General features: G+C 33.9%; 15 protein-coding genes and 1 long non-coding RNA gene across 20 annotated transcripts in view; 2 read left to right on the forward strand and 14 right to left on the reverse strand.

Moving 5' to 3' along the window:
- Positions 1-10,480: 10,480 nt before the first annotated feature.
- Positions 10,481-11,815, reverse strand: LOC131612680 (polygalacturonase inhibitor-like). Its single transcript, XM_058884444.1, has one exon. The coding sequence runs from the start codon at positions 11,769-11,771 to the stop codon at positions 10,986-10,988; it is 786 nt and encodes a 261-aa protein (XP_058740427.1). The 5' UTR covers positions 11,772-11,815; the 3' UTR covers positions 10,481-10,985.
- A 5,605-nt stretch (positions 11,816-17,420) lies between these two features.
- Positions 17,421-21,949, reverse strand: LOC131610397 (bZIP transcription factor TGA10-like). 2 transcript variants are annotated; one of them, XM_058882342.1, is made up of 11 exons: positions 21,436-21,949; positions 21,234-21,331; positions 20,799-20,887; positions 20,616-20,714; positions 20,330-20,401; positions 20,162-20,221; positions 19,999-20,076; positions 19,849-19,924; positions 19,489-19,760; positions 18,742-18,981; positions 17,421-17,757 (listed from the first exon to the last, which is right to left on the reverse strand). In XM_058882342.1, exons 1-11 carry the CDS (start codon positions 21,591-21,593, stop codon positions 17,608-17,610), a joined length of 1,392 nt encoding a protein of 463 aa, XP_058738325.1. In that variant the 5' UTR covers positions 21,594-21,949; the 3' UTR covers positions 17,421-17,607. The 2 variants fall into 2 exon arrangements, with proteins under 2 accessions (XP_058738325.1, XP_058738324.1); XM_058882341.1 differs by having other exon boundaries at positions 20,330-20,404.
- An 8,481-nt stretch (positions 21,950-30,430) lies between these two features.
- Positions 30,431-33,915, reverse strand: LOC131610398 (FT-interacting protein 3-like). 3 transcript variants are annotated; one of them, XM_058882343.1, is made up of 3 exons: positions 33,575-33,915; positions 33,334-33,399; positions 30,431-33,129 (listed from the first exon to the last, which is right to left on the reverse strand). In XM_058882343.1, exon 3 carries the CDS (start codon positions 33,055-33,057, stop codon positions 30,727-30,729), a length of 2,331 nt encoding a protein of 776 aa, XP_058738326.1. In that variant the 5' UTR covers positions 33,058-33,129; positions 33,334-33,399; positions 33,575-33,915; the 3' UTR covers positions 30,431-30,726. The 3 variants fall into 3 exon arrangements, with proteins under 3 accessions (XP_058738326.1, XP_058738327.1, XP_058738328.1); XM_058882344.1 differs by lacking the exon at positions 33,575-33,915 and adding an exon at positions 33,481-33,551; XM_058882345.1 differs by lacking the exon at positions 33,334-33,399.
- Positions 33,916-48,025: 14,110 nt separating this feature from the next.
- Positions 48,026-49,810, forward strand: LOC131612681 (probable pectinesterase 8). Its single transcript, XM_058884445.1, has 5 exons — positions 48,026-48,399; positions 48,503-48,674; positions 48,764-48,970; positions 49,110-49,369; positions 49,452-49,810. The coding sequence occupies exons 1-5, from the start codon at positions 48,035-48,037 to the stop codon at positions 49,597-49,599; spliced, it is 1,152 nt and encodes a 383-aa protein (XP_058740428.1). The 5' UTR covers positions 48,026-48,034; the 3' UTR covers positions 49,600-49,810.
- A 1,899-nt stretch (positions 49,811-51,709) lies between these two features.
- Positions 51,710-59,787, forward strand: LOC131610399 (uncharacterized). Its single transcript, XM_058882346.1, has 9 exons — positions 51,710-52,315; positions 52,494-52,634; positions 53,382-53,762; positions 55,227-55,331; positions 56,680-56,820; positions 58,111-58,314; positions 58,485-58,574; positions 58,670-58,781; positions 59,415-59,787. Exons 1-9 carry the CDS (start codon positions 51,737-51,739, stop codon positions 59,456-59,458), a joined length of 1,797 nt encoding a protein of 598 aa, XP_058738329.1. The 5' UTR covers positions 51,710-51,736; the 3' UTR covers positions 59,459-59,787.
- Positions 59,788-61,352: 1,565 nt separating this feature from the next.
- On the reverse strand, positions 61,353-63,006 carry LOC131610400 (rhodanese-like domain-containing protein 9, chloroplastic). The gene is made up of 6 exons (XM_058882347.1): positions 62,850-63,006; positions 62,463-62,725; positions 62,228-62,378; positions 61,866-61,951; positions 61,679-61,783; positions 61,353-61,602 (listed from the first exon to the last, which is right to left on the reverse strand). The coding sequence occupies exons 1-6, from the start codon at positions 62,876-62,878 to the stop codon at positions 61,532-61,534; spliced, it is 705 nt and encodes a 234-aa protein (XP_058738330.1). The 5' UTR covers positions 62,879-63,006; the 3' UTR covers positions 61,353-61,531.
- A 5,616-nt stretch (positions 63,007-68,622) lies between these two features.
- LOC131610401 (outer envelope pore protein 16-3, chloroplastic/mitochondrial-like) lies at positions 68,623-72,174 on the reverse strand. Its single transcript, XM_058882348.1, has 3 exons — positions 72,022-72,174; positions 71,347-71,685; positions 68,623-69,056 (listed from the first exon to the last, which is right to left on the reverse strand). The coding sequence occupies exons 2-3, from the start codon at positions 71,675-71,677 to the stop codon at positions 68,908-68,910; spliced, it is 480 nt and encodes a 159-aa protein (XP_058738331.1). The 5' UTR covers positions 71,678-71,685; positions 72,022-72,174; the 3' UTR covers positions 68,623-68,907.
- An 857-nt stretch (positions 72,175-73,031) lies between these two features.
- LOC131612682 (protein STRUBBELIG-RECEPTOR FAMILY 2-like) lies at positions 73,032-75,980 on the reverse strand. Its single transcript, XM_058884447.1, has 10 exons — positions 75,879-75,980; positions 75,679-75,744; positions 75,540-75,605; positions 75,103-75,443; positions 74,580-74,851; positions 74,223-74,488; positions 73,988-74,144; positions 73,731-73,867; positions 73,459-73,615; positions 73,032-73,381 (listed from the first exon to the last, which is right to left on the reverse strand). The coding sequence occupies exons 3-10, from the start codon at positions 75,587-75,589 to the stop codon at positions 73,202-73,204; spliced, it is 1,560 nt and encodes a 519-aa protein (XP_058740430.1). The 5' UTR covers positions 75,590-75,605; positions 75,679-75,744; positions 75,879-75,980; the 3' UTR covers positions 73,032-73,201.
- A 3,805-nt stretch (positions 75,981-79,785) lies between these two features.
- Positions 79,786-83,371, reverse strand: LOC131610403 (squamosa promoter-binding-like protein 9). Its single transcript, XM_058882349.1, has 3 exons — positions 82,703-83,371; positions 80,727-80,866; positions 79,786-80,595 (listed from the first exon to the last, which is right to left on the reverse strand). The coding sequence occupies exons 1-3, from the start codon at positions 83,026-83,028 to the stop codon at positions 80,012-80,014; spliced, it is 1,050 nt and encodes a 349-aa protein (XP_058738332.1). The 5' UTR covers positions 83,029-83,371; the 3' UTR covers positions 79,786-80,011.
- Positions 83,372-88,622: 5,251 nt separating this feature from the next.
- LOC131610404 (uncharacterized) lies at positions 88,623-90,390 on the reverse strand. Its single transcript, XM_058882350.1, has 2 exons — positions 90,139-90,390; positions 88,623-89,307 (listed from the first exon to the last, which is right to left on the reverse strand). The coding sequence occupies exon 2, from the start codon at positions 89,265-89,267 to the stop codon at positions 88,866-88,868; it is 402 nt and encodes a 133-aa protein (XP_058738333.1). The 5' UTR covers positions 89,268-89,307; positions 90,139-90,390; the 3' UTR covers positions 88,623-88,865.
- A 2,619-nt stretch (positions 90,391-93,009) lies between these two features.
- Positions 93,010-97,388, reverse strand: LOC131610405 (transcription termination factor MTEF18, mitochondrial-like). Its single transcript, XM_058882351.1, has one exon. It carries the CDS (start codon positions 97,202-97,204, stop codon positions 95,501-95,503), a length of 1,704 nt encoding a protein of 567 aa, XP_058738334.1. The 5' UTR covers positions 97,205-97,388; the 3' UTR covers positions 93,010-95,500.
- Positions 97,389-106,101: 8,713 nt separating this feature from the next.
- Positions 106,102-107,672, reverse strand: LOC131614951 (UBP1-associated protein 2C-like). Its single transcript, XM_058886480.1, has 6 exons — positions 107,545-107,672; positions 107,320-107,446; positions 107,101-107,244; positions 106,836-107,011; positions 106,670-106,739; positions 106,102-106,566 (listed from the first exon to the last, which is right to left on the reverse strand). Exons 1-6 carry the CDS (start codon positions 107,670-107,672, stop codon positions 106,102-106,104), a joined length of 1,110 nt encoding a protein of 369 aa, XP_058742463.1.
- Positions 107,673-110,313: 2,641 nt separating this feature from the next.
- LOC131610406 (uncharacterized) lies at positions 110,314-117,354 on the reverse strand. Its single transcript, XM_058882353.1, has 4 exons — positions 117,223-117,354; positions 113,537-113,827; positions 113,353-113,454; positions 110,314-111,370 (listed from the first exon to the last, which is right to left on the reverse strand). Exons 1-4 carry the CDS (start codon positions 117,226-117,228, stop codon positions 111,182-111,184), a joined length of 588 nt encoding a protein of 195 aa, XP_058738336.1. The 5' UTR covers positions 117,229-117,354; the 3' UTR covers positions 110,314-111,181.
- LOC131614952 (uncharacterized) lies at positions 117,264-119,254 on the reverse strand. The gene is made up of 4 exons (XM_058886482.1): positions 118,960-119,254; positions 118,349-118,869; positions 117,332-118,174; positions 117,264-117,272 (listed from the first exon to the last, which is right to left on the reverse strand). The coding sequence occupies exons 1-4, from the start codon at positions 119,252-119,254 to the stop codon at positions 117,264-117,266; spliced, it is 1,668 nt and encodes a 555-aa protein (XP_058742465.1).
- Positions 119,255-119,905: 651 nt separating this feature from the next.
- LOC131612683 (uncharacterized) lies at positions 119,906-122,666 on the reverse strand. The gene is made up of 5 exons (XR_009287449.1): positions 122,292-122,666; positions 122,042-122,185; positions 121,850-121,935; positions 121,610-121,668; positions 119,906-120,121 (listed from the first exon to the last, which is right to left on the reverse strand). It is a non-coding gene; the product is annotated as an uncharacterized LOC131612683 (long non-coding RNA).
- A 19,011-nt stretch (positions 122,667-141,677) lies between these two features.
- The window catches only part of LOC131612684 (protein PHOSPHATE STARVATION RESPONSE 1-like), a 2,606-nt gene continuing 595 nt past the window's right edge, over positions 141,678-143,688 (reverse strand). The window contains exons 1-7 of one of the 2 annotated variants that reach the window (XM_058884448.1): positions 143,661-143,688; positions 142,970-143,147; positions 142,806-142,882; positions 142,647-142,686; positions 142,470-142,524; positions 142,288-142,360; positions 141,678-142,178 (exon numbers count right to left, since the gene is read on the reverse strand). The exon at positions 143,661-143,688 is cut by the window's right edge and continues 595 nt beyond it. In XM_058884448.1, the coding sequence (XP_058740431.1) occupies positions 142,068-142,178; positions 142,288-142,360; positions 142,470-142,524; positions 142,647-142,686; positions 142,806-142,882; positions 142,970-143,147; positions 143,661-143,688 (562 nt within the window). In that variant the 3' untranslated portion in view covers positions 141,678-142,067. The remainder of the gene's footprint in view (positions 142,179-142,287; positions 142,361-142,469; positions 142,525-142,646; positions 142,687-142,805; positions 142,883-142,969; positions 143,148-143,660) is intronic. The other variant, XM_058884449.1, reaches the window with a different exon arrangement.

Raw genomic sequence — 143,688 nt, forward strand, 5'->3', positions numbered from 1 at the left:
TTCCAGGCACTATGCGGCATCCATCTGATGGCGAGGCATGGAAGCATTTTGATCGAATGCATCCTGATTTTGCCGCAGAACCTAGAAATGTCAGGCTTGGATTATGCTCAGATGGTTTTACTCCTTATGTTCAAGCGTCGGGAAGTATGTATTCTTGTTGGCCAGTTATTGTAACCCCTTACAACCTCCCTCCTGAGATGTGCATGACAAAACCATACATGTTTTTGACGTGCGTCATTCCAGGACCTTCGAGTCCAAAAGCAGGAATTGATGTGTATTTACAACCTTTAATTGATGATTTGAAGATATTGTGGATTGGAGAATGGACTTATGATATATCACGTAAAGAAAACTTTACAATGCGAGCTTCATTGATGTGGACCATCAACGACTTTCCAGCATATGGCATGTTGTCTGGTTGGGGTACGCACGGCAAAATGGGTTGTCCGCATTGCATGGGAAACAACAAAGGGTTCACGTTGGATAAAGGTGGGAAAAGCTCGTGGTTTGACTGTCACCGCAGATTTCCTACCACGAAATCACTCCTATAGAAGAAACATGACAAACTTTAAAAAATATGTACGAGTGAAAGATTCGCCTCCGCCTCGATTGTCACCATGGGCTATATGGGAACAAGTTAGTGAGCTACCAAAATTTACAGATACTGGCAAAGAATTCCGAATTGAAGGATACGGAGTCACGCACAATTGGACAAAAAGAAGTATATTTTGGGACCTCCCGTATTGGAAAGATAACTTGTTGCGCCATAATCTAGATGTTATGCATATTGAGAAGAATTTTTTTGATAATGTATTTAACACAGTGATGGATGTGAAAGGCAAAACGAAAGATAATGAAAAGGCCAGACAAGACATGGAAAAATGGTGTAACAGAAGAGAGTTGGAGTTGAAGCCTCTACCGAATGGAAAGTTATTAAAACCCAAGGCTTGTTTCACTCTGACTTCCCAAGAAGCTAAAGCTGTTTGTCGATGGCTAAAAGATTTGAGAATGCCCGATGGGTATTCATCGAATTTATCAAGGTGTGCTGACCCTAACACTGGGAAGTTGCATGGAATGAAAAGTCACGATTGTCACATTTTTATGGAACAATTGTTACCAATTGCATTTGGCTCGCTACCCAAACATGTTCTTGATCCACTAACTAAAATTAGTCAGTTTTTTAGAGATATTTGTGCGTCAGCTTTAAAAGTGGAAGACATCATGAAGTTGGACCAAAACATTGCAATCATTCTTTGTAAGTTGGAGCAAGTATTTCCTCCTGGTTTCTTTGACTCCATGAAACATTTACCTGTGCATCTTGCATATGAAGCTTTTCTTGGTGGACCAGTTCAATATAGGTGGATGTATCCGTTTGAAAGGTTCATGGGTGATTCAAAGCGATCAGTGAAGAATAAAGCAAGAGTTGAAGGTTCATGGGTGATTCAAAGTTTTCCATTCACACATACTGGTGTGCCCCCGCCCAGCTTTCCATTAGCCCATACTGGCATGCCTTCATCCTTCCAGCATACTGGAGGATCTAGTTTTTCATATCCCATGCAGATGACTTCCTCCTTTCAGCAGACGGGAGGATCCAGCAGTACACATCCGACACAGGCTGGACGATCTCCTAGTCCACGCCCCACACAGGCTGGACGATCTCCCCGTCCATGTCCGACACAGGCTGGACGATCTCCTAGTCCACGCCCCACACAGGTTGGAGGCTCACGCACCCCACATCCCACACATGTACCAACCCGTGAGGTTGATGAGGCAGTTGATGAGATAGACGGAGCTGATCTTCGTGGAAGGGATGATCCCGATGAGATTCATGTCGTTGACGGTAGATTTTGGATTCATCCCGAAGGAAGCAAGTAAGTTTCCTATTTAAAAACTTTTATAGTATGTATACATTTTCATTTTTTATATAAATTTATATCTAACATTTTCATTTTTTGTTTCAGTTTTACGCCGAGTCGGACTGCTGCTAGGATTGTTAACTATATAATTCAGCAGATGTATAAATCAGCTTTTAAGAGCTATGGGGACGTCAAAAATAAAGATGAATGGTTTAGAATGTTTAAGGTATTGTTATTTATATAGGTTATGCATTTAATTTATTGTTTTAGTTATAGTTATTTAAATAAAATTCTCATTATAATTACTTAACATTTTATTTTAATGTCATACAACATTATTGCAGGAGAAATGTGTGTGGGATCCTTTGAGTGAAAAAAGTGTTCAGAAAGTTTTCAATACCAGATGCTCTAAAAGAATGTCTGATATGTTGCGGCGAGTAAGGGAGAATTATGAGCTTCACGGCATCCGTCCTAGCTGGATAGGCGAGGAGGTTTTTCAGGAGCTTGTAATATATTGGAGGACTCCAGAATTCCGGGCTAAATCAGAAACTTTTAAGAAGATGAGGGCATCTGAAAAGGGCGGTTGTGTCAACACAGTTGGAAGTATTAGCACCGCCGAGCATGCCCGACGATTGGTAAAAGTTTTAAAATTTTTAAGTTACTTCTTTATTCATAATATAATTTACTAATTATTTTTAATTATATTATTTAGGCTAAGCAGTTGGGGAGAAGACCATTGATGCCTGAGCTGATTTCGAGGACCCGGACAAGGAGATCGGGAGGTGTTGTCGACGAGCGCACGAGGATGTATCTTGTAAGTGAAATTTACGTTGTTTATTTTTTTTATATTGATACAAAGTTTGTGATGTGAATTTCATGTGGCAATTGATAATTTGCCACGTGAAAATCATGTGGCAAATCATAAGTTGTGGCGTGAAAATCACGTGGCAACGTTTTAATATATTTTAATTTATAATATGTATATATTTATTTAGTATCATTAAATATGCATTTAAATATTTAACTTAATTTTTTTATTGAATATGTGTGCAGGAAGAATATGATAGACGACTTGCCATTTTTCTGGAAAATAATCCTCAATTCATGCCAGCAGAGGGGGAGCCGCTTAACGCGGATTTTGATCACTATATTTGGTGTGAGGTTATTAAAGATAAAGGGCCTAATGGTTCCTTTTTTGGGGATGGAAATTTGGCGTCCAGCTATAGATCTGGTGACCGTAATCTGTTCCAAAGAGTTCAGGATGGAGAGGGTGGATCGCGTCAACCAAATCTGCCACAGGAACAAACTGAATTAATAAGGCAAATGGCGAGACGCGATAGTGAGGCCCAGTTGGAGATGATGCGGAAGAGGCAGGCTGATATGGAGGAGCAGCATGCGCGGCAGATAGAGGGCATTATGAAGAAACAAGCTGAGATGGAGGAGCAGATGAGACGGTTTATGCAAGGAGGTGGGAATTACAGTAATGTTCCTCCTCAAGATCAGCCGGAGGATGACGGAGTGGCTGATGATTTTAATCCGGATAATTATTTTCCGGATGATGGTGCTTCTTAAAAACATTTTGTATTTTATTTGTTTTTAATTTATTTTTATGTAACTTATTATACATTTTAATTCATTAAAATATTAGTTTTAAATTTTTAGTTTTAATTAATTGAATTTATTATATAATGTTTATTATATGAATTTATTTTATACAAATTTATTATATAAATTAGTTTTTATAGATTTTATTATATATATTTTATTATATAAATTTTATTTTATAGATTTTATTATATAAATTTTATTATATAAATTTTATTATATAAATTTTATTATATATTTATTAATTATATAAAATATATAAAACAAAACAAATCTAGCGTGAATAAATTTTTTTAAAAAAAAGCATTTAATGTAGCGATGTGGTAAACCCGTCGCTACATTGATCAACAAACACATTTTCCCACACCTGCCACACCTGCTGTGTGTGCAGGGAGCTGTTTCCTATGTCATCCTGTTGCGACGTGGTAGTCACGTCGCTACTTTCTGACGTGGTCTCCACGTCGCTACAATGTTGCCACGCTTGCTCCTGCGACATACATGCTCACGTCGCTACTTTTAGGTTGCCACGTGATTTTTCACGTTGCGACGTGTATTCCACGTCGCTGCAGAGAACATTTTTAGTAGTGATTGATTCAGTTAAAAAGTTAGTTTAAGTATTAAGTGAATAATCTGTTACAGAAATAAAATTAAGATAATAAAGGTTTGGAAAAAATAGTTTAGATTCAAATAAAGTTTTTGTGAGGAGGAGTTAAGGGTGATTTTAAAATTCCTTGAGTTGATTGGATTGATGTGTGTAAGCCTAAGAATAGAGGTTGTTTGAGATTATATATCTCCGTATAGTCAATTTAGCTTTTTTGATTAAGTGGAGATGACCTCTTATTTTGAGTGTCTTTGGCATTTAAAATGATATCTTGATTTCTCGTTATGGTGCGACTATGGTCTCTTCTTTAAGAGGTGGTAGAGATTCAGGCTTATGAAATTCATCCTCTTGGTAAAAATGTGTTTCCCTTCTTGGTTCTAAACAGGAAGGTCCTTCATACTAGTTTGTGGAAAATATCACTAAGAAGGTCAGATCAGAGTTCCATACGTCTTTTTGGTTTAACCTTTGGATTGGGAGTATACACCTTAATGATAGGTTTCATTGATTTTTTATGATCACTAAATATCATGAGGTGGATATGGGAGAGGTAATGAGGTGGCTAGATGAGACCCTCATTTGGAACTTCATGTGGAAGAGTTTTTTTATGAGGAATTGGTTGTTGTTGAGTTCTTCTTAGTCATTCGAGGGCATATTTTTCCTTAGACAGAGTGAAGTGAATTTGGAAGCTTGCGAGTGATGGTACTTTCTCGGTGTCTTTTGCTTATCATTCACTTCTAGCATCTTCAGGTTTTTCAAGTCAACTCTCCTCCATAAGAAATTTGTCGTACCCCTTCATTTAGGGTATTTGGACACCATCTAAGGTAATTGTTTTCTCTTGGTAGCTTTTTCTTGATAAGTTTTCCTCTCTTCTAGAGAAAATTTATTAAAGAGAAAGATAATTGTGGACTCTAGTTTTATCTTATGTCCTATTTGTGGTGTTTTCATTGAGTCAGCTTCACACATGTTTTTCACTAGCGATTACGTTATTAGTGTTTGGTATAAGATTTTTAATTGGTTAAGGTGATATATTGTTCTTCCTATGGATACTAGTATTATTTTTTAGATTTTTCTTTCTTTAGGTGGTAAGGCAAAGTCTAAGCGAGGTTTTACGATTTGGCATGTCATGGTATGAACTATTTGGAGGCTCAAAATGAGATTATCCGTTATCAAAATTATCATGGAACAACAAATCTCGAGGTAGTTGTGTTTTGTTTGGAATGAAGTGTCGCGTTATGAAATCGAACTTATCATTAATCACATTTATCTTTCCAATTAAGACTTTGAAATTTTCATCAGTTGTGGGAAGTTGAGGAGGTGTAGGAATGGAGTAGTCGGAGTCGTATACTTCTATGAGTACTTCTTGTCTGCTTGCTTTTCCTTTCTTCTCATTCAAAGAAGTTTTTCAGTAATTTACCATTGATGATCTAAAACCCCATTGTCCGTAGAACTGATTTTTCTATTTTAGTTACCTCCTTGTTGTGTTCTTCATCTCCAAATTTGTATATGGATTTGAAGCAACTAGAAAAACTCATCAAAACAATAAAGTCGCCATCGAATATTTATTTATCCTACAAGAAGGGAAAGGAAAACACCGAAGAAAACCTAAAAGGGAAAAAGTAAGGTTTCACGACCAAGAGAATAGGTAAGGGTGTCGGTTATGCAAGGGGAAGGTATGAGAACCCCTCACATTTGTGGTACTCTTCAGGATCCGCTCTCGCATGTCACTACTCTAAGGGTGTGTGTATGAGTCTAAAGCTTAATGCTAAGGGAACATGCAATGAAAGAATAAACAAGTTAATAATTAAGTCGCTCGCTAGATTTTTCGAACTCTATACCTACGTACCTCCAACGTGCAATGGAGAAATCAGAGCGTCGTAGTTTGGCTAACTACATTCTGTTTCTATCTCAAGCCGTGTCTCCTAGCGAGACATAATTAAGCAATTAATAAGGGAGCATGCAGCAAATAAGCAACATCGTAAAAACCCTAACAAGCATCAGGTAAGACATGTGAACAGGAATCACAGATAACATGTGAACACACATCACAGGTAAGCGTGTGAACATGAATCACAAGATAAGCATGTGAATAGACATAAAAAATAAGCATGCAAACAAGAATCACAAGTATAACATGTGAACAAGGATCACAAATATAAAATGTGAACAAGAATTACAAGCATAACAGGTGAACATGAATCACAAACATAACAGGTGAACAGGAATCACAAACTGTTTACGGTGATTTCCGGTAAACAACCGCTAGTCTTCCAAACTATAATAAATATGATTTGGTTACTCGCAGGATCGACTAGATGGATCCTAGGACATAGTCAAAAAGGTTGTTATTCATGATAGTTCGAATTATGTCTATGGTTGGCTTGTCTCGAAATAAGAAATACTTAATCAAAGAAATAAAGATTAGCAATCACCTTGTTATACACATAAATATAACATCAGCGAAGAGTAAGATAAAGACGAAATATAAGACAAAACTTGTAAAGTGCAAGAATCTTAAAGTGTGGAAACGTAAATGCTTCGAAACTAAGTAAAATGAAGATAAAGAGTGCAGGAACGTAAATGACAAAAGATAAACGAAATGCAGTAATGTCAAAAGAGACTTGAATAAAGAAAGATACAAATATATTTAAAATGATGTTGGTGTCATACGTACATTTCTCAACGAAACTCGTTCTCTTAACACTTGATACTTGAGCGATATGTGAGTGATTTGTACAAAATGAACACACGGAATCCTAATACTAAGACCCTTATTTATACTAAATTCGACCCTAACGGTCCTACACTAATCTGATGCCACGTTACTCCTGAGAATCCTTGGGATGCCATCTGTCTTTGTGCAGTTATATAAACTACTTCGAAATTCAAATCCTCCCGCCTGAATCCTCTTTCGACGCGTGGCAACGTAATCAGAATCGAGAATGCCACGAAAATACGCTAAGCTTCAGTACTTTACATATTTCGTAAAAACATCTAAGTCTCCAAAGATGATTCCTTTCGAAGTTAACTTCAGTGCTAACTGTCTCCGTTCCAACTTAAACCATCATTCTCGAACATGGCCATCAGTAGCTATTTTTGACCTAAAAAGATGGTCATCAGTAACCATCTTCCTTCGAATTTCAAACCTTCAAAGAATATTTTTCCCAAACGAAATCTTCAGCTAACAAATTGCCCCCAATAAATGCCTGTTTCGAAAACAAGAGAAATAGGCGTTTCTTGTTATAATAAGATTTCGTTTACTTACTTCTTAGAGTTCCAAGACTATTGACTGACGTCATAATCATTTATGACTCCTTTTCCAAAACGTCTTGTCATTTTCAAAGATGTCTTCTCATAACTTACATTCCCACGTTCTGGTCTTACTTCATGATCATTACTCCTATATACTAGGAGTAAAGCTAATAATTATTCGACCGCCGTTGGATTAAATTAACGCCTGCCACGTGTCTCTTGGCTTTTACCCAAAAGATTTGAAAGGGTTCCCGTTAAACCTTTAAATACTTGAACTTCCACCTTCATATAACTTCCACTTCCATCTCCTCATTCTCTTCACAGAAAAGAACATCTTCGGTTACATTCAAACCCATTTCCCGAATCAAATTTACCCATGGCATCTTCTTCAAATGTTCTTCAACCTGTTCTAAAACTTCAAAATCCTATGCAGACAGGGGATCAAGAACACATACCAAATCCAAATACTGCAGAGGCGCGCGCCATCTATGCTTCTCAGGTAATCATTCCCTTTGAACTTTCTGGAAAAACTCATGCCTTCATGGGTCCTTTACCAGGAGAAAATAACTCCTCTTTGAATAAATTATTTCCTGCTTATTACAAGACTAGGCCTTTAGTTAGCAAGAATAAGATAGACGCTGAAGGCCACCCAGTCTCAGCAAACCCTGATAGCCCAGTAGAGACCTCAATTGAAACTCCTTTGGCCTTAGAAAAAATTAGGTTAAACTATGTAACCAATTTTGTGAAAGTCTTTAGGTCAATCCCATTAGCAAAGGATCCTGACCTGTATTATGCTTGGCTAACGAAGGTAGAAAAGCAAAAAGCGCCTTTCTGGAAACAACTAGGGATTTACGATTTAATCCAATTATCCAAAACAGGTTTAGAATATAACCAAACCATGTTAGCAGCGTCAGTTTACTTCTGGGATGCTTCTCACAATACTTTTCACCTTCCATGTGAAAGATATGTGAACAAAAATCACATTTATAGCATGTGAGCAAGAATTAGAAACATAACAGGCGAACAGGAATCGCAAATATATCATGGGAAGAGGAATCACAAACATAACAGGTGAGCAGGAATCACAAACATAACAGGCGAACATTCACAAATATATCATGTGAACATGAATCACAAATATAAAAGGCGAACAAGAATCAAAAATATAAGATACACGTAACAGGAATACATGTGAAAGATATGTGAACAAGAATCACAATCAAGTAAACATACATGTAATATGAATACACACATGGTAAACATGTAACAGAAATACATGTGAAAGATATGTGAACAAGAATCAAAATTGGGTAAACATACATGTAACAGGAATACATGCATGGAAATTCCAACAAGTTAGGCAAACATGTAACAATCAAGCACTTGACCAAGTCAAGAAAACCAAACCACAAAGCTTGAGGAATATCCACTCACTTAAGTAGCACGTACCTAACCATGATATCTTCCATCAAGGTAGGACAAAGGAGGGATTAACCAAGATATCGAGTCATCAAGGTAAGAAAAATGGGGGATAAATCTCTTAAACATAATATCATGTCATCAGGCAAGAAAAGTAAGGGATAAGACCGCATCATAGCATCAATGTCGACCAACGCGAGCTAAAGACAAATTGCGGGGTATCGATTGCTGACCCTTTTCCACTTAACCGACTCGATAACAAGAGCACACTTGTTCGAAGCATCAACGCGTGACGCGAGCTAAGAATGACCTAGGAATTGAAAGGTGGGGGCCGATTGCGGGTCCTTTCCACTTTCCTTCTTTGAGGACTTATCAATGGGAAATGGGGAAGGAGACACCTTCTTTGAGGTCTTTGGCACAAATATAAACACGCAAGGTATCAAAAATAATTCTTCGCTATATAAAGGGTGCAATGTACTTTGGCTTATGGTTCTCGTCATATAAGGGATATAAGCTAGTTGTTTATAATAACCGTGATTGAGTTGGAGATAGAGATGTCTGGAAGAGTACTAGCGGATTTGTGTTCCTAATGAGAAATACAGTTTTCATTTGACTATCGAAGAATCAAACAATTGTCCCACTTTCAACTTTTGAGGAAGAATACGTTGCAGCTACATATGTTATGTTTGTCATGTAGTCTAGCTTAGGAATATTTGAAAGCACTAGGAATGTCACATGAGGAACCAACGAAGACTTTTGTGGATTACAAGTCAGCCATAGCTCTTACAAAGAATCCTGTTTTTCATGATCGTAAGAAACATATTGATACACGCTATCACTACATAAAGAAGTGCATAGAGAAAAAAGACGTGTAGGCCAAATATATGAAGTTTCAATATCAAGTGACTGACATCTTCACGAAACAACTCAAGCATGAAGACTTTATTATGTTAAGAGACTTACTTGGAATGACAAATCAAGTTTAAGAGGGAGTGTTAATGGAATAGTCCAAAGAAAAATGTAGAGAAATTAAAAAGTAGATTAGTGAAGTCATAATAATAAATGTAGTATGCAGAGAGAAATGTGTGAAGTCATAATAATAATAACAGAAATGGTATGGCTACACCAAAAGTAACACCTTACACCGTATTTTGATACGGTTTTGGTTTTTTTAATATATTTAATAATTTCTTTTTACTTTTTTTAAAAACACAAAAACAACCACATGCCTGTATTTGAAAAGGTGTAGCATTCGATGTAGAGTTAGCAGTGTAAGAATAACAGTCCTCTAATAATAAATGTAGTATGTAGAGAGAAATGTGTGGAACTCTCACACTCTCTCTCTCAGTGTTTAAACTTTAAAATACTCTATGAATGTATTTAGAATTTCTCTTATAGGCTGTAAACATGGGAAATTTATGGTTTGTAAATCAAACAAATAAAAACAAGTAAACAAACTTATAAAATATTCTCAATAGAAATTATCACTCTCTCAAATAGTTTCTCCTTCTAATTTCTCACAAAAATCTCTTTATAGCCTTTTCCTTTTTTTCCAACATTGTTGTATTGTGATAACCAATATGGAAGATATATTTATATTACACACCCAATTCTTCATTTCATAAGAGAATAAAACAGATAGAGTTAAAGTGTCATTTGGTTAAGAAAAAGATGAAACATCTCTTTCGTTTGCTGCCTATTTCATCATCTGAGCTACTAGCTGATTTATTCACTAAGGCTCTTAGATCCCACTCCATTTCATATCTTCATTTCTAAGTTTGATCTCCTTGACATATGTTCTCCAACTTGAAGAAGGATATAATCATATAACCAATTATTAGTTTATTATTTTATAGTTAGTTGTTTATATTGAGTTTGTTGGTTATTTGTTTCTCATAGTGAGATCTTTACTACTTAAGTGACCTAACTCTTATAATGCTGGAATTCAGTTGAGAAGAATGAATTCATTCAATTTCCTTTCGATTTCCTTCTCATTTCAATTCTTTTCAGTCTCTCAAAATAATGAGAGTAATAAAACAGTAAAATTATAAATGTATACATAAAAACATCACACTTTAGTATATAGTATACCACTAGATTTCATGAAATTCTTTTTGGACGATCCTTGTGATAATATGAAACGCTACATATTTTTTTGGATATGAATTAATATTCTATCTCAAATTTACTGTTTTGCTTCACAATGGTAGAAAATTCATGACATACTTCTTTATTTGGCGCCTTATAGTTATGGATCAGGTACAGTTGGGAAGTGGAGAACCACACAAGCACTTATTATGAAAATATTCAAAAAGATCAAAACTTTGCAATTTTCCACCAACCGGAATTTCATCACACAACCTGTTGTAACTCACATTCAAATTCTGCAGGTTGAGGTTTACAAACGAGGTTGGGATGGAACCAGTGAGAAGGTTATGGGAGAGATAGAGATATATACTGGCATTAAACGAACCAAACGAGGAAGGGATCGAACCAGTTAAGTGGTTACGGTCCAAGTGAAGTGCGGCGAGGTTTGGAAGCTGAGAGAGTGAACCGGGGATTGAACCGGTTAGGTTGTTGAAAGAGAGGTCTAAAAACGTGAGGTTTGTGAGTTGGGTTAAGAAGGAAGGAACCGGGCCTGACAAGTTGGTGTTACTGATGCGGAGGAACTTGAGGTTGGTAAGATTGGCAATGGCGGGCTGGAGAGGGCCCGTGAGGTTTGGAAGTTTTTTAAAGACGAGAGTTTCGAGGTATGGAAGCAGGCCGATGGAGGGAGGGATCTGGGCGGAGAAATTGGTGTGTGAGGTGGAGGAGTCGAAGATAGTAAGGGAGTTGATACGGTGGGTTTTGGGGTCGCACTCGACGGTGTACCAGTCAGTGCAGCAATCAGCGTCTGGGTTCCATGAGGCTAGAAGGTAAGGGTTGTTGAGGTCTTTCTTGATTTGGAGCAATGCTTTTTTATCCTGTGGGTTGCATAGATCAGAGACTGCATTTGATAGTAATATCAGAAGCAAGGATAAGCGAAAAACAGTGGTTGCCATTTTTTTAATGAGATTATGCTGAGAAATATTTGATAGTATATATATAGCTTCAGCTGCGAAATTTTGCGGCTAAGATGTTAATTGCATCATGCGTGACACACACAAAGTTAGAGTTTTGTAGATTATTACCAAATTTTTTCCATGACGGTGGCATATAGTTTGGCGTCGAAGTCAAATTCATGAAAGAGATGTGTGAAAATGATACTGCTACCAGATTTTTTTTTAAACAAGGAAAGTCTTCTATTAATATTCGGAAATTTTCTATAAAAGGCTTTGTTAGTTTATTGTTTGGATGGGCCAAAGAGTTATAATGCTAGAAGATGAGATTTTTTCTTGCTACCATCTACTTATACTTTTGACACATCCCCTAATTCTTTTTATTAATCAAAATGTTTTTTTCTTCATTTTGTCCTATCACCCCCACTTATACATCATTCTCTTATGTTGTAACAACCAAAATGTATTTCTCATTATTAACCTATCTTAAAATTACAATTGATAAAAAAAAAATTATTCTAATTGAAGTTAAATTCACTCTAATTGAATCCAGAAACTATAAAATATCTGATAGCGGTGACAAAAAATCGGTTTTGATTTTTTTTTTTTGGAATTGGTGAAAATTTTGCAAATTTATCCCATTTTTAAAAATATGGTATAAGTTTTTATTTAATTTTTTTAAAAAAATCATTGCACATAAATCCATTTAAATGATTTACCCATAAATCTATTTATAGTCTCGTGTTCAATAAACTTAAGCAATTTGTTTTTATTGATAGAGTTTTAAATATAATACAATGAATGTGTGAGTGAGTATTATATTGAAAGATCAAGCATCTTGGGATGAAGCTCCTACGACAAAACTCGACAAAAGTTTGAAGGATATTATGAGTGAAATCGAAAATGCTTCAAAGAAGATATTTGGAGTAAAAGTTGTTGTGTTTGGTGGTAATTTTTGATAAATCCTCACTGTTATATCAAGAGGAACTAAAGTTGATATTGTACATGTAACCATAAATGCTTCACACATTTGGGATCATTGTAAGGTCTTACGGCTTACAAAAAATATGCGCCTAAATAGTGGTTCTATGTCATCAACACCTGAAGAAACCCCTAAGTTTTCGGATTGTGCGTGTGAACTTGTAGGTCTTCAAATACAAGGACACCGGGTTTCGTTAGAATCAATTCACGTGTTTTTGAAGAAATTTAACATTAAAGAGCATGAATCACTCAATAAGAAAGTGGGACAAAATCGAATTCAGAAGAATAGTGTGAAAAGTAGAAGATGTTGTTAGACGATAGGCTACAATCTAGAGGGGGTGAATAGACCGCAAATGAAATCTACCTAATAAAAATTTTCTTTTAAAGTGGTTTTAACTATGGCGTGCAGAAACAATCCTGGATCGACAGTCGTCTATCCTAAACTGTTATTGAAAAGACCAGATATGCGTTAATCGATCGAACGACTACGTAAGATGAGAAAAGTAACCAATAAATTTTTAGAAATTTGTGTTTAAATGTAAATCACATAGTAGTAATCAATTTCTAATGAATTAACACACAAAAACGACTTAAGGAGTTTGTCAAACACTTTGTGTGCAATCGATTCAAACCATATTTTTCTTTGAATTTGTTTGATATGAGAAACTAATTACAATTACATAGAATGTAATTAACTCAACAAAATTGTTTGAAGAATTAGACAAAGAAAATTTCTCTATATATCAATCACACAGCCAATGGTTTAACAATTTGTGCATAAACGTAAAAGAGACATAGAGAGACAAAGAGAGAGAAGAGACAAGGATTGGTTCAAGAAGTTCCCCAATCGGTCTCGCTATGGGTACGTATGCCCTTAATTCCAAAGAAATTGAGAAAATGAAAATTAACCTTTGCAAATGTTGTTTTACAAGAGAAAAAGTAACAATCCAACCCTCTAAAACCGGTGCCTAGCAAAGGAGGAATGTGAAAAGTTTGAGTTCTTTGGATAAGTTGGTTATTGAAAAGTTGTTGATTGTTGCTATCTCAGTTCTTCATGTTCTGTATTTGTGTATGTTGTACTCATCGTTTGCAAAATGATCAATGAAATATCTTTATATTTCCATTTCTTTGTCTATCCTTTCCGCTTAATATACATTATTTTTTATTGATGACAAAGGGGGAGGAAAAGGGTAATGATTTTGATATATTTGTTTTCCTAATATAACCCAAACATTCGAAATATATTATGGGAACTCTGATATTTGGGATAATCTGATTGTTATATCCTTATTTGCTCTAAAGAAATTATGTGTACAAGATTATATATATTCTTAAATTGGCACATTTAACTCTGATTAAGATTTTCTTGTTCTAAGAGCGAGCTTGCAAATCTCACTTTAATGAGATTGAAAATTTAATGTGTTTAAACTCAGAGGGAGCTTGCAAACCTATCTCTAAGGTTGTAAACTATTGTGCATCTTTCAGATTGATTAAAAAAATTACATTATTTTTGATAAAAAAATTCTAGACTACCAAAATTTTCTAAGTCTTACTCACAGAGGGAGCTTGCAACCCAAACTCTAAAGAAGTCAGGAAATGTTTTGATAATATTCTCAAGGGGAGCTTGCAAACCTCACTTTAAGATTTTTGATGCATTTAGACATGAAATATACATTTTGAAGGGTCCTTTACAAGAGGAAGTCTATGTGTCACAACCTTCTGGATTTGTGAAAAAGAATTAGGAAGGGATAATGTACAAGCTGTATAAATTATATGGACTGAAACAAGCTTCTAGAGTTTGGAATCTGAAAATTGATTCATTTTTCAAGCTTCAAGAATTCAGAAAATGTGAGACAAAGTATGGGGTTTATGTTCAGCATACCTCTGAAAGCAATATGATTCCGCCATGCCTCTATGTTGATGACATATTACTTATAGGAAGATGTTCGGATTAGATAGTCAAGTTTAAGAAGATGCTGACGAATGAGTTTGAGATGAATGATCTAGAAAACATAGTATATTCTCTATGGATGGAGATTATGTACTCTGAGAAGGATATAATTTTGCATCCGCTGAAGTATGAACTTATTTTGAAGAGATTTGAATTAACAAATTACAAGTCTGCAATCACATCTGTTGAAATAAATCACATGTTGGATTCTGATGTTGAGGGTGATGATGTAGATGCTTTAACTTTTAAACACTTGTTGGCTCATTGAGAGATCTTTGTAACACTAGATTTGACATTTGTTATGCAGTTGGAATGGTGAGTAGGTTTATAAACAAATCAAAGTGGTCACAATACCAAGTTGTTGTCAAGATACTAAGGTAAATTAAGGGGACTCTGAAGTATGGAGTTTTATTCTCTTCTGGTGCTAAATCTAATTCAGAGCTGATATTTTATTCAGACTCTAATTGATGTGGAGACAGAGTTGACAGAGTACTTCTTGATATTTCTTCAAGTATTTGGGAAGTCTCATTTCTTAGTGCTCCAAGAAGCAACTTGTAGTTGCCTTGTCAACCTGTGAAGCTGAGTATTGCAGGTATTTTGTCTGCGTGTCAAGCTGTTTGGCTAATGAATTTATTAAGGTGAGCAAGCTTGTGAAGTTGATGTTAGACAACAAATCTACCATAAGCCTTGCCAAGAACCGAGTACTGCATGAGAGATGTGAACACATTGATACGAAGTTATATTTTCTGCGCAACCAGGTTCATAATGAAATGCTTGAAGTTGTCCATTATAGCACTCAAAAGCAACTTCCAGCTGTGCTGACTAAAGCTATCAAGACTGAACACTTTAACCACTTGAGATATGGACTTGGTATTATTGATTTTAGCATTGAATGTGGATTAAGGGGTGGTGTTGAAGTGTAATCCAAATTCAACATATTTTAGATTTGCATTTCAATTTAATTTGAGTTGCATTTAAGATTGGTAGTATAAATACTGAACTTTAAGTTTTAGTTTGTAAGGAGAATTTCATTTGTAACCGTCGTTTTTCTGTTTTTAGTAAGAAAGTTACTCAGAGTTTTTTCTCTCTCTCTCTCTCTCTCTCTCTTCTTCCATTTTCATCTTCATCTTCAAACCAATATTTTTTTCGTCAAAAATTGAAAGAGAATTTAGAATATTGTCATTGTTACCGTTCATCTTTGTAGCGATTGATCAACAACCCATGATCTTGGAAACACGGTTACCGACGTGTGATTCTTAAAAAGACGATCAAAAATATTCTAACCAAAACACTAAATACTAATTTATTAATGCGTGAGACACTTTTAATTAGTAGAGAAAGAGAGAGAGAATGAAAATGAAAAATAAGAATTATTATATTATTATCGTTGTTTCTAAACTGCATTACAATATATATATATATATATATATATATATATATATATATATATATATATATATATATATACGCCCTCTGGTCTCATTTATAAGCAAAAATTTAATTTTTAGATTCATTCAACAATCAATGTATTTAGTCTATTATTAGACTAAATACATTGATTGTTGAATGAATCTAAAAATTAAATGTTTGCTTATAATTGAGACCGGAGGGAGTATATATATAAAAGATTAACTTGTGTTAGAAATTTGGTATAATAATCCTGGATATCTTCAAGAATTCGTTCACTTTCTAAACAAAGTATTTCGACCCTATTCTTGTCTGGGTTCACGAAATCTTTGCGGGGATAATTCTCGAAGAACAATCTGTTTCTGACAATAGAGAACAGATCAGAATGTAGAGGAAGTATGTTTTTCGTATTCGAAACCGAGGCCAAATGACTCCTTATATAGGAGATCAACAATAGAAACCGAAATGACACACCTGTTCGGTAAAAACAGTTATGTTGGTTGGGAAACGACGCACCTGTTCGGTAAAACGGTTATGTCGGTTGGAAAATGGTGCAACTATTCAAACGAAAATTTCGTTCGGGGCGCTGCCCCGCACCCCGCCAGGGGCTCCGCCCCTTGGACCCCGACGGGGCGCTGCCCCGCGCCCCGATAGGAGCTCTGCCCCTTGAAACCCCGTTTCTATTATTCGTATTCAATTGCATGTTTGGCTCTACGAGCGTGCACTCCGCACTACCCTAACTCGTTTCAAGCTTAACGCATAATTGCATCGGCCTACAGTAAATCACATTATTACCAAAATACATTGATGATACTAAAATCACCAACAACTTGTTAACCAAATAAGTAACTTAACTTGAATTATACTCTCAATTCAATGCAACAACATTTGTTTGTTTTTATATACGGTGTATAATATGATGATAAGGTGTATGGAAAAGTGTCAAAATAGCATACCTGTTATTAGATTCATAGTCAATACATATATAGGAACAATAAATGGCCGTTTGTCTAATAAAACTCAGAATTAATTTTTCTTCCTGACATGTAAAATTGACTCTTGCAACTAATCTTGTAAGAATGGACCACGTAATTTACTCATTCATATTGATAACATTTAAAAAATAAAAGCAGCGTGCAAAGGAAGATATAAAAAGTAATTAAAAATTTAGAATCAAAATTAAAGACATGGTTCACATCATGTGATGATGTGAAGTAACTATGCATTCAACCTTTTCAAGACCAAATATGAACTACTGAGTTCAATACAAGCTTCCCTCATTTCCAAACAATTTAAGACAAAGTGCCCTAGAGTTGTTAAAATTCAATTCTATATAGATTATATATAGTTATCTGTCAATCTGTACATAGAGAAAAAAACATTAAATTTATAAGGTTAAGAGAAATTAAGAAGCTACAAATTAAGGACCATATATATATATAGATATTGCTATAGTTAGCTTTAAGTGGGGAAGGTAGTATGTGGCACCACCACTGCATGCTATTCTTGACGAGGGCGTGCCAACCAGAGAGAACTCAATGCTCGCATGCGATGGAAGTACTCCGCCATGGCAACAAAACATCTCGCTGCTTGTCGCGTCGTTAAGATCTGATTCAGACGGTGAATGGTTTGGTGTCGTAGATTATCTGCCTGTAAGTTCAGTTCATATCTCAAACATGTTATTTTCTTCTACAGTCAAATTTATGTTATTGTGAGTTTTGACAATGTATATGTTATATGTTTCTGTGTATTGGAAATTCCAACTTTTGCTTCTAGATTCAACTGAAAATAAATAATGAAATATCAATTGTAGACAAAAAGAGGTTGGAAAAGAAACTAGAGCAAGGCATCTTTTCTCTTAATTTCTACCTTTGAAACTCAAACCAATGGGTTTCTATAGTCAAATTTGGGCCATCTATAACATTTACACTCTTCTTATATATAGAAAAGTAGACTAGTACAAGTTTTTTCAAAATTTTGTTAATTATTACTAGTTCTATATATAAAAAAAATTGTTTTTTAAATTTATTGAATAACTAATATATTTGGTCTGTATATTGTCTAAATATATTAATTATTCAATGTATCCAAGAAGTTAACTTTTTCTTATAAATAAAACTCAGTAATATATATAGACGACAAGGTTATTATTATTATTATTATTATTATTATTATTATTATTATTATTATTATTATTATTATTATTATTATTATTATTATTATTATGTATTCTTTGCAAAGAGTGTGTGTATGTGTGACTATTGTAATACTACAAATTGGTCAAACTAAAGACTAGATGAGGTTATAGAGGAATAATGAAAAATGATTACTTATGCTACTAATATTCATAATCACTATAATTACTTGAGAAAATATTATCCTACTTTTTTTCTAGTCAAAATTCAAAAAGGAGTGGTTATGGGGAAAGGTCTATAAGTTTGTGTCCTCAAGTCAAACGGTTATGACCATGACATCACATTAGATATGGGGCTAGTATCGGTGTGGGACCACTGATTTTAACTGTCACGTGTATAGCATACACATTACCAACTTTACAAATTCATCAATGTCAATAAAAATCTTCATTATAATATTAGTGAAAATAAGTATAAGGTAATGTATTATGTTATGTACCTCTCTAGCAAAACTTTCAAGAGTGGAAAGTTTGTTCATGGCCCTAGCCAATTGTTCCATGTAGTTATTCATATTTGGAGGATAGCTCAATGGTTCTGATGATATAGTTTCTGAAATAGATTGATTGAAAGCTTCAAGTCCTTGTGAGAGAGCATCTTCTCCTTCTTGTGTAGATTGTTGCAATCCGTATATACTCATTATTTGTTGCTCCGTTACAGGCTCAATTTGACTCACAATTATCTAAAATACACATAAAGTTAATTAAATTAATATAAATTATAATCTTCAACTTACATTATGGGCATATCATAAATGTTAAGTATGGTTGTCAAATCATGGAATTCAATGATTTGTAACTAATTAGAGATTGTTTATTATGATTAACTATAATACAAAAGAGACATAGGTATGGAACTTGTGTTTTGCCACATTCTTTTTCTTTACTAAATTTCTTAATCATTCTTCATTTCCACGCAAGAATATTTGGGTTAAAGGTATGGCTTTTATGGAGATGAAGCCTAACTAGGCTAACTCCACCATACATTATGGTTATCTTTCATCATTTCATTGATTAACTACATTAAATTCATAATGCACTCAAAGTTATCATAAAAATAAAGCATATGCTAAATTCAATAACTTTGTATTTTGTCATCATGTTGTTACATAAATGTTGAGTCATCATCTCATGACATGAATGAACTGAATCATTGGATAATTAAAACATAATGTTATACCATATGTTACCTTGATGAGTTCAGAAGGTTTGAATCCACCAATCCACAAGAAGCAACGTTCAGCTGGGGTCACCCACATGCCAGAAACTAGATGGAATATGTCTGCTTTTGCAAGTAAGCTCTTAAGATGCATTAGTTGATCATATTGTGCCAAGAATTTGTCCACAAACATTCTAAGCTCATCCTCATGAATGTGCTCTTGAACCGCCGCTCTTAGTTCGCATACTATACGGTGGTGCTCCTCTATCCACCTCGCATATTCCACGTCAAACATCGCGGCCTCTAAAAAATTCATAAAATTACAAAATCAACATTTTATTATATAAGGGATTAAATTAGTTAAACATGCATTGTGAGGGAAGATATAGACCTGAGCTAATGCTGTTCATTGAGATAGGAATGTTTTGCTCTCCTCCCATGACTGCACCTCCACCAAAGAACATGCCCTAAAAATAGAATCATGCAATTTAAATTTTGGTTCACAAAAATAATTTTTTTTTAATTTCTTTTTGTTTCTTACTTGATTTCTAGCACGCTGTAGCTCTTGTTCCATCTGACTAAGCCTAATTCTACTTGACTCAAGCTGCTGAATATATGCCTGTGAAAGAGAAATCAAGAAATATGCTATTCATAAAGAGTGTAAAAAAAATCAACACAAATATGGAATTTGTGGATTTATTTACCTTTTTTCTCAGTCTGCTTTTTCTAGCTGCTTCTCTATTCTGAGCAAGTCTTCTCAGTGTCTGTGCAATGCAATGTAATGCATAACATTTTATAATATAAACCAGAAAGAAAGAAAAAAAATAGTAACAAGATTGAAAAAATCATGAGAGAGAGAAAGTAGTAGTAACCTTGGGATCTGGTGTTTTAGGTCCTTCTTGTTCAGAACTTGAAGTTGGACCCTTACCATGATTTCTCTCTGGCTGCTATAAGTTAGGTGATTAATTTAGATAAACAAAATAATTATAATAATAAACATCTAGCAATAATTGATCACTAGCTTAATAATTTAGCTCAAAGATGCTATGCTGTTGCTACCAAATTTTTATTCTTGGTCTTCTCCATTTTTATTAAAAATATAATCTAACATATAGTCTATAGACATATTTGTTTAATATATTGATTTTGAGTACTTGCCTTGACAGTTTTGGATGGTTCAGAGCCAGAGAAGACTTGTTTTGGTAGATTGGTTTTCCTTGATCCACTTGTTTCCGAAGAAAGTAACTCCATGTTAGCCTATAAATTAATAAACAACATAAACTTGTTAATTAAGTGTAACAAAATGAAAGAGAAGTACTAGTGTAACACAATTTATTAGACCTTTGAGTTGGAAGATGATGGCTCTACATGCATAGGCTCAGAAGGAAAAATGTTAAGAGTTGGTGGCCTCATTCCTGATGTTGGATTTTCTGCAGAAACACACAAAAATGCAAGAAGTTTAGCAGCATTAAATAATTGTTGCGTAAATATGTGTATAACATAAATATACTAATCAAGAGAGAAATGATTACACAAGAAGAGTGAGTGTGATGCAAAGAAAACAAGACAAGTGTGAGAAATATATAATGAAAATGAGCTTTTCATTTTTTTCTGCAAAAAGGATCTGGTCAAAGGTAGTACTACTGCTCTGCAGATATGATTCTGATCATGATGTACATGCTTTTGGTGTGAGCCATAAAGATTCTCTATAACAAACTAAAAGTGAAAGGAAAAAAGAAACTTTTTTTGAATTTCTGATTAAGAAAAAAAACTCACGTTTTTGGTCTTGAATACTTGATGTGTCTGTTTGTCCATTAAGATAGAGAAAAAGTGCTTGATCCAATTCACCTAAATCATAAGCTGAATCTTTATTTCTGCCATCACATAAAAAAACAAAAACCAAAACACAATCAATGGTTATGGTTCATCTTGATATATACATATATACATATATACATGAAAGATGAAAGAAACTCACATGAAGTTTCCAGGGAGAGAGGTTGATGAAGAAGCTTGCATCATTCCAAATGAAATTTGATTATTTTGATGATGATGATGATGTTGATGATGTTGTGATGGTGGGAGTGGTTCTAGTTGAGGAGTGGTTTGGTTTGGTTTTTCAACACTTGAAGCCATATATATAACAAAAAGGAAAAAACAACCTAAACACTTTGTCTCTTTGTTCTTGTTTCGTAAGCTTTATGAACTATGAAACCGCCTTTTGTTTCTTCTACTTAAAATCACTTTCATCTTTCCACGGAAAATCGGAGAGAGTCGGTTATGCAGTTATAATCCAAGAGCTAGAGAGAGAAAGAGAATTGAATTGAATGCTACTTTCTCTCTCATATATATATATATATGGCACTTAGAATTAGATGATTTTCTGCAAACATAAAAACTTTATTTTGTGATGATAAACACGAAAAACCATAGAAGAAGAACAAGAGAATATGTTTTTGTTGTGTTTATTTAGAGAGGAAAAAAGAATAGAGTTTGAATTGTTCATTGAAAATAACTTATAATAAAAGCTTTCTTGTGTGGCCTTCTTATTATTCGAGAGTGAAATGACAAAAATGCCATCTTTTATTTTCAACTCTTATTGGCATTTCATTTCATGCAAACTTACACGTAGATAGATCATTGATGCTGCTTCTTTTTTTAAGAATAATGGCAAAAGTCAATCACATATTATTTCTATTTTTTTATTATATGTTATTTTAACATGTAATAAAAATTAGACCGGATCGGTCGGTTTGACCAATCGAATCAAAAATTAAAATGCTAACCAGTCTCTTTGAATCTTGAATCTAAAATCAACAGGCAACAGAACCGAGATTTAAATTGATAAATCGATCAAAATTAGAAAAGTGATTGTTTAGACTATTTTTAAGGTTGGATCGAATTTTTCTTTTAATTTATAAAAAATTGATTAAAAAAATTGATATTTGGTGTTGTTTGATTTAATTTTCTTCTTCTTACTGTAAAAAATTAAGATAAAAATTATTTTCAATTTCTATGTTGATGTCTATTCATTTGATAATGATAAATGAAAATAGATTTTATGCAACATTATATAATAGCAAATGCAATAAAATAGAGTGCAAACATAACATATGAGAAGAAGAAATGAAAATTAGTTTTGAAAACAAACAATTGATAACATCATTAAATTATTAATTTAATTTATTATTATCATATTAAAAATATAAAAAGTCATAAAAAAATTATTAAGTTATTAATAAATTTTTTATACTATTTCAAAAATATAATTATTTTTGTGTAATATTATTCTTATATATAAATAAAAAACACTATTTCTTTATAACCGATTCAATTTGATTTCAACCGCGGTCTAATACACAAAAATAATTATCTTGTATTTTTAGGATAAAAATGCAATTGCTTCAAAGTTTTGTATAAATAGTTTTAGTAACATTTAACACTTTCTTTTAAATTAAAAAACTTAAATGTCATTATCGGATATAATTAAATAGTCTATAAAAAATATTTTTCATATTTTTTCTTATCTATTAGTTTTATTTTCTATTGAGACCAAAGGCTTTGTATTGACATTGTTGTCCTATCTCTTTCACACACACAAAAAAAAATGTAAAGCCTGATTTCAAATTAATAATACAATGCAATAATGATCTGAAAAAATATACATGATCTGAAACCACTTGTGTAAACTTGGATTATAATAATCACCCTATACATTGAATTATATTAATTTCAAATAAGTGGTTATGCTCAAGATATTAATAAATTATTGTTGAGGTCGACTCTATAGGGAACACGTGAGTTAGACCATTATATATATTCCTTAATTTTGAAAATGATTTTGTTGAAGTTTTAATCGTATAAGTCATTTTCAAGACTGAAGAATATTATATCTTTTTTGAATAATGATAGGTAAACAAAAACAATTCCCCACTCTTGAATTTTATTTGGGATGATACAACTTTTTTTTAGGGAAAAATTATACCTTCTCTCTAGATTCTTATCAACCTGAAACTGGTAACATACATCGGATTACACTCTTAGTACTATGATTAATCATGGAATAGCAAACAGTTCATAGAAGGAGACAATCAAGAGGAAGAGCAAAATAGTAGGTGGGATATTTGAGAAAGTAATTTTTTGTGTCGAAATTATGTTGTGTGTTGAACTGTAAGAAGTTAAAATATCGAAAAAGCGTCTCGACAGAATTTCGACTTAGCATTATTTTGTTTGCTTTAATTAGCTATTTAGAAACTGCTTAGTGAGCAAACAACGTCATCCTATAAATATGGAAGTACCCTAATATTGTAAAAAAAAGTTGAGTTGTGAAAATTATAATATTGCACTAAGCAAAATAAAGAGCAGAGGGTTTTTCTCGGCAGAATTCTCAACTTCTTCTTCCTCTTTCGTAGACTCTATTTCTCTTTTCTAATTCCTCAATTCATTTTTTCTTTTCTCATAATCATTGTACAGCGAAATTATCTTACAACTAATGTGTGGTTGATTCACTCGAGTGAAGAACAAAAGGCAAAATAATCGAAATATTGATTCTTGTTCATCTAGATTGATTCGAAATTCTCCAAGTTTTTGGTGTAATTCCAACATCTGGTATGTAAAGCACTAGTTGTGTGATTTTGGGAAGCATAACGCGATGAATCATCTGAATGGGCATTTTTCGATGAGTCTCTCAATTTTGAAGAGTCGGAATTACTAGAATTGGTGTAAGTATATGAAGATTGTTTTTTGCTATCAAGATCTTTGGAATTTTGTGAAGGAAGGAGTAACACCACATGCAGAAAACGCGATAGATGAACAAAAGGTTGCACATAAAGAATTAAGAAAAAAGATTATAAATCCCTCTTTATAATTCATCAATGTCTTGATCTAGATAACTTTGAAAAGCTTAGTGATGTTGAATCAGCTAAAGAAGCATGGGAAATTCTGGAAAAACTATTTGGAGGCGTTGAGAAGGTAAAAGAGGTGAGGTTACAAACTCACAAAAGAACGTATGAATTGCTTCAGATGGAAGAAAGTGAAACCATAGTTGATTTCCTCACTAGATTACAAAGTAAAAAGGAAAAATTACTTTTTTTTTTTGAAAGTTGACTTTTTGTTCAACTGTTGACTTTAGGCCAACTTTCCACCACCGACTCAATTTTTCCCTGATTTTTCCGAGACCTATTTGACAAAGGATTCATCACCATTCATGAGAAAAATGACTTATGTCATGATTATGCTACATGTAGATTTCCAACAAAAATCAACTTCCATCAAGTCTTATTTCCATGCCTCTATCTCCATTTTCCGACATCGGTTCAAGCTCATTCTTCCACCATGATGTTCATCTTGATACAAGGAAAAATACACATCAAATAATTCGCAAGTATCATGAACCAAGGTCATTCAAAAGTTGCTCGAAAGTGAAGGAAAAATTCTGCATTTACACTTAGAAAAATTATGCATTTGTGCATTAAACTCAAGACATGGTTTCCTCTACTTTTGAGGCAATGCTATGTATGTAAAATTCGCACTCAAATGCATGGTTTAATCCATAAAAATTCAAGGCATAAAATGGAGAATTCAAAGGCAAATTCAAAGCGATTTCAAGGCATTTTCAAGTTACAAGGATATGACCATTAGTCTTACATTGAGACTTGGTACTTATGTTAAACTCCAACATGTCTTGTCTCTAACTTCCCTGAACTACCTACTTATTCTCTAACTCATGCATTTACCCATTTACCCTTAACTCTCCTAACTAACTTCAACTTCCTTAAAGTTTCCAAACTAACACAAAATCAAACTAATTTCCCACCAATTTTCATTCAATCGCAATCGTTCTTAACTTTTCATCCAACGGCTACGGTTGGCGATCCGCAACTAAGTCTCGAAATAATTTTCAACCGTTGACAAACTCCTAACTAGGATCACAATCCAAGGATCCACAACCAATCACAAAAATTATATAAACATGTCATTTTTTACAATTTTGGAACTTTTATATTACTACCTCCGTTTTTTATCATAAATCATTTTGGACTTTTCACACATATTAAAAAAAATAATAATTGTATGAAAATGAGAAATTATGAAGGTTTTTACAAAATTGTCCTTCATTAATGGCATGTGAAAGATAAATTTACATAATTAAAAGGAGAGAGAATAATAAATATTTAAGAATATAATAGAAAAAATATCATTAATTATTCATTAGAATTATAAAGCGGATTATATTTACGTACAAATTTAATAATTATTTAATAATTGTGACCCACTAATCATACTTCTTTTGAATTATTAATAATGAAAATGATAGCAATTAAATGAAAATAAGAGGATTTGGATTCTATCCTTCCCTTTCTCTCATGCTTCCATCATGCTCAAAAAATCTTAACTATTAATTCACTTAATTTATTTGTCTTTTATGAACCATTACTTTATGGTGTGGATCTAACAACCATTAAATTAAAAAAAAAAAGGAAGGAGGGATGAATCATAAATATTGGAGACGGGTAAGTTTGGTCTAGCAATTATATATACATTATTTTTATTTTTATTTTTTGGTTTAATTATTTAAAATTTGGTGTTGAGTAGATAGTGTAACAGATTCTGAAAATTAATCAAATTGAAATCAACTATAATTATAAATAGTAGTATTATATTGTATTAGTAACTATGATTTTTTTATTCCGATCATAAATGATCGATGAACAATTGATATGGATTGTAACGGTAGACTCAAGCTTCCAGTACAGTAGAGTAGCAGCCGACTTACAAGGTTAACTCTCTAACGCCAAAGTTAATATGAGTGAGATAAAACAAATGAGATTTTAATTCGAATTACCTAAGAAATAGTTCATTCTCCCTTTTACGGAGTTTCTATGGAGATCAGGAGATTTTGCTGAGTTCTTTTGTGTGATGTCAAGGGTTAGCTTCTCCATCTTGACGAGATCTAGTAGCAACCTGGCTTTAGATCGAAGGTGATATGGTCGTAAATTTTCGCAGGACTCAGTTATTGATTCACTAAGATGATGCCACAGTTCTGTACTAGAACCATAATTGTGATTGATTTGTGGTGATGGACTCATGATGCGGTGGTGCAGGGTGGATTTGCAAGGTTAACATTCTAACGCTCAAGTCGGTTACAGAGTCCAAAATGAGTGAAGTAAAAGTATAAAATTAGAAAGTGTATATTACGTCTGTCGTGTGTCATATATATATAATGGACAATTTTATTTAGGCTTGATATTTGGATCTTACCTGTATTGGGTCTCTAGTTGGCTCATAACAGTTTCAAATGTTTGGATCAACTTATCAAAGAGTAGTCTTATATGAGTTAATGTAACTTTGAAATTCTAGAGGATGGACAAGAGTTTCCTGAACTACAAGTTATGAGCTTTCCCCTTTAGGTATTTGGGCTTTATAATGGAGGATGGTCCTCGCTTGGAGGCTACATGGGAACCCCTGATCTCTCATATTTCTAATAGACTTTAATCTATGCTCTATGTGGGAACCATTTAAGTTTAATCTCCATATTTTACCTTTCTTTTTTGAAGATGTTGAAAAAGATTGTCATAATTTATAGGATGTCTTATTATGGAAGAGTTAAAGGGGGTTTAAGATTTATTGGGTTTGGCGGTCATATATTTGCAAGTTGAAGTATGGAAGTGGGATAAATATCATAGATCTGCATCAGGTCAACTTTGTTATAAAAGGAAAATTGTGTTTAAAAATTCCTAGAACTGATGATGGTCTTTGGCACGATATTTTATTAGTGTGTTATAGGTCTCTCTTAATTTTGGGAGTATGTAGGGTAGGGCTTATTGGGTTAGGAAGACATCATCTTAATATAAAAGTATTTTTCTTCTTGGATCTGATTAGTCTATTGATTCACGTTGGTTCATGGATGGTAAGTATAAAATATTCATGTTGGTCTTTGAACATCCTTTTGGGAGGATTTAGAGTGTGAAAAGGTATTTCTTAAAACTAAGTTTGGAAGACTCTATCAAGTTTCAACCCAAAAAGACTTCACTAAAAGTAACATGGTATCATGATAGATAGGTGTTTGGGATTGGGGCTTTGGGTGGATGAGAGGTATTTTTATGGGAGAATGACCTTCTTAGAACATTATTGTCATGAATCGCTTTGTCCCAATAGGGTGTTGACGTTTTTAAGTGGTGTCATAATGTGAGGTTTTATATACTTTTAGCCCAACTTATAATGCTCTAGTAAATCAGCTATTGCTGAAGAATAAAATATAACACTATTACATATTCTCTAATATGGTATCTAGATCCCTGGTTAGGGTTTTCCATAACTAGTGAGACTACTTACCATTATACTACAACGACTTGTTGGGATATTGACCACTATACAACAACAACTTGTATTATAAATTGACTTCGTACGACTTAACCCAATTCAATGGAGATGGATCCTACTCGATGTCCACTATCCCTAATTGGTTAGAGTGTGAGCAATGATGACAATAATGAAAATGATTTTCCACCAATTGTCATCGGCCATGGAGGAGGTTATGGTAACATCAACAGTAGAGGTCGTGAGAACAACAACGGAGGAGGTAATGGAAATGGTAACAACATCACTGGTCGTTTTGACGATGATCTCGATTGTTGTGATAGAGATTATGGTACATGCTTCAATGATTTATAGGGTTCTTCAACCTTCCTCAAAGTCAATGTCTCGAAGATTAACAATTGAAAGATATAATTCATGGGCTAGAGACGTCACTTTGGTAATGAACGATAAATTCCTCCCAAATCTTTGGTTTGAAGTCAAAGTTATGTCATGCTAAGCATGGCGATACATATGTAACTAGTTATTACAAAGAAATTTTAACCTTGTGAAAAAAATTAGATCTTTGTTATGATGGAAACTGGAAATGTGTAGAAGTCTCGTTCCTTGAGTCACAAGAACATGGTAGTGTCTTCGTGTTTCTTGTTAGACTAAATAAAGATCTTGATGAAGTTATAGATCTAAGTTTATGAAAGACACATTTAAAAACCTTTGGGAAAACGTTTTTTTGAAATAACAAGGGAAGAAGCATGACAAACAGTTATGATTGGACAGATCTCTCAGAGTATTTAACATGAAAGTGTTATTAAGGTCGCTAGAAACTTCATTAAAGGTGGGAAACCACACAAACCATGTTGTGATCACTATATGCGTGATTATCATACTCGTGAAACATGCTGGAAGTTCAATAGAAAACCTACTAATTGAAAGAAGAAAAGAGATAATGAGTGTTGTTCCCTTCAAACTAGTAATTTTGATCAAGGAAAGGTGATTCTCTTGATTTTATAATGATATCATAATAACAACAGCGATCACAAAACATATTATATAGCGATCACAAATTTGTATTTCCATCATTTATTTTAAAATCTAATGATTCAGATTCATTCTCATGTTCTCACATAAAAATAGCATTCTCATATGATACGCCATTTATATATATATATATATATATATATATATATATATATATATATATATATATATATATATATATATAGTATGAAAATTAAAACATAATGAGAAGACAAGAGAATACTTTTGAAAGGTTTTCAAATTGTTAGTGTGATTTCAAATGAGCACCAGGCCCCTTTATATAATATGGAAGTCATAAATTATGAGGTCAAATCAAATGTCAGATGAATGGACACTAAACATTTTAGATCCAATTTATAAGAGCAAGGAGGATATACAAATTTGTGCAGATTATAAAGAGATTAAGCTTATGAGTCATACCATGAAGTTATGTGAAAGAGTGAGTGAACGGGGACTAAGAATAGAGACTCAAGTTACTCAATATCAATTTGGTTTTATGTGTGGAAGGTCAATCATGGAAGCAATCTATCTACTACGGTGTATGATAAAATAATATTTGTTGGACCAACAAGAACTTGTACTTAATTTTCATTGATTTGGAAAAGACAAATTATTGAGTGCCTAGAGAGATTATGTGAAAATTCCTAGAGAAGAAAAGGGTTATAATTGTTTATATTCGATTTATTCAATATATATGTATGAAAGGGGTATTGACTAGTGTGCAAACACATGACGAGAGATGAATTATTTCTCCATTGCAATAGGATTGCATCAAGGTTCAACCCTAAGCCCCCACCTTTTTTTTTTAATTTTGAATGTACTCACATAACACATCTAAGAGCTAGCACTGAGATGTAAGGTATTTTCATATGACATAGTCCTACTTGAAGAGTCAAATGAGATTTAAATGAGAGATTTGAGACTTGGAGACGAGTCATAGAAATGTGCAATATTCGCCCAAGTAAAAGTAAGACGAGGTATGTAAAATATAAGTTCAGCAAAAAAAGTATTTTTAACTTAGAAGTGAAAGTAGCATAAATGAGAATGTTGCGCTAGATGTATGGTAAAATTAGACTGGATAAGATTAGAAATGTTAATATTAAATAAAGTGTTAGGATAACTTATTGTAAAAAAGATGGTAGAAAACCGACCTATTGTAAGGAGAGTGGATCAAAACGAATTCAGACATAACCGACACCATTTAATTGAATAATGCAATGTATGGATCCGCGTTTCCCCATACAATTATCGCGTCCAAGACACGTTAATGTAAAAGCTACACTTTTCAGCTTCTATTGAACGCACAGTAGCGGTGCTTCATCGAAAAAACAAACATATACTAAGTCTTATTCATGAATCATTTTCTTAATATCTCTCCTGAAGCTCTAAAATACTTTAGTTGTTGTCATGTCATTTAGTTGTTGTCATGTCATATATTGGTGGTTGTAATACTTGCATTGCATACTACTTTTTACCTTATACGTAACTTGATGAGAAAAGTAACCTAACATTACAAAGCAAAAATGTTACACGATATTGCTCCTCTCCCTCAAATTCGTAGACAAAAGCTAAACGCCAAAATCAAAAATAAAAGTAATCTTGAAGAGTAAGTATCATAATAATAATAATAACAAAAGAAAATCACCATTGACCCAGATTTCCATTAGAGAAAGTTCTTCCCTGCATCTAATTAAACATGAAGTTGATTAAAGACAAATTAATTTCAACTCACCCTACAAAATTACACATTTTAATTTAACAATAACTAGTACCATAAGTTCCAAAATATAATAAAATTCTATGACATAATTGAAACTACAAATCCACACAATCTGGTGGAGAACAAACAAATAAAAAACAACCAAATTTTCCATGTCTGCTTTTCTGCACATTACCAATCCAATTTCACTTGTCCAACTCAAAGCATGCAATCAGTTCTTGCAGGCAACCTTCTGAAGAAATTGAGTGGCACTGAAGGAAGCTTGTGCCGAAACCTCGGATGTCTCAACACATAAATTCCACTGAGAAGAGCCACAACTTGAAATGGAGTCACATAAAGAACAATAGCAGTAATCAAACAGAATAGTACAAACAGTGCAGTAGCTCTTGGATCTCTCCAGCTAAGCAAAGACTGCAGTCTTTCACCTTGAGTAGCCAAATCGCCGACAACAGTTTGAATTCTACCCGCGATACTTCTAAGACGGTCGTATCGCATCCTCACTATGTCGGAAGGTCTTGTGGTCGGGAATGTGTCGAACTCTTCGTCTAGCTCGTCAGGGTGAGCGGAATCTGCGTGCGAGAGACGTGTGTCCATGTGAGGAGGGTGTCTGGGCCTCCATCTATAGTACCAAACTCCAATCAAAAAGAGGTAAAGGAAAATTGTTGGTAAGATAAGTTCAGGGTACATGACAAGTATTATAAACAAGATGTGAATCAGAACTGTTGTGATAGGGTTTTTCCAATTGCAGATTTGGTCAAACCATTTTCCAACAGCAATTAATCCACTCAAAACTCCCATGATTCTGAAAAAATTCGCTTTGCTTCGTCGCATACTCCACATGTGTGAACCTACATCCAGCATATATTCCACAACCTCCTTTCTCAGAGGCGGCTCAGCACGACTTAGTCTCATCGAAACAATCTGAGTGGCTTGATGCCTCAGACTATCGAGCTGGCTTACGGTTAATGGATGAATGTAATGCATCTTAGGCAACAGAGGATTTGAATACATGTGCATCATGTTAAGCAAAGATGAGCAAGTAAACCTTACAGCCAATTGAATTTCTCCCATTTTCTTCACCCCAGTTGGATGAAGAACTAGAAGAGGATAGGAATGTGTGTATACTCGGTCAGTCTCAAGTGTGGAAAGACGGATTCTTACCTTCCCGATTTTTGAATCTCTCTGTCCTCCAGGTTTATCACCACCCCCGTGCAAATGACAGTTATCGAATACACCTATTGTAATGACAGTGCATGGATCAAAAACCTCCCAAGTATACTGCTCGTTCCACCTAGGCGCAAAGCTATCGATGATGGTTCTCGTCCGCACCCACTTCTGTCCATACTTAGCTACACAATAAGCATCTGTTGTCCCCCTACCGTTACTTGTTTTCATCGGCATCAAACCTGAAGCATTCAATATCCCAACTTCAAGAACTCCAATATTAGACTTCCACAGCTGTTTCGCAGTTGGCCGAAGATCACTACTGTAGTGAGTAGATTCGTCCAAAACATGATAACCACCTTCTAAACAGACCCTCATATGAATCCTGCTCGAAAACTTGATTTCCTTCTTCTTATCCCCTTCCATAATAACAACATGTTTTTCAATAGTGAACCACCTAGTGTTCACAGGTTTGTGATCGAGTCTCCGGTCCATCATCTGTAAAGGAATAGCACACTTCCCTAGCAGTTCCTCTTTGTTAGGTGCAACCCTATCTTCCACACTCAAAATTAGCGGCTCCTCAAACGGTTCTGCAGCCACAAACATCAAATCCTCATTCCACATTGGATTGATACTCCTGCTCTGAGATATTCTAGTCCTCAACGTCTGATTTCCCAAAATAGCCTTCACATAAACCTCTGGAAACCTTCCCTTGTCCGACGGCTGCAAATCCTGTGCCTCAATCACATTAACCCTCAAATACCAAAGCTTTGGTGACAGATAAACCTTCGACCTAATGTTTGCAAGAGCATCAGTCCCACTAACAGTGGCCGCATCCGAATGCCACGCCTCCGGAAAAGCCTCATCAGCCTGAGTACCCATCCAAACAGCCAGCATCAGCTCCCCTTTCGCCTTATCCCCCTTCCTATCCTCCAACCTATACCACTGCGGCGCAAGAGGACTATCCGGCGGAACCCTCTTCGGAACCTCATTAAGATCAAACCAAACCCGCCCAATAAAATCATCCTTCACAACATCCTTATCCTTCACAGTAACCTCAAGAACAGAAGCCTGAATCCGATCCTTCGAAAACGCAAAAACCTGACTCCACTCCGGATTAGTCTTCTTCTCAAAATGCCTAGTAGTCCCTTTATAGTTACCAAGCTTAACCTCAACATAAGGGTCACAACTTCCAGTAACATCCTTTGCAGGTAACTCCTTAGCCTTCACAACCCTCACATAAAGATACTGCATTTGCTCAACAAGATCATAGGTACTAGTAAGTTTATCTCCAGAAACCTTACCACCACCGAGGTGGGGTTTGGTCTCTTTCAACAGAAAATCTTCTGGTGGAGGCCTCTGCATCTTCTCAGCTCTAAGATTACAATCTTTGTTCACAAGTGTTTTTGAATTAAACAATGAACCGTTCCAATGAGCCTAAAAAAGAGAAAAATACGGTCAGTCAAATAGCCGTTACAGTGTAGCAAATCGAGTCACCTAAATTCTCGGGAAATAAATTAAAATAAAATACATAAACTAAGAAAAATATAAGGAAACTCAAAAGCTGCAATTAATGCAATATATAGTGGATGTACACATAGATCTGTGACAATATCGAGAATGTGGAGAATCAAGATTTACCTTATAATAATTAATAATAAATTAGTTAATCTAACAGCTTTCTATGCTTTAGATCCGAATTTCACTCTGTAAGACCAGAAAATCAAAAAAAATTAAAATTAAAAAATATAAATATAATAATAAAAGAGACCGAACAATAATCCGAACCTAAAAAGAATGTTTGAGAGCGGTTGCCGACACCGACAACAGAATGCAGCATAAATTTCATAAACAAAAGATGGATTATTATGTTAAGAAGTACCTTGGATGGAGTGAATGAGTTTGTTTTAGAGAAGAAAAGGAAGTGCTGATGGAGGTGTAGATAGTGAGGGGGTGTAGAAGGAAGAGTGTGGTTTTGCTTTTGATAGGATCTGATGAATCTATGTGAAATATACAAAGAAGCTCCCTACTTTGCCTTTTTGCATAGTGGTGGACTGGACCTCTGTTGCTGTACAGGGTGGTGAAGGAATGGACGTGGACCCACTTCACGCGTGTGAAATACTTCGGTCGGTATTCACACGTGTGAGTTTTTGCCTTTATAATATCCAATACTTATGTTGCATGATTTCTTAGAGGTAAATACATTGGAGAAATTAACTTCGGTAAATAAATAAATATATAAAAAAAAAAGTTTATGAATCTAGGAAAAGTTATGTTATTTGTTGAAACATAAAGTAAAGTGATAAAGATGGAATGGCAAATGTAGTTGATATCTGACGATGGATTATGAGATTAGTGGTTTGAGAAAGGATAGAGATGGAATTTCAGCCTCGTACTTTTTTGGACTATTATTTATTGATCGGTTGGCAAGTTTGGAAGGGCTCTTATCTTTTCTATTGACTGAAGAAAGCTAACATGGCAACTTGTGACCCACTAATCATACTTCTTTTGAATTAATAATAATGGAAATGATAGCAATTAAATGGAAATGAGATGGGTAGTTTGTTCACCAATTATATGGAAATGAGATGGGTGGTTTGTTCAACAATTACATACATTATTTACAGATTTGTTATTGGGTTGTTTGTTTAAAAATTGGTGTTGTGTAGAAAGTGTAATAGAGTTAGCAAATTAGTCAAATTGAAATCAAATATATTTATAGTAAATAGTTTATTGTATTAGTAAATAGTACATCGGTTATTACGAACAAAAAAAATACATCGGTTACCCGTACATGTTAATATAACAAAAAAATGTTGTTGTGTCATAATAATAAACTTAACAATGGTAAAGTATAAAATATTTAAGTGAAAAAACATTTGTAGTACATTGAACCTATAAAATTAACATAATGAAAGAAACCAATTAAGATTTATGGTGAAAGTTTAGATTTAGGCTGAGATGCATTGCACCAATGTTTGGATTCAATGTGGGATAGACATTATTTAATTAACTCTGTGTTTTAATATTCAAAAGTAAATTTAGAACTTTTCATCTTCATATTATAGCAAATAGAGTATTATTTACTTAGAAATGTATGGGTATGGTTCAATTGACTTAATCAATCATATAAGGCGGAAGACTTTAGCCTTTTGATGGACAAAAGTGTTAAGAGGAAATTGTTTATGGTTATGAGTTTGGTAATGGAGAGGTACAAGTATCTCACACTCAGTACGCAGACGATACTCTAATTATGGAAAGAAGAAGTTGGAAAAACGTGTGGGCAACCAAAGCAATTTTACAGCTTTTCGAAATGGTATCGAGGTTGAAAGTGAATTTCCACAAAAGTTGTTTAATATGCATAAATGTGTCAAAAGATTGGTTGAAGAGGCGGCTTCAGTTCTGAATTGCAAGGTTGGAGGGACGCCTTTCAAGTACCTCGAATTCCGGTTGGAGGGAATCATCGTAGGTTGAGCGTGTGGAAGACAATAATTGATGTAGTGAGAGGTAGATTGGCATCTTGGAATAATAGACACTTATTGATCGGAGGTCGGATAGTTCTTATAAAATCAGTTCTGAGTGCTCTTCATGTACTATTTGTCATTTTTCAAATCTCCCACATGTATTATTTCAAAGCTTGAATCCATGTTCAAGAATTTTCTATGGGGAGGGGGCTGGATGGGAGAAAGGTAAATTGGGTGCAGTGGGAGAAAATCTGTCGGGAGAATGGCGAAGGAGGATTGGGGATAAAGGACTTAAAAACTTTCAATTTAGCATTGATGGGAAAGTGGAAGCGGCGGCTTCTAACGGAGGAAGATAGAGGTTGGGTGAAGATTTTGAAAAGTAAGTACGGTAAACTAGAGTTCGGGCAGAATAAGACGAATAGGTTTAGTCCACTATGGTGGAGAGACTTGTGTCTTTTGGATAAAGAAGACAACAAATTTGGAACGTATTGGTTTGAGAATAATACATTTGTAGAGTTAGGAGATGGGTCAGGTGCTTCATTTTGCGGAGATTTGTGGCTGAAAAGAAGAGCTTAAAGTGGAGGTACCCGGATTTGTTTAAACTGACTAGTGTGAAGAATATAATTGTTAAAGAGGTCATTTTTGTGGCAACGGTTCGGCGGAATGGATTGGTGAATGGAAAACTAGTTTAAAAAGGGGTTAATAGTAAGTGTGAGGAGGAGATTAAAAGTAAAATCAGAGGGATTGTTTTGCGGGATGAGGAGAAAGATAAGTGGGGGTGGGAAAAAGGCGAGTATTCGGTGAAGGATGCATATCAAGAAATCATGAAAAGGAAGAAATTCCAAACAGAAGCAAATACAAATCTAGCGGTTGCGTGGAATTCTCTCGTACCTCAATTAATTTCGATTTTGGTTTGGAGAATTTGGCAAAATAGAATTCCTAGTAGAGACAAGCTGGGTAACAGGGGCATTTTAGTCAACTCTCAAAATTCATGTCTGTTTGGTTGCGGTATAGAGGAAAATGCCGCATATATTTTCTTCGAATGTCCGTCGGTTATGGCTACATGGAGCGAGGTCCTCAAGTGGCTCGAATTTTCCAATGTCCTACACAATTCTGCTTTGCAAAATTTTGTTCTATTCGCAGGTTTATGCAGTGGTGGTAAAGTTGCCCAGGACAGGTTCGTCATCAATTGGTTCGCGATTATGTGGAATATTTGGAAAAGAAGGAACGAGAAGATTTTCAGAAATTCGAAAGAGAACATTAGAGCTGACATCTTCGACATTCAAGTTTCTTCGTGGAGATGGGTAAAATCAAAGATTAAAGGATTCTGCCACGACCTTCATCATTGGATGTCGAATCCAAAATTGTGCATTGGGTGGAAGGATTAGCTTGCAACTTCTTTGCCTTTGGCCGGCGTTGCAGCCTTTGCGCCTCTTTTTCGGATAGGTCCTGTTTGAGCTTGCAGAGCTACTGTCTGTTTTTTCTGCTTGACCATGGTATTTGGGTTGTTTGTTGTAAGGGTTTGTCTAATTTTTCTGGTATACTTAAGAATTGGTTGGCACTATAATCTTCTGTTCTGGTTTTTCTCCAAGGGATTGGTTATTTGATTGTACTGGTTTAGGCATCTCTTAAAATATATTTGGCTTATTAAAAAATCATATAATGCATGTTTTTATATAGTCTAAGGTTTACGAATGGACAATCAATCTTCTTAATAAATTGAATTCTTGCATAAAAATTTTGTGTGGACTTATAGCGTAGACAATAGAAAGTTAGTTACTGCATCTTTGAAGGTTATTTGCACATTTTTTACAAGATACTGGTTACTCAGACAAACACAATCAAACGAGCTTTCACTCTTCCTCTCTTTCACAACTCTAAAGCTTCAAATCTTGGCATCTTCATTTTTACTTTAGCATCATACAAAAACCTTGATTCTTTTTTACGAGGCTTGATATATCTTCATGTTTATTAACATCATATGAGAGTTGAGAGGTCGGACCACCAGTGAACCTTAAAATAGAAGTATTCACTTGAATTTTGTTTGACTGTAACATTGACTTCAAAGAGATGATTTGATCTTCAAGAGGATAACTTGATACACTTTGTCTAGAACCTTGAATCTTATTCTGATGAGGCTTGAGATAAGTATTCATAATAACCTCAATCATAAGGTAAAGTACTTGATCAGAGATCTTTGTTGGATTCACCAAATTCCATTTGACATAAGGTATTTTCTTCACGTATAGGCATAGATAAATTGATCTTCAAGCACAAAAATGATACTCAAACTTTATATTGTTTAAGCCCCATCACTTGAGTAACATTCCAAGCATCATCACTTTATAAACAAATTTTCAAGCACCTTCATTTGAACAAATATATCATACACCAGCACTTAAACCATCCTTAAACATCAAGCTTAATGGGGAGTCTTCTTAAGTGCGTTGTCAACATAAAAAATAAATTTAACATGTTGTTGCAGACTTGATACCTACATGCACATAGATCCATAAAATTTAATATCCCTAAAGTACTTAAAAATATTTGGGTGCCAAAGGTAAAAAATTAATTTATTCTATAGGGACGCTTTATAGCTCCAAGGATCAAAATGGAAATCGAAAAAAAATTATGCAAAGCATGAGTTCTAAAATTCCGCTAAAAGATTTAATCTGATGTTAGAAGAATTCTTTAGAAGAAGTTTTTCAAGAATTTTATTGAAAGATATCTAACAAAAGAAGATATGGTTTTTAAAATTATTTCTTGTATCAAATAATTCAGAGAGGTGCAAAAAAGGAAGAGATTAAAGCTTGATTCCATATTAGTCAAAGGGGGAGAAATCTCTCCTCAAAAATCTCTGAGAGTTTAAGGTAAGACACTTGGTAGAAGAATAAACTAAAACAACTTTAGTTATTTCTCTAACAAGTGCTTATTTAAATTACTTAATCCTTTCAATTATTTCTTCACTAGTCAATTGTTTGAGAAATGAAGTGCTTTAGCAGATCGGGTGTAAAACCAAATAAGAAGACTGGACAAAAATAAAATTTGAGCCTATAATCCTTCAAGGTCCAAGCGAACTAAAAAAGACTAAAAAAAACCTCTTAATTGATTAACCCTAAGGTTCTAACCGATTAAAACTATATCTTTTTCAAATTTGGTGTCTCAAAATCATATACAGTCGATTAAAATACCAAATCTCTACAGCAAATCATCTCTCAATCAAAATCAAACTTCATTAAATTTCTAATCAATTAAAGAAAAAAATTTAATAAATTAATGGAGTTATTTTTTTGAAGTTTCTCAAATTAATGATTTGGTTCTAAAATACCTCAGTTCACCCATGAATTTATTCAACCAAATCAAATTCATAAACACTTTTCAAAGGCTGTAAAGAGGTACATTATTTCTACTCCTTTATTCATCCTTTAGGTTTCTATTTCTTTTTCTTTGCCTTTATTTTTCTCTCTTATTGCAACTGTTATCAACATCATGGTATCAACGAAGACTCCACTTGTTAGAAATTTCTCCAAGTATCAAAAAGATCGCCATGACAAATTCTTTCTCAACTGCCATATTTTTATAGCGACATATTTGAATGCATACTTCTTCAATGACTATTATCTCACATCATATATGCCTAAGATTACTTAAATACTTTTTGTTACAGAAACTGAAGCCATCATATATAAGATTAACCATAATTTCCTACGTGAATCTAAGTTTCAAAGGTTATTCTCTTGTACTAGAAGTTTGCATACCTAAAATATCTCACACCATGCAATATTTTGGAAAATTGAGCAAGCAGTTATCATGTGGGAAAGCCTACGCCATTGAAGCCCATTTTGGTTCTCTCAACTTCAAGCAATCGATTGCTATTAGAATCCTTCTGATAAATTATATGGGAAGTTTCAAATTACCTATCAAGGTAAACCTTTTAAAAGTTATGAACCACCTCTTACACCATGTTGTGACATGCGTGCTTCTTCCAAAAAGTGAAGGTAGAGAAAAACACAAGAAAGGGGAATTTGAATTGAGTTTTCTAAAACTTTTAATCTTTGAAAATATTTTCGCAAAGGTCAATGAGATAGTTAAGAGGGAGAAGAAAAAGAACATGTTCAGTTATACATGTCTGCCTTAGAAAAGATTAATCTTGTCCACCCTCCAAGGTGATTCGCTTTAGAAAAAGATTAAATCTACTAATCTTGAAAGATTACAAACAACCTCTAAGAGTCTAGAAAGATACCTTATCCCTCTCAAGTATAGAGACTAACAACCTAGTTACTTTAGGAATATAAATCTCAACATATTTCCAAAGGGTTATGTTTACAATATATTGTTTCTAAAAAGCATATTGAAACATAAATAGTTTATCACAAATGATAACACAATCTAATGAGCAATAACTCTTGTGTTCTTACAGATTCTTAGAAACTAGACTTCTCACAATGGAGTGTTCAACACAGTTTCTCTGATATCTTTCTTTCTCCTTTTCTCTTTGAGGTTTATTTGCTGAGTTTTTGAAATAGCTTGAATATCGTTGTTCACTAGAAGCTTCCTCAAAGGAGAGCATCTCTTATATATAGTCACGTGAAAAGATGACCGTTGGGATAGGAAAAGACGTAGTTTTCCTTGACGTAACGGCTCTAAAAATCCGTGGGGAACAAAGAGCACACGAAAGACAGAATCATACAATACGTCCTGCAAAAGTGGAAAGGATGATGTACTGTTGTACCATATTGTTTCTTTTGTAAGTTTTAATCATTCTTCATTTGAGATGTACTTATTATCTGAAGTTGAGATAGAAATGAATACATCATGTAACATAGACGTTCTAAGAGACAATATTATTCTGATTCAAAAAGAAGTCTTCAGAGCTATAAGCAGAAGCCTATCTGAACAACAAAGTCTGAATTCTGATCTTGAAGCATATCTGAGCTAAAGTATGATCTTGAAAAGTAGCTTCGCTTCAAAACATTTGTAAATCCTTTTTCTGATGAGTCATTCAACATTCTTCAGAACTGCTGATGTCACTTAAGAATTAAGATGAATAGTTCTTCTAATGTGTGATAACGTTGATTCTGATGATTTTTCTGGACAACAATCATAATCAACCAAAATAATTAATCTGCACACTTAAGAAACTATTAGAGTACAAAAATTGTTGCATAATAAATATATGTATTGTTATCATCGAAACTTAAAGATTGAGTATAGAACCAAATCTTGTTCTAACATAAAGTACAACTGTGAAGAGCTTTTGAAAGAAGATGTGGTGGTCATGTGGATACTTAGAATATTCAAACGAAATGGGCATATGATGTAATGTGCCACATGATAAAGTGTAGAAGGAATAAATCAACATGGTTACCTCATGGACATTTGATCATCAAAATCATGTTTGATGTTGGTGTTAATTTATAAGGAGAAATATCAAACCTGAATCCCGCTCTGATTTGGAGATATTCTCTGATTCAAATAAATATTTGAGTTATTAATGGAGAATTTAAGCATGAGCCAAAAAAGTTGGAAGACAATGATAAGTAATTCCTTCAAGATCCATCTGCTAAAGAAATGATATCCTCTATCATCTCAAGCTCTCAAGAGGACGCCATAGCTCTTTGAAGATTAACAAGTGAAGTCGGAGCTTAAACAAATTTTGCGGTTAAGAACTGAATGCCTCATATTGATGATAATATAAACATCAAGTATTTTTCTTTTATAAATGTCTTATTTCTTTCTTTTGAGTTTTTTCTCCCTTTTTTATTAAATTTATTGTAATCAAATCTTTTCCTCCTATTTTTTATTACATGTTTATTTGCGCTTAATTTTGTACCGCCTTTATATTTGGGCAACTTTTGTGCACGCATCTCCATAACATAAAAGATTTGGTTGAAGGGTTGTTAGGATTCTAAACAATTCTATGCCAAGGAATCTTAGAATCACGAGGAGAAAAGAAATGATAAGCATCCTTGAAAGACAAGAAACCCCAATTAGAGGGAGACCAAACTCTAAAGTCCTCACCATCATTAACATCGATATAACAAAATGCTAAAATAGTTATGATAGAGAAGGGTAAGCTAGATTGATGTTGCCAAGAATGTGCCAAGAACTATTAACAATGTAATCAACAACCTTAGTGTTAACAAGATCCGTATTCAACGATTTCATTTGCAGAGCTTGAATCAACTGAGGTCCACATCAAGCATCTAACAAAAAGTTTATAAGATTATCATTTACAAGGCAACAAGAAGAGTTCTCCATGATGGTCGGGAAGAAATTATTAGTAGAGCTCCAAATGAAAAAGGAAATGTGATACTTAATCACCCTTCTTTTCCTCAAAACTCTAGCCTTGATAAGATTTGCCCAACTCTCAAAGGAGTGAATATTGTCCTAGTAGAGCTTTAGATTGGTAGCTTGATTGATAACGGAAAGAGGTCGAATACCAAGGCCTCCAACCTCAACAGGTTTACGACATTTTTTCCAAGCAACGATTATCATTTCCCTTTCTCAATATCCCCACTCTAATTGAAATTACGCATCCAAGACTCCAAGATTTCGATTAGACTAACCAGACAGTCATAAATGTGAATTCAATAGATAAACATGTTCTGTATGACAGACTTAACTAGCTTAAATCATCCAACAATATAGAGGAGATAGGCTTTCCAGGCACACATTTTAATCTTGATCTTGTCCATAATGTGTTGAAAGTGCTTAGCCTTTGGTTTACCTATGAATATAGGAGCTCCCAAGTATATGAAAGTAATGGTGCCTGTGGAGAAACCAAGTTGGGCAGCAATTTAAGATTTCCTATTGTCAGACATAACACCAGCATAAACAATTTTGAGGCATTGCAAACCTATCCAAAACAGACTTCATACCTATCCAACATGTTGCCAATAGCTTTAATAGATCTCAAGTCACCCCTGCAAAAGAGCATGATATCATCTACATATAAATGGTGAGAAGGCACTTGAACATTTCTAGTACCTTTCATAGGAAGCACCATAGAATCCTGAACCAGCTTGGACACACCCCTACTCAAGACATCTTCAGCTAAGTAGAAGATAAGGGGTCATAAAGGATCACCTTGTCTCACTCCCCTTTGACATTGAAAAAAACCATGCAACTTTCCATTAATGGACACTGATAAGTAAGTAGACTGGAGAATTTTGAGAATCCACAGGCAGATTTTGTTGTAGAAACCAAATCTATTGAGCACCTTAAGGAGAAACTGCCAATTAATGATATTAAAATCCTTGGCAATATTAATCTTGAGAGAAACATTACCACCATAGCACTTTCTATTTAGAGAATTGATTGCTTCAGAAGTGAGATAGATACAATCCCTAATATTTCTACCCCTAATGAGACCTTTTTGCTCATGAGATATAATAAAGGGCATGATCGAGGCTAGCTTGTCTACTAGGATTTTGTTGATGATTTTAGTCTTGAAATTTGATATAGCAATAGGTATAAATTGATTGATGGAATTGGCATTTTGAATCTTAGGGATCAAAACTATAGAATTAGAGTTATAATAGGGGGAAAATCCAAACTTTAGTGAAAATTAAGTCACAACTCTAATGACATCACGCTTGATGATGTCCCAAAAAGAGTGGAAGAAAGAGCCATCTGGGCCTGGAGCACTATCCATGATGAGTATAATAATAGCTATCCTAAATTCATCAGCAGTAGGAATGATAGTAAGCAAGTGGTTAAAATCTTGATTAACTAAGGTGGTAATGGTTTCATCAATCAGACCATTATCCACCATGTCAGTATTAGAGTTTTAAAGCTTTTTAAAATACCTATTAATGTGCTCAATGATGGATCTTTTCTCAGTGAGGACCTTGTTGATGCTCTGTCTGTCCTGAATTATTGTCTAATGTTTGGCTAAAACATATAATAGCAGCAAATGGTCAAAATGTGAATCTTGCAAGTTTAAAATGAACAAAACAGGTTTAAGCAAGATGTTAGATGGAATGTCATGACATCAACTCATGACATCGCGCCTGCAGAATTGGAAGGAAGATTCAGTTTGTACTTAACAGATACAAAATATTCTATGTGAATATTATGTAATCCTATGTGGCGCATATTTAAAGGTCAAAGAATCAAGTCAGAATATTGAAGAATCAAATTAGAAGATTGAAGATTCAGCAGTTTCTAATTTAGGAAACTCATGATTGAAAGACCTTATTTGTAGCATAATATTTTCTGCATATTTGTAACACCAAAAGTGTTGCGATTTGTAAGCCCAAGTCCAACTGGGATCAGGTTATAAATAGAAACCTTTGTAACCTAATTTGTGTGCTGATAACCAAAGCTAGGAAGATGTAGTCTCTAGGGTTAGCCGTGTATGTGAACCACCCGGTGTGTGGGATGGTCACTGATTTGTGCCTCAAAGCCTGTAGGTGAGAGGTTTAGTTTAATCACTCAGAAGCTGTGAAGCAATGAGTGAAGTTTTTGTTCTTGGAGAAAGCTTGTAAGCAATTTCAAGTTAACGTTGTGTTTATTTGTGTTTAAAGTGTTGGAAATTAGGCTGTCGATGCAGTGGCTGAGTTGTTGACTGCTAGACATCATTGCTATGATTGGGAGTGGAATGGAGATATTCCATATCTAGGGAGAACCTAGGTAGAGATTGCATTGGGTAGGGTTTAAGTGAGAAGTTGTAAACGGGGGAGTTTAGCTTCAAATTAAGACTACTGATAGTGGATTTCCTTCCTGGCTTGGTTGCCCCTAGAGTAGGTTATTTGAACCGAACTGGGTGAACAATTCTTTGTGTTGTTTATGTTTCTGCATTGTTTAATTGTTTGTTCAGTTATGAATGTTATGACTTTGGTTATAACATCAGGTTCAGAAGTGTTAGATGTTCCTATACATAACCATGTAAAAATTATAATCTGGTTATGTATGCTGAACGTGTGTGATCCCAGGTTTCATTGACTCTTTTCTAAAGAGTAATTAAATAATGGGGGATCCTTCTATTCTGCTTGTGTTGCATTAATAACAGATCATATGTCTTGACATCGGGACTGACATCCGAGTCTGTATACCAGAATTTTCAGACCTCATTATTAATTGTGATGAGTAACAGAAAGCGGTTTAGAAGCGGCTTTGATCTTAACATACATGTGAAAGAATATGTTGCTCCTATCACCATTATTAGCCCTATTAACTCTAGCTTTTTCCTTCCCAAAAGATTCTTCAAGGCTTAATGCAAAGGAAAGCTCCTACTGAGCTATTTTCTCCTAGGCTTGAAGAACCTCACCGTGACCATCACAGGAAGACCTACTTTGAATATCATTCAAATATTCCTTTGCAGTGTTAACTCTCTCCTGCATATTACCAAAAGAAGACTTGTTCCATTCTTTTAGATTATTCTTTAGCAAGTTGAGTTTTCTGTCTAGAATGTACATAGGGCAACCTACCACAGGAGTTTCCTAAGTCTTAGCAATGGTATTCTTACAATCCTTGTGCAAAGCTCACATTTCAAAAACTTGAATTGATAATAGTGCTTAACCACCTTATAGTCAAAATTGAACAAGATTGGAAAATGGTCATAACAGGTCTTAACAATGGTGGTGCAAGCTAAGGAAGAGCATAAATCAATCCAAGTTTAATTGACAATGGATCTGTCCAGACATTTTTTGTATGACTTTTGCCTTCTCTACCATTAGACCAAGTAAATTTATGACACTTAGTAGGCAGGTGAATCAAATGATTAAGATTGGTCCAGTTGAAGAAATCTTCCCTAGGAATTCTAGATGGTTGAGATTAGACTCTATATTTCTTAGTTCCCAAAATAGCATTAAAGTCTCCAATGAAACACCAAAGCAAAGCTATGCCCCTTGGTTGCAAATTACTCCAACGCTCCCTTTTGTGAATATAGTTGGTAGAAGCATAAATGGCTGAGATGCCATATTTGATGTTATTATCTTTCATCACAAAAGATACTTGTTGATCATCAATATCAACAAGCTCATGATCCAGATCTTTCTTACAAATGCAACAAAGACTAGGCATAAGGTTATCTCTATGATTCATAGAAAACATTTTCAAATTAAGATTGGAGAACCAATTAGAAGGTAAGTTGTGTATAACATCCAAGGCTGAGCAATTAAAACAAAGTCAGTTTTGTATTTCTTAATGATTCTCTTAAGAGATAATTTGGAAGGGGAATTAGCAAGCCCTAGAATATTCCAAAAGATGCATACTAAAACTAGGTATAGTTTGAATCGAAGCCTTTTTTCTTTTTTAATCTCTTCCTTGAGCTACGAGATGAAAATCTTGGTTAGAATCCTAAATAATTTGTTGGTTGTTCTCCCTTTCAGCTAAATTGTTCCAAGAACATTGTAAGAAGTTCTGCACGTGTTCTTGAGTCTCTTCTACCAATTCTTCAACTTGAGTGGCATCCACAAAATTAGTTTCATAGCTTTCATCAATGTCAAATACCTATATGTCAGGCTCCTTTTGAATGTTTGTACATTTTATAACTCCACTTGTGTCTCCAACCTGTTGAGGTTTAGTTATCTCCTTCCAAATCTCAACTGTACTAGGATTTTCAACATGATCTAAATTGGTCTTATGAGCCAAAGGTTTCTTACTATCATTAACCTTTTTACCAATCATGTTTTCTTTCCTTCTACAATTATCAACAAAATGTCCAATATAGGAGCAAAATTGACAAAAGTCTAGAATTTTTTCATATTCTATATTCACAAAAAAAAGAAGCAAATCCAATCCTTTCAACCAGGATGTTGTAGCTGAGATCCGTAACCAAATCCAAGTCAACCAGAACACGCACGTAGCAGCCAAAAGCCCTTTCAAAGGGTGACTTATTTGTAGCAGAATCTATGCATATAGGTATGCCAATGCTGCTAGCAATGGCGAAGATGATTTTAGGTCGCCAATAGTCTTGAGACAAACCATGGATCCTTATCCGAACCTGAGCAGAGGTTTGTTTCAAGGTTGAAGGCACAAAATCTCTGGTCCAGGGAAAAATTTTCTGGAACCCCGAACCAAGATTCCGGCATTGACAAATCTAACAATATGGACATCTTCTAGATAAGAAAAGAAAAACTCAAAGAAACCCTTTTCCTAAAGAAGTAATGCCCCATTTTCCTTTTGTTTTTCAAAGCTCAACCAACTTTGCACTAAAGGCAACCACAATAAGATGAGTCGTACCTTTAGTCCAAACTATCCTTCCATGGAGGTTATGTTTGCAGGCTTCCACTCTCAACTTGTATTCATCTTCAGGAATCGCAATAGCCAGACGATCCCCTTTGACACAAGGAGTTGAAAGATAACTGAAGGTGTATTGCAAACATTGCTAACAACATCCGCGAAGGATTTCACCGTAGCGTGGGTGGAGCTTTAGGTAAAGTAACAAGAACAATGGGAGAAGATAAAGGAGCAGAGTGTGTAGGTAACGAAAGCAGGAAATAGAAAGGAATCCATTGGAGATCGGAGAAGGAGTAGTCTACAGTGCTAGTGTCACAGGGAAAGCTTTCTTCATCATTTTGAGTCCAAAAAAAAGTTTTCCATTTTATTTTTCTTGTCGGATTATGATGATTTTTGATTTGAATTGGATTTTTTCACGATTTTTCAAAATCTTTATTAAAATTTATATAAATATGAAAAAAAAAGTACTTAAAAACAAATGAAGTTAAAACTAAAAACGGTGATGCAAATTTTGCTGTTTAGTTTTATAAATGTTTCAATTTAGGGCCAGTTTGTTTCAGCTTTAAAAAAATGGATTTTTTCTTTGTATTTTTGAAAATAGATTTTCTAAAACCGTTTTTCAAAATATTACATTTTTTTTTATATTCATTTTTTCTAAAATGAAACACTTAATTTGACATCCTATAACATAAATATACATAATTGAAGACCAAAACTTAGTCAAAATCATAATTTTTTCAAAAAGTTGTATTTCAAAAATGATTTTTATGAAAATCTATTTGAAATAGCTTCAAAATTAAGTGATTTTTTGAAATTTTGATATCTAATTTTTTTTCCATAAATAGATGAAATACCTAAAATCACATTTTAAGAATAACTATTCAAACAAATTTTTCATTTGAAGCTTTTATAAAAAGTTTCTTTGTAAAAAATTTTTTCACAAAATTTGGCAACACTATAAAAATCATTTTAAAAAAAAACCAAAACAAACGAGCCCCTTAAATACAAAACGAAAAAAATTAATAAAAATTATTTCATTAAATCTCAAACGTGGGATAGAATTAACATTTTAATTTTCGAAATCATATTTAGACACTTAGACGTAAATATTAAAATTTGATATGTAGAATGACTTATAAGATCCATCTTAAGGATCATATATTAGAGTAAATTAAGTGTGTTAAAATTTATCAGGTATATGGAGACAATTAATTTTAAAAATAAAAAACTAAAAACCAAAGAAACTAGTTATAAGAGAATAAAAGATTTTCCAAGAGATTCTGACATCTTAAACAAATGAATCTGATTCTTGCTTAAGAATAAAATCTATATGAAAGTGAAGAGTTTCATCACGCGAGCCTTACCATTCTTAACAAAGCTTAACTATTGTTAAACAACCATTGATATATTTTGTATACAATTAACAGAACTTCACTCATCTCTCTCTAAACTCAATGCAAATTGATGGAGAAAGCATTAACCTTGTTAACTTGATAAAGAATACTATCAAATCTCTTGCAAACTTTCAAGTTTGGTGAAGGTCATAAATTTCCCTAAGAATAGAAATAGTAGTTTGCAAGACATGTCATTAAACCTTTCCCTTCAACTCCAACTTTAACATATACACATATATATTCTTATTCTAATATCTCAATATTTCACTCTTCCCTTTTGCATTCTAATATCACAAAATGAGTCTCAAAAGCAATAGCTGCTTTTCTCTTTTGGTTCCTATTGCTGCAATTTTTGCATCTTTGTATCTCATCAATCCAAATTCACAGTTCTTCACAACTTTGTCACCATCATCTATTTACTTTGGAAGAGGCCATCATCATCATCATAGGCCACACAGAAAACACCCTGACACTGAGAATAATGATTCCATTTGTGATGATTTTCCGCCAGGAATTCCACCTCTAAACACCAATACGACTTCTTATCTTTGCGTCGATCGAAAAGGGTGTTGTAATTTCACAACTGTACAACAAGCTGTTAATGCTGTTCCTGATTTCAGCTTCAAAAGAACTATAATATGGATAAACAGTGGCTTCTACTAGTAAGCTTTTTCTAGTATATATATGTTTTGTTTTGGTTTGTTTCATTAATATTTTATCTGCATCATCATCAATCATATTCATGACATTTTTTGTATTTGTCAGTGAGAAAGTCATGGTTCCGAAAACAAAACCAAACATTACATTTCAAGGACAAAGCTACACTTCAACTGCAATTGCATGGAATGATACAGCAAAATCTGCTAATGGCACATTTTACAGTGGTTCTGTACAAGTTTTTGCATCTAACTTCATTGCTAAGAACATAAGCTTCATGGTGATCATCAATAGTTTTCTGTTTGTCATTTTTAGATAAAAACCACGTTACAATATTACACTAACAATAATTTTGTTTGATCCAAAAAGAATTTAGCACCAATTCCAGCTCCTGGGGCTGATGGAGCACAAGCAGTAGCCATGAGGATATCAGGAGATCAAGCTGAATTCAGAGGCTGCGGATTCTTTGGAGCTCAAGACACCCTTCACGACGATAAGGGTCGTCATTACTTCAAAGACTGCTATATACAAGGATCCATTGATTTCATCTTTGGCAATGCAAGGTCACTCTATGAGGTATACACATCCGTCCTATATATTATGCCACTATTATCTCTACAGCATTGACACCTCTGAAAAAAGACTGTCTCTGTGTCTGTATTGCGTCTGGTCTTTGACACTAATGAAAATGATGCTATATTTGGTATATGTACAGAATTGTCAACTAGTTTCGATAGCAAATCCAGTACCTCCAGGACAAAAGAACATAAACGGTGCAGTTACTGCTCATGGTAGAGTTTCAGGAGATGAAAACACAGGATATGTATTTGTGAACAGTACAATAGGAGGAAATGGTAGAATATGGTTAGGTAGGGCATGGAGACCATATTCTCGTGTCATTTTTGCATTGACAGTTATGTCTGATATCATTGCTCCGGAAGGTTGGAATGACTTCAATGACCCTACAAGAGACCAGTAAGTACAGACTATAATAATAAGATATAAATATATTCATTGAAAAACATTAGTTTTGTAATAATGGGAAGATATAATGCAGGACTATATTTTATGGAGAGTACAATTGCTCTGGGCCAGGAGCTATTTTGAATACCAGGGCCCCTTATGTACAGAGACTGAATGATTCACAAGCTTTTCCATTCCTTAATACAAGTTTTATTGATGGTGATCTATGGTTGGAAACTTGAATAAAACTAAGAAGATAATTATTCCTTGATCATTGCTAACTTCTTTTTACATTTCCATTCTTCTAATGTGTAAAAGTTGTATACATTATTAGTTAGAGGAGAAAGAGAACCATAATTTTAAATTGAGTATTGTTTGTGTATATTTTTATTCTAAGAAAAGTCAATCAAATATCAAATACAAACAAATGTTTATTGAGTATTATTGTGGGAGTTCAAACAAATTAATAAATAGATTCACAAAATATATATCTCTAAATTGTGAATTTGAGATTTATGATTGAAATTGCCTGAAAAATATTTAAGGTTCACTTGTTCTCATATAAAAATAATTTGAATTGAAAATATGACTAAATTTAAATAACTTGAATGTAAAAAATTTGAATTAAAAAAAATTAAATTAAAAAAAATTAAATGAATTCGAAATGGCTTGCAAAATAAATTTGTGAATAAGGAATGTAACAGAAAAGTTTTGAATTGAATGATTGACAGAAAGTAAATTGCTTTGAATTTAAATTATAAAAATTACTTTGATGCCTTATTTGGGCACGATGACACGTCGATGGGAGAAATCTTTGGAACGGTTCTAGAATAACTACGTTGTGATGTCTCTCTTTAAGTTTCGAACAGATTATAAATGTTCATAACATGTTCGTAGTTTTCACATTGCATATTCCTTAGTGTGACCCGAAGTAGTTAGAGATTTCATGACATTTTTGGTTTGACAATTATAACTATGACAAAGGTGGATGTTGTTTCCATGTTTAACTTTATAATTACTATTGAAATAGTTAAGATGACGATAAAGTCTGCAAGTTCTCCGTTCAGTCGATAGCAAAGTCTGAATATCACTCTTGAAAATAAAATAACTTATATTTGAAAGTATTTGTAAAAGAAAGTAAATTAAATAATAAATTTAAATACAAAATTAAATTTATAAAAAATGATTTTCTTTAATTTCTAATTAATTTTTTTTAAAAAAATCTCTCATCTCATTTCTTGAAGTTCTCACGCACCATGTGCATTTTCAAAAATATCCTTTTATTTTCGGAGGTATATCTCCGAAAACATATTTTTTTTATTTAATGTTGAATTGTTCTCTAGATGCATTTACAGATTTTTTTTTAATGTTGATTAAGGGTCCGTTTGATACACAAGATATGATAGAGACATGATAGGATATCAAGCAGGATAAAGATAAGATATGATACAGATAAGATAAGACTTACCCTATCATGTGTTTGATTCACACAGGATATTGAATAATATATATATATATATATATATATATATATGACAAAATTACCCTTGCAAGAACATATATTTAATTTGATAAAAAATAAAATTAGTATTTATATTTTTAAAATTTTAATAATTATTTTATTTTTAAAAATTCTAATTTTTTATATTTTATTAAGTTAAAAAATTATCTTTATGACAATCATACATATTTTAAAAAAATTATTTATTAGTATTTTTAATTTAATATCAAATTAATTTTTATTTTTATTTTTTCATATTCAACTTTTTATTTTAAATTATATTTTATAGAGGTAAATTAGTAAATCATTTTCTTATTCTATCTTGTCGAATTCTAACCCAACTCATCTTCACATAACAATTTGAACTATTGAGACATGATATTATAAGTTTCAAGATTAACTTATCATATCCTGTTCTGTCAGCAAAAGAGTGGATTGAGATAGGATATGATACATATATCATATCTTGTTTCTTATCCTGCATATCAAACGGACCCTAAATAATTTCGTAGATACATCTACACAACAATTCAACTTTAAATAAAAAAAAATTATATCCAAAAATATTATGAGATAAATTGAAATATTCTCAAAATTAAAATCATTTATAGGAATACAATAATTTTATCCGGGGCAATTAATGAATTAAAACATCAAAATGAATTCTAAACCTTTAGAATTAATTTTGAAAATTTGCAAAATTGGAATGAAGTAAAAGGGTCAAAAGAAACATTTGTGGATAGTAGGAGAAACACTAACATACGAATGCATCTAAAATCAGATGATCGATCTCTTCTCTTTAATACCACTAAGACAAAATCATTGACTATTCAAAAACAACGAATGAGAAATCGCCACGTCCCCATAGTCCCCATGCGATGAACCCCACCGGAACACACCCCGTCATCCTCTCTCTTTCTCTTCTCCCACCAATACTAGTTTTTTCGATTCCAAAGATCTGCAACACTCTCCTTCTCTCATTTTCACATGTTTCCTTCTCCTTTTTAGCCATGACGGAACCGCCAACCGATTCATGCACTCCTCCATTGGGTCCCACACCTCCCACGGTGATTCATCCCCGACGCGTGCCGTTCGAACACGGTCTATTGCCTATCCCGCGGCTCATCTTTTCCGACCCCACACAAACCCTAATCTCGTTGAAACAGAAGCTTCTAGAATTATCCTCTAACAATAACCGAGTTGACTCGGCTGCGATTTCTGAGTCGTTGCAGATCTCCGTCGAACTAGCTAGGCTTGTTGTTGAGACTCTCGTTTCGATTCTCCCTGCCGAATCTGAATCTGATAGCGTCGATGTTCATGATCTCGTTTTGTTTCTATACATTCAATCCTACAAGAGGCTCCTCCCGCGGACGCATAAGGATTCCGCCGCTGTAGCGGATGTTTGGCCTTCCACTTCCGCTTTTGATGGATACTTGTCCGCTCTCACGCCGCTTCAGGTGAATTCACCGTTTTGTTTCTTCGATCCTCGCAATACACTTTCATGTGATGTTATGAATAATGCATTGCTTAATTCGTGTAATTGGATTGAGATGCTCACAATTTGTTTGGAGTGATTTCTGTTGATTTGATGTTGTGAAAGTGTTGATGTTGGTTTTGAATGGTTTGTAATTGCAGCTTGTGCGGAGCAACAGTAAGCGGTTTACGCCATCGCAAGGTGATGAAGAAGCGCATCAGCTGTCTTATCTGCAAAAGCATTTGGCTAATATTGTGTCTCTACTAGCAGAGCCTGTGGAGGGGGAAAGTGAAGAATCTCTGGTTTGTTTGTTTGTTTACTGCGTGCTTCCCATGAGTTACTGATTTTGGCTGCATTGCTTTATGTTTTTCATATTATCAATACTAATCAATTAGCAATATAAGTAAATAAAAATTGTAACCTAGTAAGTGCATTATATATTTTTAATCTTTGGGGTCCATTTTTGCAATTTATATTCTGTTTTGGTGATATTCCATGCATGCCAGGAAGAGATATTGAAATTTGAATGTCATGCAAATTAGTTTGTTTATCATTGTCGTGTTTTTTTTGTGTACAAGTACAACTAGTTTTTCTAAAGCTTTAGCTCTTGTGCAATGACCTCATTCAGATTTTATTGCTTACTAATATGAATTGGGGATTGGGCATATTTCCCTATTTTGTGCTTATTGCAAGTTATTATGTCCAAACTTGATGCTTTGTGAATACATTGAACTATGAAGGCATCAGTTGCTATAAATTATGGACTAGATGGGTATCGTTTTGTGTCCCATTTCCTGTATGATTTCATCTTTGTATTCCGGAATTATGACTTTTCTCCTCTCTTAGTTAGTGAGTCCTGCTCCCTAGCATAATATCATGTAATTTGTCTGAGAAACGAAAAATATTTGGAACCTTTAGAAAGGTTTTGTGCTGTTTTTTCTTGAATATTGTTTCAGCAATATATTTATTGTTTCAGTCTTGAAACATTTATATGTTTTTGTTTTAGTTCTTAGTCTTACACTCTTACTATTGTTTTGCTTATTTGATAGGTTTTAACCATGGAAAGATTTGAGCACCTTGGTTTTCTATTTCATTATGGTGATAAAGGACTTGAAGGGAATTCATTGAGTCAATCTTCTCCTTTTTTCGCAAACTCGGATCCTAACATGCCTGCTGTTCCCGCTCCCGCTTCCCAAGTTCATGATTGGCTTCTGCAAAATATAGCTTCTGCTTTGGAACGTATTGCTGAACGGACTTCTTCAAAAGAAAATGGTCCAGCTAGTGCCTCTGATCCGGATGTTGCTATGACTGATGCATCTACTGCCTCAGTTAAGGTCTCAACAAGTGCTAGGGGAGCAAGTTTCATCGAAGGGATTTCTAAATCATCATATGCAAAGCATGCATCTGACATTAAAGGGTCCTCTGTTAAGGTATGTTTCTTATATTTGTCTGTTTTTCTAGTAGATTATTGCTAAAATTTTACATTATCAATATATCGCGGAAGCAACAGATACGAAGTGGGCTCTTTACTCTTGATATTATTTTTCTTTAAGGCCACTAGTAGATGCTGTTATATTACATGTAGGCATCTGCTTGTAATTGTAAATGAGTAGCTATTAAGTTTGGATGCTTGCTTTTGGATATTGTCAAATGCAGTTTTCTTTTGAGACTTTTGAAGTTTGAATTTGTTAGAGTTTGCATGCTTTATTTCCGAACAAGTTACATGTTGATTTAGGTCCATGATGCAAAAATTATTCAGACCGCCCAATGTATGACCAGTCTGTATGGAACATAAATTTCTCTGGTATCCTGCATAAAAACATGACATTGGATAGAACATTATGGCAGAATTTGATCCATATAGCTGACCCCACTTAGTGTGATAAGACTTGGTTGTTGTTGTATCCTGCACAGATCTAGTTGTCATTATGCATTAAAGACTTTTGCACTGTGTTCTGGTTGGTTCATGGGATTTGCAGAAGAAACCTACAGTAGACCCAAGTGGATTTGCAGAAGAAACCTACAATTAACGTCTGTATTCTGTCACCAACATTCGAAATGAAAATCAATATAACTTAACTACTTATACAAGTTTAAAAGGTATTCATGAACAAGAAGTGATTTAAAAGAAAATAGACTCTCTAGAAGACAGAGTGTCTATTATGTAGGGTGCTGGTTAGTCTTCGCACTTTGTAGTAGATTCACAAATGTTGAAAAACAGGGTTGAGAACCTAGAAACAAAGGAGAGAAAGGGTATAGAACCTGAATGTGACAGTCACCGATGCCAACACAGCCACTGTCGCTAGAAAAGGCCTCTGCCGTTGCCAAAAGCAAAAGTCACCGTGCGAATTTTGGACTTCACAGTCGGAGAAATGCAGAGCAAAACAAAGCGTCACTTATTTTTCTCTATTTTTTTTCATGACTGAGTGGGAAGAGATGTTGAGCAACTTAGTCTTAAATTGGGAAATAACAAGACATCCCTTAAATTTTTTGAAATAAGATGTATCAGAGGGTAAAAAAGAGCATTACAGACTGTAACTATTTAATGGCCTAAATGCTGTTTCTCAGTGATTTGCGACAGCCACTGCATATTTCTGATAGCCACTGCATATTTAATGGCCATTCCACTCCGCCGTAGCATCACTACGACTCTACACAAGATAGGCCTCTATAACCCATCAGTCTGTATTGTGGTAGTTTGTTTATTCATGATAAAATAGTTAATGAGCATCCCTACTAACAGCTTTAGTTCCTTGAAAAGAGATGCCACAAGCTAGATAATATTTGAAGTTTTGTTTGAGTATCTAAGCACAATTTGCACCGTATTTTATGCATTTTCTTGGATTTATTGTCAATATAGATTTGCTAATAAAAATGGTATTTGGTCACTGCAGGTTCTAAATTGCCATGAATCTGCCATTTACATCTTAGCTCCTTTGAGATACGCCACCATCTATGGATGTTCAGATGCGACAATAGTTATTGGAGCAGTTGGAAAGGTAACAGCTAGCAGTAACTGTGTCTTGTTTTCAAAAGCAACATAATGAGTCTATACGTACATATACAGACAACAATATGGAATTTGTATATTATTATTATATTTAAGGGTAAAATAAAATGCAAAATTATTAATATCAGAATTTAGAATGAGTAAAATAAAATTCAATTGTTATATTTAAGGGTAAAATAATATACAGGGAAGATGATGCTGTTAGAATATGTAAAATAATATACAGGGAACATGATGCTGTTAGAATATAGGAACAGTTGGGAGCTAGGGGGAATAATTTGTATAAGCAGAATAAGTATTAATGGAGAGAGGCATTCTGTACGTTTGATATTGCGAGTGAGGGGGAAACTCTTGGGGAAATTCCAATCCTTTGTCTTGTTCAATTTTGACAATACACTACTATTATTTTGATTCTGATAGAACTGGTCCAAGCCAGGGAAATTGTGGGACAATTTTCTGTATATTAATTTAACAACTACTCTGGAAGAGGGTTACAATTCTCAATTACAACTTCTAGAAAACTGACACAAATTACACACAAACCAAAGACAGGGACCAGTTTGGTTCCTCCCAACAATTCGAGAGTCTTGGATCTCTCCCTTCCCAAAGGTTCAAAAGTTGGGTCTCTCCTAATAACCTCTCAATAACTTCCTAATAATCCTATTCTTTCTGGCCCTTTTTCTATTTATACTGAACATAAACCCAATAATAAAGCATAATTGACACAATTAATTAACATTACTAGTAATATATTAACTACCACTAACAAAATAAACCATAAATGCTACAAAACGGACGAAGACAGTTTTAATGTGATGTTCAGACAAATTCTCCCTATTTTAATTCAATTCCTTAGTTCTTTACAAGTGCTTGAATTAGATATGATAATTGTTCAGTGAGCTTCAAGTGAAAGAGAGAAGGTCGGTTTCACTTTCGGGGTGGGAAGAAGTAGGACCCTCAAAGTTCCTGCTGTGGCCTTTTTTCCCCTTGCTGTATTTCCCTTTTCTTGAATCTGTAATGTTTTCCCTTTATGTGAATCTGTAAAATGTCACTCAAACTGACTGACTATGCCAATATCTGGCTGATGTCAGTGAGCTTATGTGCAGACAGTTTATAAATGATATGAAATTACTTAACATTCTATTTAAAAAGATATGGTATTACTTACTCATCATATTAAAGACCATTGTGTTTATTATGCATATGGTGTTCGCTATGTTGGGTAAGATTTGGTAACTAGGAGCCATTTTACTGATCTTATGCCTACCACAGCTGTCAGAATAGTCGGTACTGCTTATATGGAACGAAAGAAGTTGACTCCACTTTTTCTTTGACAGGCTGTGAGAGTAGAACACTGTGAACGAGTTCATGTGATTGTTGCAGCAAAACGAATTTGTATTGCTAACTGCCGTGAATGTGTTTTCTTTTTGGGAGTGAACCAGCAACCCCTTATTGTCGGTGATAACCATAAGTTGCAGGTTAGCTTCTTTATTTACCGCTGCTTGATATATGTATGAAGTTTCTAGCCAGTTATGAAATTGTAACCATGCAGTTTCTGAATTATGTTACTATGTTAGGGCTCATATCATATGATGATCATAATTAAAATATGACATGATTATTTGCGACATATGGCCTATTTGATATAACTTAGCACTGCGGAAGTGTTTAATATTGCAACTTTCTTGGTTATAGAGATTATAATTTATAGCGTTTTGACTGTTTCAGAAATTTAACCTTTTTCGCGTCACTGTTGACATTATGCCGAGTATGTGTCAGATGTCACAAGTTCAATGATTACAATACCGTAATATCTTCATCATTTGGATGTGATCTTCTTTTACTACTAATTTCTTAGTTACGGCAAAAAATGTTGGGCAAGTATTTTGTGAAATCACTAGTACAATCATATCACATGACATTAACGCATGAAATAAATAATTGAATTGCAAGTCAGTGTCCATAGTACGAAGTTACGGGGTTTAAGTATCTTGGGTCCTTAGTACAAAACGACTGAGAAATAGTGGGAGAGGGAGATGTACACCATCGAATTCAAGCTGGATAGTTGAAATGGAAGAGAAGCTTAGCTGCTTTATGCAATACGAAAGTACCCGCTTAAACTGAAGGGAAAACTATATAGGACAGCTGTAAAACCAACAATGTTGTAGTACAGTTGTACGAGATAGGTTGTTAGGGTGCTGGCATGTAAAGAGCCAACACGAAAATAAATGAAACATAACAGAGATGAGGGTGTTGCGTTGGATATGTCATTGTACTAGACAAAATACAATTGGAAATGAAATAACAACATGAGAGAGTTGGGATGACACTTAAAATAGAATAGATGATGGAAACTAGACTTCGGTGATTTGGGCATGTAGAAAAAAGATGTGGATTTTGGTAGTAAGGAGAGAAGATCAAATGGAGGCTAGTCAAACCACTAGAGATAGAGGAAGATCTAGAAAACTATAAACTAAAATTTTGAGATTAATGAGCTGGGCCGAAGTATGATATTTGATAGAACATTATGCTGTCGTTTTGACGCATGTAGCCGATCCCACTTAGTGGGATAAGGCTAGGTGGTTGTTGTATGTTGCTGTACTCTGATCTTGTTTGTGGATTGTACTCGTAGACATACGATATGTATCTGGGCTTCTAGTGTTTTGTTTATAGTACTAGCTTCTAATAATATATGTATATGTTTCTGTAAATCATTACTCTTCTCAGATGTATTCACTGGAGAAAATTTCCCCTTTTAAAATTTACAGGTTGCTCCCTATAATACCTTTTACTCCCAGTTGGAGGAACATATGAATGAAGTTGGAGTTCTTCCCACAGTGAATCGTTGGGATGAACCTATAGCATTGGGCATGGTTGATCCCCATGATTCACTATCTCATCCAGCAGGTGTCTCTGATGTTCAAGCTGAGTCTGCTTCTAGGGTGGATCCTGACCAGTTCACTAATTTTGTGGTATGAATGTCATTCTTTTATACTGATTTATTGGGCAAGTGAAGACTTTTTTTAGATAGCACATTTAATGAATTTTAGTATATTCACTATAGGCATGAAGAATGTTGAGTTCCATATTTCTTTCTTTTGTATTAGTCACATTCTCTTCTTTTGTCCTCATCTTTGTGCAGATTCCAAACTGGCTTGGAGAGTCCATTGGCTCTACGAAAGACAATCCGTTCACACTACCCGAGGCATATATGGCATCTCAAGAAAGAAATGTATGCTACAGTTTCAATTGATAAATACACTGGCAATTGGATTTCCAAACTTTTTGGATTTATGCTTTATTTTGAATGAAATTGTTTCTCTGCAGTTAAACAATTTAAGGGAGATAAGGCAACTGTTACGAGATGCATCTTTAGAAGAAAGTCGTAAACGGGAACTGTCATCAGCACTTCATGTGTATTTCAAGGACTGGCTATATGGTAGCACTTTTTTTTTTCCTCTCGTTCTTAACTGTGTTTAATTCTAACTCCTTTCACATCTATAAGGAATACTCTATCTTCGCATTTTAGCCTTTTTTTTTTGTATGTCCTTGAAATTTGGACTTGTTCTGGAACAACCTTTCTGTTTCTCTTTGGTGCCTGTTATGTGGAGTCTCCTACAATGTATCGTGGTACCCGTTTCTCTAGTAAATGTTTTATGAAGCCTCTGACTGAGATCAACTATTGAATTCTATGTTGAGTTTCATTCAACAGGGGTACCATGCAGTAATCTCTTATTTATTTATTTATTAATATTGCATTCACCTGTGGGATGGAATTGTTTAACGTCTCAGATAACTCATGATCTCTTTGAAGTCTTAATCAACCAACCCTTTTTATTTTCCGTCTTTTATGATATCATTTATTTATTTAATGGTCTCTGTTTCATCATTATCCAGTAGCTAGCTGTGCAGATTGATCATAGAGTCACCTTGCTATGTTCCCTTAATCAAGCATATGTTCTCCATGTTTGAGTCATAGAATACCATAAATTTCAGATATTTTATATTTTACACTGATATTTTTTCTCAATGCTAACTCACGATGCTAAGAATTTGTTTTCTGTTGTGGCAGCCTCTGGGAATATTCGTCAGCTTTACTATTTACAAGGAGATTGATCTTTAAATGAGACGCATTTGGCACACAGTTAAAGATGGTACAGGACCAATGTTTCTGATTTCCTTTTTGAATCTCTTTATTTTCTCTTGCCAATTCTATTGGCTCCCTAGGTAGCCGAGATCAGATGACGTAAATTAGAATGCCCACCTATTTATGCCTTGAGATCACCGGTGCACAGAATGGAAAATACAGTTGCTAATCTGATTGTAATATTTTTTTTATGTTGTGAAAATAATTTATTGTAATATTTTGTTAGCCTAAATTAACGGCCTTTTGTGAAAATTTCCACATGCCAAAATCTAGTAGTGTAGTATTAAATGTCTTCCAACTTGAGTTTCTTCATTCAATTGAACCTTTCCGGAATTTCTGTTTCGTGTATAAATCCACTGTGTCTGATCATTAACATGGTTTTTTTTCTCACAAGAAGTGAGTATTGGTTGGGGATATATATAGCTTTAGGACAATTCATTGCCAATTTTTTCTGTATTTTTCTTCTCTAATTACTAAAGTCCTCGTCTTTCCTTTATGTTTTTATGTTGAGGTGGAGACTGAGGCAAATAGTGGTAAGAATTGTGTAATAGTGAGATCGGACCGACATCATGTTTGTTTGAGCTTTTTGTGATAAGTTGTTCACGTAATTGACGGATAATTCTGTGTTTGGCTTGAGTGAGTCACTAGTCAAACCCAATATATATACTATGGAAAATGCTTAATCTTACTAAATATATTGGCAAGAAAGTGAAGAATGCTCATGTGTAAGCAAAATAGATGAATATTCTCTCTTATTTTTCTTTCTTCCTATATTTTCTCTAAATAAATTATCATAAAAAACAGTTATAATACCACCACCCCATGATCCAGTATAAATAGGAGTTGTATTATTGACCCACCAATTAAGCATTCTTGCATTTCTTGAAATTGAACTTTCGTACTATTTAACATTACTCATATACTATATGACCGCAAATTGACTTGCTATATTAAGGGTGTGTTTGGATTGGCGGTGGACAGAATTGATTCTAGTAGAATTGAGTTTGGTAGAATTGATTCTAGCAGAATTGAGTTTAACAGAATTGATTTATGTTTGGATACATTTTTGTAAAAGTGAGTTGAATAATAAATTACAGTGTAAAAATCATCCAGAATCAATTCTGGAGGTAGAAGCTACAAATTCTAGCTTCAAGTAAAATCAATTCTGGAGACAGAATCAATTATACTTTTGTCAAACCAAACATCTTAAAATCACCCAGAATTGATTCTACACCTCTAGAATTGCTTTTGGCCTTTTCAAAAGCCAAACCAAACATGCACTAAAACTCTTTTGCAAGCAGTAGCTGATGCCTTATGACTTAATAAATAATAAATATTGTATGACAACAGTTATTATCCCGTGTTTATAATTTATTTTTAAGTAGTTTATAATTTTTCTTATAACTTTATTCAAGTAGTTTATAGTTTATTATTTTTTTTCTTTGAATTTGACCACTGTTATTTGAAAAAGTTACTTTAACAAGTTTTCCTAAACACTAAATCTGTTTAATTGGTTTATTTGTTGCAGCTAACTCATTAGTCATCCATAAATTTTTAATTAGAAAAACTTAACCTGACACTTGATCGCAAATTTAATAACATGGGACATGGCATAGTTTTAGTCCTACTATAGTAGATTCATCCAGACATTACTGACATCTTAAACAGTGGAAATAAATCCAGACATTACTTTAATTAATTTTTTTTTTTGAAAATCTGCTTTGCTCAATGGAAATTAATAACATGGGACATGGCATACCATATTGTCCTAGCAACCAACCTACTATGTAGTTACTGACATCTTAAACAGTGGAAATAAATCCAGACATTGCTTTAATTAATATATATTTTTTGAAAATCTGCTTTGCTCAATGGAAATTAAATTACTATCGCAGTGAAACAATCGAGTTTTGATCATTATCCCTTCCATCACCTCATTTACATCACATGTTTTATCTTGCTCAGTTCTAATCTCACATTTCTAAATTATGCAACATGCATTATGTGAGGGGAAACCAAACTAATCAATACAATTTTGAGTCTTAGCCTCCAGGAACCAGTTGGATCAGCTTCTCTGCTTGATCAGGAAAGAAGGTGATGAATAAATATGCACCTGAAAATTTCATAAAACAAAGAATGATCAATACATGCATCAATAAATTGCTACAAAAAGTTATTGAAATACTCACAAATAAGAACAGTTCCCAACACAGCTGAAATTTTTCCTTGGATTTGCACCAAGCCAGCTTTGCCAGCATTCTGCAACTCGGTCGAACCAACCGATTCAAATGTCCCTGCAGAATGGATACATTTTAATTCTTATTCTTAAAGATAACATCAAATTAAGAATAGAATAAAATCAACGATTATTTAAACCTGGTTTCACAGTTTGAAGTCCAGATGATATGCATGCTATATTTTGGTAACCAGCTTCCTCTAACTTATTTGCTGCTGCAGCAGACCTTCACAAAGAAAAAAAAAATTCAATCTACAATTCTTCTATTAGGGTATAATGAATCTCAAGGCAAGTACAATACTAATTCAAGTTATGCATATTCTTATGACTTTTACCCTTCTTGTGCAAACTCTAAATATTTGGTCATATTTCATAGCAGACCTTAAAGTTCAACAAGTGTTTATATATAGATATACTTAAAGATCATTATAAAAATTATAAAGCATAACCAAACTAAATAGGGTAATTAGCAATCTAATAGGGTGAGAAATCATAAACTAACCTCAACCCTTCCTGACATACAACCAATAGTTTACTTTCAGGCGATATCTGACTTTTCACCGATTTTACAAAATCAGGATTTGGTCTAGTGAATGGTATCCCAAAGAACAACCCAGAAAAATTATTATGGACAGTCCTTAACAAGAATGTACCTAAAGAAAATAAACACAATGAAGTATTAAAAAAACAAGAGAAACAATGTTTTATAGTCCTTGAAATTGTAGAAAAATTCATACCAGGATCATTGTCTGTATTTTCAACAAAAAGAGGGACATGATAACATGTTTTAAGATGAGCTCTCTCAAACTGTGTTTTGTCCCTAACATCAAGAACATTAAACCCCTTTACTGCTACAAGCTCCTTAGCTTTATCAGCTGTTACAAATTCCACTTCTGCTTTTATTGTAAAGTTTCTTCTCATTTGACATTGAGCTAGTTTTTTCCCTGCTAGGGTTCTTGTATTGTGAGTTTTTAATACCAAACAACATTTCCCTAAATTGCTGAAAACACAACCTTAATCACTCACAATCACATTCAAAACAACATTAACAACATAAATTTTAATGTTAATATTCTATCAAACGAATATGTTATGGAAAAATAAAAGTTGAGAAGAGGAGTTACCAGGAGGTGTAGAAAGCAGTTCCTGCCATTGTTAGAATGTGTATTTGTCATTCTTATCTCTTCTATGAATTAGGCTTTCAAAACTTCACATAGTTTAGCCAAGAGTTTCATTTAGTGGGCCATGAAATTTGAGATCAGCAATGGATTTATGCCACGTGGCAATACGAAGGGGATATATTAGCTCTTAGATAACATAACCGCTTCATGGATAAATTGTTCGGTGTTGCCGCTCTATGTTAGTGCATCTTTTGATACCCCACCTTGCAATCTATATGAACGTTTCACATAATTTTTTTATACAAAATATAAATAAAAGAAAGAAAAAAAAAATACTTTTGTAAATATATAAATAAGGGTCATGCTAAGGGCACATGTTAAGAGTTAAATGTAGAATTTTTTTCTAAAAAATTGTGCATTATTTTCATAAAAAATTTATAATTAATATGTTGATTACGTTTTCCAATACAAATTTACTATATTTAAGTTTCATAACATGTGCCTTTGGGGCACATGTTAGCTTTATCCTATAAATAAAAGAGAGAAAAACGGTTCCGTTGCAAAATTAGAATTAATTGGTGAATCGGTGCTTGTCATGAACAACGGTGGGTCAGAGCTTCTAGTGCGGTGAAAGAGAGGCTGACCTACAAGGTTAGCACTCTGATGCTCAAATCAGTATGTGAAAGAGAAAAGTGAATGAAAATTGAATTTGAAACTGTATATCTGAAACTGACAAGCTTTCTTTTCATATAATGGAGAGGTTATAACAACCCGCTATTTGTTAGGCGTGTAATACAGAGAGCAGTTGGATTGCCATATTCCTCCGTAGGATAATTCTCCTAAGTTACGGACGTTCTAGAAGAATTGTAACTCCTTCTGAGTGGTCGGCCGATGACTATTACAGTCGGTCTAAAACATTTGCCCCACAAGCCCTTGTTTCTGTATGGCATTGCAAGGGTTTGTTGTATCTTCCTCGTGCGTCGACTATTCTTTTCGGACGCTCTGGAGGTCAAGAGAAGACGTTACCACTTTTTGGGAATTCACTCCTTTAATTCCATTTGCTTAAAAAAGTCTTTTTAGAAATACCCTCGTAATGACTCTTGGGAACTGGAACATTTTAGTGTTGCATGCAAGTGAATTGAAGCGTTGACAGGGTCTATCATGCTATCACATGATTTTCGAAGAGTCAATTTCTCATTTCTTTGAGGTGTCTCTCATGTTTTGTTGTTATTTTCTTTCCTTTGATATTCCCTTTTCTCGTACTTGGAGAAAATCGTATCCATATTGAGTCAAGAGTTAAAAGAAGATGTTCGCGCTTCATGGGCACATTTTGGTTACTCTTCGATCATTTCTATCTTTGCTTAAGAGGGTAGTCTTGATATAGTTGACGTAGCCTATTTGTTAAATACATATCCTACAAAAAAGCTTGAGAAGATAACACCCGAAAAGGTATGGCCTGGATTCAGGGAAGGATGATGATTTGAGTAGTCAAGTCTAGGAAGGACCTTAACATGTGCTTCAGGGAATTGCACTCTCTATATCTAATTGCTGAAAACTCGATCTAGCTTTTCATAGACTCACATTCTCCAATGGAAAATTGGTCCTCGCCAAGTGTACTTGTACCTTGCTGAGTCAATGTCCATAATAACGCAAGCATTCACTCTCTCTTGAAACAAGTCACATCTCCTACTAAAGGCTGGCACCCCCCTTATTTTTTCCTCTATCTTCAAAATACCATTGAGATCTTCCCTTATCATCCAAACTTTGTCTGTAGTATTCACTAATTCTTTAATTTCTTTCCATAAATCCTTTTTTGTTTTCCATCCTGTTCCGAACCAGCACCAAATATGGATGTAGTCACAGAAGCTACGGTGATGGAGAGCTTTCGATGTGATGGAGCAAGGGGTGTATCTCCAAGATTAGCACTACAATGCTTAAGTTAGTATATGAGTGAGTGAGAGAGTTTATTCAAATTGTGTTCAGAAATTATTACCTGAAATGGTGCCATCCGCATATATAAAGGAGTTGAATAACTAACTCGCTAACAAACCAACATGAGATGCGGAAGACCATTGGATATGTTAGAGGGGTGAATCTTCTACTTCTAAATCACTGAAGGTTCAATAACAAGAGGAACATTTCAGAATCCTTAGCGTTCGCTTGAGATGGATCCAAAGTGTTACGCTTGGAGGTGGGTGGACTAGAAATGAGACCTGTTTGGATCGGATAAATCTGGGAAGTTCTTTCCTTGGCGGTAGTGGGATCTCTGAAGGTGGGGCCTAGTCCTTGAGTATATGGTCAATCTAGAACACACCCCTTAGCAATACCTCCCGCAAAACCTCTTGTAACACTAAAAGCAAACATAGAAAAACCCAAACAAGCGAAAGATTTGTTAAGTTTACCTAGATCCGATATGGTTTCCTTGATGACTAAAATGTGATACTTCTTCTCTTCTATGTAGATATTACAAACACGAAAGAAAGCTTTATTCCTCGCTCCTATACAATTCCAGAACATAATTTTATGTTGTTCAAAATCCATAAAACTATTACAAATCTTCGGTGACCCTTGTCTACAACTTGGTGTTTCTGCCACCATCTCCAAATTAGATTCTTCTTCATCCGCTTCCTCTCTTCTACCATGCACCTTACTGAACGTCAGAGATTTTTGCATAGGAGATTGCTCTAAAATGTATTCAATGTGTGTAGAATTAGGGTGTGGATAATGAGGATCAATCCCAGTTGAACCTTGGGCTCTAAGCCCTTTTGGACCCAATTGTTCCAGATTATTCCTTTGAGAATGAAACGCTCAACTGTATTAAACTTTGTCAGCCACTTGTCCAGCTTCAATGTTGAGCCCACTTCTTTATCCTCCATTATTTTCTCCAAATTTAGCATAGTTTTGTAACATGTAATCCTTTTTTCCTTTTCTTTGATAATGCCATGTGACGCTATATTCAAACTTTTTGCAGTAATTTTCTCTTTTTTCTTCCTTTTTGTCACCTCAATATCTTTTGCCACATGATGTTTTCCCATTGATTCTTTTTGTGTCCTCATGTTTTTCTTTCCATAAACGTTGCTATCTACATGAATATTTATTTATGTCTCATCATCTTTTGTCCTACATGTTGAATTGCAGATTCTTTTCTTTGTCCTCCTTATTTCCTTCTTCAATTAGCGTCATGAACCTAGAGCCCATATTATTAGTCTATACATTCACCAGACCACTGTTTCATTTCCAAATTTAAACCTTCCTATCCGCCTCCTGCTTGCATTTCCTTGTTCTCTTTGTTTTTTGTACAATGGTCCACGATCATTTCCTTGTTTCCTGGTTCTTGATCCTATGATCTCCATTCATGCTTGTTCCTGAAGTATTTTCTCCCCTATTCCCACTTTCCTCATCCTTTTTTCTTGAGCAATCTTTTGCGTAATGCCCAAATCTACCACAACTAAGATATAACATGTGGAGTCCTTCATACTCCATTTTATAGTGCCTACCTTAATGGAAAACATTCCAAGAAGCGATTTGGTTAGAACAATCAGGATGCATAATCTAACATATTTTCCTTTCTTGATATTGTATTCTTATCCACATTGACATATTTTTCTATCATGTTTCCGATGAACATGAGAACACGCTGATCATAATATTTGATTGGAAGTACATAGATCCTAACCCAAACTGCTAGTTGTTCCACTGCATCACTTGATGGAAGAAAATTGGGGCTCCATTTACGAACGGTAAGGAAGTGATCGTATATTAACCACGACCCTTCCATTAGCGCAAATGCCTGACCCTCTTTACTTGTAAAAGTGACTAAGTAATAATCATGTCCAAGATCAACGATGTTTAGAATGCCTCTTCTTGTCCATATTTGATCCAAAACCTTGTAGCCTATTCTTCTTCCCAGCATTTTGATGACGACTCTCCTTTCTCCCACAATTTTGCAATATGTCGTTCCTCCAAAACGGACAACACAAACTGTTAGAAAAAATGGTATGATAATCCTGGATATCTTCAAGAATCGTGTTTGTTCACTTTCCGAACAAAGTATTTCGACCTTATTCTTGTCGGGTTCACGAAATCTTTGCGGGGATAATTCTTGAAGAACAATCTGTTTCTGACAATAGAGAGCAGATCAGAATGTAGAGAGGAAGTATGTAATTTCGTGTCCCAAATCGAGACCAAAAGACTCCTTATATAGGAGACCAATAATAGAAACGAACAGACACACCTTTTCGGAAAAACAGTTATGTCTGTTGGAAACGGGTGCAACTATTCAAACGAATTGTTATGTCCGTTGGGAAAGGGTGCAACTATTCAAAAGGAAATTTTGCTCGGGGCGCTGCCCCTTGGACCCCGGCTTGGACCCCGACGGGGCGCTGCCCCGCACCCCGCCAGAGGCTCCGCCCCTTGGAACCCCGTTTCTATTATTCGTATTCAATTGCACGTTTGGCTCTACGAGCGTGCACTCCGCACTACCCCTAACTCGTTTCAAGCTTAACGCATAATTGCATCGGCCTACAGTAAATCACATTACTACCAAAATACATTGATGATACTAAAATCACCAACACAAACTCTTGGCATTCATAATCCCCAAGTTTATGTTCCTTAATTCTTATGCCTTCTTCGTCGATCTCTTCCTCCTCCATAATCTCCCCATCCCGTGAGTGATTTTTAGAATCTCGTTGTTCTTTCCAAATGTTTCCTCCGTCACCATATTCTTGTACGATATCTTCCCATAGAGACTTTCTTCACCCGGTTCTCGATTCCCTATATTTTCATTCACCACCATCGGTTAAGACTAAAGAGTATCGATAGAAACCATCACCCCATCCTCGTCCTGAGTCTCAAGATTCGCATAAACAAACCCTTACATTGGTTGACTCATACACAACCCTACCAGAACGCAACTACAAAATTATACTTCATTAATGGCATATAGAAGATAAGTTTATATAATTGAAATGAGAGAGAATAATAAATATTTAAGGATATAATAGGAAAAATAGCATTAATTAGTCATTGGAATTGTAAAGCGACTTATATTAAAATACAAAATATTTTTCCAAAACGACTTATAATAAAAAACGGAGAGAGTAATATTTTTATGAGAAATACTAACCGGTGCCCTTGGGACACTATTTAAGTGATTAAAGTTGTAAATTGTTTTAAAAATGTGTGTACTCAATGCATTGGAAATTGAAATACTGAATTTTATAAAAAATATTTTCTTTTATTTAGTATGCTTAAAGAGTGTCATGAAAACACTCGTTAGCAAGACCCATATTTTATTTATAAAGAATCTATATTAAATCTCACAATTTAATTTAAATATTAATATTTTATTCTTATTTAATTTTATTATAATTTAAAATATTAATTTATGTACTTATCGCTAATAATAATAATAATAATAATAATAATAATAATAATAATAATAATAATAATAATAATAATAATAATAATAATAATAATAATATAAAATAGAATTAATTAATAAATTAAAATGAATCTGATTTTTTATGACAATAACTGAAAATGGAGTCTAAAAATAATGGCAAAGAGAACGTCGAAAAATACTCCTTTGAATGAAGATACACGCAGGTAAAAAACTCCCTTGGAGTTGGCCTTAACGTTACTTGTTTGTATCAATATTTTAAAAAATAGATCAATGATAAGCAAGACCTCTGAGTCAGTTTAATTAGTTCAAACACAATTAAACCAAATGACTAATGCTAATATTTATTAAAAACAACATGGCTGAACCCCATAGCTCAAACAATTCAATCTGATTCAAATATCTTATGGTAACAAAATAGATTTAGTATGTAGGACCAAGGGAATTTCAGTGTGGTTATAGCTTATCTCTTAGAAACAAAATACATAGTACATTTATTCAAATTTAACCGGTTCGGCAACAACTAACAAAAGAAAATATGGAATGACATCGGAGCATGTAATTCCAACTCCACAAACAACCGGCTAAACAAAGAGTGATTCACTCTCTCCAATCAACAAGAAATGTCTTTGGTCATAAAGGTGCATGAATTAAAAATTATGCATCGTTACTGGGTCTTTTCTTTGTGGTTAATGCAGCATACTCCCTCCCCTCATCATGTTTTAATGTCTGCCCTCCAAAATCAAGGACTGCAGATGTGAATGCCAATGCTGTTCCCGCAGAAATTGCGGTTGAGATGCTCCTTCCTACAGTATAATCAACAGCACGCAAAGCTTGTTAAAAAGCAATGAGATCTAACGCAATAAACTCATTCCACCACATAGAGCAGTCCATTACTGTTGCATTGACTGAATTCAATGTATATGATAGAATATAGTATTTCACAAAAGTATTATGGAAATAACTCTGGGAGCAAACTCCCAATTACAGAATACTGAAGCAATGAAATATAGGGAACTGATAGAAATAAGAATACAGAGAAAACAAACGCTCTCTCGATACCCTCCGCCCAATGGATTCCTCCCCTACTCCCCACACTATCTATCCTTCATAATCATGTTACCTTGCATGATCCCAGCCTCTCCATCACTCATCCCTTTAAAACATCCATTTTTTGTGTAACATCCCTCCAATTCTCTAACTGAGTTTCTATCCCCATTTCTGTTTCTATACCATCTCTTCCAGACATGTATTGGTATTTGGTAGCCCGTTTGTTACGGACCAATCAGTCCAACAGAAATATATTTAATAGTTGGGATTGGGAACATTGTTGTTAAGAACGTGAGTTAGATAATAGGATCAGACAATTTTATGTTCTTACGACCATTAGGCAAACTAACTCACATGTAAAATCAGATTCTGGTGGGGCAGCTTGAAAGATTGTGAGACAAGTTCCATTTTTCTTGGTAAAATTTGCTACTTGATTACTGAAACCTGTCTTTTAACACTTTCTTACCCTAGAAATTACTCATTCTCACGCAAGACACTGGTATGCTCAATCTCTATGAGCTGTCTCTCCCCCTCATCAACTACTTCTCCGCCTCTCAGCCTCTCTACAGTTGCTTTGTAGTCATCTCTCCTAAGAAGCTCTCCGCTTTGTTTTTTCTCAGCTTGGATTATCTGAAGTACCTCCCTAGTTGTGCATTATCATCGCTTCAGATGGGCTGCGATTGTTGGTAGTAGGTAAGGGGTGGTAGGGGTCAATGCTAATTGTGATTCATGGAACTTTTGATTATGAAATTCCAGTTTTAAGTTAGCTTTAATATTGTCATTTATAGTATTTGTTCATGTTTGGTATATATTTACATAAAGGAGCATATCGAGTGAGAGGAGTTTTAATAATGAGATGATGAACAAATAAGAACCATTAGATTGAATAAACATGTGATTAAATGATTCAGAACCTCCTCTCTTTCTTGCACACTACTGTTCCTCTCTTCTCCAATGTTTTTATTTATGGATCAATGTCTCATTTAAGTGCAGTAGTTGACCTGTCCGTAATTTCATTTTGATATTTGATTTTGATCAAAAGAAGTAGGGGTTGATTTTCATAAAATAAAAATAGGAGTTTATTAGAGGTTGGTTTTCATTAAAAATAAAAAAGGTGTTGATTGACCTTAAGCAAAATAGTAGAAGATCTTTTTTTCCAGAGAAAGCTCTGTTGGAAGAAATAGCTGCCATCAGATTTAGCAGTTTGTTTCAACTTTCAAGTTGAAAAAATCGCTTCCACTAGTTAAAAGATTTGACTGTGCAATCGGTTTCAAGATACCACATGTAGTTTCCGAAGATATCAAATTGGAGATACTAAACTATAGAAGAATGGAAGTTTTGAAATTTTGGAAAAAAGTAAAAACAGACATGTGGAAGATAAAGGGGCTAAACAGTCATGTGTATTCTTTAATGAATCATTTAATCACAGCTATGTATTTGATCTAGTGGCTGTTGTTTGTTCCTCTCATTTCTTATAATCACAATTCCTGTTACTAGATATGCCCCTATATATTTAATACAATTATAGTTTAATATAATTTCTCAGTTTGGTAGAATCTTATGATTCTAGTTACAATCCTATGCTTTACGATCATACTACCCCCCTCACAATCCTAAGTAAGATCTCGATCTTGACAACCTTGGTTGAGAATCCTAATTATCTAACTAGTTAACTACCTAACAGCTGTAACAGGCAACATAGCAAACTCAGCATTAGTTTGAAAACAGACTCCAGCAACCATCATACAAGTGTTAATCTAATAAACATCGATAGCACCAGCAGTCATTTAGCACAATGAGATAATCATGTCAAAAAGAAGCAAAAACCCGACATATAATTGTCCTAATTTCCAAAATGAACTAGATAAAGTCCTTCATCATATGATGCTTACCCCCTAGCATTTCCGAATTAAATTATCGAAAAAAAATACAAGGCACACCGTTGTCCACAAAAAGTATTCACTCTGCTTAATGACAGTAGCAATATTTCAATATCTATATCTCAAAATATGAAATTTTTTGGATAATTATTAACGAAAGAGATACCTCTGTAACCGAGAATAGATGCACCAGCAACAAAGCCACCAACAGCACCATTTACAAGATCCCTCTTCCCCCTGTAGTTCTGCACCAACTGTTCGACACCAATGTAGACTCCTCCTATGGCAGCAAAGGTTGCTCCATAGCCGCCCATCATCTTGAAAGTTCTTAACAACCCAGGAAGAGCAACACTTCTCTCGACACGAGGAACGTCATACCAGGTGGCAACAACAGTGCCCCAGATAGTGCCAGCAACTAAACCAGTAGTTGCACCCTTAAAAGTTTTCATGAGTGATGAATCCTCATCCTCCAAGTACCTACGTTCTGCTGGGTCCATTATTATCTCTGCACACCAACAAAAAGAGATTAGTCAAAAAGATCCAACCACTATTACTGAACAATGCTTCATTTTCTTTGGTTTTTAATTGGAAAAAAACAATTGATTAAAAAAAATGCACGATTTGATAATCTTTTTGCTGAATTTAGGAGATAGCATAAACCGAATTGAAAAAAAAAAAGATTGGAATTCGTCAAAGGGAGAATAGAAAATGATAATGATGTTGATAAAGAATTCAGATCGAAGAGCATATTTGAAAGGGGAATCAGAATGAAAACCCTAAAAAGATGCATAGAGAAGCGTACCTGAGAGAAATGATAGGGTTAGGGAAAAGGGAAGCGTACCTGAGAGAAATTGAGTTGGGATTAATAAGCTACTCCGAATTCTGTCTCAGCTGCCTCCACACTTCGCAGCGTTGCGTTTTTTGCCGATACTACTCAACTCACGATTTGCTTCAAACTTTTTTTTTCCTCTTACTCCAAAATTTTATGATGGTAAATCAGTATTTTTATTTTATTTTATTGTCTTTCAAATTGTAAAATTGGGTTGCAAATTAATAAATTGATCTCTTAAAAATAACTTTTTTTTTCACTCAAAATTAAAGAATAATAATGTAATTATTTTATTAAAATATTTTAATAAACGAAATGAATAAAAGGGTTATATATTTGTCAAAATAAAAAAAAATAAAAAGTTTATGTTATCGATTTAATTAAACTTAAATCATAAATGTATTATCATATACATGATTATAAATATGTTCATATAAATGTTGATACAGAAAAAAAATTAAATTATTTTCTTGTAACTTTTCATAAATTAACTTCAATATGGTTTTTAGATATAAATTGAAAGTGTTTTTTTTTATTAATTCATCTAAAACATCTCATAAAATTTTATATCATGATATGTTATTCTTGAATAGTTTCTTGTTCTAGTAAGACCAACATAACATTTAAAATGTAGTTTTAAATTAAGAAAAACGATTAAATTTATTGAATTGCAAATTTTTACATTTCCCCTCACCACCCAAATCCTAATATTATTCTCAGGTGAATAGCATTCCAGAGTTTAATTGAAAAATAAATTAAATCTAATTAAAAATGATTTTCATTTAGATTCTCCTAAACAATTTGTTCTTTAAATAAAGTTTATTACTACTTCAATCTCATGCATATATACCAATTATTTATAGTGTATATATATTTTAAACTTCTAATATAATTATCAATAATCTATTATTATCATGTTTCCCTCTAATAAGCCAACTCCCTATTTATTTATTTGAGGTGGAGCTAAAATCATATCTTCCATATTCACAAAAAAGAACTTTACAAAATGTTCATTGATTCAAAACAAAAACTCATGTGTGTAGTAGGACTATTCCAAAACAAACAAAAAAAACTCATGTAGTAGGACTGTACAGAAGGATATTTACAGAGAAAGGTGCTGGAACTGGCATAAACTGCAAATTTATAGCTCATTAATATCACTGGTTTCTGTGACACAAACAGATGATGTACATCAAGCTGATAGATGGCTAAATGTTGGCGAACTTTTAAAGCGTGTGTCGGCTGATCGGAGAGACTTCTCAAATAGATCAGTACCGTCTGCTACACTGGTCTTTGCAAAGTTGAACTTTTGGTATAAAGATATAAGAGAGTTCACAACTTCAGACATTTGGGGACGGAGGTGTCTTGAAGGCTGTTCAAAACACACAATTACTGAGGTTTTTCAATTTCTTATTCAGTTTGAATTATAAGATTAGGTGTTAATAATACCTGTATACAGAGGGAAACAAGATCAGCATAACAAGAAAGAGCTTTGAATGAAATTGTTGTTTTCATACTGGAATCTACTATCTGTTCCAAACTCGCGCTATCACGAAGCCTGGGGAAAGCCCATTTTGACAGATATTGCTCTTCCCTTGGCCTGGCACTATAATGTATTGAAAGAAAATAGTAGCCATCATTCAATGAAACAACACTTGTATCCTTTATAAGTGGCCATAAATATATAAGAGGAGATACCACAATATGGATGAAAAATATACCCGTCGAAAGGTTTCCTTCCTGTTAACAATTCCAGAAGCAATACTCCAAAGGCAAAGACATCTCTCCTTCTGCTGAACCCTGTTTGGCCATGGTCAGATGGAGCGTAGCCTCTCTCTGTAATTGTAGTCTCAGTAGCCTGTATGAAAAAGAATGACAACTTAAAACCATCCAAAAGATGAAATAAAAGCAACGCAGGCATATATAATTAAAGTATTGCTCAATGTCAATTATAAGTTATAACTTTAGCATCCAGAACCTTATCAATTACTTTAGCTGCTAGAACCTTCGTCAATGGTCTCAAAATTGCCAAGCTACTGTCACCAACACGAGGGATCAAATTTTCATCCAGTAGAACATTGGCAGACTTCAAATTACCATGGGCCACAGGCGGGCAGCACGCTGAGTGCAAATAACTGAAAACATTTCAATGAGTTTTTAGAGTTAAGACAGCATTAACTATGATTCTACTTCTAAAATTTAGAGCAACTCACTCCAAAGCCTGAGCAACATATAGAGCAATCCGAAGACGTTGGATCCACGATAGTGTTTCACATGCTCCACTATGAAGAGCATCATATAGAGTTAAATTTCCAAAGTAATCATAAACAAGAAGATGCTCTCCGTGCTCCAAACAGTAACCATTCAGTGGTATGATGTTGGGGTGCTTCAGTTTAGAAGCTGTGCAAATGACATCCAAGAACATTTCCTCTTCTCGGTAAGACAAACCCGCCATGTTTATGATCTTCACGGCCAAAATCTTCAACAACAACAACAACAAAATGTTAATTTGAAACCTAAACGTGATGAAAAGACAATTTCAGTGTTTGGAAAAGAGTTTGAGATTGTACTTTGCCATCAGGAAATTTAGCTTTGTAAACAGGACCAAGAGATCCTTCTCCCAGAAGGTTGCCTTCATTGAAGAAGTTAGTAGCCAGCTGAAGCTCCGCAATGGTATAGATTTTTGTCCTTCTAGTAGATCTGCCTCTTTTGGAATAACTTCTTCTTGATGTTTCCTCTACATTGTTATGGTGCAGGGAAGGAAATTTCATTGGACCCAAAAGAGGTGCAATGTTGATAGGTAGGAGAAGTGGCCTGTCGTCTAGTTCAGCAGAAGACACCTCTATCATCAAAGGGGCAAAAAGAGAGCATGATTAGCATTAGAAATAAATTCAAAAAAAATACTAATGGCATCCTAGCCAAGAGGGGTGGCTGCTAGCTACTTGATTATTACCCACAGAATGTAAAATTTCAATACAATGGCAAATTCATATTATTTTTCAAGATTTTCTCTGGTCCCCTCAAAAAAACTGACAAAACAAGATATAGATTATAAAGTGCCTCGCAGTCCATATGCTTTTCTGTATGAATTACCTATGCTTGCACTGGTTGGATGAGAATGAATAGAGATATCATTGCTTTCTGAGTAATTCTTGTTCCGGCTTTGAGAATGCAGTTTGTTTAACCGGATTGCAATAAGGAGTGCCACACCTGTAGCCATTATTGTTCCTCCAGCAGCAATAAAAGCAATTCCTCCAGGACCGAATTGTTTCTTCTTATGCTTGTGCTCACGTACTTTGGGAGGAGCATAGTTCTTGATGGCATTTGTATTAGTTGTGGGCGGGCGACTAATATTATGCTCAACTGATAATGTCCCCACAGGTGAAGTCAATGGGGGATAGTTGTCCGCTGCATGGAATTTATTCCCACCAATCCTATTTTAGGGTAGAGGGGATGGTTACTATCTTAAGTGTCCACTTCTGTTTGATGCAATAAAATATGGAGAGCAAACTCGAATTGTTGTCACTGACCTTAATTTTTTTATGTTCTGAAAATGATGTGGAAGAAGGCCACTAAACATATTATCTTGAATGTTCCTGGCAACACTGACAAATCAGCAAATAGTAGAACTGTAAATATTTATTGGGAAAATGTTAGAGATAATCCTACAAATCTGTAAGTGGAAGTTCCGCCAGGTAGGTGACTGATCCAGTGAATCTGTTATTCTGCAAGAACCTGCAAATAAGCACCAATTTTCATATCAAACCAACCGACCCCTATAAGAAAAAGCTCTTCCTTCAATAATTGAATATATGATGAAACATAAATCAAGTTTAGAGTAAATAAGGCATGAGAAGGAAAAAGTTTACAATCTAGCAAGGTTTGTCAAGGAACCAAATGATCTTGGTAGATCTCCCGAGAAATTATTGTATGAAAGGTCCCTGAAGAAAGGAAATCACCCTTCATGAGGTTCTATTTAATGAATTTTGGACAAAACAGTCAAAGCATCTGCATTTTGTTAATCTCATTTTCTCAAAACCCAGTCTTTATCATAGCCCTTTAAATCTGTGAAACTTACAAAATATTTATATTTTTTCGATGGACTCCTATCTCTGGTGCTTCTCAACTTTTACACATCTTCAACAAAAAACATCAATAAAGAGGAGAAGCCATCTATGTTTTGCTTTTATCTATTTTTTAGCTGAATGGTTTTCTTTAATATATTATAATCTACAAGGCTATAGTCCACTATTTTATCACTTTTTTGTAAGGTTTAAAAAGTTCAATTTGCATTCATGATTTGGTCTCACAGATCCAGAAAACTCAAGGATTCAAGTACCTAGAATTTTGTACTGGTTTTGTCACTTATTCATATTATTGAAATCAAATGCAAATACCGCAAGACCCAAGAGAAGTAGCCATACATTTCTTTGAGATTATCTAAGCCAGTAAATACGTCACCAATAGGTCCAATTAAGAAATTGTGGCTTAAATTCCTGCAACACAAGATGAAAATGACTATTGCACTTGCACAGCCACTAGTAAAGCTCAATCATTATAATATATTATGCTCAAAAGAGACAAAAAGTATGAACAATGTTTTATTTTCAATTGATAAAGACATTATATCTCCAAAGAATCAAATTCCCGTGGGATATTTTCGCTCAAATAGTTGTAAGAAAGCAAGCATTCTTTCTGCAAACAAATAATCAGAAGAACAATACAGTACTGAACATGCAGGTATGCCAATCAGCAAGCACAAAATTCAATCCTGTAGCAAACAAAATTAGAAGAACAGTCGCCTTACATATGAGTGACAGTGGGGGTTAAACCAAATGGCATTTCACCCACTATGTTATTTGAACTGACATCACTACAAAAAAAAAAAACGAGAATATAGAAGCAAGTTAGTTAATAGCATATCCTAAAATTCAAATGTTCTAATAAGTATCTAAAACTAACGCTATACGAAATTACAAACACTCACAGCTTCTTCAAGTTCTGTAGAGGATAGAGCCTGCATAGACTCCCAGTGAGGTTTAGCCCTTGAATTTGTCTGCATTTTGACCGAGAACACGGATAACAATTATCAATTTCATTATGATCTAAGAGTCTGCTTGAATTAGCTTATTTAAGCTTATGCACCAACATAATAAGCACTTGTGAAACTGTTCCTCAGAGTTCACGGAAACATTTTAAGACTAAGCACAAGTAGCTGATACATAACAACGTATGCTATAAGTGCTTAATTTAGCTGTTAATCCAAAGAGAGACTAAGTATGAAATCTGATCGGTGAATTTGGTACATTACAGGCGTATAACGGATGATCTGGAACAAGTAACACCCGTCCAAGACTCCTCACAAGGATCACTACCATTCCATCCACGGAGTGCATTCGAGTAATTCAAAGCCTGGTATAGATCCCGTAGAGCAGTCACTGTCACCCAAACAAACATCACAAGAAATATAGGGTTACTGAAAGAGCTAAAAGCCAAATCAATCTATATCCACTAGAATAGCAACAAAATTTAACAATATATGTAAAAATTTCAGTGATCAACTTTCCTTAAACACGTGCATGTAGCTACCGGAATGAAAATCTATGTTACCAAACCCTCGAAAGAAGAAAGATTCAACAGTGATATAGATACTAAAAATTTAACTCTCTTTCCAAGAATAAAGTTATAGAACAATGGAAGAGTTTATGAAAAGTTATCTGAGTTACCTTCAGATGGACTAGTTAACCCCAAGCTCTGAGAAATCAAAATTGACGAAAAGAGAACGAGATTGAGAAGGAGGTAAGGGAAGTTGCGAATCATTTTCACGAGAATTGGAAGAAACCGTTAGAAATACTCTTTGCACTTAAGAAAAGAAAGAAGGAGAAAATAGAATCAAGATCGGAGAAATCAAAGTGTGACGGTGGTGAGAATGGTGGTTTGAATTGTTTGAGCGGTCGGAGTTAGTTTCCGGTGAGGTGGGGTCCACTAACCGAGACCGTTGCGGAGGAGGAAGACGATTCAACAGTTTGGTACGTTTTGGCGCGAAACAACTTACTGGGCCTTATTTCTATAACAAGATTGATTGGGCTTTTTACTAAAAAATTCCATGGAGTTCATGCTGAGGTGAAAAAAGCGATACTCATTTTATTACATATGGTCTTCTTAGGGGATTTTATTAAGGATTGAGTTACTTCACCAAAAACGATTTTCACTTTTTAGTTTTTAAAGTTATAAAATTAGAACAATTTTGATATGTTTTTGAATTTTATTTCACTTTTAACAAGAATAAAAATATGAACTTTCGTTAAATCAGCTTAGTTAGTAGTTATTATGTAAAAACATCAGGTTCCAATATAAAACATATTAGTACATTATTGATAATTGTTAGATGGGTATTTTTATTCTTTTGGTATTGGTTTATTTTCTCCAAGCCTATATTGAGACTCCCTCGTATTTCAATTTTGACTATCTCATAAATATTTTTATAAAATTTTCACTTTTTATGAAAAAAAAAAAATTTAAAATATCAGTAAAAATAAAAATAAAATCTAATACATATAAACTTCATTGAATTTTGAAAGTTATAAACACTCTTTGATCGAACCACTATTATGGTTCAAAACAATGCTTTAAAAATTAGATCGACCGTGCGAGGGTACTGCATCCCATGTTCATTGAATGAGTTGGGATTGGAACGATTGAAGTAGAAGTAGTGTTATTCCTTAAGAAATTGACCGGAAGAATGTCGCCCACGAACTCCAATAGAGGTATTTCAAAAGCTTTTGAAAATGGAGAAAAGGGTGGGTTTAGCATGCGTTATATTTCAATTGAATGCATTTGGAGATCCATCTCCGAAAAACACTTGAGTTTGAAAAAAAGGTTAATCCGAAAATGTATCTGCAGACAAACTCTAAACCACATACGAAGATACATCTCCAAATTAAATTTTGACAAAGTGAAAGGAAGGAACTCAACAATTTACGCTTATTTTGGATGAAAATTATACGTTCGGAGATGCATCTCCGAAAATTAAGAACATTTTTTAGTTTTTAGAAAGAACCAATAAAGGCGGCGGAAAAAGAAATTCTCAACAATAACTAAATAGGACTTTTAATTATATTATCATAATTGAACCATAATTAATAACACTTAACCTCTAAAAAATTAAGATGCTTGACAAAAACTCAATGTACACCTCTCAAAAACATAGTTTGAATCCCACTTAAATATGAGAACCTCCTTTGATAATATGTAAATACTTTTATAAAGATTGTATAAACACTCTATGAGCCTTATATTTTTTGACCCAATTGAGTACCTCATAAACTTGTATCTAGATTGCTGATAATAATCAATAATACCAATTTTTTTAGTAACTTGCAGTCTTATTCAGAGTTGAAAAGGCAACGTATTTTTCAAACAAAAAAGAGACACTAGTGTAAGTGTTACGGTATTCCCAACCGCAATGCACTAAAACTTTAATGCATTTGCAAATCAAATAATAACAACAATCCAACACAATAACAATCACATACTACGGTATGTTTGGATTTTAGTAGCAAAGAAATTCCAGTTACTATCAAAATCACATGTAATGTACTCATCGAACAACAATGGACATCATAATCCATACATTATCTTTAATCATTTTTCATCTATATTTATTAGCTAGACATATAGGGATGCAAGAGATGGGATTTTAAGATGATTCATTGCATTCAACACAAACATAAAGTAAATTCCCACTGCGAGTCTCGCAATCAGAATGACTACGAATTCAAATCCACATCAAACAATTTCATACAACTTAAAAGCCCCATAACTCAGCTGTCCCAGCAAATATTCAAAAAGTGACTGAAAGTTTCACAAATGAAGCAAGGCTAAGAAAGCAAAATAGTATCAAACTAGCAAAGAACCAAGTATGCCTTAGTTAACTTCTCATTTTTCTGAGTTCCAATAATTGTGAAACATGATATTACAAACCTGACACCAAACAAGTGCATTAAAGTGACCATTGAGAAGATTCATAGGCCCTGGAGTGCTCTACATCCATATAATGCCTCCTTCCCTGCTGCGACAGATCAAGATCGCCGTGAAGTTGGCTATCGAGAGGCTGCGACATGTGACCTAGACCAAGATCGGGAACAACCTCGTGTGAAAGGCTACTAGCATCAATGTCCTTGAAATAACAGGAAGTGTTTGGAAGTTGATGCATGGCTACACCTTGAGAAGATGTAGCTAGTTGTGTCATGGGTGGTGTCTCGTTGAAATTCAGCATGTTATTCAATCCAAGACTTGGTTCTGTGTTTCTAGAACCCCATGTTTGATTTGACAGAAGAGAGAGAGCACAGCTTGAATCTGTGACTCCGGTGTAACTTTCCTCGGAAGGATGCCTGGCACCAGGGAAGCTTGTCCCACCCACCGAACCTTCCAAGAAAAAGTTGTCAGATGGCGACTCCGAGTTTCCCGGCCAAGACCAACCGAGTGGTGAGGTTTGATTTCCAGATGATTGAAGTGAATTTCTCAGGCTAAGTTTTGGGTGTGAGGCAAATTCCATCAGGAAACTGCCACCTCCGCCGCTGTTATCTGTCGTGAAAAGTGTCAAGTATTTGAATTGTTAGCATGTCAGAAATATAGTACAAGTTGGAAAATCACCAATACAACAAAAACTGATAGTAGATGGATTTAAAATTGAAATTTTACTGATAGTTTCTAACCAAAAACAGATGAAGAAAATCGCGTAAAATGTGAGGATAAGAGAGAGCTGGGTGGGGGCTTTCTGCGACGCTCATTATGACCAGCTAGTCGTCTGCGGCAACTTCTTTTTCCTTGATCAAACTCAGCAAGCTGATGAAATCTGAAAAAGGCTATGAAAAATGATTATAGTATTTCTAAATAATAATCATTTGTTGAAGAAAGATGAATGAGCACAAGTTTACCCAAAGGTTAAGACTTCAGAAATGTTAACATGACAAGTCTATTGCTAACTAGCATCACATAACATGCTGATGCTGTTGTTACCGAAAAAGTTGGATTCGCTTGGAAGAATCTTTTATTTCTCATTAAATACAAATGCAAATGAGACCGAAATCCTAAACAGTATATCATCCGAATAGATGCTAAGAGTCCAAGCATCGTACCTTAGACACTAATTATGGAACATAACATGCACCTTAACTGCTACAGATCAGAGGACGAGGAGTGATATTTCATTCAGAAAACCATATCCAACTCGGGACGAGCCATAATCCCAAAAAGACAGAAAGATAATGTTTGGATAAACAGCTTATTATTCGCTTATAACAAAAGGTAAAACAAAGTCAAATTGTTTTCACATAAGCTATTAGTTGTTTTTAACTATCATAAGCTAATAAGTTCAAAACAGCTTACAAACAAGTCATCAATTTTTCCAAACAGTCTTGAAAGTGTTTATATTAGTAGATAAACTCAAATAAACAAATCCAAATTACATTAGGAACAAATACCAGAAAGAAAGCTATTGCAGCTACGCAAAAGTACATATAGGAATCACATACACATATTGATAAACCATGTTCTTCAAATCTCAGTCAGATAACCATCCACCTCGAAAAATACACTATTCTTAAAATTGAACACTCCCTTACAATGTTCAGTAGCATGCTCTACCACACCACTAAGTCAAACAAAGGAAAGTACACAAGATAAAGCTAGAATTGTATAACAGAACAGCAATGCATAATTACAAAACCAAAGCAAGAGACCTGGATTACATTATCCAGCTACACCAATAGTACTCATTCTCAACAAGGTGCTAACAAATTAATTGTACACTATGCATGCACACTAACATGAGCTAGCATGACATAAAATGTGTATGAACACGTCACGACAAAAGAGTATTTTTACATCTTAGTTGCCCCTCAGTCGAGGCTAAGCGGGGCGAACTTCAAGTTCCCATAGGCGAGGCCAATGTTTTGTTAACCTCAAGCCCGCACCACTGCGGCTACGAGGTATTGTCTGCTCTAGATGCAAGAACCCTCATAACTTTTTCCTTTAGAAAAACACCATGTTGAATTGAGGAGTGTGAGTGTTGTATATATAAACTACCCTTATGTGGGAACTATTTTGGCCAGCCCAAAACACTTTCTTTACCAATGACCATACAATAGAACGGTGCAGCCACTCGCAAACTCCCATTAGCATATAATTATCATTAAGCATGCTTAAGAACCCTGGGTTCATTTAGATCAACAAAGGAACTACTCTTGCAATAGAAATCAAACATGTTTACATGATCAAACAATTTGATTTATATAACTAATTACTAGTTAAGTATATATCTAGCACAACTAAGATGCAAGAATCAAATTCCCTGAAAAGGAAAACACTATTCACTATTCAAATAAGCAGTTTAAAGCTAAGACAGGAAAAAAGCAAAGTACACCCCAAACACATTCAACACAACCCAAACTTGGACAAAAGCAACAGCACAATCAAAAGTTCTAACAACACAAACAAGCAAAGAATATTATTGTTATAATAAAAGCTACTATAGATAAACCGACCAAACAGGATAACATATGATATATCAAACATTCAATAAAACCTGGAGAATGAATAAATAAATAAATATTAAACAAATAAAATAAAATGACCCTAATAACCCTACCATAAGAAAAAGAATGAGTTAGGTTAGAAAGGTAAAAAAGACCTGCTACACTGTTGACAAAACCTTTGTTGGAGACCAGAAACAGTAACAGTAGGGGACTTAGAGTGCATGCTACAAACTTTGTGTCTAGAATAGTAAGCTTTAGCATCACTCAGATCTACTTTACAGCCCTCAACTTGACACCTAGGAGGTTGAGAGTGTTGAGCTGAACCACCTCTTCCTTTCTTGGAGCCACTAGAAGAAGAAACATTAGCATTGGCATTGGCAGTAGAGGAGTTTGCAAGAGATGAATCCTCAAAATAGATTCTTTGGCCAAACTTCAAGCCATTTAGAGAGGACTCTTCTGAAGAAGAGTTTTCTGAATCCATTGGTGTGTGTGGTTTGGTGGTGAGTAATGAGTAACTAGATTGTATTCATTGGTGTAGATGATGATAAATGAGAGTGAGAGAGTGGGGGTCTAGTGTAGGGGTTGGTGGTTGTTTAATAAATTTGAGTTTGAGAGATGAAAGTGAAAAAGTAAAGTTGAAGACAAAAGAGGAGATGGAAGAAAGGAGAGACTTGACGTTGGGCCATGTTGTTGCCAGAGGCCAGTTCAGTGCATTGCAGCGTATGGTACACTCAGAACAAGAGACTAGTGTTGATTGTTGTAGTGTAGTGTTTTGTGTTTGTGGAGTCCCAGAAACAAAAGAAAATTAAATAATGAAAGGAAATAAAGCATGAGAGAGTACCCTTTTTCATTTCTCTCGCATTAACTATTACAGGCCCAAACAGGTTTAACTGTTCTCTTTGTGCCAACTTTTGGTAAATTTTAGTTATTTTTTTATACCTTACCTACCCCTACTCCCCTAACCCACAAACATGGCCAAAACCAAACCATGCTGTCCTAATACTAATGGTGTCTTCAAATGTATTTGTCCAAGAATTATTCTTAAACTAAGCTCAAATTTTGCCAGTATACCTACGTGTTTGCTTCTTTGGGTACCATCAGAATATGATTCTCTTAGGCAATAAAGCATCAGTGCCTAATCTATTCAACTATGCTGAATATGGCTCAAAGCCAAGATCAAGAGGAGCATTTAAGCTACCATTGCCCTTTCTCTCCCCGGTATGGTTTGTGATAAAGTAAATATTAATTCACTTGAATAATAATATTGAATTACGATTGTTCTCTAATTGAAGACGTAGGCATAATTGATCTAAGACGTAGGCATAATTGATCTAACAACGAAAGAATATTGTATTCTTTGTCATGCAATTTATCGTTTTTTCCTTTTTCCTTACCAGTTGTTAATTGGTATTTGTTCACGTACGTAAAATAGAAGATAGTTCCTTCGGACGAACTATTCAATAGAAAACCTTAGATGGAATATCAAAAACCCTCTCAAAAAATTAGGAATGTTAAAATTCATTGTTTCTCTCAATCTTCCAATCTCTCTCTTTTTCTCATAAATCTTGTCTTTTAAAGTCCACCTTGTCTTGACCTAATGGGCTCCTCTATGTGATGTCCAAATTTATTAGGCTTTATCTCTAAGGTCCGCACAATTTGTCATTACATGAGCATAGAGTTGAGCATGTGCATCTTACATCATTCTTTCGTGCAGGAGTGTGGAGTTGAGAATGCACATTACGTCACTCTTATGTATAGGAGTGTGTAGTTGAGCACACACATCTTACGTCACTCATCCATGTCAGGCACGTGACATGTCATAGGAAAACTCTAGGAGGAGCTTTATTTTGGGTAATCTCATCAAAGTGAAAGCCCGAAATAACATGAATGTCCAAGATGAGCTAAACACGTCAAATGCTTGAGTTGAGCTAGACCTTCTCTACTTGGCATGGTCACACACACAATCCTACGTCGAGCCAAATAATGTGTTGACATTTGTTTCTCATCAGATCGGCCTATCCATGCCAGTCCACATTCCACAAAGCGTCAAGCATGATAAGGCGTGGATGTTTCTTCTCATCAGATCGGCCTATGCATGTCATTCCATAGTCCACAAAGCGTCAAGCATGATAAGATAGACATAAATGTTTCCTTCTCATCAAATCGTCATATGTATGACAGACCACAGTGCGCCAAGCGCCAAGCCTAATAAAGTGTAGACGTTTGTTTCTCATCATATTAGTCTATGCATGCCAGTCCACAGTCCACCAGGTGTTGAGCCGAATAAGGCGTAAACACTAGTTTGATTTCAACAAATTGTTTAAATTTTGATTATGATACTTTTACTAGTTTGAAGTGATTGATCAATTTAGTCTTGTCACTTTAATAAATTTACAATTTGATGCATAAAATTGCGTCTTACATATTTATCTTAGGTCTAAAGAAAGATATACATTAAATTACATTCTTAAAATAAATATCATACAAATAATACGAAGAAATATATTTTGTCAAAATAGTATTTATAAAAGAATAATATTTTATTTTTTTGTTGAAATGAAAATTAAAACAAATATCATACAAAGAATATGATAAAATATATAGTACTTGTTGATTTCTCTAAAGAATTAATATATATATATATATATATATATATATATATATATATATATATAATGGTTTATTAAATTTTATAACATAATGCGGTTTGATTTGGTTTGTTTTGAAAACTACAAACCGTGAATCGAACGGAACTGCACGGTTTTGTTAGAAAATGGCTCAAAGACATCTTAACCAAAAACATTTATTTGCGGTTTCGATTTAGTTTGGTTCGGTTGACGTTTTTCTATTAGATTGGTTCGGTTTTGAACAACCCTAACAAACATGGCCAAAACTAGGAATTTTGACTTGCATGCCACACTTCTGAAAATATATTCCAAAATGCCACCCTATGAAATTTGTTTCTCCACATGCCACCTTTTCACATTTTTTTAAAAGAAAAAACCCACACTCCATCCCAGATGGGTGACGTGTCAGTCCCCTTTCATGGGGCCACCATCTTGGATGGAGTACCCTTTATTATTATTATTTTTTGTTTTTTATTTTTTTAATAAATTTAATTGTTTTAAATTATAAATTAAATATAAAAATTAATAAATAAATATTTAATAATATAAATTATTTTTTTGAATTTTTTTTGTAATATATTTTAATTATTGTTGTATATTTTTAAAAATTCATATTTATTATGAATATAAATCTATTTATTTTTCAACAACTTTCCGCCAAAATTTTTTTGGTAGAAAGGGTCTGTCATCTGGGTATGACCTTCTATAAATAGAGGTGTGTAAGAATGTTGAATTATCAATATCGTTGTCTATAAATTACCTTGATGGATGCAAGACAAGATGGTACCTACCTATATTATTAGGATCATATACAAATTAATTTAGATGTCCATTGTATGTTTTCAACTCGCAGTGGAGAAGTTAACGAGGCGTTTAAAATCCACTAGTTCTAGGTGTTTTCGTCGAGTAGTCTAACACAATGTATGTTATGTTAGTGTTGATTTAATGTAACTTTATTTGAAGTTTGTGGTTTGATGTAATCTTTTATTGTGTTGTAACTTTATTTTAAGTTGTTATTTTATTGTAATCGTTATTGTGATGTAGCTGGAAGATTTGAATTTTAAATAAAATTTATCTTTGTTGTTAAAAGAAATTACAAGACAGTGATTCAATGAACTAAAACAACAAACATAACTAAATAGAAATACCAACTCTGTTTGAACATTTTTTACGCACATGCACACTCTTGCGACAAATACCACATCTCCTTTTTTCCTTATATTGTCCATTTTTGTTATAATGCGGGTAGTGTTTAGGCGACATTTCTTTTTTCTTTTCATGGTGTCATTGTAGAAAATAGTGTCTCTTTCATATCGAGGCCAATTTGCTTCAGTCAAAACATCGAGGAAGCTTTCTCTATATACCTTAAACACGCTAACAACTTTGAACACATCAATTATATGCACAGAATAGTCCTGGTGTATGCTTGAGCACGCTGAATAACATGTGAGCAAGGAACATGGAAGGTTTGAAAATTTCCACCCTCACATGTCATTACGAAAGACACATGCTTCAGAAAAGAGTTTTTAAGTTTGAATTTACTGTATTTTGATTTTATATTTTATTCTAAAATGTCATTATGAAAGACACATGCTTCAAAAAAGAGTTTTTAAGTTGGTACAGAAATTAAGAGTTATTCTAAAATAACAAAAACAATTGTATGTTCAAAAATATCAATTCCTAACAATCGAATATAACTAGATTATGAGAAAGATTGAGTAAAACATCTAGATATAACATACCGCATAATTATTGTTGTGATGAAAACTGATATCATCATTAACCTCAAGAATTATTTTTTAATAAAACTTCAAAATATGAGAATGTAAGACTTCTCAAGTTCTTTTCTATATAAGGTAAAAGTCCAAATGGATCCAAAATAGTTATGAGATTTAAAAAGGAGAATTTCTCTATGGAAGAAATTGTTGGTGTGCCCATGTAACGTTATCTTCTTTCTCACATTCCAAAAAAGTGAATCCAACTGAAAATGTCTTGTTCGTAAAGGTCACACCAACAATTTCTAGAAGCGGAAGCCTGATCTTGTACGTCGAATCAATTACAAGGACGATTGAAAATGTGTTGAACAAGTTGATACTTTCGGAATGAATCCAAAATATGTCACGAACAGTAACATTGTCCTCACAAGCTCTATAACTTGAAACATATTGGTTATCGTCCAAAAGTTTCAAAAGTTGTTGCATTTCCGACCTTGACCCTTTTTTCGCGATGTTCAATTTGTTACGTTCATTGTATACCTGTTTGATATTTGAAACACTTTCTTGTCTTTTTTTTCAAATCGGCAAGTATGTTTCTCGACTTATCCTTCTAATTAACTTTCTTGTCTTATCCTTCTAATTTTAATCTAATATAAATTCAAAATGTAGATTTTAACTAGATAAAATATGATAAATTTAAAAATAATGTGTCACCAAATTCTTAATTAAGATGATATTATATAATATTTTATTTTATTGTTTATCCCACACATCAAACAAACCCTTATAAGACTGATCTAAATCATTACACAGATATTACAGGAAAAACTTAAATTTAGACATATTCACCATAATTATAATATTCTGATATATACCCAACACTTGACACTTATACCCCCGCAATTTTATAACATGTCAAAACCATCCTTCATTATTTCAAAAAATAAAATCACTAACTAACTATTTATGGTGATTGGTGAACAATTTTACACGTTTATTCACTACAAATAGCACTTTACAGCTGTCTAATTGAGAGAAAAAAAACACATCAAAAAGGTAAATATGTAATTGTAGGGTATGAATGTTATATGTGGAGATACATACAGCTATAAATTTTAATGTTACAACTTTCCAACTTATATCAATTCAAGCCCTCACACTCTTGTATTGGGTCTACTCCAAATTGAAACTATATAATTTGTGGGCTCTCTTTGCCAAATGCTACACCAATTTTAGTGTTTTTGAGATGTTACTTCAAGTAGAGTGTGAGGTTATAACTCATAGGCATTCATATTTTGTCCTATTCCTTTTACTAGAATCGTCTTAACTTAAAAAACAATGCAAATATCATTTTTACTAACCTCTTAATAGTGTAAGAGACACTACAATTCTATTATTTTTCAGTGTAAGGAGATGGGGGCCCTAAAGAAATAGGTTGAATTATTGACAAATACTAACATGAAACAGAAAGAGCAACAAAATGAATAAGCCACATCTAAATTGTAAAGGCCAAAATGGAATAAGACCCATTGCAAAGTTGTAAGTTCTAGAGTGATGTTGGAAATTTTGAATGCAGAGTATGGGGCCTCTGCTTTGTAGCAAAGTTATTGCAATAATGAGTGGTGTTAGAAAGTTGTCTCTTTACATGTGCATCCAAGGTAGCATGCCTTTATTACTTCTATTTTACGCCAGATAAGTAATTTGAGGACTGAGAAAGCAAGGGAAAATCAAGGAAACAAATGTGCCTTCAGAGATTTGTGAAAGCAAGAGGAAATCAAACTCATCATGATAAAAGAATATCTACAAAATTTTAATAGTTTTTTTCAGCAATAGTCCCTACTATGAAGCCTCAAAACTAAAATAAGCATATGAAAGTTACAATAATAATAAGCAGCAGCAGCCATAAGAAGCCGTATATAAATCAAACAAACTCCAGCAATTTCAAGGTCATGAAACTATTACCAAAAATCCCTTGATCACTTGCAATCTACGCCAGCTTCTGCGGCGCGGCGAGGCTTGCTTTTACGCCTGCTTCCATTTTGTCGGAATCCAGTAGACTTCGCTGAATCGGTAGGGCTAGACTTTGCTCGGACGCCGTTCTCCTCTTTCATTGGTTCTATCTTTTCTTTAACCTGTGAAGACCTTTTCCTTTTCTTTTTATTCACAGTGATAACCCCAGTTTTCAAATCATTGCCATTTACATTCTCCTCGCCGTTCTCTATCTTTTCAGTTACTTCAACGACTTCTTCGTTTTCATCCGTGACTGGTTTTATCGGTCTCCCTCTTTTTCTGTGAGCTGGTACTTTATCCTCTTCGTCGCTTACAAGATCCTCAACAATAGCAGATTGCTTCTTCCCTTTTCCTCGGCCTCTACCCATCGTCAAAGAACTTCGTTGAAAGAAAGTACTAAGTAGAAATCTGCACAGACGAAACAACTATACTTGAAAGTCCAAACACAGCAAAAACTTATGACAATGAAAATTGTCAAACTTGATAAACCATTAGGTTTAAAAATGGTAGTTAAAACTGCACATCGATTTTGTGAGATTCTACCAGCCAACCACTTTTCCGCACCACCTTTCAGATACAATAACTAAGATTTGCATCAACTATTAACAGAGATCAAATATGCAACTATAATTTCCCTTCAGTTGTTTCCTATTTCAGGATCAAATTCTGATTAGGGCCAAAAGCAAGAACTTCAAGATACTACCACACATGCTTAATCTTTCAAATCTACAACATAAAAAAAAAACCTAAACCCTAAACTAAACACCCTTCAGAAAACCCATTCCTTTGTCAATAGTCAGAAACAACAGACACAAACACTGTACTTGCATCTTACATTCTCACTACAACTGAAACTCTGAATAACCAATCAAAGGATCAACTTATCTCCATATTTTCACACAGTAAAAATCACAAACACATAGCAGTCACAAAACAAAAAAATTCAAATCATTCACCATAGCAAACAAAAAAAAAACTTTATCATAGATCATCTAATCCTAAACAAAATAAACGAAACCCTTTTTAAATTTCTATCCAACAGATTAGAAAAACCCAAAATGCAAACAAAAAACCAAACTCAATTTCATAGCAAATAACCGAAGAAAAAGCATTCAAACACAGATACTATGAAGATTTTTCAAAACCCATGTTCGATCCAGTACTTAGCCAATGTCAGAAGATTTCATAAATTGAAAGTGAAGATACAAACAAGAGATAGGTAATAAAAAAGGAGCTTACTTTGTAGTATTTTGAATCAACTGTGTGTATATGAGACAGAACCCATTATAGAAAATGAGATTTTGATCTGATGATGATAGAGAGAAAGTGATATAGGGATTTAGAAGGTTTTAGAGAAGAGTGGTGAAAAATGGAGAAGTAGGTTAGAGTTAGAGAGAGGAGTGAAGCATTAGAGGGGGAGGAAGGAAGTGAGATGGAAGATTACAAAATGGGAGATAGCTGGAGTTATTATTCTTCTTGTTATATACACACATGCTTCAATAGTTGTTCTAAAACTTCAACATACTACTTGTTTTTCATTAGGTTTATATTATTTTATTTTAAATGATTTTGATATTTATAGATGGAAAATATAATTTCATAACCTAATTATGCAAATGATTTATGTAAATATAAGTTTATTCAATAGTCCTTGAAAGAGATGATAAATGATCTATTACGTTTTATTAGAGGTTTTGGGTTCGCTACTGTTCACTTAGTGTTAAATTTTTTAAAGAAAAAATTATAATTTATTAAGGTTCTACCAACTTGAATGATTAATCTATACAGTTCCACGCAAAGAATACTCGATTTTTATATAAAAAATAGAAATCTTGACATTTTACTAAAGGTCTATTTTTTTTTGATTTTAACCTTGTATTATTAATTTGATCTCTTACTTTAATTTATTTTTATTTGACGATTTATGTTATGTCTATTGATAATTTGAATTCCTTCTCTTATAAAATCTCTCTTTTGTCTTCAACACGTGTTTAAAAAGATGGTAACTAATGAATTTTTAAAAATAAATATGAAAACAAACATAGAGTTTGATCGAAGGTTGTAATGCAATGAAAGCTTGAATATTGAATAGAGTATGCAAGTTAAAATATAATTTTTAGAGTTGTAAAGTTTGATTTTGGAGAGACGGTTTGCACAATTAAACTTAATTTGATATTTGACATATCTTTATTGTACTTACATGCTAATAATACAATATGCGGTATTCTCTTGTGGTGTATCGTGAGAGGTTTTTAAAGTTGTTGTTGTGTTAGAGCAAATTCATGTTAAGAACTTTGTATATTAGTGTTTTTATAAGTGAATTGAATGTTCTCCTTAACTTTAGGGTTGATGTATTTATAAGAATCTTTTGGACGTGAGTCTTAGAACTTAAGAGAGCAGTACATACCCTTTTCTCCTTCAGAAGCATGGAAAATTGTAGTTATTTCTCCTATAATATTAGGGAACATGTTTGTCTTTCTTGACAGACTCTTTATTGTTATTATTGAGTAGTGGCGCGTCATTCCCACGTTCGTATAGATGGGCGAGTATTTCAATACATGGGTGAGGTAATTAGGAAACAAGTGTGCATTGTAATAAATGGGCATATACGATTATACATGGGCACTAGTGGTTGTTCGTCCACCTCTAATGGATCTTGCATCGCCCCTAGTGTGTCCATTGCAAATATACCAATACATAACCGTATAAACACGAGACCTCATAAATGGCCAAGTGATTTAGTCTTAAAACCCTTTTGCAAACTCTGGATGAAAACTCTCAGACAGGGATTAATGTTGAGTCTCTCAGTCGAGACTTTACGTTGAGTCCCTCAAGTGAGACTTTACAATGAGTTTCTCAGATGAAAATTTTTGCTAACTCCCTCAAGCAAGACTTCATGTTGACTCCCACTGGCGATACTTTAGGTTGAATCCCTCATGAGATTTATATTGAGTCCCTCAAGCGAGACTTTATGTTGAATCCCTCAGGTGAAACTTTATGTTGAGTCCCTTATACAAGACTTTACGTTGAGTCCCTCAAGTAAGACTTTAAGTTGAGTCCCTCATATGAGACTTCATGTTGGTTATGCCTTGCACCTTTTGTGTTGACGAGCTTGCTAAAAGTACAACTCGTGACTATCCCTTATAGTGTATGGAAGTCAGATATTTTTAGGGTTGTTGTGGTGTTAGAGTAAACTCACACAAGGATGATAAAAAGCTCAATATCTGGTGCTTTTATTAGTGAATTAAATGTCCTCCTTAACCTTAAGGTTGAGGTATTTATAAGAACCTCTAGAGTCTGAGTCTTAGAATGCAAGAAAATGTTAATGGCTTTTTTCTCCTTTACAAGTGTGGGGAATGAATAGTTATTTTCTCTATAATATTTTGAAACATCTTTGTTGATTGACCATTTAATGTTGTTACTAAGCAGTGACACGTTATTCACACATTCGCGTAGATGGATGAGTATTTTAATACATGGGGTGAAGTAATCAGAAAACGGGAGTGCATTGTAACAAAGGCACGTACGATTATACATGGACGACTAATAGTTATCTACCCGCCTTGTATGGTTCACGTGTCGTCCCTAGTGTGTCCTCTGCAAATATACTAGTACATTTATACTTAGAATTTTTTTTCTAGTTTTATATCATATTATTATAAGTTAATGAAATCTAATTGAACAAAATTTTAAAAAAAATATAATGCATAAAAACTCTTTTGGTTTTCCATTTTTGAACTTAAATCATTTATGAAATTAAATTTTTGTTTGGCATTTAACCCTTTTTGATGATGTGCTACAGTTGATATTGAAGATTTAAGAGTGAAGTTGTGTTGCCTTAACAAAATTGAGCTTTTCAAACTCAAGGGTCATGAAGTCTTAGATCCTCTTCGGGAGATGAAGATCAAAGACATAATGTTATAGGAGTTTAGTGAAATAGTTTAGGTTGGAGAATGTTTGCAAATCACCAAAATAACGGGGAACCCAAAATATTTTGAAAAATTATAAAAAAAATAATAATTTATTAATGTGTTATGTATCAAAGTTATAAAAAGAAATTGTAGATGTAAATATTGAATCTAACACTACTATCCTGCCTAAAAAAAATACCTATGGTTGACGGATTGTGTTATGGTTTCTATATCTATATTTCAAATATAGATTTAGAAACAAATACCAATCATAGAAAGCAATTGTATAATTTCAAGTCTTTTAACTATTACCACACATGATATCCCCACTAGGCATGGCAACGGGGCGGGTCGGAGACAGTTTTTACCTCCCCCAAACCCAAACCCGAATCCCCAATCAATCCCCGTTATCCGTCCCAAACCCAAACGGGGATGGAGAACAAAAACTCAAACCCGTCCTTGACGGGTTCGGGTTGGGTTCGGATATCCCCGCCCCGCCACCATCTATTTCGTAAAATCAATTTTTTTAATAAAAATATTTACTTTTTCAAAAATCAAATTACGTTATAAATAACAAAATAAAACAATCTCAAAAAAATTCATTCATATATTTCAAATATTTAAAATAATAAATACAAATCAAATTATTAAAACATTAACCACATATTTAATAATATAAATTATAAAATATAAATAATAATGTACATATTGAAATAAACGGGGCGGGTTCTGGGACGGATTCGGGGTGGGTACTAGTGTCCCCATTACCCGACCCATTCCCATGTTTTCTAATCGGGGAAAACCCAAACCCGAACCCAAACTCAGTCAAAGCGGGTTTTCCCCGTCAACTTCGGGCGGGTTCGGGTGGGTACCCGTGGATCTGGGTTTTATTGCCATGTCTAATCCCCACCTCTCACCTGTGAGACTTATCCCGAGACTGGAACTTCTTCCATCCATTTTGTTTTATTCTCAAGTTTGAAAATTAGATTCGCCAACAAGATGTTTGAAAATTGGACTTATCTCAAAATGTCATTTGTTTCCATGAAGTTAAAAGAGCTTAAATTAAAGCAAATCTAAAGCATCACACTAGAAATTGTTCAACAGAGAAATGATATACCCCAACCATGTTATTGAATTATAGTTATCATAAATAATCATACCCTAACCAATAATTTCCTTAAAGGAAACAACCTACATCAACTTTAATCTTGTACTATCCCATTAGAATCAACAACAGCAACAACAGCATCAACTTTAAGCATGCTCTTGTTCATAACAAACCAAATCTTCAACAAAAATTGAGATCTCTAATAAAAGATTATCAAAACCATATTAATAAATATTAAACACTTCCTTAACCTCCACTTAACATAAAATCCAAAATGATAAACACAGCTTAACAATTGGACCCACCAAAAAGCCATTGTCTGGTTATAATCATGTGAATTTAACTAGTTCCAAGTAGAGTCAAATATGTAATGAAAGGCCAATTCATACTGTATTAGACTTTACTATATTTGTTAGAAAAGTTTTACAGATTTGAAATTAAGAATTCAATAGGCTATTGAAGCTACCCACCTAATCTACATCTACAATTTTAAAGTGAATGAATGGTAGTTAGTTACAATTAAATTCGTTGCTTTAAAGTTTGTATTTGATGATTCCAAAACAATAAAGTTTGCATTTGAATGCTTAACTTTTGCCCCCAACAAGAAAGGCAACAATTCTAACTAACATTATGGAGGAGGAATCATAAACCAGTAGCTAGTAACTCAATGCCAAATTGATAAAATAGAATGAAAAAACTAGTAGTAAAGTAAGAAGATAATTACATAAATGTGCTAAAGTTCGACGGCGAATATACCTGGTTTAAATCAGTTTAATGTATTATCGAGTTCTCTGCAACATTTGGAACCTACAACAATCTCCACTTCAACTAATACAAACACTAAATTTGTTAAAAAAAAAATCAAGTGACAAATGATATAAATCTCTGTTCGGCAGCACGTAATACAAACCATGCCAAATTGCAGACAGGTACATGTATGCTGAATCCAGATTCTGTGTGTGAATCTCAACTGTTTGTATTCTACAATTGTGAGTTCTAGAAATTGCAAATCTCAACCATTTGGATAGTAATTTTCAATGTAATGCAAGTGAACACCTACATACAGTGAAGATGGCATATCTAGTCAACATTCTTCTCAAGTCTCCCCATCTACAGGTCATGTCGAAAACATTCGCAATCGGCAATCATCTATGATGCTTGCTCATGAAAGCTACTGTTCTCACCTATGATGCTTGCTCATGAAAGCTGCTGTTCTTTAGTCATCCCCATAGATTTCGTAACAGCATGATGGTGGCTGTGGCTAGATGGTTTTGAATTGCGATGGCTTTGCAATTTTTGTTATTGCAGAGAATCGCCGTCGAGTGGATCTAATGCGGGTTCTCAATTGCAGTCGCGTTGTGGGGACAGAGAGTGGATCTAATGCGGGCTCTCAAATGCAGTTGCGTTGCGGGGACAAAGACACAAAAAAACTTTGACATCACAACCCAAGTCACAGCCACGGACCTCTTGTTAAATTAACTTGAAGTGATTTGTTTCAGAATACCAATTGCAGTTCAATTGGTAAAAATATTCGCAAGATTAAACAATCATTAATCATGCTATGCTAGTATCTGATTATTCATTAATCTTCAGAATGAATTTCTTTCTGCAAATCTTCCCAAACTTGAAGGCCAGAGGGATGGCGATTTACATAACTTTGTAAGAATATTCTGTCTGTGCATGCAATTATGGTGCTCAAAGCAAGCCCGGGCTCTACGGCTCCATTGTCTATGAGCCAGTTATACATTGACAACCTATGTTTAACTCTTAGAGATTTGTATGAAAGATAAGATGGAAAACTCACTAAATCTGATACAGAATATCCTTTCTTTTTAAGATACTCGATTTTCATCTTGACTCTATCTGTGTTCTGATTAAGAATCTGCGGGGAAACTCTAATCATTCTACAAACTTCGTCACGTGTCAAGCCAGCATTAACAATAAAATCAAATCTCTCCTGAAGTTCAGCTCCCTTACCTCTGAACACCTTAAATGCCGTATTCATTTGTTTCGAATTTTCCACATATCCTAAGCGCAGCAAGAACTCTGTCTTCCCCGCCTTCGATCTTTCCTCTTCCTCCTCCCTTAAGCTAACCAAAGGCTTAACTCTCCTCCCCAGAATCCATTTCTTCATTTCATGAGGATTCTCCTGCACTATGGCACAGAGACGCTTCTTGCCAACATTCAAGCAACCGAGCAAACTCTTTGTCGTCTTAAGAGTATATGAACCAATAAATAACGTGTGAGACTGGAAAATCTTTCCAATCTCTGCAGCTTCCATCTCAATCTCAGTCAGAAGCTGAAAACACACTCTCAAGTTGGCTAAAAACTTGACCATCCGAATCTGCGGAAACTCAAGAAACACAGGGGCAATCTGGTTCACAGACAATCCAAATTTAGTCAAAAACCCAATCATAGAGAGCGTCCTACCTCCCGATTCCTCAAAAACAACACAAGGACTACGTTGAATAATCTCCGCCAACTCTTCCTTCCTCAAACCAGCATCCGAAAGCAAGCACAAGAGCTCACGCATCAAGCCCCAATTACAATAAACCTCATCCAAAAAATCCCACTTAATCCAACCACTATCAACATCACCACCATCAGCAACAATATCCTTCAACATATCCACAACCTCCACAAAATCAACATTAACATCACCAACCAAAATCCCAGGACTTACAGCAACAGCATTCACTAAAACCGAAGACGAAACGCCCATCTTCTCATAAGCCTTAATCTTCAAACCCAAAACCCCATTTTCAAATCTAAAAACCTCCGGTGCCTGCTTGAAAATCTTCCCCATTTTGGACCTCGGAACCCCATAGTTACAAAGAGTATGATAATTCTCCATCATAACAGGATCATCATTGAGGAAAATCAAGTCACGAGGAAGAAGAGGTACATATTCCGAAGGCTTCAAACCCAAACTCTCGAAAAACGGTTCGAATTCGTTGATGGGATGGTAACGTAAATACCGAGAAATCAAGCGCTTAGGGTTTACAAGCTTCTCGTTTTTTAGGGTTTTTTCGACGAGGGTTTGAATGAAAAAAGGTGAGTTTTTGCACATGTTGTCCGCGTCTAGAAACTGCAAGCTTCTTGTGGAATGAAGATAGTCTAGTAATGCGGCTTGAGCTTCTTTGATGGTGGATTTTGAGGGAAGTTTGGGTTTTGGGTGTAATTGAATTTGAAGTGAGGTTTTTGCTGTGCTGTGAAATCTAGGGTTTAGGGAGGGTTTAAGGTTGAAAAATTTGAATGTTAATCTGAGTTTTGTTATGTCGAGCATGACGGGGTTTGGAAGAGGAAGATGGTTTAGGGAGAATGGGAAGAAGATGGATACGGTGTCGTTTTAGTGTTGTTACACGGTGGTGATGACAATGAAACACACTCGCCGTCCGGTATCCAGCAGCTCAGGGAAGAGACTCTCTTTATTTTTAATGAAACATTTTTTAGGGTTGTAATCACAAACATTAGCGCATGCTGAAAAAATTAGATGCCTCAATTAAAATTTTATTTAATATTAAATATTTATTTTTCAATCTAATAATTTAATAATCACTAGTATTTTGCAATCTAATAATCTAATAATCTACATGGAATATAGGAGAATAATACATGGCATTTTGTTCAATCAATCATGCCACTTGTTGTTTTACATTAATTCATTTTAATTACTCCGTTGTAACAATTAAGTACTCCATTGTAAAAATTAAGGTTACTTTTTCTAGTTTCAACATTAGTTGCGAAGGAGAAGAAGATAGCGACGGATGAACGACGCTACTCATGTAATCTCTGTTCAGGAAACGACGGCGGCTACAACCTTTGTGGTGAATGAAAACGAGTTCGACGACATTGAAACATAAGATGTCTGAGGTAAGTCATTTGCAACCTTCATCTTCTTCGTCCTCCTTGATTTCTATTTTTAGGTTTTATTTTTTATTTGAAACTTTATACACAAGAAATGCAAGACTTTATCGATACTTTTCACCATTGGGTAAATTTATAATGTTGAACCAAAACGAGATAATTTGTAGAGGAGGGTTGCTTTGACTGTGTCTGGATTACACATTGAGAACTAGACAATGGAGAGTGTTGATAAGTTGGTGAATAGGTGAGGGTATAAGAAATAGAGTTATAAGTTATGTACAAAAAATTTGGAAATTGAGGAGGGTTTTATTCAAATAAGAAAAGATAATGATGCATACAATTTTGCATCATATTTTTGTGCAACGGGTATTGATGGAGATATCTTTGTGGAACATGATGTTGAAAATATAGAACTTGGAGTAAGGAAACCTAATTGTGTGAATCAGATGACTGATGTGGAAGACTTAGCAGATGAGGTGGTTGAAGGTTTAGATGATATTGAAGATGACATAAATACTGCTCTTTTAGATGGATTTGATGTAAAATTTCCAATAAGGGAAGGGGGTAGTTGATGGAATTTTGAGTAGGCCCAATTAGAAAGGTGTGAAAACGCTTATTATAGTGATGAATTGGACTCGTCAGATCCAGATGATTCTTGTGATCAGAAAAGGCTCAAGTATGAGAAGTATAGGAAAGAGCACATCAACAAGCACTATAAATTTAAATGGGTATGAATTTTAATTCTCTTGTTAACTTTAAGGAGGCAATACGCGAGTGGTCGTTTCTAAATGGAAGAGAAATTACATTTGTTAAAAATGAGAATTATAGGGTAAGGGTAGAGTGCATGGCTAAATGTGAGTTTTTAGTGTTATATTCTAACTAGTAACAAACCCGTGTGTTCGCACGGGATCTCGTATGGGACGTGCAGTTGTTTCAGATGTATATTTTTTAATAGAAAAAATGTATATGAAAAGTAATTAACATTTTGATCAGTAATTTCATGTTACCGTTAACATTCCATATTTTGATAAATATCTTCATGTTCCTATTAATATTCAATATTGCGATCAGTAACTTCAGGTTCCCGTTAATATTCAATATTGTGATCTGTAACTTCATGTTCCCGTTAATATTCAATATTGTGTGATCAGTAACTTCATGTTTCCGTTAATATTCAATATTGTGTGATCAGTAACTTCATGTTCCCGTTAATATTCAATATTTAATCAGTAACTTCAGGTTCTCATTAATATTCAATATTGTGATCAGTAACTTCATGTTACCGTTAATATTCACTATTTTGATCAGTAACTTCATGTTTCCTTTAATATTCAATATTTTAATCAGTAACTTCAGGTTCCCATTAATATTCAATATTGTGTTCGGTAACTTCATGTTACCGTTAATATTCAATACAAATAATCAGTAACTTCATGTTCCCCTTAATATGCAATATTGTGATCAGTAACTTCATGTTCCCGTTAATATTTACTATTTTGACCAGTAACTTCATGTTCCCGTTAATATTCAATATTTTAATCAGTAAGTTCAAGTTCCCGTTAAAATTCAATATTGTGATCAGTAACTTCATGTTCCCTTTAATATTCGATACAAATAATCAGTAATTTTAGGTTCCCGTTAATATGCAATATTGTGATCAGTAATTTTAGGTTCCCATTAATATGCAATATTGTGATCAGTAACTTCATGTTTCCGTTAATATTCACTATTTTGATTAGTAACTTCATGTTCCCGTTAATATTCATATTTTATTCAGTAACTTCAGGTTTCCGTTAATATTCAATATTGTGATCAATAAGTTCATGTTTCCGTTAATATACAATACAAATAATCAATAACTTCAGGTTCCCGTTAATATGCAATATTGTAATCAGTAACTTCAGATTTCCGTTAATATGCAAAGATAAATGTTTTTAAGTGTGAAAAATTATTCAATATTTGAATCAATAGTAAAGTTGTTACCGCTTATAACAATAATATATTTTTCTATATAAAAATATTTTAATAAACAATATGTTTTTCCCCGTTTATAAATATTATTTTTGTTTTGACTTTATTTATAAAAATATTTGAATCAATAATAAAGTTGTTGTCGTATACAAAAATATTTTAAACAATAATGTGTTTTTGTCCGTATATAAATATTATTTTGTTTTTTTAATACATTAGAAATAATGTATCATACATGTTTTGTCTTACATTGTGATAAAAAAGTTTATTTAACAAACTTCTCTCACACACAAACCCACTATTTTCTAACACGCCGCTCAATACTTCCTTATCCATCATATTATCAAATTTCACCATTAAAAAACATAATAAAATACTTTCTTATCCTAAAATATTATAATTAAAAAAACTTAATAAAAAATATTATGAATAAAAAATAATATTTAAATATTTATTGTTGTAAGAAAAGTAATATTTTAAATTAATGACTAATACAACTTATAATATCTTTCATTATCACAAAAAAATATATTATATGATTAATACATAGATTAATTAATTAATATAAATATAATATAATTTTAGAGCCAATAAACAAGATAATATAGAAATCTAACTTTATGCTCCAAAATCAAAAGAAAAGAGGAGATCTACGTTTTATATACACCTATAGTAAAAAGAGGAAATCTAACTTTATTCTTCAAAATAAAAAAAATAAAAAAAAGTAGAAGTTATAACCAAGAAAGTAGTGATTTGAAAGGAAGAGTGTAAAGTTGGAAAAAGGGATGTGGTTACCAAGACCAAAATCAAAAAGTCACTTTATGAGTTGATCAAAAGTTTAGAAGCAAAACAATAATAAATTAGTAGAGAACAAAACAATTGAAATCTAGATGGAGAAGGCATCCACTTGTCAAGCTTAGAAGCAATAAGGACATTAATGTCTTTTCCAAAACAATGAATTTTCTTATATGATAGAAGTGGGACACATGCACACTTTTGCTATAAAAACACTAGTAAATACCCACACTTGTGCTAGAGTTTCAAACAACGGATCGACAAACTCATTGTGGGTGGCTAAGTCTGTGGTCAAGAAAATGCAAGCATGTGAAGTCTGAATTAGTGATATCATGCAAGACATTAGGCAAAATTTTGCCTAATGTCTTGCATGATATCACTAATTCTGACTTCACATGTTTGCATTTTCTTGACCACAGACTTAGCCACCCACAATGAGTTTGCATATGCAAGCATGATATCACTAATCCAGAACAACATCAACACAGATGTGTAAAGCAAGTTAAACATAACATTATAATCGGTAAATATACATAAGATTCAAGTAACTATACAAACAAACCCAACACAAAGAAATAGATAGAGAATAGAAGAGATAAACCAAACATCTCGCGAGTTGTCAGTTCCGGTTGATGAGAAATCCACCTCCGATCTTCCAAGTGCATGACCCGGTGTTGTTTTCTAAGCTAATCCTACTCTAAGAATGAAAGTGATGGAGTTGGGCACAAAAACTTTCCCAAAACCATCCCTAAAATGTGTCAAATGAAAGAATATAAAAGCAAAATCTGCTATGGCTGCTAAGCGGACTAACTGGTTTCGCTAAGTGGACCACACTTATTCCCCAAAATATCTATAACAGTACACATAAGCTCGCTAAGCGGGGCTACCTCCGCTAAGCGGACATAAAAATCTGGTTCTCCTCTGGAAAGCATGCTGGACGGTCGCTTAGCGGGTCTTCTGATACACAACTTCCTTATTTAGCTCCAAAACTTCGCAATCGAAGTTGTGTCTTCGACACTTTATTCTCAAGGCTCCGATATGCATGAATACCTATAAAAACAAGGGAAAAACTATTAAACGATACATAAAATGAATCAAAACTCAATTATGAGAACATATACACAAAAGTTGGAATTTTATTACAAAAACTATAAAAATAGAATCGATAAGTGTCACAATTATATACTCAAAATATCGATATTTTAGCACTTATCAGCAACATAGACTTATGCCAATACGTAAGAAGAGGTTGGATAATAAAGTGTTCGACCGTGGTCATTGACTGTGAACTTGGTCTATGAATGAGAAATTCCAGGTTACACATAGTTTTAACACCAAAGAATTTATTGTTGACATAGCAAAAAGATTGTGTAGCTGTAACTTTTGGGAGTTGGTAGGAATACCTTGTAGGCATATTGTAGTTGGTTTAAGTTATAGGAAACAAATACCTGATGAATTTGTTGATGAGTTCTATACAAGAGAAAAATATACACTTTTTTATGGATACTCTGTGTCACCTACCAATGGGCAGGATATGGGGAAAATGTCCAAGTGGATGAGTTACAACAAGGACCTGGTAGATCAAAAAAGGTAATGATATGAGAAAGTGGTGGGGAAGGTGCAAGGAAGAGAAGACATGGGGGTTGCATACCAGTGCACCAAATGCGATAAGTTTGATCATAATGCATTGACGTGTAAGAGCTTGACACAAGACCCCACTTCACTAAAAAGAAATGTATTTTGTATTGTGTTTATTTATTGATATGCATGTTACCTGAGATTGTATTTTGATTGTGTAGAGAAAGGTTAAAACCGAGAAAAAACCATAAGCTGCAGAGTCTCAACCAACATCTTCCATGCCAACTATGGAGCTAAGTGACAACCAAACATTTGCAGAGACTCAACCAACATGTGTCATGCAAACTATGGAGCTAACTGACAAGCCAACCCTGTAGAGACTCAACCAACATCTGTCATGCCAACTATGGAGCCAACTTAAAGCATTCCTGATATGGTGCAAAATCAGACTGAATCTTGTGTTATAGGCACAAGTCAACCACAAGCCAAAAAAAAAAAAGAAAGCAAAGTTACTGGTCCCTGCATGAAAGAGGATGAGTGGAAAAGTAAAATTGAGCTGGTTTAAAAAGCCAATTATAGGCCCAGGATCAAATGACCAACCAATTTCATTACCAGAACCTGAAGAAACAACAAATGCTCAAGATTCTAAGCTTGGAGTGTCCACTAGGTCTTTGAAGTCTTGGAAAAAGAAAAAAAAATCATAGATTAAGTAGTTGTTATTGAATTATGTTTTATTTTTTTGCCAATGTTAAAGACCTAAATGTAACATACCTATAATGTCATTTTTATTTATGTAACTAATGTAACAGACCTATAATGTCATTTTTATTTATGTTTGTACTGATGTACCAGAGGTAGTGCTAGTAGTGCTTATAACAGACATATAATGTTTGTACCGATGTATCAGAGATATGCCATTTTGTGCTTGAGTTAAAGTTATGCTGATAAGTTTGTGTTTGTACGGATATAACAAATTTATCTTTTTTATTCCTTATCTATGTAATCTCATATTTATGAAACGTGTTTATACCACTTCAACACAAAAACATGTAATCATGGAAACACTATTTATGAAGACACACTAAATAAAATGAAACACAAATTGCCTTTCCATTAAAACAAAATGCTGATACACTTAATTACATTAACTGATACACTTTTGAAATAACCCTTCATTACATTAACTGGTACACTTTTGAAATCATAACCCTAAATTACATAAACTTTAACACTATTGAAAACACTATTAGAAACAACATCCAGGACAAAGCAAGTGCAAGAGGCTAAAATCAAAACTCACTAACAGTACATAAAGGTTTTGTATATTTAACTCTATAAGAAATTATTTCATTAAGTTGGTTAAGTTTTTGTTCTTAGTAATAATACACAATGAATGCGTGTTTATAGTGTTAAAATTTTGAACACACTTTCAATTTTTTTTTTCTCTTTCTCTTTTATGTGTATGTAGTAAACATCAAATCTTGAACACTTTTGAAACTCAAGAATTTCAAGCTATATATACCACTTCTTAAAACTATACACATACGTAAGAGAAAAAAAAGACTTTAAGAGGGTGCTCTTCATCCATCAATATATACACGTACGGTGAATTTCCAAAATATTGAAAATGTAATTTTATTGGAGGAGTCGTGAGACATTTTTGAGAAAGGAACTCTAAAAAATACAATAGAATCGATAGGGGTGGGAATAGGCCAGGCCGGCCTACAGGGGCCTATAGCCTAGCCTACTTAAGGCCATACCAAACCTATTTAATAAAGAGGCCAGGTTTAGGCTTTTTTAAAAGCCTATTTTATTAAATAGGCCATGCTCCGGCTAATAAAAAAACTATAACGCCTTATAGGCCGACCTATATTTTCATATATATTAGAGATATGCTAAATAAATTGGCCCATGTATGCATATATATTAGAAAAAAAGCTAAATAGACTAGCCTATGTATGCATATATATTAGAACAAAGGCTAAATAGGTTCGCTTATATATCCATATATAAGCCGACCTATAAGGCTTCTTAAGTAATATGAATTAATTGAAAACTTTAACGAGATACAGGCTTTTAAATAGGCTTTCAGGTCATGCCAGACTTTTAAAAAGGTCAGGCCAAACAAAAAAATTGAGCATATGATAGGCCATAGGCCAAACTTAGGCCTTTTAATTTTATCGTAGGCCAGGCTCAGGCCTTCTAAAGCCTAGCCCAGCCTAGCCTAGCCTATTTCCAACCTTAAGAATCGCCACCGAACTTTATTTATTTCAAAAGGAAAGGGAAAATATCGATAAGACCCACGAAAGAGAATAAAAATGGTGTTCGCAACCAGATTAGAGTTCGGGAGTCGGTTATGCAAGGAAAAAGAATTAGCACCCCTCACATCTGTTGTACTCACCAGACCCATTTAATTAGTTTTGAGCATGGTAAAGAACCACAAATTTGTTGGTTACTTTTAAAGAGTGATGCTTGAATCACATTGAGCGATTAAACATTGCTTGTTACTCATTTATGTAAAGGCTTTCGGAGTCACACACGATCAAAAAAAGAAGTTTGACTGGTTAAGTTGCTTTTAAAGGATAAAAGTGTCAAATGTCCAAGCTATATAACTTGTATTCAAACACTTAGGAAAAGGCAGGACATATGTCCATCTTGCCCGTTTAATTCGTTTATTGTGAAATAGTGAGACGAATTTAGTCATAACCCTTTAATAATGAGTGAGTATCAAATGACCAAGCTATACAGCTAATATTCAGATACTCGTGAGAAAGGTAGGACATAAGTCCAACTCGCTCGTTTACTGTTTATTGAGTTGAATTAAACTCACTTAATTAAGGTGCTTTAATTGGATGACAACTATTCAAATGATCAAGATATACAACTAGCATCCGAATAATTTAGGAAAAGGTAGGACATTTGTCCAACTCGTTCATTCAATCCATTTATTAGGAAAAAGATTTTTCGCGCACAAAACTTCTTGACGTTAGATCAAGTGTTTAATTGATTATGAAAAGAGTTAAGCTAAGAGGAGAAAAGATACTTGATGTTGGATCAAGCACTCGCGTTGCATTCAATTAAATTTATTTGAAAAATAATTTGACGTTGGATCAAACATTTTTAATTTAAAAAAAAAAGAATGGTTTTAGAGGTCAAACTATTCAATTAAATCATATCAATTAACCAAGAGGAATGAGTTTTATAATTTAGCAAAATTACTCAATTAGTAAAATTGATTAAATCAATTAATTAGGTTGGGTAATGCTAACATGTGACCTTAGAGCTAAATGTGGAAATTGTTTCTTAAAAATTCTGCGTTATTTTCATTAAAAGAAACAAATTTCCTATATTTAGGTTTCTTAATATGTGCCATTGGGGCAGATGTTAGCTTTATCCTTAAGTTAATTATCAAAATTATCGATTAAAAAATTAATTCAATTAGATTAATTAAACGAATTAAAATTAATTAACTATCTAAATCAATATTAATTAATTCATCTCATTAACTAAACATAAATTGATTTTAAATGAAACTAAGAAAATAAAAATGTGTGTTTAAGCTGTTCAATTGTTCAATTTCATAGTGCTATTTGCTGGCCATGTCTTCTTCCGAAGACGAATATATCTCAAATTGCAATGCAGTTTCTCAATAGAGTGTCATGTCATTGCCATGTCTTTTTTGTAATGTGGTTAGTCGAAAAACTTTAGGCATAAGTACGTAGGAAAAAAAACATAAAATGAGTGAGGTATATATGTGGAATTTATTTAAGAATCTCAAATAGAGAATACCAAGTTTCATTAGTTTATGGCATATCCTTTTCATTAAAATATTCATGGACTCCAATAGCGCCCTTGTCACCAACCATACATTGTGACCTTTTATCACTCACCATAACTAGGGACTAATTACAAGAATTGAACAATGAGAGCAAAGAAACAGTTACAAATATCACAATTTTTAATCAAATACATTCATTGGTTGGGATAGGGATTGTTGTAGTAATACTGATGCCCAAATTGGCCTGTCACTGCAGAAACATGAGGATAAGGACCCTGTCCATTTGTTTGATAAGGAGGTGCAGCATATGTTGGTACTGCAGCACTTTGGGGGTAAGGAGGTGCAGCAGATGGTGGCACTTCAGCACTTTGGGGGTAAGGAGGTGCAGCATATGTTGGTACTGCAGCACTTTGGGGGTAAGGAGGTGCATCAGATGGTGGCACTGCAGCACTTTGGGGGTAAGGAGGTGCAGCATATGGTAGTACTGCCGCACTTTGAGGGTATGTATAACCATTTCGGGCACCATAATTAACATCAACATTTTGAGGCCGCACGTATCCAGGACCTGAAGTCATAGGTAGAACTGCCCTTGAAGCTACTCCTCCAGGCAAAGGTGGCCGACTCTGCGAATCAGCGTATTTTACAGTCATACTTCCCTCCTGCAATCAAACAAAAACATTACATTGTGTAATAGCTTCAATCACTGACCAATTCTTGCCTATCATAAAAAGTTCCAATACATCTCTTTAAACATTTGCTTACATGAAGATCATTGTAATCTATGGCCTTCTTTGCAGCCTCTACTGTCTTGTACGTAACAAATCCATATCGACTACAGTTGAAAATAAAATAACAATGTTACTAAAAAAACCAGGTACAAAAATTACCAACAATAACTACTATATATCCAATTAAAGCATGTTACTACTTTTTCCATTCTCCAATTGGATTCTTGCATACAATTGCTTCCTCTATTTCACCATGCATCTTAAATTTGTCGCACAGGTTTTCATTTGTAAAAATTGGTGGTAAGTTTCCAATAAAAAGCTTCCTGTGCGAAACTCGTTGGCCATCATCAGCTAGACGACATGCAACCGATGCCCCCTGAAACCAAAAAATCAAGTATTCATATTTCCATGCACAATGTATCAGTTTGCTCAAATTCTAACGCAAACACAGTCACTATATCTTACATCAATAACAATCTTAGGTTTGCTCAATGCATTATTAACTGATTGAATATCTTTGTAAGTGACAAATCCATAGCCCTTGGATTTTCCCGTGACTCTATCACGAATCACAATTGCATTCTCAATTTCTCCATACTCTTGAAATTTCTGAAAAGAAGAATACCATATCAAGAAGTAATCTTTAGAGTCTTTGATCTTAAGATTACAATGAGATGTACTCACCTGTCTCAAAGTAGATGTTTCTGTAACGTAGTTCAAGCTGCTAACGAAAATCTTTCGATCGAAAGCCGCAACATAAGGAGCTGCAATAGTTTTGATTTGTTCTGCAATAGAAGGATTTTGACACCCTCTTTATGTGTCAACATGCACACTGTTAATCACTGATACGCCATTGAATGCAGTGTAAGAATTAAGAAAGAAGAAAAGGAGTGAATAATGGAGACTCACAGTTTAGAAAGAAGATCAACAAGTTGAGGTTTAGGAATACATTCAACGAGACTTCGAATCTCTATATTGGAAGAAGATTCACTTTTGTTTTCTGTCTCCTCCAATTTTCTCTTCTTCACGTTTTCCATTTCTTTTCTTGCTCTTCTTTACTGGATCTTTTCGTAATTCTACCTTTTTCGTATCCTCTATTTAAATAGAAGTATACTTGCTTATCATATATAAATAGAAGTATACTTATAAGATAAAATGCTATAGTCTTATTTTCTTGGTCATGCTTTCCCTTATTTTTATTTATAAAATTTATTTATATTAAAATGAAAATATATCGTTACTTATAAATAGGTCTTACATTTCAATGGTAGTTGAAGAATTGAGATCTCTTAATTTAGATTCAGTTTGTTTTGTTTTTTTTTTCTTTTAAATGATTTTTATAGTGTTACATAATTTTATATAATTTTTTTTATAATTTTGAAAATATTTCAAATAGATTTTGATAAAAATCATTTTTGAAATACAATATTTTTTTAAAAATTGCAATTTTAACTAAGTTATAAGATGTCAAAATTAGTGTTTCATTTTAAATAAAAAAATTTGTAATATTTTGAAGAACACAAAATTTTATTATTAAAAATACTAAGAAAAAAATTCATTCTTTTAAAGCTAAAATAAACGGGTCCTTAATTTATACAAAAGATAAACATAAAATATAGAGTGAAAACCCTTTTTGATCCTTCACAAAAATTATATAATTCAAATTAGTCCTTCACAATAAAATAGATTCGATTTAATCCCTTATAAAATTTAACCGGACCATATTAGTCTTTTTATTAATATTAGTATCAAACCAGTTTTTACTTAGTTTTAAACCGTGACGGTACTATCACGTTGAATTTTTTTTGGTAGTACCGATGAACCAGATGGCCGCGACGAATCTCCGGGCGACTTTCCTTTTAGTCGATCGTGAGTGGTCTGTTGTCGTCCTTATTATAGTCCTAAAATGTATTAGTAGAAATCAGTGGAATTAATAATGAATGTACATTGACTTAATGATAAAGATACATGGGAATTAGTGTTCTTGACGATGATTTTTTTTTTGGAGTACATGCACATGTTTTCTTAATGGATTTTGATGAGTAAAATAAATGAGTTTTTTATTGCTATCTGATTGGTGCAGGAAGTTGGGGTATTTATTTGCATATATATATTTTTTGGTTTATCACCACCGGTATAGTTCGATTCAGGGGTCAGTTTTGGCATCAAGTGGTTCCAGTCCCCTCCCGATTGCAGTTGCGGGGGATCGAACCGTGGTCCTCCCTACCAAGCTCAGCGCCAATCACCACTGAACCAACTAACGATTGGTTATTAGCATATTTTTTTACATAGAAATTTCAGTAAAATCAAAAACCTATCATTTTCTAAACTTTAATATGGTATAAAGTAGGGTGGAGATCGGTTCAGATAAGATCGGGGTTCGGGCGCAAAACCTCAATCCAATCTAATTTTTGAGTGACATACATTAGCGCAATTCCGACAAGTTAAACTATTGATTTTTTCGGGTTTAGGTTGAAATAGATTTGGGTAATTGGACCGGTTTATTTCAATAGATTTTTTTCTACTTTTTTAAATTCTTATTAACAAGCTAGTAATTTGATCATTCAAATTTCAAGTCCAATTACAACATAATATGAATTTTATTTTAGTTTTAAAAATGACAAAATCGACAGTTTTTTTTTTTAAAATCTATTGATTATTTGGATAAAAAAGCTAATAACTATTGGCAAAATGGGGCTATTTTGAGCCATTTTAATTTATCCTTCTAAGGATCAATAAACATAATAGACTGATATTCCAAGGATTACATGAACATAATAGACATATAGGCTCTGTTTAGTAAAATTAGCGGTTTGGTGATAAGATAGCTTATAGCCGATGGCTGATGATTGATGACTGATGGCTGATGGCTGATGACTGATAGGTGATAAACTAATTAAAGTATTTGGTAAAATTAAGTTAACTAGCTGATAAATGTAACATGACATAAAAATAAATTTATTAATTAATAATTAAATGCACATTTAAAATAATCAAAATTCATAAAGGTATTAATGGAAGAAAAAATGATAAGATATAAGCTAAAACGCTATTTAAAATAGCGTCTGAAAAATAAGCTATAAGCTAGTAAATAAGCTATAAGCTCTTGATGTAAAAACTGTTACCAAACACGTCTTTTATTATCATACGAGCTTATAAGCTATAAGCTCAAAATATGGCTTGCCAAACAAAGCCATATAGTTGTCCATCATCCAACACACTATCATTGTTGGAACATGATATGCAGTAAATTAAATTTATTAAAAATTCATAAATAAAGTAACATGACAAGCCTAGATAAAATAACACAACCAACATAAATTATAACTTCTTTCCATCATTATACTTCCACCACCTGAGTTTATGTTCACCAAAAGGGCATCTTCAACAAATCAACTCATCCATTACTCATCATTTGTTGCAAATTTCTGCACTAGAGTTATAACAAACACTACAAAAAAAACTCAGTTTTACCAGGTGAAAACCACCCCGCAAGTACGAATATCACCCTGCAACGCAACAGTTGCGAGGTGAGCTAGCCACTTCGCAAAAACGTTAGTCGCAACTGTTTGCAAAGGGATATCCACCCCGCAAATTTGCCAGGTACTTTTCACCCCGCAACGTTGCGAGGTGAGAAACACCCCGCAAACACGCTTTCCAAGAGGTACAGCTCATTTGGTCAGTTGAGTCAGAGCAGGTGAAATAGGTGATTCTGCATTGTGTTTTTCACCCCGCAACTTTGCTAGGTGTATTGCACCCCGCAAACACGCTATCTAATATGTACTTACAACTTCGTTCAGTGTGACACAAATGATCCAGTTGTATGTTAGACAACTTGCGGGGTGATAGTCACCTAGCAATATTTGAATATTTAATATTTGCAGGGTGTATTTCACCTGGCAAATATTTTAACATTTCCTTGTTTATTGCATGCTGCAAATTGTAACGTATATAGTAAAAAAAAATTATATTATTCTAAATATTTAGAATAATATAAATATAATAAATAATTAAAATTCAATTTTTTTTAAAAATACTAAATTTATAGTTAATTCTAAATATTTAAATTCATACTTAATATTAAAAAGTTTATAATTAATATAAAGAAATACATATTTAATATAAAGAAACATGATTAATCCAAAATATTTAAATTCAAAATAATATTCACTTAGGATCTGGGTCGTCCGCATTATTTTCGTTTTCTTCATCATTCTCGTCTACTACTCCCTGGTTACCAACCGCTCCAAATCCACCACCACCATATTTTTGTCGAAAGAATTGTTGCATTTGTTGCATTTGTTGTTGCATTTGTTGTTGTATTTGTTGTTGCACTTGTTGTTGAATTTGTTGTTGTGTAAGCATCATTTGCTCTTGTGAAAGTCTCAATGCTTCCTCCAACTCCATTTGTTTTTTTCTCAATGTTTTATTTTCACGTGCTGCTTCACTCTGAGCTAGTTGTTTAATTGTTTCAGTTATTTCAGGGGTTAATGTCGGAGGACGTGAAGATCCTTCCCCGTCAGCAATTCTCCTAAATAAAGAATACCTATCCCCTTTTTTTGTAGTTGCTAGCTAAAGGTCCAGTAGCATAAATTTTTCCATTTCTCTTCTTTCCCTTACTTGCTCTCAACCACAAATACTGATCAATAGCTGGATCAAGAGGATATCGTCCATGTGGACCGCCTAACTCAGGGTGTTTAGCTAAAAACTCCTTCTTCAACCTTTGGTACTCCGCCTACACATACATAAATAAATAAATTAATGCATTATTGTCAATGTTTAGCTAACTCAGGATGTTGAATATGTGATCTATAAATCTAATGCATCATTGTCAATGTTGCAGTCAGAATAAAGATAATTACTAGACATTAGATAATAACCAGAACCAAAACTGTCATTAAAAACTAAACCTGTCATTAGTAATAAATTCACACCACTGACTTTGCATTTTTTAGAGTAGTGTATTAACCACAAAGTATAGAATGTGATCAGTATTTTGAATGTGTAAAGTTAATATTCAAATCAGTGTATCTTATTTTCAACATTTTTATATTAACCACTGACTTTGCATTTTTGAGAGTAGATACTAAGACAACCTCCTGATATTTGATTTGACTAAGCAGATACTATACATTGACAACCTTCAGTTAAAGTTGATAAATATTGAACTAACTAGTAGGATTTAGAGAATTAAAGGCAGAGAATTAAAACCTTCAAAAAGAATGCATAGAATGAATGCAAATAATAATCATTCAAAAATTTGAACCAAGAAGCTGTACTGCTTCCTAACACAGCAATGGTAGTTGTACTGCTTCCAAACTTCTCAACTTGTCTTGTGTCACTATTCCTATGTCTTGTGTCCTTCCTAAGCTTGACAGATGTGGTTTTGCTTGATTTAAATCCAATTGCAAAGAGTATATGACTATATGTATCTATATCAAGGAGTATAGATTATATACCATAAATCTACATTTTATTCATCTCAGGCGTTTTTTTCCCAGTTGTTCTTAGTCATTCACAAGTGTCTATTCTTAGGGTGCCAATTTTTACAATTAGCCCACTACCTCAAACTTTTTTTTTTACAATAAACTCACTAGCTCAAACTTTTTTTTTGTTGACAATAAGCTCAGGCATCTTAAAAGATGCAGCAATTTAATGTACCTCAAGTTTACTCTAAACTAAGAAACACCTTAAGTTCATTTATAGCTCATCTATGCTACTAGCTACAATCTTGTTCTTTACTCCCTAAATAGAAAAATCAACCAAGAGCTGAACTCTCACTGCAAGATCTGTTAATCAGAACTACAAGCATTTGCTTGAGAATAAACACGGGTTCTTCATCTGCTTCACTGACAGCTAAAAACAGATTGTTAACACAATTATGATTTTTAGGGTCTTCTAATTTAGTTTATCTGCAGTCTTAGTGGAATCTATCAACTTGCATTTAATTGCTGCTATAATTTGGAGCTTCTTAAGTTTTAGGTTGCGATCATCAAAAGGGAGAAAAAGAAATTCTTTTGTAGCAGACAACATATATACAGTTTTGCTCAAACTTGCACTTCATTCTATTTACATAGCATGGAATCATGTTATATAATACTCTTAACAAAGAGATAACCATATAAACATCACTACAAGTAGTACATGTACAACATTGAAGTCAATTATAGAAGTAAAACTGTCATCTACCCAAAAGGACAGAGCAACATTTATCTGTATTTGCAATTGAACAAAATTCTATGTTTTAAATGTATGATATGATTTTGTACTTTCTACACACAAATCAAAAGAAGAAATTTGTTGAAGTAGAGACTATCAGTAACCAGTGTCTCTGTCTCTTTTTCAAAAAGTAATTTGGGTAACTTATTCTGTTTTGGATATTCTGGCTCACACTTTCAACAAGTAATTTGGGTAACTTATTCTGTTTTGGATATTTTGGCTCACACTTTCAACAAGTAATTTGGGTAACTGATTCTCTGGCTCACACTTTCAACAAGTAATTTTCTATTTTCTAACTTTTCCAATGACATATTTGGTGTCTGTTTTGGATAGTGTGAGGCTGTTTTGGATATTCCTGTAGTGATGTAAATAGTGAATTCTATTGGTTAAGTGTTGATTCGTGACCTATTTGTGATTGTGCTCTCGTGATAAATAGCATTGCTGTTTCTAATATTAAAATATTGCTTAAGACAAAGAGAAGAAATACTATTATCTTACTTGAGTATCTCTAGCACGGTCGTCGCAATACTCTCCATCTCTTCCTCGATAAGTCCTCTCGTGAAGCTCTTGCATTAATGGAGCTCTTCTCTTAGCCACAGCCTAATACACATAGAAGTCCAATAAAAATATAACACAATTAACAATATAATTTTAAAAAAGTAGTGAGAGAAAATTATATTACCATCCGTTCAGCATGATCAGCAATACTAATGCTTCCGGCTCTATGATTAGCGGATCCATTTTCTGATGCTCTACGCTGCTTTGCTTTTTCAGATTTTTTCTTAAACTCGTCTGTTTTCCAATAAACAAGCATTTCTTTAAACACGTTTTCGCCCATCCATAGAGGTCTGATCCCTCTTTCTTCATATCCACGTCTGGCACGCCTAAGCATATCTGAAAGTCGTGCCGATGCCCTTTTCCTAAAATTTATCTCAACCAGCTCCTCATCAAGTGTGTGCCATACACACTTCTCCTACAATATAGAAATTAAAACAAGATGGTTAGAAATTAAAAAATTAATTGCTTAAAGAAAACATGTGTAGCTATTGTTAAGCTCAATTAAGACTCCGTATCAAGGAAGAAGATAAATATTGAACTAATTAGTAGAAGGCAGAGAATTAAAGGTGATTCATATCATGTTGAAGTTTAAGAAAACTTGAGATTGTTGGTTGGTTGAGTTGTAACAGAATTCTAATCAACTTCAACCAACTCCTATCAACCAAAATTGAACATTATCATAAGCTACAAGAATGAATGCAAATAATAATCATTCAAAAATTTGAAACCTTCAAATGCATAGAATAGAATGAATGTAGTTGTGCATAGAATGAATTAAGCTGCTGCATTGGTTTTAAAACCTTAAAAAAATGCATAGAATGAATGCAAATAATAATCATTCAAAAATTTGAAACCTTCAAATGCATAGAATAGAATGAATGTAATTGTGCATAGAATGAATTAAGCTGCTGCATTGGTTTTAAAACCTTCAAAAAAATGCATAGAATGAATGCAAATAATAATCATTCAAAAATTTGAACCAAGAAGCTGTACTGCTTCCTAACACAGCAATGGTAGTTGTACTGCTACCAAATTTCTCAATTCCTCTAGAAATCATGCATAAGTGACTTGCTTCTACTACTACTATTACATTTCCACCTAAAATAAGCATACGCCATACGCCATACCCGAAATCGTTCAGTTTCGAAAATAAGCATACGCCCTAATTAGAAGAAAAAAATTAATCGCTTAAAGAAAATATTATACCCGAAATTTGTCGAACCAACGTTTATATAATTCACTATCCATCTTCATAAGTTGTCCGAAAGTCTTCCAAGGTGCTTTATACAACTCTTGGATGACTTCCTTTATGCTAACTGCAGGAGGCCTACTTGGCAAAAAACTAAAAACCAAAATTTAAATAAGTGTTAATGAAATTTAAAAAAATGGAAACAAGTGCATATGCTTAATAATATATAAGAAAGAAACTTACGAGTTTCCAACAGGTTTAATAACCTATCTTCCATCATGCTTCTCATGTTTATACTCCATCGCAACCATATCCACGTCCTCAATGTCCTCCTCCTCCTCCTCCTCTGGATCGGGAAATATATGATCAACATGCTCCTGATGGTGATGGGATGTCGAAGATCCATGTGGAGAATGTGAGGTGCCTGAGCCCCTGGAGTGGTGGGATGACGAGGATCGACGTGGAGGATGTGGGATGCTAGATCCCTCAGGCTGATAGGGTGGGGAGGATCCAGGTGGAGGATATGGGATACTAGAACCCCCAGGATGCATGTCAGATGTCAAAAATCCTGGTGGAACATTCTGTGAAGTGAGTAGGGAAGTATAATATCTATGAGATGGATCTGTGCTCATAGACTGGGGCATAGTCGGATGTGGCATAGTCTGCTGAGGTGTAGAATGCTGAGGTGTAGTCCTCTGAGGTATAAAATGCTGAGCCCCCTGACTAGACTGATCCTGCTGAGGTGTAGTCCTCTGAGGTGTAGTCTGCTGAGCCCCATGACTAGTCTGAGGCAAAGGGCAATACATAGGATTTGTAGGAACCTCAACTACTTGTATCCTTGTGCGACGAACTCTCTTAGAACTCTTACCTTTATCCTCAAGACGTGGAGGCATTTTACCTAATTAAAAGAAAAGAATTTGATTATAACATATTTAATAAACAATATGCATCATTAAGATAAACAATATGTATATTTAGGTTAAACATATTAAAGGACAACAAAAGCTTCATTAAAATACTAGATTCATTACAATATGTATTAAAAGTTTGAACATATTAAAGGCATCTACATATTAAAATACTAGATTCATTACAATATATATTAAAAGCTTCATTAAAATACTAGATGCATCATCATTCAAAATCTTCATTATCTTCATTTGATTCAAAATTATCTTCAGCTTCTGACTCTTCGTCATCTTCATCCACATTATTTGATGGCAACAATACAGACGCGTCAACTTGTTCACCCTCAACTTCATTATCACACAAACTTGTAAGTTGTTCAACTTCAATCACATGATTATTTTGTGACATTTCATCGACTTGATAAGCAAGGTCTTCTATAAGTTCATCAGTTTCAATATGGCCTATTGGTTTTGACTTGATTGCAACACACCAATCACGCTTAGCTCGGTGAATTGAAGGATAAGGGACATAATAAACTTGCCTGACAAGATGTTCCATGATGAAATGATCATAATTCTTGTACCTTCGTTCCATTTTAATCTCTACGGTGTTATATTTTTTATTTATTTTTGTGCCTCTAGCAGATGGATCATACCAATCACAATAAAACAAGACAACTTTGTTTTCCGAATCCAGATAATTGTATTCCAACTCGTAAATGTGTGTGATAACACCATAGAAGTCGTCTTCACCACCATCTGTAACTCCTTTTACAAACACGCCACTATTTATGGTTTTCTTTCCTTCTGTCCATTCATCAGTATGAAATTTATATCCGTTTACAAAGTATGTGTGCCATTTCTTTGCACGTTTAATAGGGCCTTCAGCTAAGTTTCTCAAATGGAGTAGTTGTGGAGATAATTCGACATTACATGACAATTGTTGCTTAAACCATGATGGAAAATAAGCATGTATGTCAGTGGTTGTTGCTTGTTCACCGGTGAGTTCATAATGGAAGTTATTATATAACCTATATCGAAACACATTAAAACTAAGTTAGAAGGTAATAAGTTTAAATCCAATGTGTTCAAAATAAATATTCACTTGGTATACTTACTCAATGTATGGTTTTACTTCAACGCAATTAATCAATACATGAACATGAGCAGATTGCAATTCCTTTTCGGTCAGCCAGTGCACATTCGTCTTTCCAGAACTACGACCAGGAAGTCCAAAGATGGATAAGGTGAATTGACTTCTTTCTGTAACATTAACTTCATTCCTTGTGATTCTTGGAATTAACATCATGTGATTGAAATAATGAGAGCAAAAATGAGATGTTTCCCGATGCAAATAATGTGCACATATCGAACCCTCCACTTTAGCCTTATTTTTCACAGATCTCTTTGAATCACCCATGAATCTTTCAAAAGGATACATCCACCTATATTGAACAGGTCCACCCAGAAAAGCTTCATATGCAAGATGCACAGGAAGATGTTCCATTGAATCGAAAAAACCAGGTGGAAAAATTTGTTCCAACTTGCATAGAATGAGAGGAATGTCTTGGTCCAACTTAATTAGGTGATCGACTCTTAAAATTGATGCACAAATATCTCTAAAAAACTGACTAATTTCAGTTAGTGGATTGAGCACTTGTGTTGGCAATGAGCTGAAGGCAATTGGAAGAAGTCTTTCCATGAAAACATGGCAATCATGACTTTTCATTCCAGTCACCTTGCCAGTGCTGGCGTTAGCACATCTTGCCAAGTTAGAGGCATAACCATCGGGCATTCTCAATTCAGTTAACCATCGGCAAACAAGCTTGGCTTCTTGTGGAGTTAGACTATAAGTAGCTTTGGGTTTTAATAGCTTCCCATTTGGTAGAGTCTTCAACTCTAAATCTTTTCGATTACAATACAGTTCCATGTCTTTTCTAGCATTCTCATTATCTTTTGTCTTGCCTTGGACATCCATCACTGTATTAAATACATTATCAAAAAAATTCTTCTCTATGTGCATAACATCAAGATTATGTCGCAATAAATTATCTTTCCAATATGGGAGGTCCCAAAAAATACTTCTTTTAGTCCAATTGTGTTTGTCCCCGTATCCTGGAATTCGGATCGCTTTTCCATTGTCTGTGAATTTTGGTAGATCACGAACCATGTTCCATACTTCAACTGATGACAAACGAGGGGGAGGCAGATCTGTTACTTTTATACCTTTTCTGAAATCATTCATGTTTTTTCTAAGTATGTGGTTTTTTGGTAGGAATCTACGATGACAGTTAAACCACGAACTTTTTCCTCCTTTATCCAATGTAAACGCCTTCGTCTTATCCATGCAATGAGGACATCCCATTTTACCATGTGTACCCCAACCAGACAACATGGCATATGCAGGAAAATCGTTAATAGTCCACATCAAAACAGCTCGCATGTTGAAGTTTTGTTTACGAGATATGTCATAAGTACATTCTCCAATCCACAACCTCTTTAAGTCATCAACTAAAGGTTGTAAATACACGTCAATTCCTGCTTTTGGACTCGACGGCCCTGGAATGAGGCAAGTCAAAAACATGTAAGGCTTTGTCATGCACATCTCAGGGGGGAGGTTGTAAGGAGTAACAATAACCGGCCAACAAGAATATCCAGTTCCCGACTGTTGGACATATGGAGTAAAACCATCTGAGCATAATCCAAGTCTGACATTTCTAGGTTCTGCGGCAAAATCAGGATGCATCCGATCAAAGTGCTTCCATGCCTCACCATCAGATGGATGTCACATAGTGCCTGTACTTGTTTTGTTTGTATGATGCCAGGTCATTTGACTTGCACTGTGCATTGAAGCAAACAATCTCTGCAACCTTGGTATTATCGGCAAATAAAACATTGATTTCACTGCTATGCGTTTTTTATCACGATCAATGGCTTTAGTGCGAACTACATACCTTGGACTCTTACAAAACTTACATTCCTCTAACGCTCCATCGTTTGTACCAAACTCATTGTCATAGAACAACATGCAACCTCTAATGCAACAATCAATCTTCGTTATTTCTAATCCTAACTTCATAACCAACCTCTTCGCGTCATAATAACTTCTTGGCAAATTCTCTTTCGTAGGAGTCGCATCCAACATCATTTGACAAAAGAATTCCAGACACTGATCAGGAACATTCCAGTTTGATTTTGCAGCCAACAATCTCACACACATAGACAATTTAGAGTCTGAAGAACCCTCAAACAATGGTGTGTTTATTTCTTTCAACAACTCGTAGAATTTTTGAGATTTCTCATTCGGCAACTCTTCCTCATCACCACTATCTTGTTGTTCATCGTAGGCCACGTTAACCCCTAAAGCATCGCCAATCATGTCATCGTGTAGATCAAATTGTTCTTCATATTCCTTCTATGATCGACTACTGGAGCCATGTTGGAAATTACTTGTCTCTGGCATATTCATCGACATTTCTTCCCCATTTGATGTCCAAACCCAATAATTTTCCTTAAATCCCTTTCTCTTCAAATGAGTTTCTACTTCTTTCGGATCACTTATTATACGTCTACATCCACATTTAAGACACGGACATCTCACTCCTCCCTCTTCCCGACAACATTCTTGATCAAATGCCCATGTAATAAACAATTTAACTCCTTCCTCAAAAATTGGTTTAAGTCCACGTCTCCCAGCATACATATGATCGTACATCCAACTACGATAGAACTTGTAGTTTTCCATACTGCACGTTTACAATATCATATCCATTATAATAATCACAAAACATATTAATCAATTAACCAATTCGGGAATTTTGGTCAATTATATCAATTATATAATTCTATGTTTAAACATAGTAATCATACTAGACTATAATATCAATTATATAATTATATATTTAAACATGTGAGACTATCCATAAATATTAAACTAAACCGGAAATTAGACATTACAGAGTTGCCCCTGCAACAATAATGTAATAAAACATAATTATAAAATATCATTATTTAAACAACTTTAGACAAAATATTATTAGAGAGAGAATGGTCTAAATTTAAAGACTATTTAATTTTTAACAATAATTTAAATCTATGTCTAATTAAAAGTGTAGTAGACCCCAACATCTATCATCCTTAATTAACACAAACAGCCCCTAAATTAACAAAAATCATACACTTATAGATAAGAAACCATTCAAGGACCTATACTTGTCATCATATTCATTTTGGGTGATGCTTATTTGACAATTATACTCAACATATTCATTTTGGGTGATGCTCATTTGACAATTATACTTAACATATCAAACTAAACGTGCAATTATATTTTTAAAATATCTCTAATACATATATAGTCCAATAAACATAGCATATATCATAGTTATTTAAATTTTAAACAACAATCTATATTCATTCCCATAGAGAAAACCATCAAAGACTTCACTCATAGATAACAAATAAAGCAAATCAAACAAATTAATAACACTTACCTATTGATGTTCCACTCACAAAAACGGTGAGGGCAAGAATGAAAATGATGATCGAAGCTCTCCCTAATAAGACAATTAGCTTCCTCACCAAATGCTGTCCAACAAGTGCGCAACAGTGGCTACAGCAACAAAGTAAAGAGCCGCAAAAATAATCAAATTAATTTATGATTTCTTTTACAAATATAATTCCAATAACTTATATTTTAATCATTTCATTTCATTTTAATCAAATTCACAAGTAAGTGGAAGTGTTTCTCATAATATCAATCCAAAAATTAATTTAGAGAATATATATAAATTAAAAGAGGTAAACATTATAAACTAATTCTAGATAAGATCAATTGTAATCAACTATAAACAAATGTCCAAAACCTCAAATTTTAACACAGAGATTATATACTATATATCAAGCTTCAAATTTTTATCATTTAAACTTCATTTTTAATCACCTATATCAAGCTTCATAATTCAGATTTATATACTATATATGTCATCTTTTCCAACAGCCAAAAATGAAAAGAAAAATCGCATTATATCATGAAAGTGTAGAAGCAGGCAGTAGAAAGTAGCAGCTTAATCATACTATATGATATAATAATCAAGTAATCAGATTCAAGTTTATAACATTTCTACTAATGCAAACATTCTTTATATGAAAATAATTTCTTCATACTGATTCAAAATGATTCCTCCACTAATGCAAACATCCTAATGTAAACAAAAATATGATAACACTAATTTCTTCATAACCATATTCAAATTGCTGTATATTTCCAAGCACACGTTATATGAAAATAATTTCTACTAATGCAAATAGAGATTATTTTCATTCACTAATACAATATTCAAACAAAAGAGTATACCACTAAAACTAAATAGAAACTATTCATTAAAAAAGGGGCAATACAATATCGATAATCCATATTAAAAATTGTTAACTTGATTCCGCCAATGCAATAAGCTAAAAGAGGGTAATATATATAACCCCGTCATGATTCATGAAACAAGCAATTATCTGTTAGATTAGATGAATAAAATATGCAATCAAACACTTTTAACTATTTTGGTTTCAACGGTGGCACACACACGCACGCTGAAGAGAAAGGTGAAATATATATAAATCCTAATTGTAAAATATATATTTCAACTTTGTTGTTTCTAAATCCTAATGAATTAATTCTTTTGAGTAGAATATATATAAAACTCATGAGTTGGTTCATAATTGTAAAAATGAACGCATACACGACTCGCTCGCACAAGAATGATTCATAAAAGTTCAGTTCAGTTTGCAAATGTAAGGCAACACACTCAATTCTAGTCAAAACTAAAATTAAGCACAAGCCATACCAATCACAATTCATTCAACCCTCCAGGTATAAAAAAAACATTCAAAAGCCAGCTACATCAACACAATCAAACTGCGTGATTTCAAAGTTCACGAACAATTTAAAACAAATCATTTCTTTAGCTTTTAACTAGAAATTTCAGTAACAATTTCTTAACCTCCCTATTTAACCTTTATTACCAATCTGTTGACTTAATTTACCTTTTTGTCTACTAATTCTAAACCATTCTCATGACAGCCCTGCATTTATCATCAAACATACCTTAGTTCATTAAATGCTAAAACCCACAGCCACTCTCCTCATTTTCATTTGTTAATAACCTGCATAATTCATAGACAACCATAAGATAAACCATTCATAACCAGTATACACACAAAATTAAAAACAGAGGTTAGAGGTATAGCGGCACTATAGAATTTGAACAAGCTGCTATTTTACGTGATAAATAACTGACAGCTCTGGTTGAAAAACCAAATACAAATTTATCCTTAATGCACTTACAGAAAAGTAAACCCTTAGGACTAATTTAATTCTGAATTTCTTGCTTGACAGAAACCAAATCAGCAGCCACAGATACTGCAAAAATCCTGCAAACACAGAAGTCATAATCAAATAGTGTATAATGAATGGAAACATGTACATGGAAGAGAAAATGTTAGCAAAACCCAAAACCAACACCAATAGATAAAAAACCTGATAGTAAATGAACCCTAGTTGTCTCTTAAGGTGAGGCTTGAGGAGTATTACGGAGGAGTAATCACCCTTTTTCTTGTAGTGAAGTTTAGTCTTCTAAGTTTGGAAAGTTCCTTGATGTTAGAAGGTAGTATCACAAAAATCCTGCAAACACAGAAGTCATAATCAAATAGTGTATAATGAATGGAAACATGTACATGGAAGAGAAAATGTTAGCAAAACCCAAAACCAACACCAATAGATAAAAAACCTGATAGTAAATGAACCCTAGTTGTCTCTTAAGGTGAGGCTGGAGGAGTATTACGTAGGAGGTCTGTGATTGCTCTGTTATTGTTTAGCCAGACCCTCAAAGTGCCTCCATTGTTTTGTAATCAAAGTGCCTCCATTGAACCCAGCAACTGAAGGAGATGATTTTTAGGGAAAAAGCGAAGGAGACTGAGATTTGTGGTGGTTTAATGTTGGGGTGAAGACTGAGATTTGTGGTTTAATGTTGGGGAAAAAGTGGTGTCGGGGTGAAGAAGATGAGTTTTAGGGTTTTTTTGGGTGAATACTGAATGTGGGAAATGAAAATGAAAAGTATTATTGAAGAAACATTGCGAGGTTATTAACACCCAGCAAATATTTTGACGTTGGAAGTTGCCGCGTGCAAATAACCCCGCAACTTTAATTCTGACACATGTCCCCACTAGTCTGTACCAGCATTAATTTTCAGATTTATTTTCCCCCCAATTTTATTAAAAAACTTACGTAGTGTTAGTCACCCCGCAATACAAAAAGCCATTGCAAGTTGCGAAATGAAATCCACCCCGCAACCTATGTGTCTGACAAAGCACCCCTGCTACTCTGTGCCATCATTAATTGCAAGATATATTTTTCTCAAAACATATTTGCGAGGTGATTTACACTTTGCAACATTTTTTTTCCAAAATTTTAAATTTCCCTCCCTCCGTTGCGAGATGGAAAAATAATTATATATATATTTTTTTAAAAAACAGGATTGAGAGGTGTTTTGCACCCCGCAACTGCAATATTTTGTGAGGTGTATATCACCTGGCAAACTCACCTAGCTAATCACCCTTTTTCTTGTAGTGAAACTATTAAAACAACAATCGAGCACAATACTTTCAAGCAGGATCCATTAAATATCAACAGAGCATAAATTAGGAACAAGTTATACCTAATGAGTTTATAATGAATCCAAATGGAACTCTTACAACATATTTTCAATCTATGATAATGTGCAACAACCAGCTGAGCATATAGAATTTCCCACATTGTGCAAGTATCTCGTTCACAAGAGAATAAAAATCTATCACAAAAGTAAAATGTAGTTTAATTTTAGTATCAATGGTCGTAAAATTAGTTATATCATCCAACCACATGGTAACTTACATGAACCATCATAGGATGATTCTAAGAGGCCAGGATGGTTACATACTTAATTTCCTAAGTTAAATCACCAAGTTATCAGGATTCCCCGCACCACACCCTTCATTAAATCAAATTAGTAGAGTACAATTGTTTAACGGTATCTTTGACAAACAATCGTTAGTCTTTATGAAGGTTACTTGCAGAATCAACTAATAAATCCTAGGGCATTTTGTTTGTAAACTTGAGAAAGTAATTGGTTGTTGTCATAAAAGTATAAATCGACACTTACTTTATAAGGACAACAAATATAAGTTGCAAAGAAAAGAGACAAGGGTTTTCGACTGTGTCAAAATCTTTATAAAAGAGCAATGTAAATGGAAAAGTTGTTGAAAAGATAAATGGAATTTAAAAGGAAAGACTTTGCTTAAATATATAAAGACTATTGTGTAGAATCATACATATTTTTTCACTGACTCGTTTCTCACTCTTGTTTGGATACTTTGAGTTATTTGGAGTTTTTGCATTGATATTGTCACACCTGAATCCTAACACTAGGATCCTTATATATACTACTACATAAATAATTGTCTATAACGACTCTATTTCTAGCGATTGACATGTATCTTACTGCATGTTTTCCACCTTCTTAACTTGCTTTCACGCGTCTTCAATGCATGGAGAATGCCAAAAAAACAGTTATTTAATCTAATCTCGTCATTTCGCTCCAACTGCCAATGTCGACCATCACCCTGTTCGAAATCTTGGGAATCCTATCTTTCATAGCCTAAAACAATATGCTAAGTCCCAAGTCTTAAGGTTAACATGGAAATTTCGACACCCTAAGCGAAAAATCATTCCTGTTGAAACACTACCACCATCATAATTTCACTAAGTATTCTCTAAACTCCTTTCCTTTGTGTCAAGTTTGTTACGTTGAAAATCACGTGCTAGCAAATTGTCCCTCGAAAATGACACTTTAGGTTAATTGAGAGACATGTGGTATTTTTGAAAATTTATCCCAACTGTTCTAAGTAGTGTGCTGATGTCATCGTCATCATGACTACTTTAACGCTGAACGTCTTTTTGAGATGTGCACCCATTAAATCTTCATCATGGCTCCGCTTTCCCAAGAAGAATGTGGGCCACAAAGATCAAAACCCTTAATTCTGCCTCTAAATAAACAACATGTGTCACTTAAAAGGCGCAATTTGTCTCAATCCGAGAGATAGAAAGGAAACAAATAGTTTTTCTTATTCACTATAAATACACTATTTCCTTACCATTTTTTCTCATTCTACTTCTTCATCGTTTTAGTTTTCAAAGAGACAAATCAATTTAAAAAAGTTTCTCACTTCATCTTTTTCACATTTTCCCATTCTCTGCAACCATTGCCTCATCATCTAAAACAAAGAATACATTACCTCTAGCTGCGTCAATCAAAGTCCCCATACCGGTTGGGAATCGAGTTTATGTCCCAGAACCACCTTGGAAGAGGAAAAAGCTAAAATCTTGAAATCTCAGGTAGTCATTCATTTCTTTGTTTCTGATAAAATTCATGTATTTTTTTGGTCCACTTCCTGACCCTGATGTTAACACTGAGAAATTGAAGAATTTTTTTCCTTGTTATCACCGTGCCAAACCCAATGTTTGCACAAAACAACCCTTTGACCTGAGTTACATGAGCATTCCTTGTCACATCTTTTGCTCTGTGTTTTCCCTTAAACACAAAGATGGTAATATTAATTGGTTAAACCAAATAGAATCGAAGGCACAAATTTGGAAATAAGAAGGCATGTTTGAATTGATCCAGCTGTTGACGGTTGGTCATCTGTATTGTCAAAACTTGCTTGTCGCAGTGTTGCACTTTTTGGAAGGTACGTCAAATACCTTCCAATTGCCATGTGGAATGATCACACCGACGTTGTTCGATGTGGTGGCATATAGACATTGAAAACATTTTCTCATACAAATAACGAAATTAGTGGTAAAACGCAACATTTTTTCTTGTAAAAGTTTGAACTTTTTTCACAAAAGGATCCCGCCGGGTGTGCCAATTTGTTTAATAGTGTTTTTTAGTAAACAATCACGAGTTTAGTTCAATTAAGAGATTGACTCGAAAATTTTCAAGGACAATTTGTGCAGAGAATAGATAGAATGAAAAGTGTGTCTAATTTGAATTTAAATGTTTGGAAAATAAACAACTGAATGTAAATAATAAACTTTGGATAAATATAAAAAAAAATTTAAATGACAAGAGTTACCTCTACAGAACTTGACATGTATCCCTCTAAGTGGATTTCAAACTATTGATTTACTTCCACGTGTCTTTAGCATTAAACTGCTGAAAACCCACTATTGTTCTGATAAATGTCTTGAAATACTCCTAACTGCTCCTGTCGAGAGTTTCTGACATATTTTCAAAAACTTGTCAAGACACCTTTTTTTATCTGACTCTTAGCTTGAAGATATGTTAAATCCTTATCATCTAGTTGATGTGTCGAACTCGACACTTTGTCAAAAGTTTGCTTTGTGTAATCCTTTTCGAGATTTTGGATATGTTTTGAAAAGAGAATGATCCTAATCTTACAGATTTATTCTTGAGATTCTTTCAAACTACCACACTAGTTGAACCTTTTTGGTTGATGTAGATAGTGTGTCTAAGACTTAGTGTTTTCACACTTAATCATTTTGAGTGTCAAATGGAAGGGACTACCTGAGTTTGAGAATTCGCGGGAGTCAGTGGACAAGATGAGGACTGAATTCCCATTATTTCACTATCTATACTTTAATTACTGAATTGAACCTATGAGTAACTTGTTGAGTTTAGACAGAGACTTGAGCCACATCAAACTTTGGAGTATATCTGACATCAAAGGAGTGACTATGAGAGCTTCCAATAGTCTGTTCTCTAAAATCTGAAGGATCTAGTCCCTATAACAATAGGATGGTGATCCGAATTGGACCTGCACAGAGTTTCTAAGGAAGCCTCAGGTAAGCTGAGTCTCCAATGTTAGCCATCCCTATATCCAATTTTTTGAGATCATAGTTTCCTCCTGCACAGAAAACCATGGTATTCAACCATACTCTCTCAATACTCCTTACCAATTTAATATGATGAATTTATCACACATTTCTATTTCAGTATTTCTTCCATTCATGAAAACAGTAAATTGAACAAAGAAAACAATTACTAAAAAATTGCAAAATGTATCTCAAATGTATAGTAGTTATATGCAATGATGTTACAAGAATTGAACAAAGAAAGAACTAGGTGCTAATCACAAGAATTGGCATTAGGGACCAAAGAAAGAATTCACAATATCATCCCAATGTTTAGTCTAAAATACATTCACTGGTAGGGATAGGAATAGTCATAGTAATACGGGTTCCCAAATTGGTCTGTCATTGCAGAAACATGAGGATAGGAAACACCATATGTCTCATAAGGAGAATGTGCAGGAGGTGGAGCATATGGTACTGGAGAATCAACATAATCATCTTCAGGCTGCTCGTTTTCTGGGCTTTGAGTCCTATGTAAAGCTCGCGGACCCCTCCGGCGATTAGCATATTTCACAATCCTTCTTTTTCCTTCAGCAAATGTTGGCTGTCACATAACAAGTTTCAATACATTTTTCAGTATAAAAACAATCAAACACCTTTGAAATTTCAAACATTTGCTTACATGAAGAGTGTTGTAATCTATAGCCCTCTTTGCAGCCTCTTCTGTCTTGTACGTAACGAATCCATATCTAGCACTGTTGAAAATAAAACAACAACGTTATTATTATTACAATGATTATTACCAATACCAACAATAAATATTATATATCCAATTGAACCATGGTGCTATATATACTTTCTCATTACAACTGCTGCTTCTATTTCACCATGAATCTGAAAATCGCTGCGCAGATTTTCACTTGTTACTCCTGCTGCTAAATGTCCAACATAAAGCTTCCTAAAGAGGTACAAATCAGGATCACTACTAATATTATTTCTCCTGTGGCGCTCATCAGCTACATCACATACAACCATTGATCCCTGAAAAAGCAAAAATTCAGCATTCTTATATTCACAGAAAATATCATTTTCTTTAACATAGTCACTATAGCTTACATCAATATCTTTGCTAGGTTGAATCAACGCATCCTGAACTGATTTAACATCTTTATAAGTGACAAATCCATAGTTCTTGGATATTTTTGTGACTCTATCACAAACCACAAACGCTTCCTCAATTTCCCCATACTTTTGAAATGCCTGAAAAAGAAAAAGAAGAATACTCTTTGATTGTTTAAGATTACAGTTAATTAATGAGATGAAAATGATGAATGCATGCATGCACTTACACGACGTAAGAGTCGTGAATTTGTTCTGGAGGACAAGTTACGAACGAAAAGCGTTCGATGGGGAGTCACGGTTGTAAGAGCTTCAATTTCTTGTGCGAATGAAGGATGTTGGGAGGCTCTTTATATGCAAACAAAGAAAGAAACATGCATACGGTTAATTAATCACAGACACGAAGACATTGAATGAACTGTAAGAAAGATGAAAAGGAGTGAAATGGAGACTCACATATTACAGAGAACATCAACGAGTTGAGGTTGGGGAAGATATTTGATGCGACTTCGAAGGTCTTGATTGGAAGAAGAAGAAGATTCGGCATGGTTCAAGTTTTCCATCTCTTTTCTTGCTCTTTCTTTCTAGTTCTTTTCGTATTCTTGGTCTGTTCGAGTCTCACCTCTTTCTCTACACAAAGCACTTATTTAACACCAAATTCACTCAATCCAATGTATTAGAATTAAAATTGGGCTTTTCTTTCGAAGGCCCATTTTACCCGGGTTAGGATAAATATTATCACCACCATTCTCCTTTTACATTGTCACCCCTCTATTTCTATCTCTAACCCTCGATCTATCATAGTATAATTCTCTCTATATTCATTATCTTCTAATTTTCTAATAAACACTAATTTATTTTAATTCCCCTTCTTTCTATTGGATGTACACGTCTATTGGATTTGAAATAAACTTGTTTATTTTAGGTAAATTTTTAGACACCCATGATAAATAATTGGGTATTGGTATTTTTAGTGTAAATTGATTTAGAATTTAAATTTATTTTAAAATAAAATAATTATAAAAAATGATGTGTTATTGAATAATAACATTTGATTGAACAAGGATACTGATACCTAACTAGTATCACATTGTTCACCTTTATTTTATCATAGAAAATTAAGGCAACGTGAGTGTTTGTTGTCTCTCTCACTCTTTCTTTCATATAACTTGGTTTTTATCACTTCACACTTATTTCTTTTATTAGAATTGAAAATTTATTCTTTTCCCCCATCTTTAATGAATGTCGATGATGCGTTACGCATGTACCTGGAATTATCGGAATAAAAAATTATCGAATCTACGAGGATCAAATATCAACCTACTGTTATCTACTGTCACTATGTCACTATGTAAATTTAAGACGAAGAATCTTAATGGGAAGAAGTTTAAAACGTAAACTAAAACAAGTTGGTTTAAAAAAATAATAAAAATGGTACTAGAATGCAGTTCACATAGATCAACAGTATAAATTAATTAAATCAATATAATATTTTTTTCTCAATTAAAAAAATTAATTTAAATGAACCGTTCGCTTCCGCGCAACCGAAGCCGAGTTTTATCCTAAAATATATACTACTGCTGTCACGATTCAGCATGTTAAAGAGTAAAACTAATGTTTTAGAAAACTAATTTTAATTAATTTTAAAGTTCTTTTTGATGAAAAATAAGTCTAAAGGCGTTATTAGCTTTCGCTCGCCTAACACCGGCGTTTAATTTCATAAACACCTGCTGTCGCAAGTGTATTTTTGTGCTTAAACTCTATTTTTGAAAACAATTATTTTTACAATTTTAAAATAAGTCTTATTCTTGCATTTATCTTAATTTAAAATATGAATTTTTACTTAAGTCAGATACAGGTTCCTCTCTTTCGAAACGGAAATAGTATCTCTAAAATAACGCTTTCGTGGTAAATGTTTTAGTTAAAAGCAATGTACAAATGAATCCCAAAAGCAAATATCAATTTAATTGGTTATTTTCTTACTTAGACTTAAGTACCGTCGACATGACGGTCCTCCCATTCCATACTCTAAATATTTAGCCGGACATTGAATTTACGTAACATAAATAGTAAGTTAAACTAAAAGCTAATATACTAAACATGCTAATAATAATATTATAAATATAAATTGGACGTAACTTCTTGAGGACGAAGACAGAGTTGTATGACAGGGAAAACCGACATATGAAGTCGAAACAGACGAAGTATGCGCCCACCCAGAACATAGAGCATATAGTCAAAGATGTCAGGTCGGATGAGTACCCATTACGGGCGAGTAAATAGTCAAACCGGTTACAAGAAGAATAAGGGCTATGAATCAATTCCAAGCCAATGATGAAGTCAGTTACACGTGATTAATAAAGACTACTTAAGAGCGGTTACAAGCTTTACGAAGCAGCTTAATGGTCAATAGAACAAGGATTACGTTATAAATAAGGGCTCGAACCTGAGAGATAAGTAAGACACTCATATTGAGTTACCACACATATTCATCGTGGAACTCAAATACCTTAAGCTTTGCCATCCATCCTTCTCCTAAAAAACTCCCCCAAAGACCTATTATTGTTGCAGCCTCGCCGAATCAGCTTCCGGGAGGTTATCCAAATATGTTCTGCCGGAACATTTGGCGCCCACCGTGGGGCTCGGTAAAACTTTCATGGCAAGATTTCATCCTCCATCATTGTGTTTGTGGTTGGATGATAGAGCACTATGGTTGTTCGCGATGGTTACACCAACCCTCCTCATAAAAGCTTTACCATCTGTACAAAAGTTAAGACACACTCGAAGCATCACTCCTAGGTGATTCCACAATTTCTCTACTAACACTTTCATTTTTAGTCGGTCAAATAAGCGCTGCTCTGTCAATAAGGACCACACACCCTATCGCAATGTGGATGCTCATATCTCAATCACGTTCTTCCAGGAATATCACACTTATATGGATTTCATTTCAAGAATCCGACAACATATTATTTTTGATCTGGTATTGTATGTCAGACATGAAATAAAATCAAAGTGAAGCCATGACGAGTTGGTCGAATAGCGTGGTAGGAGCCATCAGATTTATGCCTTCGACAAAGCTTCAGATCTAAAGGTTTCTAAAGAAGCTAAAAATCTCAAGGTCGCCACAAAATAAGTGCTGCAACCAAGGATCCAAGAGTCAATAACTGATTAACGGACCATTGAAGTTAGAAGATATATACAGGAGAACATCCTCCGAACCCGTGATACGAAACCACCAGGCTATGGTTACAAACTGGTGATCCTTAGTTATACGATTCCATCTTGTTCATGAAGTTTAGATTGATGCTTGGATCATTTAAGGTATTTTGGATTGGTGATAAGTTTGTCCTATGTTATCATGAAGAATGATTGATGTAATAGACCAATCTCCTTGCCATCGTTCTTGGTCCATCCTTGGTTTTTAATTGTGTTACTTGTTTTAGGAGAATGATCTCTATCATTTCTCTATCAAGTATGGTACATAAATTTTTATTGACCGGCCTCATAGATGCTACTTCTACATAAGTACATCTACGATTGCTTAACATAGTGCTAAATTGTTCTGAAATGGTTGATTAATCATCAATGTTAATACTAACATTATTATCGTGCTAACATTACTTTTATGTAACTTTACTTTAATGCATTTAATTTCTTGCCTTTTATTTCTTTCTATTTACTTTATGCAATTTATCTTTGAGCATTACCTTTCATATTATTGCTTATGTTTATGTTAATACTTATTTTTCCTTTGTCCACTTGGGCATTTTCTTTTACTTTTAAGACATTAATAAAGGAAAAAACCTAAACAACTTGGTTCTTTAATCTTAGGCTAATGGTTACTATCCTTTACTTTGAATGTGGACTTTTGACATTTAGAATTTGGTTACCTTTTCTCTAAACAATGGAATTTATCTGAGACACCTTGGTTAATCTGATATATTTAAACTCATTTGAAACATTATGACTCATCTGATACATGTTGTTCTATCTGATACTCTGAGATTCATTTGATGTTTGGATTTCATCTGAGACATAGATTGTTCATCTGATGCTTTGAGTTTATCTGATGCAATTGATTTTTCATCTACTTATGGTTTGGTGTCATCTGATGCTTTACTTGCGGCTTAATCTAAAGGAAAGGAGATGCTCAATTTGACTTATTATCAAATGCTTGCTTCTTGTTTGGTTAGATCTTTATTTTCCTTAGCTTTTACTTTATGCTTTAGGATAACTCTTCATCTCCCCCCTTCTTAAATTTTCAAAATCTTCTCTCTTTTTCAAAACCTTTCATAATAAACCTTGACTTTGTCAATTGATCGTTAAATCTTTTCTTAATAAATGCTAAAACACTTAAGCATATTCTAACATTTTCAAAAACTCTATAAAAGAACAAACCTCGTCAAGACTCTTTTATGCCTTTGTGTATTTTTTCTTTTAAAACCTTTTCTCAAAAGATTAGATATTAGTCTTATTTTAGAAGTGATTGCAAACCTTCTTACTTCTACAAACATGGAAAAGTGATTGACATTTTCCACTTATATGTTGAGATATGCTTTTTGATTTTATCTAAACTGTAAATTCTCCACATTAAAGATGATGCAAATGCTCTTTTTCCCATAATTGTAGAGAGTACATTGTGTTTTTCACTCAAATAAGACAAAACATCTATTCATTAAAATCAATCAACAAACTTCTGTTGTTTGTTTTTAAGAGGAACTACAAATGCTCTGACTTTCCTATTGCACGTAAGGGGTATGTAAGAACAATATGCAATGTCTTTTCGAGCACAAAAATCATAAAAATCATTTCTTTTCTCATCTCCATAATCTTTTTGCAAACAACCAGTTTTAGCCTTTATAACAGATTTTTAAGAGGTTCCCATGGAGTACGATGAATGTGAGGGGTGCTAACACCTTCCCCTCGCATAACCAACCCCTGTACCCTTATCTCTTTGTTTTAGTAGTTTTGTTTTAAAACTTCAGTGTGTTTTATTCGTTCTTTTCCCATTTCTTTGGAAACAATAAAGATCGGTTGTGACTCTTGCTTTTCGAGTTAAGTTAATCAATAACTTAATCTCAAATTTTCCGCCGCGACAAGATCCACCATATTTTACACCTATTACTTTGTCCATTTATGGCTAGAATGATGAACTTGAAAGGGGAAAACATAAAATTACTTATTTATACAGTAAAATCAATGTTCAAACTTAAGCTATTAAAATAAATGCAAACCCTAGTAACAAATATTTGTAAAAAGTGATATAAACAAATTGAGAGAAGATATGGTAAACACCACCTAAAAAACATTGCTTAACAAGTACTAGAATCGTCAGTTGTTTTGTATCCACTTTCATAACTCCTGTCATCATCACTCTCATTCCCTGGTTGTTTGTGAAGTTCTGATGAAGAATTTTTTAAGATATCACCGGGTACATCTTTTCCAACAAAATCAACTTCACAATCATCATTTGATATATCAAGGTTTGTTGAAATATCATGTTCTTGGCCATCTTAACTAAAAAGTTCTCCTATCTCAAATGATTTTCTTGGAAGTGCCTTCAAAACATAGTGTTTATTTTTTAAAAATGGATCTTCAATAAAGAAGCATTGTTGAACTTTAGAGGCCAACTCAAATGGATCATTTTAGTAGCATTTTTTGTTAGAGTAAACACGTGTCAACCAATATTTGTCTTTTTCAGCCACAACCAATCACATTTAAACAATGCATAACTTTTTTGACCATAATATTCTACCTCAATGATATCTTTTACTGACACATAGTAAGTCACACCGTAATTTTTAGATTTTCATCCTTTGCATTTCTAAGAACATGAGTTACCACTTCTAATGTCACACCATTATTTTGTGTTTTAAGCCTTTACTTGCATTTTGTTGTATGAAATCTGTGACCATTAATAACTAAACCATAATACCTTTTAGCAAATATCATCTGCCCCCCTAGACAACACCTTAAAACAATCATATACTTCCTCATCCATAAGACGTGTTTCAAACCATTGAATAAAACTTTCTCTTTGATTGTTAGCTATGCTCGACTAACTTCTTTTTTTTGAGGATTGGGAATATTAACCTCATGATTTATACAAAATAAATAACTAATTTTTTTATGTTAAAAAAATACTTAATGTGAAGATGAAATATTGTAGCAAGTAGAAGATTGTACCTAATGTATTCTTGCACTTCATCACAATTGAATAAAAATGTAACCATGAGCTTGGTGTTGAGACTTCTGATCAAGATAAATTAGTTTCTTTATCCCAATTGGATGAGCTATGCTTGGAATATCATCACTATTTTGTGTCACTCTATTCACCCTTGTATCTACACCACTAAACAAATATCTTGAACAAAATGATAGAGATTCTTTAACCAAGTATGCTTCAGCGATAGAACCTTCTGGACAACTTCTATTACGGATAAAGGATTTTAAATCACCCAAAGGGGTCTTATATGCTGAGAGAATATTCAGTTAGGATTATGCATGAATTGTGTGATCATCACCTTAGGAGAGACTAAGCCTCTCGAAGAACTCAACTTTATTTTCAGCATTTTACTTTTCTAATTCATCAGCTAGGTTTCATTTGAACTCTAGCTTGTATCAGTGTGACAATTTCTTGCTATGAGTAACTTGTTGAGTTTAGACAAAGACTTGAGCCACATCAAACTTTGGAGTATATCTGACATCAAAGGAGTGACTGTGAGAGCTTCCAGTAGTCTGTTCTGTAAAATCTGAAGGGTCTCTAGTCCCTATAGCAATAGGGATACCACCACATCTCAAGAAGATAGGATTGTGATCCGAATTCGACATGCACAGAGTTTCTAAGGAAGCCTCAGGTAGGCTGAGTCTCCAATGTAATTAGCCATCCCTATATCCAGCTTTTTTGTAATGCTTACCTCTTCAATTCCTATGCCATTTGAATTTGCCTCCAACGCCGCTCATATTTCCAACTGCTGATGCCACAGCTAACAAGAAACTTTCATCATAAAAGACTAAGTTTAATCCAGGATACCGATTCCACACCAAAGCTTGATTCACTTTTTTCGCCGGAGATATAAACCCTGGACTCCAACGAGACACCACCAAATAATGACCAAATACCATCCATGAGCCTTAGGATACCACTTTCTCTATATCAAACTTAACCATATAAAAACCATTGTCAACATCAGGAATCTCAAAGCCCTTGTGAGTTTCCACCACTTTTTGAGATCATAGTTTCCTCCTGCACAGAAAACCATGGTTTCAACCATGCTCTCTCAATACTCCTTACCAATTTAATATGATGAATTTATCACACATTTCTTCCATTCATGAAAACATTAAATTAAACAATGAAAACATTACTAAAAAATTGTAAAATGTATCCCAAATGTATACTAGTTATATGCATTGGTGTTACAAGAATTGAACAAAGAAAGAACTAGGGGCTAATCACAAGAATTGGCACTAGGGACCAAAGAAAGAATTCACAATATCATCACAATGTTTAGTCTAATACATTCACTGGTAGGGATAGGAATAGTCATAGTAATACGGGTTCCCAAATTGGTCTGTCATTGCAGAAATATGAGGATAGGAAACACCATATGTCTCATAAGGAGAATGAGAATCAACATAGTCATCTTCAAACTGCTGGTATTCTGGATTTGGATTCCTACGTGAAACTCGCCGACCCCTCGGAGGATTAGCATATTTCACAATCCTTTTTCTTCCTTCAGCAAATGTTGGCTGCCACACAACAAGTTTCAATACATTTTTCAGTATAAAAACAATCATGTCCCTCAATCAAACACCTTTGAAATTTCACACATTTGCTTACATGAAGAGTGTTGTAATCTATGGCCTTCTTTGCAGCCTCGGCTGTCATGTATGTAACGAATCCAAATCTAGCTCTGTTGAAATAAAACAACAATGTTATTATTATACAATGATTATTACCAACAATAAATATTATATATCCAACTTAAACATGGTGCTATACTTTTTCATTGCAACTGCTTCTACTATTTCACCATGCATCTGAAAATCGCTGCGCAGATTTTCGGTTGTTACTCCTGCTGCTAAATTTCCAATATAAAGCTTCCTCCCGAGGGGTAAATCAGGATCACTACTAGGGTTAGTTTTCCCGTGGCTCCCATCAGCTACATCACATACAGCCATTGATCCCTGAAAAGGCAAAAAAATCAGTATTCTTATATCAACAGAAAATATAATTTTCTTTAACATAGTCACTATAGCTTACATCAATAACTTTCCTAGGTCGAATCAACGCATCTTGAACTGATTTAACATCTTTATAAGTGACAAATCCATAGTTCTTGGATATTCTTGTGTCTCTATGACGAACCACATACGCTTCCTCAATTTCTCCATGCTCTTCAAATGCCTGAAAAAGAAGAACATACCATATCAATAACCAATCTTTGATTGTTATGATTACAGTGAATGAGAAAGAATGATGAATGCATGCACTCACACGACGTAAGGTTGGTGAATTTGTTCCGGAGGACAAGCGACAAACGAAAAGCGTTCGGTGGAAAGTCACGTCATTAACGGTTGTGCGATTTTCGATTTCTTGTGCGACTGAAGGATGTTGGGAGGCTCTTTGTTTGTGTTTCAATAACATGCATTGCACAGTGTTAATCACTGATAAAGCATTGAATGCAGTTTAAGGAAGATGAAAAGGAGACTCACAGATTGCAGAGAAGATCAACGAGTTGAGATTTGGAAAGAATATTGATGCGGCTTCGAATATCTCCATTGGAAGAAGATTCAGCATGGTTCAAGTTTTCCATTTCTTTTCTTGCTCTTTCTTACTAGTTCTTTTGGTATTCTTGGTCTTTTCGAGTCTCGCCTCTTTCTCTACACAAAGCCTTATTTGACACCAAATTCACTCAACCCAATGTATTACAATTATAATTGGGCTTTTTTCTCACTCCACATTTTTTTTCTTTTATCGGAATTGAAAATATATTCATTTTCCCCACCTTGATAAGTGTTGTGTAAGGCAAACTATCCCACAAAACCTAAAATTTATTACAATTAAATCTAGTTAAATATGATTTATAAAATATTTATAGTTAAACTATGGTTAAATAGAATTTGTATTTGTTTTGTTATGATTTCACTTGCTGTGATAAATTTAAAGATAATCTTTAAAATTTTGAGTATGGGTGTTCATGGGTGTGGGTCGACCCACGGACATGATAATCCAATCCGAATCAATTCATGAATTATTCGAACCCGTTCATTTACTAGTATACACAATCCAATCTGTAACAATCCATATAATTTTGGTTCAAGTATCAAGTTTGAGTTTTGCAACCCGCGGAGCCGTTGACCCAACCCATTTATGTGACATTAGTAATTTCTTATCATTTTGAATAGAAATATAAAATTATTATCTCAGTACTAACCATAATTTCTCTAAAAACGGTTTATTCTCCACCAATAATACTACAAGATCAATGAGTATATGTAGTTCTAAGACTAAATGTTGTTTCTTATTTTCTTTTGTAAATTTTTCAACTTTCGTATTTTACAAAAATAATGTGTCTTGTGGAATTTTATATTGTTATCCAATATTATGTCATGTTGATGAATACTATTAGATATTATATGATGTACTTCATCTATTTTGTGTGTTATAAATGAGCATAAATGTATTAACTTGTGTTATAATATTTTTAAATTGAAAAAATTATTATTTTTTAATTTGAAACACAACCCACGAATCCAACTCAACCCAAGCCATAAATGAGCATGTCAGTTCGATTGGTTTTGATGATAAAATTGTGAAAAATTTACTTCGTACCCCTACAATTAGACCTGTACCCCTACACGAAAAAAATTTGGACCGAAATACCCTCTTATAAATAATACATATTTTAATTTTTTTTCATTTTTTCTTCATATTTAAAAAAAAAAAATTGAAACACCCAGAAATATATAAAATTATAAACCGGAACACTTTTTTAAAGTTTTCCGGTTCAAAAAAATCACACCGGAACACTTAGAAAAAGAGTTTCGGTAACTTAAAAGTTGGGTTTAAATATGCATACCGGAACACTTACTAAAACTGTTCCGGAGGTTTAATTTTTTAAAAAGTTTCTAAACTTTACGCAACGGTTTTAAACCGTTGCCAAAAGGTATTGGCCAACGGAATAAAACTGTTGCCAATGCTAATTGTTGCTTCAAACCACACTTTAGGCAACGTTTTTTATAATTTGTCATTCACTTTAGGCAACGCTTTAAAAGCGTTGCGTAAAGTCTAGAATTTTATAAAAAAAATTAACCACCGTAACACTTTAAATAAGTGTTCCGGTATGCAACTTTAAACAACTGAAAATTACTGGAACTCTTTTTCTAAGTGTTCTGGTGTAGTTTTTTTTAATCGGAAGACTTTGAAAAAGTGTTCCGGTTTATATATTTTTGGGTGTTTCGAAATTTTTTCTGAAATGTGAGAAAAAAATGATTTTTTTAAAAATATATACTAGGGGTATTTCGGTCCAAATTTTTTTCATGTCGAGGTATAGGTATAATTGTAGGGGTATAAAGTAAAATTTTCTAAAATTGTAGGTTGGACGGCAAATCCAACCCATTGAAGTTTAAACGGGTTGGGTAATAATTTAGACCAAACTCAGTCCAACCCAGGTACACTCCTAAACTTGAGCATCACAACCCATTTTTGGATTCTTTGTGGGACCCATTAAGACACATCATCTTGAAACAACTCTTCTAATTTTCACTCAAATGGTGCAATCCATATTATGTCCAGCAGATTTACTTTGTATAATAATTTTTTTTTCATATTAAATTTTATTTTATTTAAAATAATAATTTAAATTTTAATTAATATAAAATAAATAAATAAAAAAATTAAAAGAAAAATGAAGGCTAAATTTTACTTAATATATTGTCAAATGAAGGCTAATGTGAATAAATTGTAAGAGAAAATTTTAAAAATTTAGAGTAAAGTGATGAAATTTTGAGAAAGAAATTAAAAACTTAAGAGAAAATAAAAGTGTGAAAGAAAATTTGTGTCTAAATTTTTTCAAATAGAGTGTATTTATAATTAACTAAAAGTGTTAAAAAAAAGGAAAGAGACGTTGCATTCAATTTTTAAATTATATTAATATTTTATTCTAATGATCTGTTGCATTGCAATGCAACGGTTGGTTAGGTTGGCCAACTCCAACGGCACAAAACTTAAAGACTACGATGTTCACACTAGAACATCTGTGAAAAAACCTCTGCTGGAGGTACTCTTAAGGCGAATCTACTCTCACCCTACATTTGTTTCCACTATGTATAAATAATAAAATTAAAAAAAATTATATTCATAATAACTAATATACTAAAATTATAATATAAACTAGTAATTAATTAAATAAAATGTTATAAAAATTATATTTTTTAATGTAAAATAAGAGTAAAATTTATAATATATTTTGTATTTAGTAATTAAATAAAATGTTATAAAAATTATATTTTTTTAATGTAAAATAAGAGTAAAATTTATAATATATTTTGTATTGTTAAAGCTCAACCACCACTCTTTTAAATCAGCCTTGGTTTTGTATTGTTAAAACTCAATCACCACTCTTTTAAATCACTCTTGTCTTGTATTGTTAAAGCTTGACACCTTTTAAAACTTGTTAAGTATTGTTAAAGCTTAACATTTTAAAAACCTGTTGAGTATTGTTAAAGCTCAGCACCCAAAAAGATTTTGCCACTTGACTCTTTATTTTCCTTTTAAGGGAAATTACAAATGTTCTGACTTCCCTATTGCACTTACGGGGTATGTAGGCACAAGATGTGATATCTTGCCGAACACACTTTTTTAAAACTTCTTTTCTCACCATCCCAATTTATTTAAACAAAAAACATAAAAACAGTTTATAACAATAATAACAATAATGTATTTCAAAGAGGTTCCTGTAGAGTATTACAGATGTGAGGGGTGCTAATACCTCCCCCTAGCATAACCAACCTCCGAACCTAAGATCTCTGTATTTTTATTAGTTTTGTTTTAAAAAACTTCTGTGGGTTTTATTTTCTATGTTTCCGATTTCCTTTAGAAACAATAAAACGCGATGATGACTTTCACTAAAATATGAGATAAGTCAATCCAATGGCTTCGGTCTCAATTTTTCACCGCTACACTATCGTAATCCCTAACTATTTCTAGGTTCACCATAGGCACTTCAGAGAAAGTGAAACCACGACCGACTTCCCTAATATCAAGCATAAATGAGTTAGTGTCCCCGTCTTCCTCCACGAGCTCCTCCAAGACCTCAGCATCCCAAGGACCCCTATATTCATTTCCATCATCCTCAGAACTCCTCATAGAGATAGAACTACCACTAATCCCTATAACATTCACAAGGGAAGATATCACTACTAGAGGAAACATATCCAACACCTCTGAGTCAATCACTCCAATATCTGAGAAAGCATCTCTTACCTCATCCTAGTTAATTCTCTACTTTATAGTTGACATTATGTTTGGTAAAACTAACTTATGAGAACATGTTTGATAAGATGTTCTATTAACTTCAACTGAAGCAATATGTCAACAAAGATGTCATATGAAGGAATATTCGACATCGTGTCTGTTAATGATACAATTGGATTTGTTGAAGTCGATTTTGATTTACAGGTGCATAATATTTTGGAATATTATGCAATCCTATGTGGTGCTTGATTTAGGGATATGAGACTATCTATATTTTCAAGATATTTGATTGATTTCTAAATATGAAGAATATTTAGGAAACTAATAATTGGAGCCCTATCTTCATGGAGAAAATTTTGGAGTATTTTCTAGAGTGCTATGATGTGGTTAAATCCCAAATCCAATCTAGAAGATTGTTTTAAATAGAAAGCAACAAACCTAGTATTGTGTGGAACTTACTTTGTAGTTTGTGTTAGGGTTTGTACAGTCTTGTGTATTGTGAGCTTCTTTTAATATCATATTGATAAAAGAGTTAAGCGTTTTCATTGAGTTGTAAGTTCTCTGTTCATTCATAAGCTTTTAAGCATTGAGTGACTGTATCTTGGAAGTGTGTCTTCTAAATTTTTGTAATTGATTATCACAATTGTGATTGAGGGGGATTGAGGAGGGCCTCATACCTAGGTGAGTCCACATGTAGTGATTAGGCAAGAAGGCAGTAAATCGGAGGTTGTTTACCTGTAAACAAGGTTGTTTGCATAATACTTCAAACTGATACTATCATAGTGGACTTATCTTTGGCTTGGTAGTCCCCAGAGTAGGTATTGTTATATACCGAACTGGGTGAACAATTACTTGTGTTCTTTAAGTTTCTGCACAGTTTTTATACGTTATCATTGTGTGTTGTTTAGAGATCATTGTCTCGACATCTCTTAAGACATATGAGATATAAACACCGAAATTTCAATCCCTACCAAATAAATCCTCAAAACTCATGTTCCAGCTTCCTAGGTTGGCCATGGCTAAAGAAAGGATAAAAACTACAATATTGAGATAAAAAGAGAGAAATATTTTCACGGAAAAAATGTGAATATGGAAGCAAAATGTCATCCCTAGTTACGGACGCCCTAATCTAGAACTTCACAAAGTAGGACTGATAGTTAGGTGGAGCTTCCTTGAGATACGAGACACTTGATTCCAATCACTCGAGCATCCCATATCGTTAGATATGATTGGACGGTTTCCCGTGTCACACGTCAGGTTAGGCCGGGGGGAGGGGGGAAGCTCCAACCGCATGACATATATAAACCCTACCATGCATTGGTTACATGTATGATCTCACTCTCACAGTCAAATTATATCTCTTTAACTTCACTGACGTGAGCGTTGGAATGCTAATCTTATAGATACTTACTGCTCCGTTGTAACATGGGTCTTTGCCCATGGATCGGAGGAGCTTATTTCTTGAGCATCACGTATTGTTCCACCTCGGAAGAATTCTATTATTAATCTCTTGCTCTTTTTGCTTGCTGGATATACAATGATATCAAATTTATGATTCAACTGTTTTTATTACCGTTATGATTCAGCTTAATAAAACAACAGAGTTGGAGTTTAAATATGAGTACTTAATCTTGAATAGATTATAAATAAACCACTCTGAAACTCTCCTAACAAAGTTTGCTAATCACAATTTAATAACAAACTAAGTGAATCTCCTTCCTAATGATGTTCACCATTAATTACTTGTGGAAAGATAAACACTGTTGTCTACAATGTTCATTCTAATGATTCATCATCTTTTAGCAGTAATATACATTGTTCGTCTTTGTTTGAAACCTCTAGTACATTTGAATCACAACATTTTGTATAAAGAATATTAATCCTCCTTGCCAAGTAATGAGTTGTTGGATCTTGTCATCCAATAGGAAAGATATAGGCTCCCTTACTGTCAACTTAGATGGCATCAAAACTCATCCGAATTTGTTATTTGATGAAAACATTAACTCTCCAAACAATTGAAGGATCAATGTTTTACAGACTTCAACATTGTGACTATGGACCTTCTGGTTGTGTCAATGATATTCCTTGGTTGGTTTTTTCTTTTTGCATTACTTTGAGCTTCTTGCTATGTTCTTCAATTAGTGCTTGCAAATTTCTTTGCATCTAAACCCAAAGACAAAACAAACACAACATTGTAAGAATAAGCCTAAGGATTGAACTGTGATCTCAACAATACAACTCAAGTATTTTTGTAAACAAAATTGCATGTTACCTCTAGCTGCTGCGAAATACTTTTTCGAACCTCTAGTTGCAACTTCTGCGATTCCTCGATTTGCATAAGGCTGCTAGGAAATAGGAAAACAAAGAATATACATTTAAAAAACTGGCGAAATTTATGAATCTGTGTTACATTAATAACAATATTATAGATCTCAGTAACTAAATTTATGTTACATTTTGTGTTGAAGCTCTATGGCTCTATCTGTTCTAAATCCTTCCTCAGATCTTTCTGAAAAAAAAAAAATATACAACTCTGTCACTCTTATTGAGCATATGATTAAATAGTAAAGTAGCCCAAAATTCTATTTGCAAAATTTCATGAACTATGCAATAAAAAAATGTAATTTTTACCCTGCAAAGCTTTATGTAAACGTATTGTAGACCTACATTTCTGCAAAGAAATTACGTAAGAAAAATATTAAAACGTCGATTCATAGCGAATAATGCCACACACAACAATGTTTATGAACCTCATTTGAAATTGTTAAATGAAAATTACTATAGTCTTACCTGCAAATGACTTTTAACATGAGAAAGTGATAACAATTTTGATTTCATCATATCTAGTATAGCCTTAGGCTTTGCTTCTGCAATGAATCAATGAACTAATTGAATTGAGTAACAAGATTTGTTTTTTAATGTGTGACTAATACTAATAATTTAGTTAAACTTACTTTCTGGACCACCAAGGTTATCAACTATCATCATGAATGATTCATGCAAATCTTCTGTCCATCTTATTCTTCTTTTACTTGTTAGAGCTTTTCTTGAACCAGAGTTGCTAGAAGTGACGCCACAGGTAGTTCCATAGACTTGAGGACTATGCTTTTGTGACTTTGTACATGACCCTGACTATAGTAAGTCATAAATTATAGTTAATTAGAAAATTTAAAACAAACAAACTATGAAGCAAGAGAACTTCTAAGAGTATGACAGTGTTAGACACTCGTCGGTTAGTCTGCGTCTAACACTCATATGACATGTGTCAAAAAAGTCAGATAAGTGTCAGAAAAGTCAGACAAATGTCCTCATAAAAATGATCTTTTCTTTGTTTCGACACTCTTTGAATCAGTGTCCCATATCCGTATGGGTATGACACACCTACAATATACAGTACAATTCGAACCACTGTTTTTTATAGAAATAGTTTATTTCTTTCTTCTAACACATATTATACATTTTTTTGAACAAATTTCATACATATATCTAAAAAGAAATTAAAGAATTAAAGCAATTAATTTTATATAATTTTTTTAATAATAAATGTATAAATAAATCAAATACTATAGAGGTGTAGTGTCTAATGTTTTTGACTTACCCCTATTGGAAAAACTACAAGCTACATATAAAGAAAGTAAGAATTACCTCAGTTCTCTGAAAGGAAATTTCAAAG

The sequence above is a fragment of the Vicia villosa genome, linkage group LG6 (genome assembly GCF_029867415.1).
Source record: "Vicia villosa cultivar HV-30 ecotype Madison, WI linkage group LG6, Vvil1.0, whole genome shotgun sequence".
NCBI classification, from domain to species: Eukaryota; Viridiplantae; Streptophyta; class Magnoliopsida; order Fabales; family Fabaceae; genus Vicia; species Vicia villosa.

Coding starts and splice junctions, on each gene's coding strand:
- LOC131610406 (XM_058882353.1), bottom strand. Junction 113,455..113,536: donor CTGATCATGCTGAACGGATG/GTAATATAATTT, acceptor TATGTGTATTAG/GCTGTGGCTAAGAGAAGAGC. Junction 111,371..113,352: donor ACCGTGCTAGAGATACTCAA/GTAAGATAATAG, acceptor ATGTATGTGTAG/GCGGAGTACCAAAGGTTGAA.
- LOC131610399 (XM_058882346.1), top strand. CDS start 51,737: ATGAACCCCACCGGAACACACCCCGTCATCCTCTCTCTTTCTCTTCTC. Junction 55,332..56,679: donor TTATTGGAGCAGTTGGAAAG/GTAACAGCTAGC, acceptor TTTCTTTGACAG/GCTGTGAGAGTAGAACACTG. Junction 58,782..59,414: donor TTTCAAGGACTGGCTATATG/GTAGCACTTTTT, acceptor CTGTTGTGGCAG/CCTCTGGGAATATTCGTCAG.
- LOC131610400 (XM_058882347.1), bottom strand. CDS start 62,878: ATGGCAGGAACTGCTTTCTACACCTCCTG. Junction 62,379..62,462: donor AAATACAGACAATGATCCTG/GTATGAATTTTT, acceptor TATTTTCTTTAG/GTACATTCTTGTTAAGGACT. Junction 61,952..62,227: donor GTATGTCAGGAAGGGTTGAG/GTTAGTTTATGA, acceptor TTCTTTGTGAAG/GTCTGCTGCAGCAGCAAATA.
- LOC131610404 (XM_058882350.1), bottom strand. CDS start 89,267: ATGGGTAGAGGCCGAGGAAAAGGGAAGAAGCAATCTGCTATTGTTGAG.
- LOC131612682 (XM_058884447.1), bottom strand. CDS start 75,589: ATGTTTAGTGGCCTTCTTCCACATCATTTTCAGAACATAAAAAAATTA. Junction 74,852..75,102: donor TCCAACCAGTGCAAGCATAG/GTAATTCATACA, acceptor CTTTGATGATAG/AGGTGTCTTCTGCTGAACTA. Junction 74,489..74,579: donor CTAAATTTCCTGATGGCAAA/GTACAATCTCAA, acceptor TTGTTGTTGAAG/ATTTTGGCCGTGAAGATCAT.
- LOC131612680 (XM_058884444.1), bottom strand. CDS start 11,771: ATGGCAACCACTGTTTTTCGCTTATCCTTGCTTCTGATATTACTATCA.
- LOC131610398 (XM_058882345.1), bottom strand. CDS start 33,057: ATGCAGAGGCCTCCACCAGAAGATTTTCTGTTGAAAGAGACCAAACCC.
- LOC131614952 (XM_058886482.1), bottom strand. CDS start 119,254: ATGGAAAACTACAAGTTCTATCGTAGTTGGATGTACGATCATATGTAT. Junction 118,870..118,959: donor GATGAATATGCCAGAGACAA/GTAATTTCCAAC, acceptor GCGATGCTTTAG/GGGTTAACGTGGCCTACGAT. Junction 118,175..118,348: donor TGTTTGCTTCAATGCACAGT/GCAAGTCAAATG, acceptor TATGTCCAACAG/TCGGGAACTGGATATTCTTG.
- LOC131610401 (XM_058882348.1), bottom strand. CDS start 71,677: ATGGACCCAGCAGAACGTAGGTACTTGGAGGATGAGGATTCATCACTC. Junction 69,057..71,346: donor ATCTATTCTCGGTTACAGAG/GTATCTCTTTCG, acceptor ATTATACTGTAG/GAAGGAGCATCTCAACCGCA.
- LOC131610405 (XM_058882351.1), bottom strand. CDS start 97,204: ATGCTCGACATAACAAAACTCAGATTAACATTCAAATTTTTCAACCTT.
- LOC131610403 (XM_058882349.1), bottom strand. CDS start 83,028: ATGGATTCAGAAAACTCTTCTTCAGAAGAGTCCTCTCTAAATGGCTTG. Junction 80,867..82,702: donor TTTTGTCAACAGTGTAGCAG/GTCTTTTTTACC, acceptor AGCCTTTTTCAG/ATTTCATCAGCTTGCTGAGT. Junction 80,596..80,726: donor ATTTTCTTCATCTGTTTTTG/GTTAGAAACTAT, acceptor TTTTCACGACAG/ATAACAGCGGCGGAGGTGGC.
- LOC131610397 (XM_058882341.1), bottom strand. CDS start 21,593: ATGGCTTCAAGTGTTGAAAAACCAAACCAAACCACTCCTCAACTAGAA. Junction 20,888..21,233: donor AAGTATTCAAGACCAAAAAC/GTGAGTTTTTTT, acceptor GTGTTTCTGCAG/AAAATCCAACATCAGGAATG. Junction 20,077..20,161: donor AAAGCAGACTGAGAAAAAAG/GTAAATAAATCC, acceptor TCTCTTTCACAG/GCATATATTCAGCAGCTTGA.
- LOC131612681 (XM_058884445.1), top strand. CDS start 48,035: ATGAGTCTCAAAAGCAATAGCTGCTTTTCTCTTTTGGTTCCTATTGCT. Junction 48,400..48,502: donor ATAAACAGTGGCTTCTACTA/GTAAGCTTTTTC, acceptor TGTATTTGTCAG/TGAGAAAGTCATGGTTCCGA. Junction 49,370..49,451: donor AATGACCCTACAAGAGACCA/GTAAGTACAGAC, acceptor GATATAATGCAG/GACTATATTTTATGGAGAGT.
- LOC131614951 (XM_058886480.1), bottom strand. CDS start 107,672: ATGGAAAACGTGAAGAAGAGAAAATTGGAGGAGACAGAAAACAAAAGT. Junction 107,245..107,319: donor AAACATCTACTTTGAGACAG/GTGAGTACATCT, acceptor TCTTCTTTTCAG/AAATTTCAAGAGTATGGAGA. Junction 106,740..106,835: donor CCAATTGGAGAATGGAAAAA/GTAGTAACATGC, acceptor TTTCAACTGTAG/TCGATATGGATTTGTTACGT.